The sequence below is a fragment of the Cryptomeria japonica genome, chromosome 11, assembly GCF_030272615.1.
Source record: "Cryptomeria japonica chromosome 11, Sugi_1.0, whole genome shotgun sequence".
Taxonomy (NCBI): Eukaryota; Viridiplantae; Streptophyta; class Pinopsida; order Cupressales; family Cupressaceae; genus Cryptomeria; species Cryptomeria japonica.
The window spans coordinates 249587912-249732090 of NC_081415.1; the positions used below are offsets into that span (position 1 = coordinate 249587912).

General features: G+C 37.3%; 2 protein-coding genes across 2 annotated transcripts; one reads left to right on the forward strand and one right to left on the reverse strand.

Moving 5' to 3' along the window:
- Positions 1 to 11085: 11085 nt before the first annotated feature.
- Positions 11086 to 94543, reverse strand: LOC131069662 (pentatricopeptide repeat-containing protein At3g57430, chloroplastic). Its single transcript, XM_058005170.2, has 3 exons — positions 92407 to 94543; positions 14557 to 14566; positions 11086 to 14205 (listed from the first exon to the last, which is right to left on the reverse strand). The coding sequence occupies exons 1-3, from the start codon at positions 94326 to 94328 to the stop codon at positions 11803 to 11805; spliced, it is 4335 nt and encodes a 1444-aa protein (XP_057861153.2). The 5' UTR covers positions 94329 to 94543; the 3' UTR covers positions 11086 to 11802.
- On the forward strand, positions 72366 to 75330 carry LOC131069663 (putative pentatricopeptide repeat-containing protein At3g23330). Its single transcript, XM_058005171.2, has 2 exons — positions 72366 to 73515; positions 73684 to 75330. The coding sequence occupies exons 1-2, from the start codon at positions 72708 to 72710 to the stop codon at positions 75183 to 75185; spliced, it is 2310 nt and encodes a 769-aa protein (XP_057861154.2). The 5' UTR covers positions 72366 to 72707; the 3' UTR covers positions 75186 to 75330.
- Positions 94544 to 144179: the final 49636 nt, after the last annotated feature.

Consider the following 144179-nt stretch of genomic DNA (forward strand, 5'->3'; position numbering starts at 1 on the left):
AAATGAATTCATCAAATGTCTTTATATATAAGGATATATCAACACATCATGCAAATTTGTGTTTAGTTGGCCTTAGGTGGAAAAGATACAAGCAATAGTCAACTTAAATCTAAATCTGGGATAGACAAGTCCATAATTGCAAAGATGTCCCATTGACTACAAACTTTTCCTAGACCATGGAAGTGGTTAAATCAAAGTGGGTATTATGTGTATAGGTATAATAAATAAGCAAATAGGACAAAGGTCTATAGATGTGTAGACTTTGCTACAACATAAAAGTGTCTAAATTAAATTATGCATCCTGTGTATAGTAGTATGCATGTAGGTATAATAGATAAGTAAATATGAAGAATGCCTAGGGATGTGTAAACATAGTAATGAGGCTTTCACAAGTGTATAGAAATATGTGAAAATGATAAATAGATAACACAAGACAAGTAATCATTTGATTCTTGGCTCAAATGGCTCTCAATGACTCTCTCACCTCCTCTAGTTTGAATTCTTCCATTCCCTCCTCGTCTGGTCCACCCCCTGCTTTGGTGACTATAGTGGGTGTTATACACAATGTACCACTGAGAGGGGGCTGAATCAGTGGTTCTCAAACTTTTCCCTTTAACTATCCTATGCGAGTATACCGATTATCAGATCTAACTCAATGCAGACTTGCCAGTTAGAGGGGAGACTAATCACAAATGCTTCACACATAAAGGGACATCACATAAAACTAGCATATACAAGGAAAACCTAATATGGGAAAACCTTGGTGAGAAATGCTATTGGAGACTACTGCTCAAATCCAGCCTCACAATGAATATCTAATTACAATGTTTAGGGCACCAACCCAAGGAGCATCAACGCCTGATTTTAAGGCACCAACCCAAGGAGCACCAACCCTTGATTTAGGGCACCAACTCAAGGAGCTACAACCCCTTCACCGAGCTACAACTTGGTGAATATAAAACATAATCATTTACAAATTAATAACCTTGTTGCAAATGGATTTTATAACACTTCTGCAAATCTCTCTGTTGGATCTTCTATCCAGTTCACTGTCGGTTCTCTGTCTGCTGGTTCTACTCTCTGTTGGTTCTCTCTTCTCTCAACTAGTATGCTTCTCTCCACCGATACTATCTTCTACCTCTTCTCTGCTTGCCTACTCTGCACTCTTCTGCAACTCTTCACTGTCGGTTTGGTCACCACCGGTTACCTCACTGTTGTTGGTTGAACTCTTCAACCCTAGTCTCTCTCACACTCAGTCTCTCTTCTAATACTCGTTGAGTACTTGACTGATTTCTTCTCACATGCAGCAACACACTCTCATTCAACAACACAAACAATATCTTTGGCTTGCATACTTATTGCCATATTTTCCCACCAAGACGTGAGTTTGAACATTGGCACGGTTAGGGTTTCTGCCATGCACTAAATCTGCATCCAATCTGATCTATGATCATCGTGACATATCAAATCCAATCTGATATCATGTCCTTGATCAATGTCCAACACTCAATCAATGAGCATCACCCATCTGTCTACCCTGCGAAACACGTCTTCTCTCTTTCGCCGTTTATAGCATGTTTTTCGACCTTTTGTCTGATCAATCACATTAATGATGCGGTTTACTTCACCCACTTCGATTTGCAAGATCAACCTTATCTGGATCTCTACTGTTTCCTTCATCTTGAGCCACAACCTTCTACTTTTCTTCCTCGAGCCTCGCAGTCATCATAAATGTCGACCAACCGCCAACTGCCTCCTCAACACAACACTTCACCGACCTCTGCGAGCTTTCCACTTCAACTCCACATGACATCCTTGTCGATATCCACCTCAACAAAGATCTTTGTGTCAGGTAGACTTGGTCATTGACAATCAAGATATAACCGGTCCTTTTCTGCCAGTTCTCTAACCTTGTTGGTATCTCACACTTTACCCGTTAACCATCATGTCTACACTTTGCTGATCTACCGATGGAACACCTTAACCAATCGCCAGACATGCCTATCCATAGCATGCTCATTCTCATTAGGTAGGAGCATATCACTTAGCCTCTTTGCTCTCTTGCTGGTTCTCATACTTATCGGTAGGCACCTTGATGACACCATGTCATCAACCTTCAACTGTTTCCATCTGAGGCATCTGTATGATGGTTGCACTCTCTATCTGCAACTGCTCAACTTTGTCTTCTTCATCATCAGACTAAACATCATCTCAGCCAGTTTGTCAAGGTGACAAACCCATCACTTCTTTATCTGTCTCGACAACTCAACATGCTTTCTCTGTTGGTCTAGTGCATATCCCTGATCTCATGCACCTAAGGCAACTTAGTGTTTCACTAGTTCATTCGGTGTAAGCCTTCAATCACTTGCCTTTAACCTTTTGTCTTATCTCATAGAACTATGATGCATTCCATGCATAATAGGAGATAAGCTCCACTTACCGGTGGTAGTGAATCCTTGTCATCTGCATCCTACAATCATGTGGCTTCCCTGTTTGTGCAACATATCTTCAAGCAGGCACATGTGATCCAATTGGGGCACACTCACTATTAGTCATCTCTTCACATGGCGACTGCATCTCTATCCGGTGGGAGTCCTACTATTTTGCATCCACACGACATATCGATGACCTATACATCCTTCTCCTCATGTGTTGATGTGATTCAAGTAACATTCTGCCTCTTTATCACAAACAATAGCTCAAGCACCTCGCTCATCCTGCAAAACAAGGTGATATCAAAGATATCACATCCTTTATGCATCCATGACAGTGCAACACTTACATCTCTTATAACGCTATCCTGCCTATACCGGTTGACATCAATGACAACAGAATGCCAACAATCTCCCCCTTTGGCATTGATGTCAACTCATGTAGTATTTGACATACTACATAATCTCTCTCCTCCTTTGTGTGATCCAACTCTTCCCCTTTGTAGAATCTATGGATTCTCACACATGTAGTATACGGTATACTACAAAATCTTTCTCCCCCTTTGACAACAATGACAAAGGGCACTGCAGGATATCATTCCTCCTTGTATCTACCAAGCACTGACATAAATATTTCTCCCCCTTTATCTTTATCAGATGCATCTCCTCTTTTGATACCACTTGTTACATCTTCTCAAGGTACAACACTTGAGATGGATAACTCAACCACCAACTAACACCAATTGAGTATGCAAATCTGATACTGATTGGTAAAGCACTCAATTTGCAGAAGGATGTGTCAGTGAATACTGATTACCAGCCGGTCAGACTGTATCAACTCCCGTTTGATCCCAAATTTCTTTAGAATCAAGTGTGATTGCACTATGAATACAACCAACCAGATGAAAAGTAGATATCCCTAAACATGATATTCTCTTGGGTATTCCTACAACAATTTTTATCATGTGCAGTCAGTACACTCACAAGTTCAAGCATGTCGGCTCTGCTCCACAAGCACTTGAACTCCCCTTGAGTTATACATCTCAAGTCCACAATGCCAATCAGATCCAATATCGGGGAACCAATCATCTCCATATACCGTTTGATCTGTGCAACTATGATCATCTGATGATCTTTCAACTCCATTATATCTACCACAACCTATGACATTATCTTGGATGTACACAATGCCATATAATGTCATCATCAAGTCATAAGTCAAACCGATTAGCCCAAAAACATGCATGCCTGCATGATCAACAACCAGTCCAACATATGTCAATCAGGTCTTCATCAACACCACTTGAGACCTAGACTCCTTATTCCATGTTACCGGGGCTAATGCAATGATCTTGAACCTCATTGTCTTACATAACTTGCAAGTACCTGTTAGCATCATATCGGTAACATCCAACACATACCAGTTTTTGTACTAGTCCATCATCAGTACAAGAGCACCTTCCTATAACTCCTGGCATTTTGTGTCACTTTGCATCTGATTCCAATTGTTGATCTCCATCTATTGACACATGCAGTAGTGATCCAACTCTGATTTGTAGATGTGTAGCCAAGGCCGCCACTGCACATACTTATCATCTCATTTTTTTCCTTCATGCCGACAACAACTTGTTCTTCCAAGTGTCCATCTTCACTGAGGGGGTGAATGATCTAGTCAATATGTTATTCCCCCTGAGATCCTGCATCTCCTTTAGGCCTTAGGAGATATCACCTGTGCATTGAATACACAGTGCTGGTCCATGGTTGCATCCTCTTGCTTCTTCTTCCATTCCTGCTTGGTCACAATCTTCTTTCCATTTTCAATCTTGGGAGCAGATATTTCCTTCTTCTACTGATGCGTCCTTGTATTTCTGGATTCTGCATCATAACCGAAAGCAGTGCTATAGTAGCACACAACATCCATCCCAACTTCATGATTGGGGAACCTTCTAACATACCGGTTAGACCATCTTCTTCTGGTCATGTTGTTGTGACTAACAATCGAAATCGGTGGACCTCTAGGTCCTGTAGGGACATTTCTCCTTTGGTTCCATGCATGTCTCTAACTTCCATATGCTTTGCATCCATTACTAAGTTGAGCATAGCTCCTATACCAGCTTCCACATGACTGCAAGTCCTTCTTCCTACATTCATAATTTCTATGGCCAATTCCATTGCAGTTATAAAAAACATTATTTGCATAACCAAGAGAGATGATATGCATGCATCTACTCTTGGATACATTTTTGGTCATATGCATGATATCTATGAGATCCTAAATTATTCCTTCTAGATCTCTTTCTACATTCTTTTGCCCTATGGCCATGACCATTACATGCAAAGCAATAACCAGTAAAGGATGACATATGACTTACAAATTTATTCTGCCATGCATGGGGAGATCTTACTGGTCTGACATCTCCATTTCTCCTTCTTTGAGGATGGATCCTGGGTTGTCCATTCTTTGCATTTCTTCTTCTCCTACACTTGCTTTGTCTTGTGGGTGGTAGCACTTCCTTGTCTTCTATCGGTAGGATGTCTTCTTTGTTGTCTTCTCATGGTCCTGCTTCTGGTGAAGTTGTCTTCTCCCATCTTCTCTTTTCCTTTGGGATCTGCATTGTTCCTCCTTCTTGCAACACTGATCCTCATCCTTATCTGCATATCTTCACCAGTTGTGGTTAGATCAACCTTCTTCCTGGGAGCATTTCTAATTGTGAAGGTCTGTCCCTTGTTTTCTCCATTTGAGGAGATAAACAAAATCTCATTGTGGGGGGCATTCTTGCTGGTGGAGCATTCACCCACACCACTTCCTAATCCTTCAATATCCTTGGAGTGTTTTTGTTTCTTCAACATTTTATCCAAGGCATCACTGCTGCCATCAAACTGGATTCTTATCTTGAGCTCATCTTGACATTTCTCAAGGTCATTTTAGAGAATCTCCATTTCTCCAAGAAGCTTATGATATTCTTTATCTTTTACTTCTAGCTCACTACATCGACACTCTTTGGTGTCTTCTTGTTGGGTTTTCAACTCTGAGATGCATTTCTCAAATTCTTCAAGGCATTTGATCAACCGGTTCTGCTCCACAACTACAACATTCTTGAATAGCTTGTATTCATTTCTCACTCTACTAAGCTCTTTGAGTGCACTTACAAGTTCCCCTTCAAGATCAACTTCTGCTTCTTCTTCTTCTTCACCTTCATTATCACTGTCAAACACATCTCGCTGGTAGGAGTGATCTGCATGATCATTATCAGATGTGTGCCTCTCATCTTCTGATTCTTGAGCCATGAAGAGATGGGTTCCTTCTTCATCAATGTTGCGGTTGCTAGCAGATCTGTCTTTATTATCAACAGATACATGAGATACATTTCTCATTCTATCTTCACAAACCAGTTCTACAGTAGTAGGCTCATTTCCATAGAGCTTCTTCAGTTTGTCCCATAAGCTCTTTGTCGATCTGCATCTATCCACTTATGAGGAAACATCATCAGATAAACCACAGAGTATAGCCTTCATTGCTACATCATTACACTGGTTTCTTCTCTCTACATTTGAATCGGTGGGAGGACTGGCTTTACTAGGGCAACCATTTACAACAAACATCCACACATCAAACCCTAGGGAGGACAAGTAGACTTCCATTCTACAACTCCAAATGGAATAGTTTGAGCCATCAAAAACTGGAGTAGGGATTGACACTAAACAAACTATTGTGTCCTTAAGACAAAATCTACCCAAGCTAGAGAAAGCTTATCAACCGAGAACCTATGCTCTGATACCAATTGTTAGACACAATGTACCACTGAGAGGGGGGTGAATCCATGGTTCTCAAACTTTTTCCTTTAACTGTCCTATGTGAGTATACTGGTTATCAGATCTAACTCAATGCAGACTTGCCAGTTAGAGGGGAGACTAATCACAAATGCATTCACACATAAAGGGACATCACATACACCATCATATATGAGGAAAACCCAAGATGGGAAAAACCTCAGTGAGAAATGCTCCTGGAGACTGCTGCTCCAATCCAGCCTCACAATGAATCTCTGATTACAATATTTAGGGCACCAACCCAAGGAGCACCAACCCTTTATTTAGGGTACCAACCCAAGGAGCATCAACCCTTGATTTTAGGGCACCAACCCAAGGAGCACCAACCCTTGATTTAGAGCACCAACCCAAGGGGCTGCAACCCCTGCATCGAGCTACAACTCAGTGAATACAAACCATAATCATTTACAAATTAATAACCTTGTTACAAATGGATTTTCTAACACTTATGCAAATCTCTCTGTTGGATCTTCTATCTAGTTCACCGTCGGTTCTCTGTCTACTGGTTCTACTCTCTGTTGGTTCTCTCTTCTCTCAACTGCTCTGCTTCTCTCCATCGGTAGTATCTTATGTCGGTTCTCTGCTTGCCTACTTTGCACTCTTCTGCAACTCTTCACTGTCGGTTTGGTCACCACCAGTTACCTCACTGTTGCTGGTTGAACTCTTCAACTCCAGTCTCTCTCACACCCAGTCTGTCTTCTGATACTCGTTGAGTACTTGACTGATTTCTTCTCACATGTAGCAACACACTCTCATTCAGCAGCACAAAGAATATATTTGGCTCACATACTCATTGCCATATTTTCTCACCAAGATGTGAGTTTGAACATTGGCTCGGTTAAGGTTTCCGCCATGCACTAAATCTGTATCCAATCTGATCTCTGATAATCGTGACATATCAAATCCAATCTGATGTCATGTCCTTGATCGATATTCAACACTCAATCAATGAGCATCGCCCATCTGTCTACCCTACGAAACACGTCTTCTCTCTTTCGCCGTCTATAGCATGTTTTTTGGCCTTTTGTCTGATCGATCATGTGAATGATGCGGTTTCCTTCACCCACTTTGATCTACAAGATCAACCTTATCTGGATCTCTATTTTTTCCTTCATCTTGAGCCACAATCTTCTGCTTTTCTTCCTCGAGCCTCGCAATCATCATAAATGTCGACCAACCGCTAGCTGCCTCCCTGACATGACACTTCACCGACCTCTACGAGCTTGCCACTTCAACTCCATGTGGTATCCTTGTCGATATCCACCTCAACAAAGATCTCTGTGTCGGCTAGACTTGGTCACCGACAATCAATACACAACCGGTCCTTCTTTTCTGCCGGTTCTCTAACCTTGCCGGTATCTCACACTTTACCGGTTAACCATGATGTCTGCACTTTTCTAATCTGTGGGTGGAACACCTTAAGTGGTCGCTAGACATGCCTATCCATAGCATGCTCATTCTCATCAGGTAGGAGAACATCACTTAGCCTCTTTGCTCTCTTGCCGGTTCTCATACTTATCAGTAGGCACCTTGATGACACCATGCCATCAACCTTTAGCTATTTCCATCTGAGGTATTTGTATGTCGGTTGCACTCTCTATCTGCAACTGCTCAACTTTGTCTTCTTCATCATCAGACCATACATCATCTTAGCTGGTTTGTCAAGGTGACAAACCCATTACTTCTTTATCTGTCTCGACAACTCAACATGCCTTCTCTGTCGATCCAGTGCATATCCCTGATCTCATGCACCTAAGGTGGCTTAGTGTTTCACTAGTTCATTCGGTGTGAGCCTTCAATCACCTGCCTTTAACCTTTTGTCTTATCTCATAGAACTATGATGCATTCCATGCATAATAGGAGATAAGCTCCACTTATCGGTGGTAGTGAATCCTTGTCATCTGCATCCTGCAATGCACTTATGCGGCTTCCTTGTTTGTGCAACATATCCTCAAGCGGGCACATGTGATCCAGTTGGGGCACACTCATTATCAGTCATCTCTTCACATGGGGACTGATTCTCTATCCAATGGGAGTCCTGCTGTTTTGCATCCACACAACATACCGGTGACCTGTACATTCTCCTCCTCCTGTGTTGATGTCATTCAGGTAACATTCTGCCTCTTTATCACAAACAACAACTCAAGCACCTCGCTCATCCTGCTTGTATACTGGTCATATGCTTGCCGATTGGCAACTACTCATTGTCAACACAACTCTTACCAGTTGACATCCTTTCCTTACCAGTGATCTGCAACACAAGGTGATATCAAAGATATCACATCCTTTATGCATCTATGACAGTGCAACACATACATCTCTTATACCGGTATCTTGCCTATACCGGTTGACATCAATGACAACACAATGCCAACAGTGGATGCTTCCCTCCCGTCAGGAGATCCCATTCTGGTTGCCTCTCCTGGAGCTACTGTGACTTTTGTGAACCTCTGCTCTGGCCCGTGGTGCACCGATTATGTTTGGTAACCACACTTCGGATGTTGCTCCTTTGCCCCCGCTTGCGAGGAAACACAACTTTTCTCGCATGGCTCGATCTACGGTTCCCTCCTCCAATGGTGGTCATCCTCTCCCCTAGGCAAAGACATCCCCCGTGATTGTCTCTGGGCAGGATGTGGTGGATAACATTGGATTTTATTAGCGTTGTGCCTTGGTGTGCAGATTTTCTGGGCTAAGTGACTCTTGGAAACCCTTGGTTGCTTACAACATTGAACTATTTCCATGTGTTAAAGGATTCTTCATTGCCTTCTTCACTTCCTCGGAGGATACAAATTTGATTTTGGGTAAGGTGTGGGCTTGGGATGCCCACCCTTTCTTGATTAAACCTTGGACTACTACTTTCAACCCACTCACTGAACCACTTAACGTGCGTCTGATATAGATCTGCCTTCCAAATCTCCCCCTTAATTTTTGGGAGCAGTTTTGTTACGAGGCTAGTGGCAACTCTGTTGGTCGCTTCTTGATGGTGGACGAAGAGACCTCCTCTATGAGCCACTCCATATTTGCCAGTATCTTGGTTGACATTGATATTGCTTCATTGGTCCCTGGTGATGCATGGTCCTCATGGTTGGCGATCGACCATGGACGCATCCACTCGATTTTGAGGGCCTCCCCTTCCGCTGCCAAAATTGCTTTGCCACTGGCCACCTAGCCTCAAACTGCTCATTTTCTCATCGACGAGGGGTCCCCACCTGGTGGAAGGATGCTACTCTGGACCATTTAACAGTTTACGCTTCGGAGGGACTCTCTGACGATTCAAATGAGGGGTCTCTTGGTGGCCCACTAGATTTGTAGTCTAACCCTGCTGCTCCCTTGTTCCCGGACGCTATTGGAATCTCACCTGATGCAACTCCTATCCAATCTTGTGCGGCCTCCTTGTAACCTACAAATACTATTATTGGTCCGCCCTCTGCTAATCCCCTTTTGGACAATCTATAACTAGAGGACCCTAATGATTCCATCTCTTAGACAGTGGTTCGTCGATGGCGAAAGGGGAGATCCTCTCTCCCTCCCAATCTCTCCCCCAAACTTGGCTCAAATGTCTCTCTTCCCCCTTGATTGGGGTTGAGTTTGTGTAGTTTTTGCAGGCTTTCTTTGCCTGCCTAGTTATTTTTGTATTTTTGGTTTTATGGATAGTCGTGGACTATGTAAAGGGTTAGCACCCTAGTCAATGCTAATTTTTAATAAAAAATACAAGGCAAGTAAACAAAATTATGACATTTGTTCATATGTCATGTATCAATATACTCTCCTCAAAACTAACACAACTAAATAAAATGGAATAAGTATGCAAATTTCATAATTATAATAACTTATTTTAATATTTACTTCTTTAACCTATTATGAATGTGGTTTTTTTGTGGCATAAGTTGATTACTTTATTACATACATCAACATTGATTTCTTTCTAATCTTTCTATATAATTTTTTTATTTAATATATTCCAAGCTTTGAAAAAGACACTCTCCTCAAAACTAACACAAAACTAGATGAAAAATGATATAAATATGCAAACTTAAAAATTATAATTACTTATTTTAAAATTCAATTCATTGACCCATTATAAATATGGATGTGTGCCATAGGTTGATTACTTTATTACATACATCAACATAGAAAAAAAACTTTACATATTATTTGGAGGTCAATGCCTAATCTCCTATCACATCATGCAAGTTGAAGTAAGTGATGAGGGTCCAAATCAAACCCCCAATGGAAATGGATCCTTTATAGTTGATAGTTTATATATCTTATCCTGTGCAAGATTTGAACTTATGACCTCTCTTTCAAGGGTACATGCTCTCCACCACTAAACCAGCTTTAAACAATGATGTAAAGCCCAAATCAAATGATATTTTTAAAGGAAAATATTAATTTATAAAGAATTTCTCTTGACTCTGAAACGATAGTACACTAATTCAAATCTAAAACTTTACATATTTCATTTGATTTTGAGAGTTTGTACTGCCCCCATTGCATTCCATATCTATGCAAGCTTCTAAAGTAGTTAGATTAAATTTTTACTTATGTCATTGGACTTTGAGAGTTTGTACTGTTCCCCATTTCATTCCATATTTATGGAAGCTTCTAAAGTAGTTACATTAAATTTTTACTTGCATTTAAACCAAACAAGGTAGAAATCATTTCCCCTCAATGTCTACTTCTGTGAAAGTTATGATCTTAGGAAGAATGTTGTAATCAGAGATTTCCCGAATGCATTATGGGAGGGCACTAACAGATTTTCCAGAAATATTTATAAATGTGTTAAGAGGGAAAGTGTGTTACATTTTTCTCTAAATGCATAGAATAAGAACCACAAAAGTGATGTTTGAGAAAACCTTTTGCATCCAACTTCAGTCTTCTTCTAAATGCAAATTGCACCAGAGGCAAAACTCTGTATCAGCATCAAGTAACCTTTGCACTTGTATATTTAATGACTCTGATACAACATATACAATAACAATGCTATATGCTAAGGAGCCCGTGCTTCAATTTATAGTTATTGTCCAAAAGAATCCCCTGGTTGCCCTGTGAAGAAAGTCAGAAATTTGTTGGCTTCAGAACCTGTTGTTTACAGTTATACCCAGTCTCAGTCAAAATTGTGTATTGTAAAGATAATACACCCTGGATATATACGCATTATTATATACTTTAAGGACAGTGTCATGAAAACGCTCCCAACAATGTTTTCAGCGAATCAGTCCTACATTTTCAACTGTTTGTGGTAGTTATACCTGTAGAAAGTGCAATCTATGCTTATGGGTAACCTGACAAACTGGTGCCATATCCCATGGGAAGATAATTCCAGGTTCCCAAAATGGTTATGCAATGCAAACTTTGAGGGTTTTAAATTATCCTTTTTCAGTTTTTACTGGCTGCTTAAACTGCTTTATGGACTCTGTCCAAGAAACTATTTGAATATATGCCCCTGCCACTAGGATCTAGTTTGCCACTTCAAGACAAGTATTATCCTTGATCTTGTATATTGGAAAGCTATTGCCTGTATCTCTCTTGATTGGAATCACCAATAATCTCCACAAGAACATGATCCTTCACTAAAACAGTGGAAACGATTTATATCCCTCATAATAATTTCTCTTTTGAAAATCCTAGAAATAAACTTGGCGGTACCATGGCAGCTCTTGCAAATGCGGAGGTTCTTGGTTACCCGAACAGATGTTCCAGGACTTGTGCTAATAAGCCCAAAAGCAATTGCCAATTTTTCACTGTGATTGCAAGGTAGAAAATCATTTTCCTGTTCTGTATAATCCATCTCGATATCAAGCATTAAGCCTTCCTTGATCATCAATTCAGTAACACTATCTAACATTGTATAAATTTCATCTGCTTGAGGATGCGTTCTATCTCCTGCAAGGAATATATGAATCTTGTTCTTGATCTCAATCCAACTGCTTCCTTGTCTTTTTCTCAGCTCTGTGTTGTTTAGCAATGTTCTCACCCTTTCTACTCCCTCCCATCTTCCAGCTGCCGCATAAATATCTGATAGCAGAACATAATTTCCAGCATTTGCAGGCTCTAACTTAAGAAGGTGTTTTGTTGCGTGTTCCCCTAACTTCACATTGCAGTGAATTCTACACGCACCGAGCAAGGCACCCCATACAGTCGCATCAGGTTCCAATGGCATCTTATTGATTAACTGGTTTGCTTCATCCAGGTGACCAGCCCGGCCAAGTAAGTCAACCATGCAAGCATAGTGCTCCGTTCTTGGAGTAATGCCAAAGTCACGGCTCATGCAATTGAAGTATTGCCAACCTTCATCCACAAGGCCTGCGTGGCTACATGCAGATAAAACACATAGGAAAGTTATATGGTTTGGCTTCAAGCCTGTTTGTTGCATTTGTTCAAACATTTCAAGGGCATCCTTGGCATTCCCATGCATTCCATACCCTGAAATCAAGGCATTCCATGAAACTTCATCTCTATTACACATTTTATGGAACACACGACGTGCATACTGTAGATGCCCGCATTTAAAATACATAGATATGAGGCAATTTTCAGCAGAATTGTCCGCATTATGTCCATTTTTTATGATGTAAGCATGAATCCATTTTCCTTGTTCAAGGATACCTAGATGGGCAAATGCTGGTAGCACACTTATCATGGTCACCAAATTGGGTTTCAAACCTACCAGTGGCATTTGATGAAACAGTGTCAAGGCATCACCGAAATGCCCATTCTGTGCATATCCCGCAATCATTGCGGTCCAAGAAACCACACCTTTCTGAGAGAACAGATTAAAAAACTTGCGAGCATTTTCTACAAACCTGAATTTGGAATACATGTCTATCATAGCAGACCCCAAATAATCATCTATTTGAATTGCACTTCTTATAATGTAAGCATGGATACACTTACCCAACCGCAGATCAGCTAAATGCCTACAGACCAATAGCAAACTTAAGACGGTAACCGCGCTAGGTTTAACATCTTTCTTCTGCATATCATGGAAAAGTTCCAAGGCCTCGTTAATATGTTCCTGGAGGGCATATCCTGCAATCATAGCATTCCATGATATCGCATTTCTTTCAGACATTTTGTCAAACAATTGTCGTGCTACCTCTAAACTCCCGCATTTAGCATACATATCTACAAGGGCTGTTCCCACATAAATATCAGTACCAAACCCACTTCTAACTATATGACCATGAATCTCTTTACCCTTTAACAGTGCAGACAAACCAGCACATGCCTTGAGGACATAAGGAAAAGTAAAATTGTTAGGTTGCTCTCCTTCCCACTGCATTTGGTAAAAAATCTTAAGTGTTTCCTCAAGGGATCCATTGCAAGCATAACCTCTCACCATAGCATTCCACAACCTCACATTTCGTTTGGACATTTTTTCAAACACTTGGCGTGCATCCTGCATACTTCCACAATTTGCATACATATTTACAAGTTTTGTTCCTAAATATTCATCTTGGTTAAGCCCACTAAGGAGCATGTGTGCATGGACTTCCTTACCATCTGCTAGTGATTTCATATCGCTACATGCCTGCAACAAAGAAAAACAGGTCTTGAAGTCCAAAGGAATACTTCGGTATTCAATGGTATTTAAAAGAGCCAGCGCATCTTTCAATCTGCCCTCCTTGCACAGAGTGTTGATATAGTCACTGCGCTGCGATATTTGTTTGACTGCACTAGATGCATTGGTCACAGCATTTGAACGAGTAGAATTTTTGAAGCGAGAAATATTAGATTTGATAGACTGAGAGTGAAATTGAAGACACAAACATGGAGTTACATTATTTGGAAATTGATAAGAAATATGAGCGTAACAATGGTAAGAATTAGAAGATTTGCGAACCGATAGGAATTGCAGGGATGAACAAGAGCAACCATATGTGACACTATACATTTGGATTTGGATACGACAGTTGATACAGATGTAGAAAAAAAAAGGGTATGATTATCTGAAAGGTGCAGTGACCCGATACATACCAAGAATGTTCAGAGGCTTGCCAGATTTTTTATTTCAGCTGAATTGTTAGTAAAATTAAACGCAGGCCTGGTGAACCGTGTTCAGTGGACTTGCAAAGAAACCGAAATGTGTGTATTAAAGAGATCATGTTAATGGATAAGTTTCATATGAGGTTGTTTTTATTTAACTTTAGAGAAGGAATAAGTAAATGAATTTTTATTTTTTTTCTTCTTTTTTTCTTTTTTTTTAGGCGAGATTAATCTTTTGAGATGTGGGTAAGGGTAAGTGCATTAGAGAGTCGAACTAGAAATCAATGGAAGTCAACTCTCTTACCTGTTGCAGACTGAAATATGAAATTTTTTAATGTAAAGGGTTATGGAATAAAATATTATTTTTTGTGAGAAAAAAATTAATTAGCTTTGATCTTTATAAACAATGAAGATATATAAAAAGATGCAAATATTTAAAGAGACAAAAAATCATCTTTACTTTTATAATAAGAAAAACATTTAAAATCAAAATAATTCATAATATCAAGATTCAAAATTAAAAAACATCAAAAATATAATTTAATTTGAAAAACTTATAACTAAAATTATATTGAAAAGTTATCTAATCCATCTCTATTTTAGAAAAATAAAAAACAAAACAAACAAACTTAAATTAAAATGAAAATGAAAACATATAAATAAATTTATATTTGAAAGTTATCTAATCCATATTTATTTGTACAAGCAAAAATGAATAAGTAAATGTTCATAAATAAATTGAAAAATGAACTTTGCAATTAAGGGAACAAAATTTTGTCTTTAGCTGGGAAAATGGACGATTAGAGGTATAATTGAGCTATTTGATTACGCTACATGTTTCTTCATTGCATCTTTTTCTTCTTTTGCATATCATGATTTGTGTTAGGTCAACTTTGGGTTTGGGAAGAGCACTCTCTCTCCATTAAACCTTGGTCCACTTCTTTCAATCCCCTCACTGAATCACTTCATGTGCATCTAGTTTGTATCAGTCTACCAAATCTTCCCCTCTAGTTTTGGGAGGAGTTTTGCTACGAGGCCATTGACAACTTAGTTGAGTGTTTTTGAAGGTTGATGACTTCACTTCTTACATGGGTTATTCCACCTTTGCACACATTTTAGTTGACATTGAAATCTACAAACCCCTTCCTAGAGATGTGGTTTTGATGGTTGAGGATTGGCCTTGGACACAACCGTTTGATTATAAGGGGCTCCCCTTCTGGTGTCATTGTTGCTTTACTATTGGTCACTTGGCTTCGAACTGCTCTCTTTTGCATCATAAAGGAACCACTACATGCTGTAAGAATTTTAAGGAAGATCACTTGACCATTGAGGTTACTTCATCTTCTGAGGCTTGCTCTTCCGAGGATCTTGATTAGTTTATTGCTTCAGATGTGGCTTTGCCATGCTCAAAAGTCCCTAATGCAGTTCCTCCTCTTGCTTCGTGTTTGACTTAGCTCACTATGGGTGCTTCCTGTTGGTATTTTGGTATGGTTTTGTCATTGATGTCAACACCTACTAAACACTTATCAACTCTGGCACTTTGGAGAATTAGCAACATTCACCGGCAAGCAAATGACTAATGCACAGTCACCCGTATCTGGTACACCGGCAAGATATAATGATCACCAACACTTGGAATGATATGGAAAACACATGGTTATGTCGAAGACATCGTGTGGACACTTTGTCTTGGAGTTTTGTTTATTGGTATATTCATATTTGCATATTTGCTATTCCCGGCAAATAGGTCCAGGGTTACACCGACAGGTTTATCTTTTCCAGATCAGCACGACACGCTATGGAGATGATTAATTATTGTTGTAAATGCATTAAACCGACATGTTGAATCGGTTATTGCATCAGATATTGTATTGTTTGTTGTAGCGTTGTAAATTGTACGCACTTGCTAGGGTGGTACAATTTCACACCTAGTTTAGCACCTGCCTTGGCGCATTTTGCATTTTGCATTGCATTTCCCCTTTAGCACTTAATTAATTAAATTAATTAGGTCTAAGGTTCTATTTTATCATCTCCCATATCATAAAGTTGGGCCCTTTTCATTAAAGTGTGCCCCTTTCATTTTATTCCTCCAATACATCATTTAATCAAAAACCCTAATTAGGTCCTATTTTGAACTTGGGGGCTTGATTTCGGGGGTCAAAACATCTCAAAATCAGCTGTAACTTCAGGATTCTCTCTAAAATCATCATATCCGACGGCCCTGAAAATTTGGTGAAAAGTTATCGGGACCATGGCGCCCGGAGAGGACCATGGCGCCCGGAGTGCACATGGTCCCGGACATTTTTCCCAAAATTTTAGGAGCGCAATCCAATCATAAAATAAAGCTTAACCCCAAGAAATTGGCGGGAGATTCAATCTCTAGGTCGGCCAAAAGTTGAAATTAAGACCTAGGGTTTCATATATAAGAGCTCTCTTTCTTCATTTGAAAGGATCCAGGATTTTGGTTTTCAAGGACCTTCTATGCAGCAAAAGAGCAGATCTTTGAAGACTTCAACAACATTCAACATCCATCAATCAAGCATTCATCAATTTCATTCATCCATTTAGGGCTTTGAAGGCATTAAAGAGCAATAAGGGATCACCGATTGAAGATTGGCTTGTATCCCTCCCTTGGGGTTGGGTATGATTTCATGTTGTTTTCATGTCTTTTGCATAAGCTTCATTACATCATTTGTACTCATGCTTTAGATCTCTCTACATCTTGATTTGGAGCATTTACATTATCATTTGCAAGCAATTAGGGTTTACTTTCTAGGTTGCTCTAGTTTGCTTACTTGCATTTTAGGATCTTGCACACACACAAGGTCTGCACACACATTACTTTTACAATACAACTTGGCTATTCGTGGAGGTGGAAATCACCAAAGCGGGGGTTTGACTAAGGCAAAACCCTATATAGCCGCCCACCACACCTTTTCAGATATAAGTGTAGGTTTCAGGATTCAGACGACGCCGCAAGTTGCAGATCCGATGGAAGCAGACTGAGACGGAACTTCACACCAAATTGCAGAGCAAAAGACCAGGACAGGGGCGTGGGGCGCCCTGGTCCTGCCAGGACAGGGGCGCTGGGCGCCCTGGTCCCTGGGACAGGGGCGCTGGGTGCCCTGGTCCTCCTGACAGACAGCAGTTTTCAGCATTTTTGACAGCCTTCCAGGTTGCAAAACAGCAGTTTCAGGAGCAGTTTCAGGGGCAGAATCAGGACAGTGGCGCCCGCGCCCCCGTCCCGAACATTTTCACTCAGATTTTAACACCAGGTACGAATTTACATTTTTGTCTTGTCCTTGTGTTTACAGCTTTCCAATATTTAAGTTCAATTTTGCAAATCTTGTCATTAGTTCATACTTGCACTTTGGGGTTTGGGATTGAACTTGCATCATTCTATCTATCATTTGCAACAAAGGAATAGAAATCCTAATAGGTAGCCCGTGGCTCTCTCTTCCACAAAAAGAAGTAGCCAATTATGTGATACCTCTAGGCTCTTTCGTATTCCACAAGTGTGTGATTGAAAGTGAGATTAGGGCATGTTTGCTAAGTGTCACTTTTTCCCCCACACATTTTGGTGAACCCGACGTGAACTCCAATCTTCTCTAATTCTGATTTATGTTTTCAAATTTGAGTGTTTATGCTATTTCAAATTCAAATTTGTATTTACAAGTTTTGATTTTTTGCAAGATTCAAAAATTTAGAGGAAATTTTCGCTAAAACCCTAATTTTTCAATTCAAAGTTGAACTTGTGGATAGCTTAATTGGGATCACTAATTTCAAATCTGATTTAGGAACTCATTTGAATCATAAATTTCATTTTCTAAATCTACATTCTAAGTGCTTGCATTGGTTAAAATTAAACATTTCCTTCTATTTTGCATGTGTTATCATTTGAAAGAGGAAAATTGTTGTCATGATGCATTCATTTCATAGATGTGATAATGGGTTAGCTTCCCTTGTTTCAATTTTTCCTTCTCCTAAAGAACCTCCCCCCATCTATAACAACATTTTAGTGCCTAAAAGAGTTGCTACCAATCCCTCTGAGACTCTCCCATGCTCTAAGGATGAAGACTTTAAGAGTGATCTTGACAATTCTCCTAAAATGTGTCCTTCCTATTTAGCTATCCTAGAGGAAGAGAACGGTATCATAAACACCTTTCTTAATGTTACTTCACCTTCCCTACATGATGCCTTTCTAAGTGAAAAGGCATTGATGGACATTGACTTATTTTCTCCTAAAGTTGGTCCTTCCAATGGGGGCATGTTAGTGCAACAAGAGGTTATGAACACTTCTTTCAAAGATCTCCTTCCTAAGCATGAATCTTTGGAGAAATATGTTCATGTTCCTCCCAAAAAACACTCCCTTCATGAGGATCCTTTTGTGCAAGAAGATGACATGATCCCTACATTTCCTAGTGATAGCATTTCCTTTTCCAACAAAATTCCCACTAGAGATGATGAATTAATGATAAATGCTTACCCTTCTCCTAAAGTTTGTCTTACCCATAAGCATCCCTTAGAGAAAGAAAATGAAATAATAAGCAATTTCCTTAATTCTCTCTCCCCTAAAGATCATATTGAACATATTTTGAGGAAAGAGGATGAGTTTAACACATCTATTGATCCTCTCCCTCCTAAGGATGAGGAATTAATAAACAATGTTATCTCCTCTCCCAAAATTGACAATACTTCAAACATTCCTTTCAACCACTTCACTATTTGGGATGAACCATTAGAAGAAGGCGTAGATTATTCTCTACCTCGTGAGAGAACCCTAGCCAAAGGGGATGAAATCAAGATTGAAAACTCCCTTGATAGTTTCTCACCTTCCTTGAATCTCAATTATTCTCCCTCTAAAAATAAAGCATCTCCCTCTCCTCAACTTGGTTCTACTCATAAGGATACCCTAGTTCAAAGCAAGATGGTTAACATCTCTTTCAAAGATCTCCCTCTCAAAAGTGAGACTTTAGAGAGTAATGTTGATCCTTCTCCTAGAGAGTTTATTCCCCATGTAGATCCTTTGATGATAGAGGATGATATGACTTTTCCTAGTATTACTCTTCCTACTAGAACATCAATGCCTACCCCTAGTCTCTCTCCTAAAATTGATTTAATCCGTGATAAGATTTTAGTGCAAGAGAAGACTATCAATAATTCTGCCAGCACTTTTGTTCATTCCTCTAAACCATCCTCAATCAATTTGATACATGTGAATGAAACACCTAACAAACCTCTCTTCACTGTCCAAGTTGCCTATCCTTCTCAAAATTCTCAACCTTTAAATAAGCCTATCTTAGTGGTCCAAGGTGGTTATGCTAATGATTCTTTTTGCACTCCTAAGAAACCTATTATTACTGTGCAAGGAGGTTATTCTACTAAGAGCCCTTATGAGTATGCTAAGCAACTGACTATAGAGAGTTATAATGCGGTTGCTCATACCTATAATACTAGAAATAATAGGCAGCCTAATCCTCCTCCTGTTACTCCAGTTTCTCTTCCTAATCCTCAACCAATTCTTCCGCAAGCTCCACGGATTTCACAAGTTCTTGGTAAGGAATATGATCTCATAGAACAACTTAAAACTACTCCTGCTAAGATATCCCTTTGGGATTTGATCCAAACTTCTTCCGCTCATCATGGAATGTTACAAGATGCCTTGAAAGATTTGAATGTTCCTCCACCTAATACATCTAGTAATATAGTGTCTTTGGTTAACTCTGTGATGAATCCTAAAGCTCAAATTATGTTCACACAAGATGAGTTGCCTACTAGTGAAATTCAACATCAATATGATCCCTTGATGATTGTGGTTATCATAAATGACACTGCTATAAGACGAACACTAGTAGATAATGGCTTTGGTCTTAATGTGTGTAGCATTAATCTCTTGCATAAGATGAATGTGGATACATCCCTAATTGAGCCTGACTCTCGTCCCATTCGAGGCTTTGATAATGTGGCTAAGTCTTCATTAGGTATTATCACCTTACCCATCACAGTGGGACCTGTTACTTTGCCTACTCCTATCCATGTTATGTCGGGAAATCTAACATACAACTTGTTATTAGGGAGACCTTGGATTCACAGTATGCAAGCTGTCCCCTCTACATTGCATAGACAAGTTAAATTTATTTATAATAATAAGACATATACCTTGATAGGTGATACTAATTTTCAAGCTTGTTTGCAAACATCTACTTCCAAAGGGAGTTCTTCTAAGCCTTCCTCTTCTAGTGATGACTCGTTAAACAAGATACCTATGGATGAATGATCACCCTCTGATAATCAAAATTCTTTGGATGAGTCTGAAGTTCTTGAAGAAGATTCTTCTCAACTTGAATCTACACATGAAAAGGCTTTTGATCCTGAGAAGGTTCTCGCAGAAGACGATTGGGGATCTCTTGATTTCAATCCCACCTTTGTAGGTGAGTATAGGGTTCCTCCTAGAGAGCTTAAAGTTAAAAAGAAGGAAGAAACTAGAAATCAATCAGTCTTACCTGAACCTATGAGCAATAATTTTGTGGCCACTTCTCAAACTTCTTCTCCTCACACCTCTAATTCTGAAGAATTTGATTCTTTGTCTTATGAAAAACCACCTTTTCTTTCTGAAATGGCTAATCGTTATGGTCGTGGTTTTCACATTTTGGCTAAGAGTGGCTATAGTGGAAATGGTTGTGGCACAAATGAACAAGGAATTAAAGTTCCTTTAGAACATAACATGCATGAATATTCATTTGGACTTGGATATAACCTTTGTAAGCCCACCAAAGCATCTAAAAGACTTGGATATTTAGTAGTGATAATGATCTCACTTCAACTAAATCATCTTCTACTTCTATCAACTCTCATTCCCCTCATAAGGAAATCTTGGCGATGAACAAATCTCTTTATGACTCCCCTCAAATTTCTAAATCCAATTATGAATTTTTATCTCCTATTCATCATAAAGTCCTTTCCTCCAGGGATAAGGCTCTAATAAATTACACTCATCCCTCTTCTAAGATTTCTTGTGACTTTTCTTCTTCAATTTTTATCACTTTATACATGTTTTTGATCTCACTTATAGTTGAGCATTTAGCATGTCATATTCAAATACCTTATTCAATCTATCATGTCTTTAAATAACATTAATGGCTATTATGTTGCTCATCATTATGTGACATTGGTAGCTCATTTACTGGGGGCTCATTGTCATTCATGATGGTACAATTTCAAGTGCAATCATATTTTTGAAGCAACATAATAGCCTAATTTTTCTATGTTATCTCTTGTTCCTATGGGGTAATAATGTGGAAATATTGATCATCTTTTCTTTAGAATCCTCTTTTCCTAGATATGGGAGAAGATGTGTATTCTCTTTCTTACCTTACCCACTTCTTGTGAGGAGCATTTTACATACACTAATGTCTTGCTTGCATGAACTCATGTGAGTATGTAGTACATTTTGCTTATGTTTAAATCCCTCCCTAGAAGATTGTGTAAGTCCTTCTCATTGTCCTTATCCTTGGGAGGCAATGATCTTTCCTTATTTTTATCTAAGGATCCACTTTTTCCTATTTCGTGGATGGTGTGAACTTTATTACTTGATGTTATTCCTTGTATGCATTTGTTGTTGTTTGTTCAAGGATTCTCTCTTACAAGAGGTGTAAGTCCTTGACTACAACCTCTTTTGCACTTGGTAAAATACATCCATAATGAATTCACTCTCCCAATTGGGTTAAAAAGAGCGTCATCCTTTATTAAGAATCACTTTCACCTCGCAAAAGAAGGAAGTATTGCATTCTTATTCTCTTCTTTGTATTATTCTAGAAGATGTTATATTTGTCTAAGACAATTCCTCTCGAGGATAGGTGTCTTTTGTACAAAGATCTCTTCTCCTCTAAGGATCTCCTTTACACATACTACAAGATATCCCTTTTTCAACTATCTTATCCTTGCTTAAAGAGTACAAAACTCTCTTGCTTGGATCTATGACATTGTTGCATTTTTGGGGTATCTTCTTTTGTGATGAAGGTAGGTATCCTTGTTCTACTTTGCTTATGACATAAACATTACACTTTTTGAGCAATGGGTCATTCTCGGAACCAGAGCACAGACTCTTAGAGCGAGATGTCTCCATTTTTCTTTTATGCAAGGTGATTATTCTCGGAACCAGAGCACAGACTCTTAGAGCGAGATGTCACGCTTTTGTACTATACATATACAGGTTGTAGCATACTCGGGCATAGACTCCTATGAGATGCTTCTAACCTCACTTACACACACATGCACGAGGTTGAGTGGAACTAGTAGCATAAGGCTAGAATTTCTCACTCTCCTCCCTTACATGGATCACCTAGACAAGATCTAGGGGCGAGAAGTCCATGTTTTCTCTCACTATTCTTCTCATGGATCACCAATGTGTGTATTCATGCTTTTTTTCCTTTCTTTTCTTCTCTTTGCATTTTGTTTCCATTTACATCCTTCATCTTGTGTTAGAGAACTCTCAAATCCTCACACTCTTTGTTGTGTTGGAATTAAGATTTAGTCCTCTTTCTTACCAAATGATTCTCCATTAGTTTTTGATCTCATATCAAATCTTCTTGTGAGCAGTTGTCATCAATATTCTTTAACAATTTGAAGTGGTAAACATGATACCCTGTTTCAACTCACTAAAATTAGCAAGCCGAAACAGGGGGGGGCATATAGCTACCCTCAAATTTTCATCACCTTCCTTAGTAAGCATTAGGTGATTTTGTGATCTAACATGTGGTTTTGTAGGTTGTGGTTTCTAACTGAGTACTACAGATACCGTTGGGGGCTTCGTTCGACAGACTTATGGATATATCCTTTTTCAAATAATGTTTACTTTTCTGTACTTTAGCTTGCATATGCACGTAGTACTCATATGACCGCTAAAGTGGGGGCTAAATGTAGCGTCGTAAATTGTACACACTTGCTAGGGTGGTACAATTTCACACCTAGTTTAGCACCCGCCTTGGCGCATTTTGCATTTTGCATTGCATTTCCCCTTTAGCACTTAATTAATTAAATTAATTAGGTCTAAGGTTCTATTTTATCATCTCCCATATCATAAAGTTGGGCCCTTTTCATTAAAGTGTGCCCCTTTCATTTTATTCCTCCAATACATCATTTAATCAAAAACCCTAATTAGGTCCTATTTTGAACTTGGGGGCTTGATTTCGGGGGTCAAAACATCTCGAAATCAGCTGTAACTTCGGGATTCTCTCTAAAATCATCATATCCGACGACCCTGAAAATTTGGTGAAAAGTTGTCGGGACCATGGCACCCGGAGAGGACCATGGCGCTCGGAGTGCACATGGTCCCGAACATTTTTCCCGAAATTTTAGGAGCGCAATCCAATCATAAAATAAAGCTTAACCCCAAGAAATTGGCGGGAGATTCAATCTCTAGGTTGGCCAAAAGTTGAAATTAAGACCTAGGGTTTCATATATAAGAGCTCTCTTTCTTCATTTGAAAGGATCCAGGATTTTGGTTTTCAAGGACCTTCTATGCAGCAAAAGAGCAGATCTTTGAAGACTTCAACAACATTCAACATCCATCCATCAAGCATTCATCAATTTCATTCATCCATTTAGGGCTTTGAAGGCATTGAAGAGCAATAAGGGATCACCGACTGAAGATTGGCTTGTACCCCTCCCTTGGGGTTGGGTATGATTTCATGTTGTTTTCATGTCTTTTGCATAAGCTTCATTACATCATTTGTAATCATGCTTTAGATCTCTCTACATCTTGATTTGGAGCATTTACATTATCATTTGCAAGCAATTAGGGTTTACTTTCTAGGTTGCTCTAGTTTGCTTACTTGCATTTTAGGATCTTGCACACACACAAGGTCTGCACACACATTACTTTTACAATACAACTTGGCTATTCGTGGAGGTGGAAATCACCAAAGCGGGGGTTTGACTAAGGCAAAACCCTATATAGCCGCCCACCACACCTTTTCAGATATAAGTGCAGGTTTCGGGATTCGGACGACGCCGCAAGTTGCAGATCCGACGGAAGTAGACTGAGACGGAACTTCACACCAAATTGGAGAGCAAAAGACCAGGACAGGGGCGTGGGGCGCCCTGGTCCTGCCAGGACAGGGGCACTGGGCGCCCTGGTCCCTGGGATAGGGGCGCTGGGCGCCCTGGTCCTCCTGACAGACAGCAGTTTTCAGCATTTTTGACAGCCTTCCAGGTTGCAAAACAGCAGTTTCAGGAGCAGTTTCAGGGGCAGAATCAGGACAGTGGCACCCGCGCCCCCGTCCCGAACATTTTTACTCAGATTTTAACACCGGGTACGCATTTACATTTTTGTCTTGTCCTTGTGTTTACAGCTTTCCATTATTTAAGTTCAATTCTGCAAATCTTGTCATTAGTTCATACTTGCACTTTGGGGTTTGGGATTGAACTTGCATCATTCTATCTATCATTTGCAACAAAGGAATAGAAATCCTAATAGGTAGCCCGTGGCTCTCTCTTCCACAAAAAGAAGTAGCCAATTGTGTGATACCTCTAGGCTCTTTCATATTCCACAAGTGTGTGATTGAAAGTGAGATTAGGGCATGTTTGCTAAGTGTCACTTTTTCCCCCACACATTTGTAAAATGTTTTTATTGTAATATCTTGTCGAGCTGACCTACTAAAATTGGTCTTAGGTTATGGTATAAATGTAAGATCTTATTTGTAAGATCAAATGTGGATTGCAAAAAAGGATTGTGTGAAGGTATATGCGAGAATGAGCAGAGCTATACAACAGACATCATTTGAAGATTGAAGAAGGGTTTTTGTGAAGACAATCAGAACTACACCGGTACTGAATCCAGCATATGAAGATGCTATTTTGTGTAGTACATTCTTATTGGATTTAACCATCCAACTGTAGTCAGTGTGACTCCCATTTTGTGATTGAGCAGTGAGCTCTAGGCGCTTAGCCTTTCTGCATGTGCATACCCCATTTATGTACACTTACTATCTGCAGTAGTATCATCTGATTGTGGGTAAGGTTTCCCACCGTGTTTTTTCCCCTTACAGGGTTTCCACGTACAAATATTGGTGTTATGTGTTGTGGATGACTTTGTCTTTATGTTTCATGCACTAATCCTTACCGGTATAGCAATTAACTATTAAAACTGTCTACTGGCATATTAAACTGGTTTACCGGTATTAAGCATTAAGCTGGTTAATTTGTTTTTGGTTTGAATTTATTTGACAATTGATCCACCCCCCCTCTTAGTTGTCTCCGAGACCTAACACTTCCTCACAACGTTTTCCTCCTCATGCGGTTGATGATCATCTTGTTGGCTTGATGATGATTTATGTATTGGATGACTTTATGTGTTGTCATTGATGGTACACACACACACATGTGTTCATATTGTCATAGTCATCTTAGTTAAGACAAATCAGTACTACTCCTAAGTCTTTGTATTATAAACTGGTATCATATGTCTAGAGAATTCTAACTGGTATGAAGGTGTCTCAATTGGTATATGTAGACAACTGGTATATGCAGGAATGATAGTTGATTTTGGTCAATTCCACTGACACCAGTTTCGAGATCAACAAGGAGGTGAATGGAGGGCAATCAGTCTATGAGTTGGAAGCGGTTAACAATCAACCGATATCGGTGTTCCAACTAGTTTCAATGATTGTGTGATGAGTTATCACCGGTCGTGATGAGTTATCTCTAACCGACAGTTTTGGCGGTGATCTGTGATGTGTTATGAAAGATTGTCTAGATACACTGAACCTAGGAAATTGTGATGAGGTTCTTGAGCCGACATAAAATCTAATGTCTATAAAAAGACATTGTGATGAACTATTTTTGAATGCAAGATACAAGTGATGTTATGAGTTAGAGTTGATGCGATTTATTGAAGGAGTCGCAGAGTATGTCAGTGATGCAGTATTGAGTGACCAAAAGAGGATCTATACAAGCAAGATGTGCTATTTGTAGATCATACCACCTGTTGGTTTCTAATCACTACAATAGTTAAATCCCCTAACTGGGTAAGCTCTAACAAGCTTCATTGTACAAATCCTCTAACAAGGTGATCCATTAGTTTGGATTTAAAATCCTCTACTGAGGTTACTCCTAACAGGGTACTACCTTTAACCGGGTATGGCTCCTAACAAGGCTTTGGGATCTTTAACATGATTCACTCCTAACAGAGCACTTTGTATACCTTAACCAGTCAGTTACCTATTTCTGCAGATAGTTAACTTGTGAGTCCCATCTCATCGTGGTTTTTCGTAGTTGGGTTTTCCACATATAAACACTTGTGTTATGGTGAATGTTTTACTTGTTGTGAATGCTTTTATAACACTTTGGATTCCATTCAAAGTCTTAAGGAAATTGGTTAATTGTTTTTACCGGTCTGGGTTTAAAGTGTTATTGTTTTTGCTATCATTGATTCACCCCCCCTCTTTGTGCTTTATAAGTCTATCAATTGGTATCAGAGCCTAACTTCCTTAAGGCTTAATCGCTTGGAAGGAAACCCAAAAGCCATTATGGGGGATATGATTTACAGAGAGATGGCTAGAGTGCTTGATGCAACCAGCGAATAGCTTGAAACCCTGAGAGGCAGATTTAAGGCTTCACAAGTAAAAAGGAGAGAGCTAACTGAGCAACTATTGGAGATATCTAATAACAGTTCTTCAGATGAGGCCAACATTGATGCACTAGATGAAGAAGTGGAGAAACTGAATGGTGAAAAGCTAAATTTGAGGAGAGAACTTGAACCCCTAACAATCTATATGAGTAAAGAACTTGAAGCAAGGAGGCCAATTGAAGACCTGATCAAAGAGAGAGATCATGAGATTTCTAAGATCAAGCAGGAGAATGCAGCTTTGCATGAACATTTGCATGAACATTGGCTTAAGGAGAAGGAAGAGAAGGAAGCATTACAGTTAGATCTTGAAATGGAAATGTCTCTTAGAGAGACTCTTACAAAGCATAATGAAGATCTTACTGAGGCTAATGGGAAACTTGACAAATTCAACAAGAGCTCCTTTATGTTGGATGAATAGATCCAATCTCAAAGGATGAAAGGTGACACATCTGGATTAGGATTCAATACATCTGAGAAAGGAGAATCTTTCAGTACCAAGAACAACATGCATAAAGGTAAAACTGCTCCTAAGGCTAAGAAGCCTACCGGTAAGAAAGCTTTCAAACCTGTTTTCTTTATCTGTCACAAACCTGGACATACTGCTAATGTGTGTAGAAGGAGATCTAATGAGAACACGGGCTATAATACTAATACTATATATGTGTCTAGAAGATTTGAAGGTCATTGTTGCACATGCAATATGTATGGACATAGATAAGTTGAATGCAAATATGGAGTGAACAATCCAACACCTCACATGAATCCAAGACCTATCAGTGACTAGAGAAGGACCTATGACAACTAGAGAAACATGAACTGGCAAAAACCCTATGTCAACCGGTTCAACTCCTATGAGATGGAGAAGGTAACAAATGTGATTTACACAATTTGCAATAACTATGGGCATGTGGCTATGAACTGTAGGAGAAGCACTGGAAGAGGTAATGCAATATCTTGGAGAGCATCTGGGATGGCCTGCTATCATTGTCACAAACCGGGACACATGGATAAGTTCTATAGAACCAAGAAGAACAAACCGATAAACCACTCTGAAGACCAGAAAGGAAAGTAGAAGGTTGATGTTGAAGAAACCAGAGCGAAGATGAACAAAATTTGGAAGAAGAAAAGTGAGGACAAGCCAATAGAAGAATCAAACCCTTTACTGAGTGTGGAGATTGCTACATCGGTTAACTGAGCTTTTCAACAAGCCTAAGGGGAGCATATTGGTAAATCTACTTTCGGACCCCTTGAAGAATGTATGGTAAGAGAGTTTTGCATTTCGAGTTGTAATATGAAATTTTTGGATATTGTTATCTATCGATTTTCTAAGGATTACCAACTGGTTATATACCTATCGGTATAGGCGAGTTTGTTAAGTGGTAATTAGGGTTTGTTACCCTCTCGACAGTGCAATTAATGCAATGGGTAAGTTTATAAAAGGAAGTTTTACTAAGTTATTTTTACCCTAATTGCATTCCAAAAGGCATTTGTGAGCACCTGCAGAGCAAAACAAAGCATTGTTAGCAGATTGTGAGTGAATTTGTGCTACAAATCAAAAGTTGAATTGGATTCAAAGATAAGGAAAGGCAAAATGGGTGTGCATACGAGAGAACAACTGGAAACCCTGCTAACGTGAAGGGAATGAGGTATTTTTGTTAATCTCTGTAGAATCAAGATTATCTAGAATGGCATCATCGTCTACACCAACAAAGAGTCTCATGATTACTGCTGAAGCTATGGAGTCAATGGAATCAGATAAAATAGAATCTTACAATGCATTGTCTCAAGTTTCGCAAGGTGTTTTGATCAAAGGTGACTTGACTAGTTATATAGACTGTACAATTGAGGATCTAGGATCACTGGCAATATATTCGCAACTCAAATCTTTGTGTGATAAGAGCGGGAAAATCAAACCCGAATTTATTAGGGTTTATGAAAAAGGTTTTCATAATGCAGCCTATTTTCTTGAAGATTTTGAGGAAGAACATGTTAGGATTATCCTTAGTCGTGTACATGGTGGGAAAATGTATCTTGATAGATCTCACACAATCACAAAGGAAGCAATTCATGCAGTGACTGGTTTCTACCAAATCGATGAATTACCAAAATTGAGGAAAATTTCAAAAGAGACTGTGATTGCATTGACAAAGACCACTGCTGACGATCGTGCTATATTGGTGAATAACACTGCAGATCCAGGAGTCAGATTCACAACAATGGTTATTGGCTACCGGATATTCCATTCTAGCGGGATGAACAGTGTATCGTCTGCTGCTATGCATGCCGCCTACATGATGATGGTAGAGAATGCAATTTATGATTTGTCCGAGGCAATGATAAGTCAATTGATGCTGAACTTATAATCAATTAAGAAGGATAACAGTCAAAAATTTAAATATGGTCTACTATTGAAAGGTTTCTTCTTCTACCTCCAGAATTTCATTCCAGGAATTGGTGATATTCAATGGTCCAAGGACATATCGGTTACAACCCAAATCAAGAATAGCATTAAGGTTGTGAAGAACACATTTAATGTTGCCATGAACAAATATTTTGATGAGTTTCAAAAGAAGATGAGCATGAGATTAAGGCTATCTGATGAAGTGGTGAAACACTTTGAAAAAGACATCTATTTCACTATAACTACTAACTTTTGCCTTATGGAGGCCGTTGAACCCAGAGAAGAGGAAATGGAAGAAATGAGCTATGAAGTTAGCTATGACTTACTAATCGGTTATGCCAACAACCTTTTGGCATCTCCTAAGGATAAAAAGAAGAAAAGACTAGGAACTTACCAGGAAAGGATTGCACCTACTCAACCCAGTAGTACCAAGGAGAAAAAGAAGATAGTTGAGCAAGCAAATTTTGTGACCACTAGTACAAGGGTAACTAGAAGTATTCAAATAAAAAAGGAACCAATACCCAACGTATATGCAAAGAAGCAGATTGTAACAAAGAAGAGAGGCAAACATCTCATTCTTCAAGTAGAATCTGAGGGAATTGAGTCTGATGAAGAGAAGAAGAAGCTAAAGGCAACCGGTAAGAAATCTAAATCTGTAGGGGAAATCCCTAAGCAAAATGTTTCTATTGATGTTACATCTTGGAAGCCAACAAGTCATTTTGAGAGGACTCTGAAGCTATTAAAGAAAACTTACCCCATTTTTTGAAATTAGATGAGCTTTCAAAGGTATATTTATAAATGTAAGAAGTGATAATGAATATTAAGACATATATGAACCTTGGACTATTTCAGGGAGAATAAACACAAAGAGCATGCCTTTTAATACTTGCATAACTTGTATCAATGATTTCATTAAACTAATTAGACTATATTAGGAGGTGGTTTTGTAACTACCAGTTACATAAAGTTTAATGTGGTTGTAAAATCACTAGGGTAGATATGTGATTTCCATGACTATTTCATAATCATCACAATGATTACTCAATTGTCATGATAGTGATGCAATTTTTAACTAAAAAAACTTGATGGTTTTTTCAAATTATGGGAAATGCAAGTGGATATTTTTCAAGATGAATGAAGAAATAATAGGGGCATGTAGCATCGTAAATTGTCACTAGTCTCATTTACACCTCATGCTTTTGCTCCTACTTTAGCATGTCCTATCCTCATCCCTCTCTAGGTCCGGTTTGACCCTATTATCCAACTTTGATGTCACATGTGTAAACCCTTTGATGGGTCCTACTATGGGATACCCTCCCCTTTGGATACTTATTTTGGTCCTATTTGTAGAAGGACTAGGTGGTGGAATGCCATGGTTTGGACCAAGGCACCCCAAAATGCCTTGGTCCCTCTAAAAGGGGTTCCAATTTGAAATGGTGCAAGCTCTATATATCCCCTATAGCATTTGATCCCTAGGGCTACACATGACCATTGAAGGTCGTCCTAATCAAAAATTTACCCAGGGAACCCTATATAAATTCATATTATCATTTCATTTAGACCTAGAACATCAATTATATCATTCATACATTCATGAAGCATATTCTTATATTCAAGGCTACGTATTAATCATTCAAGTATTGCGGAGAAAAGTTACATCAACCTTCATGCAAGCGTGTGTGTGATTAGGTTTTTCATGTCCATGTGTTTTCCATGCCATTACATTCAATATTTGTGACTACATTCAAAGAGAATTGCGTCATCATCAACAATTGTAGATTTGAGGTATATCTCCCTAACATTTATTTCAGTATTTGCATTATTTCATTCATGGTCAATTCCAAAACTGAGGTTTGACCTAAGGCAAACCCCTATTCCCAACATCTTTCCCTTTCTTTCTATGTATAGACAATAGGTGCAAAGCTGTACTCAGGAAATCCAACAGATTCAACAGTGATGAATAGGTCAGCTTTCGATAGAGAAAATTCAGAGGACTAGGGTGAATTTGTGCTACTTGGTCCCAAAAAAATTAGGCCGAACTTCTGGGAACAGATTCTAAACATATTCTTTTGCCTAGATTTCAATTGGTGGCTCAGTGGGATATTTGTAGCTTACTGTTTCTGTGAGATTACTTCAATAATCCCTCATTTTACCCTAATTTCACAATTTACAATCCATTTCAATCTAGAAAGAGGGAACAAATCCTGAACAATGAATCTAATAAGAATTTTATCCCTTTCCTTATTTGGATTGAGGCTAGATCCATTAGGTTTACCCTTCTTTCAATGTATTGGCTAATTTAGTTGAATAGTGGTCTTATCTGACTTGATGAAACCCTAGTTCCAAATTACCCCATTACAAAGGATATTTAAGGAGCTACAAGGAATTTTAGAAGAGACACAAAAATGTTTTAATAATAAGATTTGTCTTTAAGGGTTGAGTTGTTTGTCATTTATTTCACTTAATATTTTGTGGGTTTTAGTCCTCATTATAATCAAAATGTCAAACCATTAAGTTTTCAATGCTTACATAATTGCCTTCAACAAATGTCATATTATAACATAATGTGAAGAGTTAAAATTTTGGCCTATTTTTACCTATGAAACTATGCGAATCATTATCCCAAAATTGATACAAAATCAAATATTATACTAGCACATTTACTACTTTTCAAGAATGGTAGGAAAAATATCATCGAATTTTTGTTATCATGAACTTGTAATAAGTGTATTTTAGTTCATAAATAGTAATTATATTATGTTAAGGGTGGGTAGTTGTGGATGGCAATCCATGTTTTGGCTAGGGAGCATAACTTAGTACAATTTTTTTTTAATGGACTTCACAAGATTTGCTTGAAACCTCCAATTATGGAATTAGCCAACAAAGTTTCCTTCTACCTATAAAAAACTACTAAAGATTAACTCAATTGTTTAAAGTAGACAATGAGAAAAAAATAAAATAAATCTTTCCAAAATTAAAATAAGTTGAAATAACAAGAAAGCTTATAGAATAAATATCTACAACTGGGTGAACCACAATAGTGAGTCTTGTTTTTGGAACATCATTTTTTTTATAACTTTGATGTATTTTAAAGCGTAAAGACACCTTTGTTTGAAGGTATTTCTTCGAACGAAGGCACATTCATTCAAAGGTGCATCAAAAAATACCTTTTTTTAAAGGCGAAACTTTGTTCAAAGGTTTAAAATTTAGAAAACCTTAAAATGAAGGTAATTTCCAAATATGAAACAAAGAACCTTTGTTTGTAGGTCCCTTTTTATTCCTTTTATGAAAATTACCAAAGAAGGAATAAAAAGGGACCTTTGGATGAAGGTCCATTTTTTAATTATTGAAAATTATCTTCATTCAAAGATTTTTGTTTTATTTTTTAATCCAAATGGAATAACTATGGACAAAGGTCCTTGAATACCTTTGTTCAAAGCACCTTTGAATGGAGAACTTAAAAATGACCTTTCTAACTTAGGCCTCAATTTTTCCTCAAAATTTAATAATTCCAACCTTGGGTTGGACTAGCAAGTAGAAAGGATTTGAAAAGATAATTTGTAGGACCATATCACTTGAAGTAAGCTTTCCAATGAGTATAATATTGAATATATTTAATTTGAATATTATATTTATTTTCTATTTTTCTAGGGAAGATAGGATTTTAAGGAATGATGAAGGTCTTTGATCCACACACAAAAACATAGTAAATACTTTTTTTATTTTGAAAAATATTTGTCATCTAGGTATTGATGTTATTTTAAAAAAAAAGTTAATTTAGATGAATACAATTGAAGTTATGTGATACCATAATAATATATGTTTGAATTGTGGTTAATCTTAGTCTAAGTTCTAAAAATAAATTATGCACATAAAATCATGAAAAAATATATGTGCCCTAGATATTAAAATTATGAATTATCGTTTACAAATTTATAATTCTATCCTTTGTACTGTAAATAAAAATAATGTTGTACCAAAGTAAAGTCACATTTTAAAAATGCTGCTAACTATAAAAAATAAGTTATTGAAAATTATGTAAAAAAAATAAAAAAATATTATTTTTTAAATATATTCACAATTTGCAGACAAAACATAAAAAATATCCAGTTCATGTAATCTTCAAATTATTAATGGTTTAGTTTTGATTAGATAAGCATGGGAAGGGACCAAGCCCATTACAATTCAACCATCAAGGCAAATGAAGTGAATCTCATAAGGCATTAGATTGGGGAAATAAACAACTAACTAGGGATAAACTTTTGATTGGATCAAAGAACTAGCTAGAAACAAGGGTCTTAACCCTAATCGCAAGCATCTATTTTGCAACACATGAAAGAGAAAGAAGAGAAGAAGTAGAACCTTTCCTCCTTCTATGGATGATAGTCCAAGCAATATTGTCATCTTGAACCCCATACCAAAGGAAAACATGAGGTGACTTCCTTACCAAGGAATCAACATCATCTGAAGGGGTGATAATAAGGTGTTTAGTCATGATATAAGTATCATGATCACAAGAGAAGACTGAAGCTGAGGAGAAGCAATTGAAAGAGTTGAACACTTAGTAGGAGGATTCGTTGTGGGAAAAATCAACATGAAGTAGGAGGATCCATAGTACGAGCCTTAAGGGATGACACAACCACACTAGACAAAATGTGCACATCGTAGTTTTTGGATGAGATATCCTCTGAAGAGGCAAGAACCTCAATAGTCAAGTGGTCTTCATTAGCGTTCTTCTACCAAGTAGAAAAATCTTTTAGACATGATAAAGCGAAATATATGGCCAAGTGTCTGGTAGCAAGAAACGATGACATTCGAAAGGCGAGGCCCTAATCATCCAGTGGCTATGACCAAGGCCTATCCCCAACCATTAGAATCACCTCCCCATGAAGGACTAAGGAGATCAATGTTGACCAAGATGTGAGTGAAGGTAGAATGCCCCATGTGATAAGTTGAAGGATCAACTAAGAAGTGCCCAATTGAGTTACCCATGGCATTGTAACAAGAATCCTTCAAGAATGTGAAGGGAAGATTTAAAATTCTAACCTAATTTGACCTCACAAAAATAGATCAATGAAGGGGTTAAATGAAGGAGACTAGGGTTTGAGAGAGAGAGAGAGACTGCTCTCACAAGATCTGAAGCTAATTCAACACCAAAATTTTATCGTTAGAAGAAGTAAAGGAAGGTATGAAGAAACCTTTAGCATAGGGAAAAAAACAAAATATTGCGAGCAACAATAGGCTTTCAAGAAGCTGGGACATAGTTGTGTAGCTCAAGCAGAGACAACTAGAGGTTAGAGAAACAATAAATCAAACATCTACGCTAGTAGAAATCCACATTATCAACAACATCCTCCTCGTAAATGGTCATTGGTGGAGGATTAGAATAGGAGAGAGGATGGCTAGCTTGTAGAGGAAAAGCAAGACCATACTTGCTAGCATAAGCATCAGTATAAGATTAACCAACCACAACATCTAGAACAAAGGCCCTCCATTCAACGCTGGATGCGAATAAACTGCAACAACATATTTGGGAATCCCACTAGAGGGGGAGGACAAACCAATAGGAGCTGCATCAAAACCATGAGTACAACTAAAAATCTTAACTTGAGAGGAGGAAATCCCAAAAGAACATTATGGGAGTCTATTTGAGAAACTACGCTAATTAGGCACATAGTTGATGCCATAGAGATGGCTAAGAAAGCGAGATTCTTTGTAGGAGCTATGACAACCCTAGAGACATGAGTGGATCTTGGAGGATGTGCTTGACCAAGTGAATGAGAAAGGAAAATAGAGGGATTTGCAAGAGGGGCTCAGTCAAGATTTAAGACGGGATCAAGAACCACAATAGTTATGGGAGAAAGAAAGAAAGAAACCAATTTTAACATCCATGAGGCTAAGGATAGCCTATGGGACAACCTGTCCAATCAAAACTGACTTTTGCAAATCAGTTCTTTGCCTATGCAAGTTGATGATGAGTACTCCTAGCTTCTTGATATACTCCTCACTAAATAAATTATACCACGTGCTAGCGGTTAAGATAATTGAAAATCTATCCCTGCTATCTTTAAGTGCATCACACTCTAAGATAAAATGCTTTTTAGTTTCCACATTCTTGGAGTTGTAAAAAGTGCAAACCCTTTCTTCCCAAGCCTCTTTTGGCCTTTTCCACCGTTTGGTCTCACATTGAAGTTGATGAGATTTGGTTCTAATTTGAGCAATAAGAATTTTAGCTCTCCATAAAGATGATCATACGTGGGGTTGAACTCATTGATATAATATTGTTTCTTTCTTCCTAGCCCAATACCCCAAATTCTCTTGTAGAACTTATCCATAGAGAAGTCCTTTATCTCTTTGTTATTTGTGGGGCACATATTCAAATAAATATTTCATTTCCTCATTCATTTGATGTTTTATTACATCCACGTCTTCTTTCTTTTGCACAACATGTCATTAACGACAACCTTAGGCCATCTACCTTCTCCCATTTGCTTAGCTATTTTTAAATAACTAATGAGACACACCATAGAAATTGCTTCAACAGGGGCCCAACTCGCATTTCACTTAACATGATATTATACATAACTATACTTTTAATTTTGAATTTTCTTGTGAAGACTGAGGTACTGTTGTCCCAAACTTCACACCCATAAAAGACAACCAACAACGCCAAATGCCCGACAAGAGTTTGCTGATTATTCTATTTAATTCCTCATATCCACATTGATGGAATCAAACATAGTGGATAATACACATGTGTAGCAACATGAGGATTTTATTAACAAACTAAATTTTTATAGCTAAGGATAAAAATTAATTACCAAAATTGAATAATTTCTTTTTTAGTCTCTCCAAGAACCAAGCCCACATATCTGAAAGTGAGACCCCAATTCCAAAGGTGATACCAATATATCTAGTTATCTCCCCATGTTTGATTAGCTTCCATTCTTTTGGAATCCATCAAGGGATAAAACCATGCCAAGACCAGAGTTTACTTTAGTGGCAAATATTCGCCAATGGCAATTTTTTCATGTCGGCGACCTAGGAAATGGTGAATATATTGTATCAAATGGGGGTGGCCATGTCGCCAGAACATTATCAATTTCCGTCAAATTCACGACCGGATCGCAATATGTTTTATGTAATTAAATGTTTCTATGCGAGGATTTCGCCAATACAATATACAGTGGACACACAGTAAATTTAATTTTTTCGCTTACACTCTTCGAGGTTGCCTTAATAGAAGACCATAATTCGCCTATAAGCATATGAAGATTTGTTGGCCAGGAGGACCCAATTTGCCTGACATTTTGCCGAAGCGTGTCTCCATTAACCCCAATTTTCACCAACTCTATTGTATTTGCCAATTATTTGGAGGGCCCATAATCGCCTCAAAAATTACATAAGTCGTGTTATGGTTAAGCAAGATTCGCCAAATATTTGTATACCATATAAAATTCCCGCGGAATTCACCATATAAAGATTGATATAAATACATTCAAAGATCAGATCTATTTCTACACAATTTGGTGGGTTCTAGGCTTTGAATTTAGATCAATAGCAAAGTTTCAGACCAAGGAAAATCATTGTTGTCGACTGCATTGGTGACTGCTAGTGACCTAAAGGTGAGCGGTCATATTTTTGAAGTGTTAAAATATTGTAGACGTATAAAAATGACCATAGTCCTAAATGAATATTTAATGTTCATTTTATTCTCATTCCTCTATTTAGTTAAATCTAATTTAATTAAATCACCCACATTCCTCTATTTAATTAAATAAATTATTCAATTTATTTATTTAATTTCACTTAAGCCCTTTGCATCATTTAATTGAATAAATCATTTTATTTAATTAAATCCCTTTTCTATGCCTTTTAATTAAATTTACATTTAATTAAATAGTTTACCCCAATTAAATAAATCTAATTTATTTAAATCCCCAATTTGCAACCAAATTGAAATAAAGCAATTTATTTTAATTAATCCTATTATCCCTCATCCACTTGCATTTTCCTACATCTCCCACTTGCATCCTAACCCTATTCCTAATTTCTTCTAGAATCCATCTAATCCTAATCAATTAACCTAAACCCATCCATTATCCCTTTTCCCTAAAATTGAGGAGGTCACTTCTCAAATTTGGAATAAAGTCTTCAAAAGGCATTGAAGCCGTTATGCCTTCAAAAAGCTAACTTGTTGAATACCCCTAAATTTGGAAGGACTCTTACAAATTTGTCCCCAAAGTCTTCAAACCATTAATGGTTAACTAACCCTTAGTGGCATGGTTATAGACTTTTTGACTAACTTAACCCTCATCTAACCCAGGGGTCTCATCAAGCATTCATTGCTTTGACCATGGTTATCCCTTTGACCTTTGCACAAGAGTTTACCCCTTGGGTAAAAGCTTTATCCATTGTATAACCCTAACCTAACCTTAACCCTTACCTTCTAAGGTAACCATGAGGTCTTCTCAAGCATTTAATGCTTCTTACGTCTCCTCTCAAGCAGTCTTATGTTGACAATTGTCACCATTTCATTGGTGAGAATTGTAAACATGGATTGATAACTTTCAATCCTGACCCTTGATTAAATCCTTCAATCCTAACCTTCCATTGCCCTATTTTCACTATAAATAGAGCTCTCATTCCTCCATTTCAAAGATCATCCAAACTTTTAGTATCTCATTTATGCTCAAATTTATCAATACATCTAGCTTCTCTTTGTAATAGGAATTAATCTAATAAAATTTTTAGAGTATTTCCTTTATCATTAGCTTAAATCATTAACTAGTATATCATGTTAGGATAGTATTGCTACTAACCTTGTCATTTTATAATCTAGTTTACTTCATTTGTAGAATCATGTATAGATAGGATGCATTTCATGTTAAAATAAATCTAAAGCATCCCTCATTCTTGCATTCGTCATCCCTAAGTCACTTTGCTCAGTGCTCTGAGAGCAAAGGCATTGGCTTGAGGGACCTTGTGAGATAGAGAACCATGGAACCTACCTTGGGAAGTAGAGTCATTCTTCATGACTCCATAACTTGCACCAAGAAGTCCTGTGGGTGTGTGGACAAGTCCCTTTGAACATATTTTTCACATTTTAAGTTTCATTGACCCGCTTTTCCCGCACACATTTCTGGTGCTCACCGTGGGGCTCTACCCCATTAATCAAATCAGTTTTTAAATATAATCACTTTTGTAGGTACGTGGGAAATAGGAATCGACACGTGGGGAACATCCTGTAGCACATCTAGGAAACATTCCAGCGCATTCAAAAAATAATTCAGCGCATCGGGTCTATCCAATAGCGCATCCCAGTTATCTTGTAGTGCGCATAGTCCTTTCTGTAGCGCATCACAGATAGAAAGAAAGAATTAAATTGTAACCGAGATAAAACTTAGACTTGTAGAAGTCCACAAGAACAAAAATCTTTCTAACTATTTTACATCCGTATTTTGCAGGATTTCTGACATTTTATTGCAGAGAGGAGCTTAGTTTTATTTTTAGAATTATAAATAGTTTAAATTTTTACTAACTTATTTAAGTTAGTTAGAATTTAGAGTCTTTTTAATTCTTGTTAGATAAAATTGAACTCACCTTATTTGGGCTATAAAAAGAACCACAAAAACAATCTTTTCTTGCTTTTCTAGGAGAATTTTTTTCAAATTTGGGCTCTAAAAAGAACAAAGTAATTTTTCCATTTTGCAAACAAAGGGTTTAAAAAAAAAAAAAAAGAACTTCACCATCCTTTGGTGCATAAAAGGATCCACTTCAAATTTTTGCAAAGTAAAAAGAATCACACATGTCAAAAGTTAGTCACAACTAAAGAGGGAAGATCTTCCCCTTTTGATCGATTTCTTTTGTTGACCAAACATCAAAGTTGCTTTGTTGACTAGGTTCTTTTTCTAGATCAGAAAATCATTGCTTTAAAGGGATAAAATAAACACCATGTTTTTGTGGAGCAACATCTCCATATAGATCTTAACAAATCATTGCAATGAAAAGTTAAAAAGAACCTTGTTTGCCTTGTCTCGAAAGTGGAAGGAATATGCTCTCCCCTTAATTAGGTGATCAAAAAGCCAGACCACTCTTACGCTTTCAGTAATATTGCATTAAATCCTTTAGTAGGCTTGCCTTCTCGAGGGGTTGAAAAACTCTTAAAGCCATTTTTTGGCCGGTGTGAAGGGAACGACCTAAGAGGGAAACGACTTTGAAGCCAAGTGTTCCAACCCACTATAATCAAAAGTGGAAAGTGATGAAAGTCCTTTTCAACGGTCGCGTGCAACGATTAACCTTCCCCCAGTATCCTTGAGATACGTAAAGCCTTTGTTCTAAAGGTTGGGAAGCCTCCTGAGGGAGTTTATCACTAACGGCCGAACGAGAAGCCTGATTATGAACTTTAGCATAGAAACTTTGAGCCAAGTCAGTATCCAAACATTTGTAATATCATAGTGCAAGGGTGGGGAAGAATACACCCCCAAGATCGCTCACCATATATCTCCCAAGATAACTACTCAATTGTGAAACAATTCACTTTGGGTTAATTTCTGACAAAAGGCAAAAAAACGGGCGCCCCTTAGGGGGTGACACAACTGTTTGAGTTGACGGAGTATCGAGACTAGTGGGCTATGATATTGCTTATGACCCTTGAATAAAGAGTCTGACTAAAGTGCATGTTGTATCTAAACCTATTCAAACATTGAGGATTTGAACACATCCTCGCAGAACATACACTCATTGTTTAGATTAAGCAAAATGGTTGTCTCTTTGGTGTTGTGTTTTCATTTGTTACTTCAAAAAATCATCCATCATCACTGAAAACTAAAAACAAAGTTCCAAAAATTGCAGAAAAACAACCAAGTCAATACTATCAGGGCAGTTTAGCGTGTGGAAACCATCTTTTGGCGCATTCGACCTTCACCTTAGCGCTTTAAGTCTGAACATTAGCGCTTCATAGAAATCCAAAACTAGTAGTTTAAGGTAGCGCCTTTTGAAAACAGTCTGGTGCGTTGAAGCATCAGCTTAGAGCGTGGAGACAAAACTCTAGCGTGTACAGATCAACAATTAGCGCATTGGCGGCCCATATTAGCGCATAACCTTTTGAACCAAGGCAAAATCAAAACAAACTAGTTAGCACGTCATAGGGGGCAGCTTAGCGTGTAGAGTTCTTTCTCTAGCACGTTGAGGACTTTTTGTAGCGCACTACGTCTTTGTCTTAGCGCATGACAAAAACCAAGAAAACAGGGGGCAAATTTGAGGCCATTTTTGAAAAATTTGAAAATAATTTAGGAAACTTTCCTTCCTCAACCTGAACTTCATCAAACAGAAAATCAAAACCGAGTATCAAAACCTTTTCTCAAAGCAAGTTTTCCATCGAACAAAGTTGTCCAGAATCTAAAAACTAGTTGCAAGATAACACACATCTCTTCTATGAAAATTAGGAAACCTCATCACAAGTATCAAACAGGTCCTTCAAACAAAAGGATTTCTATTCAAAAACACACTTGTTTTAAAACTCCAAGTTGTCAAATTGAGTTTCCATATCGGGAAAGCTCGTATTCCATATCATTTGACGCACTTTGTCGTGAGGGGGCATCTAAACCTTCATTTGATAAAGTAAAACTTAAGTTTCCAAAACAAGCCAACTAAATCCAAAACAAATCAAAGGAAACCATTGATAGCTTGTGCATGACTAATCCTCATATTCTGAGAAGAAAGAGTATTTATCATAACACTAAGTTGAGGAAGCAACAACCCAGTTCTTTAAAACTAGCCAAAAGAAATAATTTTTTATACATCAATCGCCAACTCTTCAAATCTCATCGAACATTCCTTCGTCATATCCACTTGTATCTTCAAAACAAAACCAACGAATTTGACAAAGAACCATTGAGGAGTAGAGCATTTTGTCAAAAATCAGGATTCAACCAACGCCTAAATCAAGGAGGAAAGATCAATCCGGCCTTCTTCCCTGAAGAGTGCATCACTTACAACATACTGCAATTTGAACCACCAACCCCTAAACAAACCATCGAAGAAGAGTTCATTCCTTTTGTCACAAAAAGCTTCTACTAGATGCCTGCTGTTACTCGCTCTCAATGAAACAAACAAAGTGAAATGCAACCAGAGTCCAGCATGAATCAAAGATTATCAAATCCTTTCGAGTGTCCAAATCTAGAGGATACTGAAATTTCTGAGGAACTCCTCCAAGAGTGCCAAGAAAGTGCTTCATTTCAAAGGCTTGTGGAAAGACTCATGGAAAACGACAAAGAAAAATATCTGCTCATGCTCACAAGCAAAGGAGTTAAACTTCCTGAAAACTTTGACACTGATGTTTTTAGAACAAGGTCTTGACATTATGATTATCAAGAACGACAAAGAGAGGAAGAAGCCCGTGACCCTGAACAAAACATACATGAGCAAAATCTACCAGAATAGAACTTGCCCGAGAAAAATATCCCTGAGCAAAACATCCCAGAGAAAAACATACCATTCCACACACCATTTCAACTTAGAACTAATACAAGGGAAAAACTCTTCCCTCGACAAAATAATGCACCTTTGATTGCTCTCACTCAAAAAATGCAAATGTTACAAAGCCAAATGCAAGACATGCAACAAGGGACAACAGTACGGTACTCCTTAACTGAAATTTGTCCTTATCCTTTTGATAGATGATTAAACATGGTGCCTTTTCCCCCAAACTCAGATATTCCCAAATTTGACAAATATGATGGGAAAAGCGATCCTCGTGATCATGCTTGGGAATTTTGTACCATGAGTCTTGAATTCACCCATGATGACACCTATTTGATGAGGTTATTCCCAAGAAGCTTGGGAGGACAAACAATGGAATGGTTATCCAAAATCACACCTCCTGTCAGATCATTCGATGAACTAGTCAACAAATTCATAACTCAATATTCCTATAACATTCAATATGCTATCACTATGCTAGATGTCTGTAACACCAAACAAAAAAACAAAGAAACATTCATGTTATTCCTTCAACATTGGCGGCGTATGGTTTCGAGATATCCTTGAGATGTGCTTGAAAAAGAAAAGATGGAAATTTTCATCGACAACTTGAATAGTGAGATGAGTTACATACTCAAGCTTCAATGCATACCATCTTTTGCCAAATTGATTGAAAATGGCATCCAAGTAGAAGAAGCATGTGTCAAGAAAGGAACGTTAAAATTCTTTAAAGAAGGAACAAATTCATCCAATTACAACAACCAAAACAACAACAACTTAGACAAATCCAGATTCTAGACCAAAAACAAAAACACTGGAAATAAAGGAGGAAATGAATCAAATGATCCCAAATCTAAGCAACCCGTGCTAGCGTTATCAGGTAATCCTCAAACTACAAAGAATCCCAAAGGTGCTAACCAAGGTACTAACACTTATGCACCAAATACCAATCAAGATCAACTCAACTCAAACAACGCCAACAATAACCAAAGCAATAATACCAATCAAGGACCTAATCCAAACTCACGAGGTAACACAAACAACTTTCCAAAACGCATTTACACACCACTAGGGCAATCAATGGAGTCAGCATTCAGAGAACTCCTGGCAAACAAAATTATCTCCTTACCAACAATCAACAACTTTGAACCACAAATCAAACCACCCTGGTGGAATGACTCACACTTTTGTGATTTTCATCACAACAATGGTCATCAAACAAACGATTGCATGAGACTGAAAAAAATTGTTCAAGACATGATTGATAGAGGCGATTTAACAGTCAATGATCTCAAAACAAATGTCAACCATGGAGCCTTTAAGAATCCTCTTCCAAACTACAACAAGGATGGAGCTTCAACCTCAAATGATATATGTGGAGCTCGTATCAATCATATATACAATAATACCATCAATCATATATCAGCCAAGGACAATCAAGTAAATGTTATCACAATCAAGGACAAGCGTGAACATGAATCCGTCAACGTAACAACCAGAGCTCAAAAATATGTCTTGAAGGGGCATACGTCAACAACAAACACCATGCCCAAAATTCAATATAATCTAGTTAGTCAACTGCGCAAAACTCTTGCTCGAATATCTATACTGGAGTTGCTGAAACTTTTGCCAAAACACACGGACATCTTGGAACAAGCACTATTGGAAAAAAATGTACCTCAAGATCTGGATGCTGACAAATTCCAAGCCATGGTAGCTCATATGACAGGACCTCATAACCTCACCTTTTCTGAGCATGATAATATCTCATAGATCCATCCACACAACACTCCACTCCACATTGAAGTCTTGGTCTACAAGCATCGAGTCAAAATAGTATTAATAGATGAAGGAGCTGGAATCAATATCTGTACCTTGAAACTTATCCGTGCATTAGGCTTCTCTGAGCAATCTATCGATCCACACAAAAAGATCACTATAAAAGCATATGATGACAAAGAGAGATCATCCAAAGGAACAATAATGTTGCCAATTCAAGTAGGACCAATACAAAAGGACACTATGTGCCAAGTCTTAGACATAGACCTCACATATAATATATTATTGGGTCAACCTTGGATACATGAAATGCAAGTAGTACCTTCTACTTATCATCAGTGCGTTAAGTTCCCCTACAATAGGCAGGAGATTTCTATATTAGCCGATCATAACCCTTCTCAACACTGTAATGCTATGGGGACAACCCAAGACAGCTTGGTTCCACATAATAGAGAAAAACAAAGTTACTCAGCACCAGATCTTCAACAAGAAAAGTCTAAATCATTATTTATGGATTTCAAGTAGAAAATGAAAATCAAAGAGCAAGGCATGGGAGAATACTCTTTGGAACCCTTGTGTTTGGCCAACTTACCAGCATCACCTAAATCTCATGGATTACCTACAACATCAACACATCAAGCAACCCATCCCATCACCAAGTTTGATGGTAAATTTATTCAAATAGGCACTCTAGCACATGAATCAGAGGAGAAAGACATCCTTAGTTGGCTATACAAGGATGAGGAAGAAGACAAAGCGATTACTGTGGAGGTAGCTATATCAACACACATGTATGGAAAAGGCTACTTGATCATGCAACACATGGGATATAATGGCAAAGGACCTATTGGTAAACATCAGGAAGGCGTCACAGAACCATTAGATCCTCCTTCACAATTCAGTAAAGACAAAAAAGGATTGGGATATGAATACATTCTACCACCAAGGAAGACACCAAGCAAATACCAAAAACCTCAGTGGAAAGCAAAGAAGAAATACAAGGAGGACTCCTGGCAGGAGGCACTATTTGAGTCAATAGAGACAATATGCAAAGAACGTGAATATCATGAACGAAAGCAACATCAAAAGAAGGCCATCAAACAAAAGAAGGAAGCATCTACTGCAGAAGCATATCATATTCAAAAACCAATATCCGACAAAGAGGAATCACCTCCTAGTAACATCATTCCTTCCCGAGGAGAGACAGTATATGAACAAATGCAAAAAGTGGAAGCAGGATCCGACACAGGATCAAAGAAAACTATCAAACTTGTATCAATCATCAAAGACCTGTTCTCACCCTACAACATACCAGTCCACAACACTACTAGAATCTGGGATGATACCTCTGAGACTAATTCCAATGAATATGAATGGGGCAGCTGTTCTAATGTTACTGAAGATATTGGTGCAAATGACAATCATACACCCATCTCTCAAGAAGAACACAACACAAAATCTAGACCACTTGAATTTGGTTGACAAAATATCTATGACGCCAAAGAAAATGAGAAGCGACATTACGAGCAAGTCTACATAGAAGACGATACCTTTGAAGACCTCGACAAAATCCTTAACTTCTTTAACACCTCGACCAACCACGATGAGACCTCCATCCTAACACTTACAGTAGCTGAACTTGATCCGCCTAATGACTCCTTACCACTTGTCTTTCCTAACCTCATAGACTGGGACAAACCTGAAACTCATGACATACCAATTTTCCCAAACGATGAATCCATTATCCATTACTTGTGTACCATTAACCCGGAAATAGACTCTACCAGTGAACAAAGTAACGACATCTGCAATTAGGGGAGTGCCAAGTCTCTCAATCGCAAAAATGAACAACATAAAGGATCTACTACTGAAAAACCAGTCCATGGCAGCAATAGATCACAAAAAAGTAAAAATAAAGGACACATCTGAGGGTGAAAACCTTTTTAAGACACCTAAATATGGGAGGCTTGACACTCTTCTAGAGCATTATCATGAGTGATCACCCATATTGATTGAGCCCACTCAATCAATCAACATTAGTACTACCGAAGCAGCCAAAAATATACACCTTGCAAAATCTTTGACAGAAGAAGAAAGATCAAAGTTTATCAAATTTTTTAAAGAAAAGCAAAACAAATTTGCTTGGTCATATGCAGATATGCCCGGGATTGATCCACAATTAATCATGCATCATTTGTCCATTGCTCCAGGAGCTAAGATAGTCAAGCAAAAAATGAGAAAGATGAATCCACATGTAGCACTTATGGTCAAAGCTGAGCTGAAGAAACTATTAGACGTCGGATTTATTCAACCTATCGACTATGATGAATGGATTTCCAACATCGTACCCGTATCAAAACCAGATGGTAGTATCAGAATAAGCATTGATTTTAGAGATGTCAACAAAGCCTGTCCAAAGGATGACTTTTTTTTGCCCAATATCGACATAATTGTAGACCTCATAGAAAGCTATGCAATGCTATCACTAATGGATGGTTTTTCAGGCTATAATCAAATCAAGATAGCCCCAAAGGATCAAGATAGAACAACGTTTACTTGTCCTTAGGGAACGTACTATTGGAATGTCATGCCTTTTGGCTTAAAGAATGTAGGGGCAACTTATCAACGAGCGATGACAACAATATTTCATGACATGATGCATACCTTCATGGATGACTATGTGGATGATTTACTAGCTCAATCATTTACCCGGGCAGAACATTTAGGCATTTTAGAGAAGATTTTTGACGAATTGGAGAAATTCCAAGTTAGGCTCAACCCTAAGAAGTGTGTCTTCGGAGTTACATCAGACAAGTTACTCGGCTACATAGTTTCAACTAAGGGTATTGAAGTGGATTCAACAAAGGTACAAGCCATAATGGAGATGCCACCACCAAAGAACATCAACCAACTCAGATCTCTATAAGGACGGATCCAATCAATCAGGCGATTCATCGCTCAAATAGCAGATAAAAGTCTACCATTCAATCATTTGCTACATAAAAATGTACCATTCAGATGGGAAGATAAATGTGCAGAATCATTCTATCAAATCAAGCAATATCTAATGAATCCACCAGTTCTAGTACCACCAATAGCAGGGAAACCACTCATTCTCTACCTCAACAATAGATATATCACTGGGGGCATTATTAGCATAAGAAGACCAACAAGGCAAGGAACGAGCTATCTATTACATCAGCAGGACATTAAATGGATATGAACTCAACTATACATTCATTGAGAAGGCTTGCCTAACAGTGGTATTTGCTTCTCAAAAGTTCCGACACTACATGCTAGCGCATACAATCAAGCTCATAGAAAAAATTGGTCCTTTCAAATATTTACTCAGCAAAGTAGCTCTTATAGGCAGATTGGCTAAATGGGTCATGACTCTCAGTGAATTTGATATCTACTACACAGAGCGATGGGCTATCAAGGGACAAGCAATTGCAGATCAACTAGCTGAAGCACCGTTACCTAGAAAACAACCAATGGAGATTGAATTTTTGGACATGGATGTTCTTGCTATTACCACCAAACAATGGACCCTATACTTTGATGGATCATATGCTCAACATGGCTCAAGTGCTGGCATTTTGTTCATCACTCCTGAAGGGCACACCATACCAAGATCATATAGGCTTATGTTTCCATGCACAAATAACGTGGCTGAATATGAGGCACTGGTTCTAGGCATCAAAATGGCTGTGGAATGGAGAATCACAGAATTAAAAGTGTACGGAGATTCACAACTAGTCATCAATCAAAACAACAATGACTATCAGATGAAGGACGACAAGGTGCTACCATACAAGCGAATGGTGGATGATTTTAAACAATATTTTGTACACATCACCTTCAAATAAATACCAAGGTTGGACAACCGAGCAGCCAATGCAATGGCTACTATCGCTTCACTACTATAGATTCCAGAGCAACATAGTTGTTACGAGTTTCTGGTAGAGCAACTATTCTCCCTAGTCTATGACCATTCTGATTCCTATGTTATCTATGCCTTGGCTGGTTCTGACTCTTCGTTATACGGACCCATATACGACTATCTTAAAAGCAATATCCTACCCATTGACCTATCCTGAAACCAAAAACACAACTTTATCTAGCAAGCCACCCGTTATACTCTCATTGATGATACTTTGTACTGTCGAGGTCTAGATGGTACTCTTCTTCGTTGCCTTGATCGTGATGAATTTGACTCCGCTTTACAAGAACTTCACAAAGGTATCTATGGCACACATTCAAGTGGTCCTACTCTTGCTAAAAATATTCTAAGAATGGGATATTACTGGCTGACAATGGAAAAAGACTCTTATCATTTTGCAAAGAAGTGTACTAAATGCCAAATCCATGGCAATCTTATACATGCACCAGCACAAGAACTGCAACCATTCACAACATCCTGGCCCTTTTGCCAGTGGGGACTGGACTTAGTCAGCAAAATTCATCCTTCATCTTCAAATGGACACAAGTTCATTATAACTACAACATAATACTTTACCAAGTGGATTGAAGCAGTCCCCATGACCACAATGATTGGGAAACAAATCGCCTCTTTTATCCTTAATTATCTAATTTGCAGATATGGCATTCGAAGTTCCATAATCATAGATAATGGACGACCTTTCAAGAACCAAGATGTGTAATAAAAATGTGAAAAATTCAAAATCCAACATCGTTTCTCTACACCTTATTATCCATAGGGGAATGGTCAGGCAGAAGCATCCAACAAAACAATATTGAAAATCTTAAAGAAAACAGTGAATGATGCAGGCAAAGATTGGTATGTACAACTCAATCCAACACTTTGGGCATACAGAACTAGCATCCGCACACCTACAGGACCTAAACCATATTCATTGGTATACAGATCAGAAGTAATTTTACCACTGGAGGTAGAAATTCCATCTCTTAGAGTCTCTTTGAAAGGCCTAATTCTAGATGAAGAGTATCGAGTCAACTGATTGCAAGAGCTAGAACTTCTAGATGAAAGACGCCAACATGCCTACACTCACCTCAAAGCATATCAACAGTGCATGTGCAGAAGCTACAACCACAAGGTCATTCCCAAAAATTTTTAAATTGGTGACCTAGTACTCAAGGAAAATCCTAGAAATCAGCAAGATTGGGAAAAGAAAGGGAAATTTGAACCTAACTGGTTAGGTCCCTATGTCATCATATCAGCCTATGGATCAGGCGCTTATCAACTAACAACTTTAGAAGGAGATGTGCTTGATGAACCAACTAACAACATTCATCTGAAGAAATACTACACTTAAGCAATCTAATGCACGAAAAAGTTAGAAATATAAAAAAAAAAAAAAAAAAGCAAAAAAGCAAATAAAAATAGGGTATAATAAAAGCAATTGGTGAAAACCTGGCAACAGGCGCTATTGTGAGAGGATAGCTCCTCTATCTATCTTTAACTACCAAACCGTTATATCCACAGCTAAGCACTATTGACAATCGCCCGATATTTTTTTTATCATATTATCCAGGACATACTTAGCATAGTCACTATCCTGGTTTATCCACATATTCTTTCACCGCATCTCAACATGGCTTGGTAATCACTGTACATATCCACATTAAGAGGAAAACTCAGCTAGGAGTGGCATTGATTAGAACTTGCATCAAATTCAAGACATCAAAACTTGTAGCAAACTCAGACCATCATATCCAACAAACAACTCAACAATCACAAAACAAAACATTGATCACTTACAAAGATTCACAACACATGATGGATGATTTTCTGAAGTATCAAATGATTACATCTCGCATAAAGTTTTGACTATTTTTGCACTTGAACTTTCTTGAACTATTGGATCTTCTATATTTTCTCAACAATGCATCAAGCTAGAGAAAGTCAGGGGGACTCCAATTTTTTTAGTTCTCTGTCTGCGAGGCGATCACTTGTACTGTATAAATACTTATCTTGAGACATGATTCAAAGCATATCACTGAAGACATGATCCCACATTGCACATACAAATGGTTTAATCTTTTCTATTTATACGCAATCTGCACTCAGGTCGTCCTGGTTCAATTATACCTTGATGCTTGTGCTATCTTGCAAAATCAAAAAATCATGTAAATTTTTCTCAAGTCATTATGGTTCAATAATACCATTATGCTTGTATAAATGTTCAACATATCCCAAACAAATCAATGCTCAATGATGATACTTACAAAGAAAGCAAAAAAAACATGTGACTATAAAGGATGACAAACATAGAATAAGGATGCTAAATTTAGTTGCATATCATTTTACAATTATTTGCATATCATTTTAATCTCGCATTAGTATCACAATATATCATATCATTCATCTCATTTTCAAAATACATCTCACAGCATATCATATCATACATCTCATTTTAAAGATACATCTCACAACATATCATTATCATACATCTCATTTTCAAGATACATCTCACAACATATCATATCATACATCCCATTTTTAAAATACATCTCACAACATATCATTATCATACATCTCATTTTCAACATACATCTCATAAACATCATGCATTAACACATCATATTCATCAACTCTCAACACACATACCTCTAAGCATTGCATCATCATCACTAAATAATTAAAATCATATAGAAAGCATCATCCATAACACATCACATAAGGATCAAGGAAAATGGTGTCATATATATCTCAAAAATGATCAATGTACAAAATATGTCATGTCTGTGCCAATACAACAAAATGATCAAAATACAATGGAGACAATGTCTCTCAGGTATGACTATCTCCTGAAGGGGATGGTCTCGCTGCAGATGTCCCAACACCTGGATCTCTAGGTGGATCCTGTCTAGGAGGCCTTGTCACGCCTCTACTCTCTGTCCTCGACCCAGTCTCTCAGGATCGACTCGATCTCAAAGCTATAAAACTCTGCACTCGGCGCTCCCTCAACACCGCATCCTCATAATGCCTCCTCTCCTTAGCTCTCAAAGCCAACTCTCTCAAAGTGTCTCTCATCGGGCCACCCGCTGCGGCTCTCTCCAAAGCCTTTGCTCAAGCCTCAGCTCGACCCAACCGCTCCAAAACTGTATCCCGCTCCGTGGTCAGCTATGTAATTTGTCGTTGATGCACCAATAGCTGTGTCTGCAGGTGCTGCATTGATAACTGTAACAACCTAATCTGTGCATCCTCCTAGTGCGTCAGAATCCGCATCTAGATGGGTACCTATGAGGTGATACCCCTATCTCTCTCCCTGTCCTTGGTGCTGGTGGAGGTAGCACATCAGACCTCCTCCTCTGGGCTGGCCGTCTAAACTCGTCAGTCCCTCCCACCACTACTATCACCTCTCCTACTCTCTCCTCAGCCCCAACTCCAATAGCTAAACCTCCCCTCCCTCTATCCACCACTGCTCGCCGCACGACTCTCTCCACCCGAACCCCTCTATCACCTTGATCTCCACCCCGATCTCCTCTCCTAGCTTGATCTCCTCTCCTCCCTCTATCCCCTCGCCAACCTCGACCACCTCCTCTACCATCAAAAACATCATCCCCTCCACCATCCCCACCTCCCACATCCAGCTCCTCTCCATCCTCTCTCTATCTCCCTAGCCTCTCGGGCTGCTCATCATCCTCATCATCGTCAAAAGCGGGAATCATCTTCGTTGGATCTGATATCCTGGCAACAACATGTGTCGCAAACAATGTGGTGAACTCCTATGTCATCCCTGTGTCTACTACCCCATAGGCGTAGTCCCATATCTGGCTGACTAACTGAAAGAACTCCTCAACTGCCACCACACTATCAATAGTGGGTCCCCACTCTAGTATATCCTGTCTCTGTCGAGCATACAAGCATGCTCCCTGTGGAAATCCTTGCTGACGACCATACTGCCACAACACCCAGCTATGCAAGAATCTTTCGATAACAAAGGGCGTTCGCCCTATCAAAAATCAGGACATATAGACGTACGACATCTCCCTACCATCCTCTACCCATACCTCACACTCCATGTACGGTCGCTAAACGACCATATCAATATCATCCAAAAATCTCCTCTAATGGTCTAGTTTGCCCAGCTTACGTTAGAAAACTATCCCTCTATATCTATATGCATACGCACACCCAACAGGCCTATCTCTATCTGCAAGTGGCCTGACTGCGAGAATATGCTCCCACACCCATACCTGTAATAGTGTAACTCCAGCTGATAGATTGCTATAACCCAAGTATACCACCTGATGTAGATCCCTGTATAAGTGGGCTAGCATAGCCGACCCCCATGCAAATCGGTGACCATGTGTCACCATGTCCTCCAGGACCAACCCCCATCCTACTGCCAGTCCCTTCGACCTACGGTCGAGACACAAGAAACCACCTATGAATCCTGCCAGCACTGATGGTAGAGGAGCGTAATCCAAATCTATGAACTCCTGCCCGGGGATCTCATATCCACAAACTGTATCATCCTGAAGAATCCGATGAAGTGCCTTTGTCCCAGCCTCCTTTGTCTGCTCATAAGGTAACAATGCACCTACCACAGGAATTTGCAGAATCCGGTAGCAATCCTCAAGTGTCACTGTGATCTCACATGTTGCTAAATGGAAGGTGTTGGTGTCGCTATGCCACCTCTCGGCCAACATTGTCAACAAACCTCAGTTAATGATAAACTGAGACATCTCTAACAAAGAGGATAGGCCACACCTCTCAATAATATCCCTGTCAGCCTGTGTCAATCATGGTATCAATGACCACGGTCTCAGAAATCGCTCTCACGACTGAACAACTCCAATGCGCTCCTGTCACAAACAAAACAAGTCCAATATCAGTTTCCTCATCAAATCAATTCTCATCAAATCAAATTCATACCAACTTGAAACATTGAAAATCTAATCAAGTTCCACATCATATCAAATCCATTTCCATATCACATCATATCAACTTGTAACACAACTCAAGTTCCACAATTACATAAGCTTGTAACACAACTCAAGTTTCACAATCAAATCAACTTGTAAAACAACTCAAGTTTCACATTCATATAATCTTGTAAAACAACTCAAGTTCCACAACCATATTAGCTTGTAAAACAACTCAAGCTCCACATATATATCAACTTGAAATAATGCAAATCAAATCAAGTTCATATCAAAATATCCATATCAAAAACCACATCATATCAACATCAGATCAATATCAACTTGAAACAATGCAAATCAAATCAAGTTATATCAAAACTCATATTGGACAACTTATCAAAACAATGACAACAAACACGTAGACTGACAATTCGCACCCATCTTGGCAAAACTGGCAAAAAATTACCTATCTTTCTTCATCCAAAATCCTACTTTACCCAAATTTTTCCCTCATGCACTAAACAATCTTATTTGCACGCTAAACTACTCGTTATGTGCTACCTTGTCCTCTAAATGCACTACACCATTCACCCTATGCGCTAGCCAACACCTATGCGCTACCCTATCCTATTTATGCATCACCTAAACTACCTTAAGCGCTACAAACCCCTATGCGCTATCTTATCCTGACCCCACGCTACAAACCTAACCATATGTGCTAGGGTATACCTACGCGCTATCCTACACTACCCCTGCGAACCCCAGCTAACCCTATGCGCTAGGGTATACCTATGCGCTACCCATTTTCTTTTGTGTGCTACCCTGTGCCCCCGACGCGCTAACCTATCTTTATGTGCTAATTTAACCTACCGATGCACTATCCTAATCTACCCGAGCGCTACCCTAATTCGTTAAAACTCTACGCGCTACCTAACCTATCGTATGCGCTACGTTTTAACCCCGACGTGCTAAACCGTTAAATTCACATGACAAAATTCAAAAACATGATAAAAAATGACAAAACAAAAATCCAAAAGGGGTCAAAAAGGATGACTTACCGGTGGTCCATATGTGGCGGGCCTTTGATACCTCCGAACGCGCTCGAATCGATGAGAAGCAAAAGGAATCGACATTTTGTCTTTTTCTCCAAGTGTCACTTTCTCCAAAGTCAACAAGCACACATGAGACAAAATAAATCACTTTTACCTTTTTATAGGGTAAATGAAAATTAGGGTTGCGTGGACGAATGCGAAAATTGCTCGTGGTCTCCCGTTTACTCCTACACAAACATAATTATCGAGAGATGAATCAACTTATCGCATTCAACATAGACAAAAATTTAAAATGCAATCAAAATTATCAAAACAAATCAAATTTTAAAATTTTTGATTCATTTCCCGAGGGGGCATTATAAACATCATTTATCAAATCTGGGGCATAGTTTATCAAATCTAGGGCACGACATGAAAATCTCAAAAAAATGACATCACATTGATCATAACCAAATCACGACGACACATCATTTTCTTTGAATCAACATGTGCACACACGTCACTTCAAAGAGGGGCAAAATGTAGACGTATAAAAATGACCATATTCCTAAATGAATATTTAATGTTCATTTTATTCTCATTCCTCTATTTAGTTAAATCTAATTTAATTAAATCACCTACATTCCTCTATTTAATTAAATAAATTATTCAATTTATTTATTTAAATTCACTTAATCCCTTTGCATCATTTAATTGAATAAATCATTTTATTTAATTAAATCCCTTTTCTATGCCTTTTAATTAAATTTACATTTAATTAAATAGTTTAACCCAATTAAATAAATCTAATTTATTTAAATCCCCAATTTGCAACCAAATTGAAATAAAGCAATTTATTTTAATTAATCTTATTATTCCTCATCCACTTGCATTTTCCTACATCTCCCACTTGCATCCTAACCCTATTCCTAATTTCTTCTAGAATCCATCTAATCCTAATCAATTAACCTAAACCCATCCATTATCCCTTTTCCCTAAAATTGAGGAGGTCACTTCTCAAATTTGGAGTAAAGTCTTCAAAAGGCATTAAAGCCTTTATGCCTTCAACAAGCTAACTTGTTGAATACCCCTAAATTTGGAAGGACTCTTACAAATTTGTCCCCAAAGTCTTCAAACCATTAATGGTTAACTAAACCTTAGTGGCATGGTTAGAGACTTTTTGACTAACTTAGCCCTCATCTAACCCAAGGGTCTCATCAAGCATTCATTTCTTTGACCATGGTTATCTCTTTAACCTTTGCACAAGAGTTTACCCCTTGGGTAAAAGCTTTATCCATTGGATAACCCTAACCTAACCTTAACCCTTACCTTCTAAGGTAACTATGAGGTCTTCTCAAGCATTTAATGCTTCTTACATCTTCTCTCAAGAAGTCTTATGTTGATAATTGTCACCATTTCATTGGTGAGAATTGTAAACATGGATTGATAACTTTCAATCTTGACCCTTGATTAACTCCTTCAATCCTGACCTTCCATTGCCCTATTTTCACTATAAATAGAGCTCTCATTCCTCCATTTCAAAGATCATCCAAGCTTTTAGTATCTCATTTATGCTCAAATTTATCAATACATCTAGCTTCTCTTTGTAATAGGAATTAATCTAATAAACATTTTAGAGTATTTCCTTTATCATTAGCTTAAATCATTAACTAGTATATCATGTTAGGATAGTATTTCTACTAACCTTGTCATTTTATAATCTAGTTTAATTCTTTTGTAGAATCATGCATAGATAGGATGCATTTCATGTTAAAATCAATCTAAAGCATCCCTCGTTCTTGCATTCGTCATCCCTAAGTCACTTTGCTCAGTGATGTGAGAGCAAAGGCATTGGCTTGAAGGACCTTGTGAGATAGAGAACCATGGAACCTACCTTGGGAAGTTGAGTCATTCTTCATGACTCCATAACTTGCACCAAGAAGTCTTGTGGGTGTGTGGACAAGTCCGTTTGAACATATTTTTCACATTTTAAGTTTCATTGACCTGCTTTTCCTGCACACAAATATTATTATGAATTTATCTATATCTATTTGCACTGTTGAGTTCATTCTTATTCAGTGGGGACCCGTCAGTGCCAAGTGGTCAGCTGAGAGATTTAGACCTTAGACATCTAGAGTGTAGGTCGTAGATCCAATGAAACATATATTATACTTTATAGTCTATTATTACTTCTTCAACAAATTGATTTTTTTTTTGCAGCCTTTATTTCATTGGAGATGTCGAACATGAAGAAGGGTGGGAAACCTGAATGTGGGGAAGGCCATGAGAGGCCAACAAAACGCAAAACATTGTTTTCGTACTTTGGGTTTGGAAAAGATTGTGGTGAAAGTCAGGAAGGTACATCATCACAAGTACAAGTGCAAAATTCACAACCTACACCGCATGTTGAAGATGATGATGAACCTGATATCTCAGATCAGGATGATCTTGAAGAAGATTATCTGGTAGATACCCAAGTTAGCCAGAATGATATAATCGACTTGGGTGATAATGCCATAGATGATAATGAACGGAAGGGGAAAAGAAAAGCCAAATAGAAAAAGCATCAACCAAAATCAAAACAGAATCGGGAGTGGGATATGTCAGTGAGGAATTTTCAAATTAATTAGGCATCAAAGTATCCATTCATTGAACCAGTGGAGAATCCAATTGAAGACGAGCCTACAATAGAATGCAGGTGTAAGATTTGCACTTGGAAACATAACAAGGAAATTAGGTTGCAACTAAAAATTGACACCATAGAAAAGCACATGGGTAAAGTTTATGAAAAACAAATGATAGACAAAGTTGAAAAATCAGTGATAAGATGGAAAACAAAGGAGGAATGTAAGCATGTGAGGAATACCGAAGATTATTATTTTCATGAGAAAATACAAACGAAGCTTGCTAAAGTTAAAGGTTCTATTGAAGCTATTTTTGGAAAAGCAATGCAAATAGAACAACTGGGAAAAGCTGTTCAATTGAGTGTTGTTTTTTATATTTTGAGCATAGGGCATGCTATGACATATTTCCCATCAATTAGTGGTTTATTATACTTTTTGAAAGTTCCTAACTATCCTAATAGTCATTGGTCAGTATATAATGGATGGGAATGGGCAAGTTGTCTTGTTGAGGTTGAAAAAGATGTAAAGGAAAAAATAAGAGAGTCAAACTTTATTGCATTTTCTTTAGACGAAGTTAAGACAGTAGATAATACTTCGTGGGTATGCATGCATGTTTATACTGTACAAAATCATGCTTGCCAACCTCATCTACTATCTGTTGCTAAAATGAAGGATAGTGCGACAATGGATAATTTATTTCAACTAGTAAAGAGATGTTTAATTGAATATCCAGAGGTATGGATGACATGACGATTGCCAAAAAAATGGTGTGTGTTGGAACATATGGAGCTTCAGTAATGCAAGGTCATGTGAACGGTCTTTGTACAAAGATGGAAACTTCTTTTGCACCCTACATTACTGCCATTCATTGCATGGCTCACAAAATGAATCTAGCTTTTAGAATTGTGAGCAAGTATGCTCTAGTAAAAAAAATAAAATTTTAATCAGAGAGCTCTACTCACACTTCCGTCAAAGTCCCAAGTGATTTATGGAATTTCAATACTTTGCTGATGGAATAAATGATGGGAACAAGCTTCTCAAGGATAATGATACCAGATGGATCTCTTTGGATGGTCCAGCGCATCGAGTTTTTTCAGAATATCCATCCTTGATTGGACTATTTCACACAACTTGCGATGAATCGGAGCAACCAGAATTTCATGACCTTCTTCGGAGGTTAAGTAATCTAGAGACACTCTTAACTTTAGCAGCCCTTCTGCCCATGCTAGAGGAAATAAGGAATATTATGAAGGCTGCCCAACAAAGAGCTATGCATATTGCACAATATACTACGCTGCGTAAGTTGACATGCATGACCCTCAATAATCTCTATCGAAATCAACCAACACTATCTAATGAAAAATTTGTTAAGTGGCGGACACTCGCAGATTTGAACAATCCTGATAACTTTTTACAAATCAGTGCAAATGGGGAGGTATGTGCCAATGTATGGGGAGTTGAGATACCAATGCACTTCTATGCCACTGTCGACGTCGAGGAACCAGGAAAGCGCCCTAGGAAGCAACTAGCAAGAATTACAAGGGAAGATTTCGACAAGATTGTTGAGTCTGTAACTACTTCTGTGAAGAAAATTGCCCACGATCTTTCCTCACATATTAGAAATAGATTCCCTCCTGACAAACTACTCGAAGCCATGTCTATTGTGTTTCCTCAATATTGGAGCCTCAACAATCCAGCTGATTTTTGAAGTAATCTACTGACTTTGATAAAACAATTTTGCATATCCAGAGAATTGAATGGAGTAACTATAAATGTAATATTAGATGAAAATATTCTTAGAGAGAAAACAACTCATTTTGCATACACTATGAGGGAACAATATGAAAGAATGGAGAACCCCCGTGAAGAGGGATCGGTAACAATGCTTTTGAAAAAATCTAGGTGAGAATGAAGTGTTGCGTGACTCAATACCAGAATATTTCAAGCTTGCTAATTTATGTCTTACTATGATATTGGGTTTGGTAGATGATGAGAGAGTTTTCAGTGCTTTGGGGTTCCTAAAATCAAAGCTAAGAGACAAAATAGACAAAAAATTGGAAAATTGTTTGAGGCTCCATACATTTAGGTATGATGTCCACACTTTTCCTTACGATAGGGCACTAAAAATCTGGAGGTCTAAATGTGAAAGAAGAGGTTTGGGAAACACTTCAAACCAAAGTCCCAATGGGACTATTGACTCATGTACTAGACCTACTGGTAGCATTGAGATGCAGTTCAGTGAAGGTATGTAGACTCAGAGTGAAGAAAACACCTGTCAAGAATCAATAAAGCTCTGAATTTGTTGAGGAGGAATGCCAACTGTAAGAGTTTGGTATTTATTAATCTTATTATTGTATCTCATCATTCATATTACAAAAGCATATTATTATGGTTGATAACTTAATGATATTTTATGAGTTTGTCAAATTTTTGCAATTAGAATTTAATATTGATTTGTAATTGTATTTTTCAACTTTCAATTTCCAAATTTAAAATAGCATAATAAAAGACCATAATGTGTTTATTGATACATATATGTTTATTTAGACATGTTGAGAACTTATATTTTTATTAGTTCTTTCAAAATATAGCCATATAATACAATTCATTCAATACACGACTTTGTGTGGGAGCAACAACAGCTTCAGGTCGATTTGCAACATGTGAAGACTCAACATCAAAATCAATTACTAAGCCACTGAAAAGTGAATATATCATCCCGACTGCCATCAGTATCACAAACTCAACACAAATTTACATGGCCATCATAGGACGGATTAGCAATTTAGCAATTTAACAACTGCTACATGTCTCCTATTCAAAAAATAGAGTTCAAAATTAAATATTAATTCAAGCCATGACAAATTAAATATAGATAATAGCAGTGCCCAAAATCTAAAAATTAGAAATAGAGAAATGCAGAAATGTTAAAACCTGGGAGAATTTGAGAATACAAATTTACAAGGCTGAAGGTTTGCACTGTGCATCATAGGCTCGATTAGCAATATCGAGTGATAGTTTTTTCCTGTTCATAAAACAAAGTTATTTCAAGTGATGCTAAATTTCAAACAGAAAAAACATAAAACCTTGAAATTAAGAGTAAAAGCAGACAACTGTGCAATACATACTATGATTCTTGAGATCTCTGTGCCAGTTTTTGTAGGGTGCTCCACTCTTCATCTGATGGAAGTCCAATATTCTTTAAACTATTGTAAGTCAACTACAACTTCGTCAACGTTTCACCCAATCCATATTTAGAAGAGTGACTTGACATCACTGTTTCACCCAATACCACATTCAAAGTTGTAAATGGTTTGATGAATTCCAGAAAGCTTTGGGGAGTTGTGTCCTTAGGAAGCAAGTCTAAAACAGACTTCATTTTTTCCTCCATGCTTTTTTTGTAAGCTTCTTTTCCAATGAATTTATTTGATGGGTCAATGGACTTCGGCAAACCAAGTTTAATAAAAGTGGTTGTCTTTTCTTGCAGCTTCAATATCTTTTTGCCCCCTTTATCCATAATTTCTGATGTTTCCCTTAATTTCTGGCATTTTTTAAAGGATAGATGATGTCTTAACTGTGGCATCAATGTAGATGTTAATTCCCTTGGATGCCAAATAACTGTCACTAGTACTGTAGACTACTTGCAAAATCTGTTTTGCCATATCATCTTTTGAATAAAAATGTATACTCTTCTCAATGTGCCCTTTGATCTTGTGATAAATTAATCTCAGACTTTCATTCAATTCAAACCATTCACACAACTTGTCACTCCTCTGCATTATTTGCCCCTAAATGTTTTATTGTATATACTTCGTTGTATTTTTCATATTATCTTTCAATCTCTCCTCCAAAGTTTTAATTTTATCATTTGCATTGTGTAGGTCTTCCTTCATTTGTGCACATTTTTTTCTTTCTTCCTCTACTTCCTCTTCCAAATGTTTTGTTTTTTCCTTCTCATGATCCAATAGGTTCTGTAATTTTTTTATTTCAGTAGCAATAGACTCATAACTTTTGTATAATTTTTGTAAACTGGCTCTTCCATCATCAATTTTTTTACTGCTTTTAGCCAGTTTTTCCCTCAGTTCCTTCAATTCTGCCTCCATCTTTTCTCGCTCTGCAATTTCTACTGCAGAGCCCAAATTTTTAATCCTTTTCTGTAAATCATTGCACTTGTTATCTGCTGCTTTCCTCTTTGTTTTTTCGTTTGCCAAGTTTGCCTGTAACTTTTCTATTTGTTTCTCCAACTTATTTTTTTCTCTCTCCACCTTTAGCAGTGAAGTGTAGACCAGTTCGTTAGTCTTTTTTGACACACTAATTTTATCCACATTTTGTACTTTAGAAAAATCCATTTGGAGGGTGCTAACTTGAAATTCAGAGGGATCCATCTGACAGTGTGGTGGATTTTTATCTTTATTTGGGGGCATAACAACCATGAACTCCATCATATCTTTGTGTGGGTCATATGTTGGAAATACCCCATTCCTTGTAGGTTGTTCCTCTAAAACTTCAGTCAAGGCAACCCTCTGCAATCCTCTTTTTATTTATTTATTCGCATTTGTTGCATGTTGAAATTTTTCATAGTAATCACAAAATTAAAAATCTGGACTTGCTGAAGCAATTGAATGTTTGAAAGGTGAAATAACAAAGGCTCTAGTTCCACCTATGCCTGTGGTTTTAACTAATGCATTATGAGGAGTACCAACAACCATTCCTGATCCTGTCTCACTATCACTTGCATGTGTAGTTTTTATAGTCTTTTGAGGGGTCTATTTTGAAGTCGCAAATGATAGTTTTGTAGCGGCAGTGACACTTGATATAGGATTCTGAAATGGTACGAGTATCTACCACTAGTGGCCTCTTGCAAGAGATATTTTGTTGTTACACTTGTCCAACACCAAGACAACTAGTATCAGTAGTAGTACCCATGCCAACCCCACCAATCACAGTGGCACTTGACTGAACACTAATAGGAATACTATCCCCAGATTCCCCACCAGTGGCAGTGGCACTTGATTCACCACCAATAGGAATACCATGATGTGGTGGTGGTTGTGGACTTGAACCTCTAACAAATGTAGGTGGACCTGGAGGGTAATGAGTAGTACCTTTCCATGATGAATCTAATGAATCAAGTCCAATGACTGGTTTAACAGGAGCTTTTGATTTTGAATATGACGGAAGTTGTACCTCAAGTGGAAACCAAATGCCTTCTCCTCTGGGACCTAGACCACCACCTTCAAAACCCATTTTTCCCATAATGTTTGCCCCTTTGCTATATTTTTCTTTCATGGACTCATTGACTCCACCAAATATTGTTGGGACTGTAGTAGTTGTTGGAGTGGCCTCAACCTCATACTTATTTTCATCATCACTCCTGTCATATGTTGTTGTGGGTAGCTCCATATTCCACAATTTGCTAAACTCTTCATCCTCATCGATGGACTCAAATTCTGCACTGGTTTTTGGTTCACCGAGATTCTTCCTCATAGTCAAAAACCATTTATTTTGGTTTGATTCCAACAACTGTCTTTACATTCTCGCAGTGTTGTTTTGGGAATAGATTTGTTAGATGGATTAACATATTTTTGGTAGAAATTGTAGGACCTCCTATTTTGGATTCCCTACTCTATTGTCCTCTATGTGTGCAGTGACATAATTTGTGATGACAATTCTTGTTTTGAAATGTTATTGTCAACGGCAATTTTCCCCATCTCATTTTTTACCTCATCCTAGGAGTCCACATTTCTAAGATTTTCTAGCAATGGTTTACTTTCATGTTGACATAACGCTGAAGAGTTCCCATTTTTCTTAAACCTTGCTTGAACTACACCAATTGGATCATATTGCCAGAGACCCTCATCACCAAAACTAAAAACTGTCAAAAAATCATGTGCCACATTGAATGCTTTTCTCTCAAATGTGAACCCTCCAGATGAGAAAGGCAAGGAAGGAAATATGCTCTTCTTTTGCTGACCATGAAAGTGCCTATCTGTGCTCTCCAACTGTCGTACATATTCCAATGCAAATACTCTCTCTATCACATGTATTGGAAGTATGTAGGGTTTTACTGCTAATCCGTAGAACCTTAACACAATGTATTCTTTCATGAAGAACCAGTCAACCAATTGTATTTGACTTCCGAGTTGAATGCAATCTCTACAAGACACATGCAATCTAGGAATTGGAGTGCTTGTAATTTCATTATACATTGATGCCAAAAAGAAAATTACAAAATGGTTGTAGTTCTTTCTATTATCATTCATCCTTATCTTAGGTGTCCATTCATATATTGGACACTCTATTATGTTCCGAGTCTTCTCATCAATCTTATAGTTCACAATGTGAAGATTGTTGGTCTCGAATATTGCACGATACTTGGATAGAAGAAGATAACACAAGTAGGATGAGAACCTAAATGTCTTACATGAACCTTTTTTCATCATTAGTAATTGTTTTTGCATGGATTGAACAACGTGCTCAACAAAATTATATTTTATTGGTTGACTTACACAATGAATATTAAAAATCATTTCAAGAAGGCTAGCACCCACTTCCCTATCATTTTCCAATTCTAGGCAAAATTTCAGCAAGGAAATAGTATCTTGAACCCATGGAACAAAATTTTTATAATCATAAGGAGGCTTATGATTCCGATCCAACAGAGTACCACACATTATTAAAGCTCTGATAAATGAATCTCTATGACTTGGATCGAGACTCTCATATTTATCTGCCAGCTTTCCTAGGTCAATATGGACGTTTGAGTTTTGTGCTTCAAACCCTAGGTTCAACAAATGAGAAAATTCTCCCTCAGTTATGAATAGAATTTCCTCTTTTGTATTTTTATTGACAATTGCTTTTTTATCTTCATCATAATTTTCGGCGCAGACCATGACAAATTTAGGGCAAGCGAATGTAACACCATGCTTCCCAATCCAACATCCCACGATGCAATTTTATTTGTACTTTGTTTTAACATTGTGTTGAAAACAGTAAATTTTGCCCTGTTTGGGTCTCCCGCCTTATTAGACAATGCATATCTAATTTCTATGATACACTTTTTACTATGGATAACAGGTTCATAAATATCATGGTATTCATCAGTGAAACCTGATGTTTTAACCAGTTCGGTTAGGTATATATTTTTATTCACTTGGCTTTTTGTTGAGCTATTGCTTTCTGGTTTCCCCATCGCTGTTACTGTTAATAATTCAAAATAATGTTAGATACAAGCCTAAAAATGCTAACCGTCAAATTGAACCACGAATTCAAAAAACTAAAAAAACGCGGGATGTAGGTGTTCTAGATTTTACCCGAAATTTCTATTTCACTAGGTTAGCGCATACAAACTCTGTTGCACTCCTCAATCTAGTAGCCATTTCTGAATCTCCCTGGATTTACTGATTTGTCCATGAAATGAAATACAATTATGAGTCACTTATTTTGAAAACATTGAAAAGTTCAAAAGTAATACCTAAAGGGCAAAATTTCTAGAATCCTATTGTAATTTTATAAATTATTATTAATATCTATTCGCCGCTGAAGGACAAAACATTCATTGCTTCAGTCTAAATTATGAGGACAGTGGACACATCACCAAACTCGAGTCACTTTTCCGGACTGTTTTTGAAGTCTTTTTAATCCTTTTCAACTTCCGCCTGAAATAGAGCTTTTTAGACTTAATTATAGTTAATTAAATGTAAAACGTTCAATTCCGGGAGAAGTTCTCACAAATGTGTTTACTTCCCACATTTGGACTGAAATCCACCCTAAGTCGTTGATCTGTGCTCATCCAATGAATGATGGTATCTGTTGTCAGTTGTCATGGGTCCCAAGATTTTTGCCATTTTTCGGCCACATCAATAGACATGAGTCACTTTTTGGGAATGGTTTTGAAGACTTTTTAATCCTTTACAACTTCTAGTGCTCGAAATAGAGCTTATTACAGTTAATTAAGTATACATTTACAAATTTAGAATTTAACTATACTTAATTAAATGTTTATCATTTATGGAAGTCTTCCGTTAGAAGTTTGCAAAAAATGCTTATGGTTCCCACATTCGGCCCGAAATACACCTTACGTCATTGATTTGTGCTCATCCAAAGGACAACAATATCCTTTGTCAGTTGATGTGAGTCCCATTATACATAGGATTTCTGCCACCCAAACGCAACGTCACCTGACACTTCATCGTCCCATGGGCCATAACCTTTCTTTTTTGTCGGTGTTCAATGACACGTGTTTCCAGTGAAAGTTTGCACAAAAATTTAGAGATCCCACATTCGGACTGAAATACACCTTAAGTTGTTGATCCGTGCTCATCCAACAGATGACAGTATCCATTGCCAATTGCCATCCGTCCCATTATCAATAGGATTTATATTTTTAAATATGAATTAAATGAATTAAATATATAATTTAAATATGTAATTTCAAAACTTGCATGATATTTCATTTTTTTTTATCGATAATATTTGTATTGTATTACTTGGAAATAAAATATTACAAATATGCAAGTATAGGTGGTATAGTAAAACCACTAGAGTTCTACCACCGCAAAAAACACCCCAAAGGGCCAAAACCACCATTCCCAACAAAAAATAAAACCCTACTACGTGTAGAAACCCCAGGATTCCAATTAGGCGTACCAAAATTGTTAGCAAACATCTCCTCATACATACAAAGCTGGGGAGAAAACGAACATGGAACAAAAAGATACAAACAGACAATACCAAACACCACCGACCATAGCAGGATTAACCCAAAAACAACCTGTACTCTGAGTCATCATAGAATTCTGAGATCCGCTTCATTGCTTGGGTAGTCTTGGGTCTCAACTGCAACTCTTGAACCACCTCTGCACGTGCCACTTCATGAAGGACCGTTAAAACCTCATCACACTGCATCAACCTTGAGAATAGTTTCAAGGCCTATCACCCGCGCTAAGCAAGAGCTCTGCATCTTGCCTTCAAATCATCATCAACCCATCGAATGAGTGGTAGCGGCTCCACCAGACTAGCCACCCCTAGCTTAAGAACAATGCCCACCTTTGGGACTACACGAGCACACACACTATCTAGATTTAACAGGTAGTTTGAATCAATTACAACTCTCAGGGCATTTTTCTATCTTGTCCATCTCGTCCTCAAACTGGAAATCCCAAGCGGCAATTAATGAATATGCCTCCATGTTTGTCCTATAGCGATGACCTACATGGACAATTTCCTCTCCCAATAGCATTTTCACACTCTTGTACAACTGCTCATCCTTAAACAAGAACAAACCTTTTAGCCTGTTGTCCATAAATCATCCGAGAAATGGAACTAATTTCTTATCAGCATGGAAGGAGAAATTGGCTTCCATGCTGCTTAAGAAACCCAAGACAATGTTGCAAGTGTAGACAGTATGATACCAAGACTTCCAATCCACCCAAGCTTTAAACACCTCTCACTCAATTCTAATTTCTGACATCCAACGATGGCGACCGTCAGCATTAATCACAAACTCTGCCATCATTCCTCCACATGTACTAGTTCAGCCGCATAATTAGTCTGCACAAGCTGAAATTAAAGCCGCCTAAAGGCTAAATGTTAACCATTCACTTTCAGTGATGTGCGTACCATAAGGCAATATCACTGCATATCCGTTGTCAGTTCCCGTGGGTCCCATTATACATAAGATTTTTGCCACCCAAACGCCACATTACTTGACACTTCATCGGCTATTCATGTCAGTGTTCAATGACACGTATTTTCGGTGTTCAATGTACATGTACCTAGTTAGTTGGACTTTTTTTTTTTATACTGAAATTAAGCAGAAAAAATTACAACAAGTTAGTTAGACTTTTAATTCACTTGTTTTTCATGAGATAGACATCTTTTTTTTTAATATTTATAATCAATGATAATCAATGTACAAATAATTAATGAAACGAACTCAATTTTTTTTTATATATTAAATATAGAGGAAGAAACATTACATAAAAATAATCATTGTATTAAATTTATTTCCATTGTTTAACAAAATATTGAAATAACGTAGCTCATAGACAAAAAAAACCGTATGAGCTAAGACATTGCAATCCTTATTGGATGCTATCACTTGCAGCCAATCCTTGACATTATGTTTTTTTCAAATACTTCTTTGTCAAGCACTTCAAATATCTTTTAAAAAAGGTCGTCTCAGAAGAGACACTGAGTTTGTTCTTTAACTTTAGAGAAGAAATTAGAATAGACGTGCTATTTTTTTACGGTGAAAATTAAATCTTATATTCACACAAATTAATAGCTATTTAAGCTATTTCAAAACATAATGATTTTGCTAAGTATCCTGCCATGGCATGATGACATCAACAAATAATAAAATGAAATAGAAAGCATTTTTATATCCATAAGAGGCAAACTGAAATGAACTAGAATTTGCAAAATTATCATTAATATATATGTTTCATAAATTTATAATTTTCACATGTTGGAGTCCCTCAAAAAATTTAAAGCCAAAATGAGTGAGGTTACAAGGAAATAGCCAAAAAAAAGAAAACTACTAGGGGGACAGGGCTAGGACATTCATGGTTTATCCTAAGAATCTTTCCCTCCCTCTATGTAGAATTCTTCAGACATTATAAGCTGTGAGAATTCTTCAATCCTTCTATAGTTTGGAAAGTAATCCAAGAGAAACCATTTCCAGTGAAAGTCCCTACCAATCCACACCCATTTCCTATGACATGTCAATTGCTCTGCATTCAGGTTCAAAAGAAAAGGTTGCCTGGCCACTGTTTGGTTAGGGAGGAGAAGCTTGGTTAATTCATTTACCCAAGGGATCCCCACCCCTACTTCTGCAAAAACGACAACAGTAACGTCGTCTCCAAGGAAGTCTTCTTTAAACACCTTCCTTAACAACAACAACATATCCACCTTATCTCCTCCAAGGTCCAGAAGAGACGCCAATAACTGGGACGTAACATCCATGTTAACACGGTATCTATTTTAATTTCCTAGAAACTCTCTGCCCAACACCATCCTCACAGCCTCATTAGTGAACATCCCAACCTCCTTACATACTGATTGTAGGGTTGGGTCTCTAATGGAGCCCAAAAAGGCCCTCTGGTCCTCCGCAGACATGCTTATCAAGCGGATAGGAGTGTTCATCTTGAGAAATTAGAATACCAAATTATACAACCTGAGCCTATAGACCTAAACCAGAGGCAAAATTTAACTACCATGAGCTCCAACGATTTATCTACCAAAGGCTACTTGAAGATGAAATAAGCAAAGATCATCTATAAATAGCTGAAGCTCTTGATTGTAATAATTCCTTCTCTAACCATATTAATTCCTTTAAATTTTTTTAAATCTTTCATACATCTCTGCAAATCTTTCCCATAATTGCACTAGTGTGCGAAATTGGAAACAACTCTAAACCAATACCAAATACCATATTGGAAGTCATGGGGGTAGAGTGGATTGCAGTTAACAACAAGACATATATTAAATGACCAACACTATCGACCGTGACACTTGATACATGTCTATTGAATCCAATTCCATTCCGGGCACTTTCTGGAGAACTACGTTTTCTTCAGAAATTTGGGCCGAAATAAAACTTCACTCATTGTTCTACGATCATCGAGCGGTTTAAAATCATTGATGGATTTTAGGTATGTGTGACGTGTCAATGAGGTCGCACTTATCGATACATCATGCAGAGTCCGGACTCAATGTGATGTGCCTTGTCTATTAATGGCAATGAATTCATGAAATCGCCAATAAAATATATATTTTTTCATAATAACAAAACAATAGCCAAACAAATTAAATAATTTTCAAACGGTGGATAAAAATTGCCAATACACTTAAATAATTTTTCCTTTGAAGTAAAAATTTTTGCCCATACACTTATATATTTGTTCCTTTAAACAAAAAACATTCACCTCCTACAATATATATTTTCCCCACAGAACAAGGTATTATTCGCCAGAATTTTATGGAATTTTCGTACCATAGAAAAAAATCACCAATAAATATTAATTTTTTTTCCTACTTTGAAAAAAAAATTCGCCATCAATATGAAAATTCCCCTTGCCCCCCAAAATAACGCCTGATTCGCCAGGGTTTTACACTTTTTCCCAGGGGGTGCTTTCTGAAAGTTATCCCTGGCCAAGACATTAAAAACGAAAATTTATTCTTGTTATGTGAAAAATGAAAACTAGAAACATAACAATATAGATTTAAGATCTCCAAGGTATAATTGAATTTCTCTTCTGAATTTTGCAAAAATAACATGCTATCATCAATGAAGTGAGAATTAATCATCACTTTATTTTGAGAGAAATAAATACCTTTGATAAGTTTCATATGGTTAGCTCTTTGGAGAAGTTATCCTAAGGCATCAACTATAAGCACATATAAGAACAAAGACAAAGGACATCCTTGCCATATAAAACATTGTAGTTCACAGGAGTTAGACATAACTTATTATTTACAATGATGTGAGCATTAACATCTTTAAATAACATTTGAATGTGATTTTGTATTTTTGTTCCGAATCCCAACCATTGTAGCATTTTAAGAATGAAAGTTTGGCAAATTTTGTCATAAGTTTTGTCAAAATCTAACTTTATCACCTAGGTATTTTGGCTTGATTGTTGGGCCCATTCAATAGTTTCCAATGCCAACATTAGGCTATCAAGTTTACATCTTCCTTTTAAAAATCTTGTTTGTTCAACCCTTACTATGTTTTGCACAAGTTTGATTTTGATTGCGAAAGCCTTAGGAATAACTTTATTGGAAGTGTTCAACAAAGTAATTGGCCGCTAACTAGCAATTGTATCCTCATTTCCCCCCTTAGGAATAAGATTGATAATGCCTTTATTGATGTTAGAACCTAAGGAGCCGCTTTGAAAAGCTTCTAAATAGAGCATATAGAACTCATCTTTAATATGATTCCACATAATTTGGTAAAATTCAGTTTGAAAACCATTAGAGAGAAAACTTTTATAAGATTTCATAGAGACAAGAATACGTTCAAGTTCTTTCAAAGAGAGAACACGATCTAAAAATTTGTTGTAACCCGGATCAATCTTATCAGGGATACATTTTTGGATGCCTTCTTATCTCTCTCTCTCTCTCTCTCTCTCTCTCTCTCTCTCTCTCTCTCTCTCTCTCTCTCTCTCTCTCTCTCTCTCTCTAATTGAGATACTTAAAAAAAGAATAGATCCTTTATCTCCTTCCGTAATCCTTTGAAGTCTGGATCTAATTTTGGCACCTTGCTCTTTGTAGTGATCTAATTTTTGTAGTTGAGTTTCAATAACAATAATAGAATTCTGAACCTTTTCATTATAAGGATCAATATTAAGCTGTTTCCTAGCATGTTCTAGTTGTTCTTGAAGTGAGTTTTCTTTTAGTTTACATCTTCAAGCTAGTCTCTTACCAAAGGATCAAAGAAATTCAACACATAGAGATAGGGCTAAACCCCACCTTTTAATCCATAATTTACCTTGTTGAGGTTTAGGGATAGAATTTCAAATTTCCACTAAAGCAACAACACATTCATTATTCTTAAGAAGGTGAATTGTTAGAGACAAAGAGATAGAGAAAAAATTAGGAAAGTGATCAGATAGAGTAGTAGAATAATCTACTTGAACATAATATCCAGAGGAAGAATTTTACACTTGAATGTTATGAGAGATATAAAACTAATCCAATCTACTCAACTTCCTATCATTCTCTTCTATGCAGTTGGTCCATGTGATCTAATTAATGTTATGCCTAGATATTTTGTTATGAATTGGATCAATAACTCCCATTAAGTTTTGACAATAAATCCATCTTTTAAATTCATCATGGATGAGCTTGAAATAATTAAATCAGCTGTAATCTTCATGCTATTCAACCATATTAAAATCCTCTCCCAACACCCAATCAACATTAAGGAGACTCCTAGACATCCAATCCCAAAGAGTTGATCTCTCTTTTGAACTGTTAGGAGCATTTATAGAACATAACCCAATAGGCTATCCATTAATAAAAGAGAGGACTCAAACACAGTTATGAGCAGGATCCTCTCACTTATCAGCCACATGCTTGGTGATCCAAGGGGACAGAGCAAGCATGACTCCACTGCTTCCAACATCATGAGATGTATGTAAGAAAAATACATCTTTCTAGAGACTAAATAGAGTTACATCTAAATGTTCCTTGCTGATTTTAACCCCTTGTAGGAATAACACATCCGATTTCCATTTCAATAATGTATCCTTGACTTTAAACTTTTGATGAGGGTGAGACAACCCTTTGGCATTCCATGATAAAATATTGCAACTCATGAGGAACCAACCAGAGTAACCTCATCCTCTTGTGGCAATACACCAAATCGATTATCAAGGGTCATCACATTTTCATTTTTTTGTCTATCATTTGAGGCTATAGGTGGAGACCTTGATCTTTGTCTAGGATAAGGAGAGGGAGATTCATTGTTTCATTCACCATTTGAGACTGCAAATGGAGATCTTGATCTTTGTCTAGGATTAGGAGGAGGAGAAATGGATCTAATAGGAAATTTCACCAAAACTTGAGAACGAGTGTTGGTAGGCTCTCTAGTAGTAGTGTGAAAAAGAGAAGACCAAGCCTTCCTCTTCCTAATAGTCCTCCATTCATCATTCATGATAGTATCTTTGTAAGAGGGCTAACCCAGAAGTCTCAGAAGGAAAATATTCATTGGGAGATGGGGGAGTCTTAGATTGAGAGTGAGGCGAAGAAGGATTTGTATATTTTGAAGGAGAATGAGGGGATAATTTACATACAGGGTTGGATGACATAGAGGGAGAGTGAGAAAACATAGACTTATTTTTCCTAGCAAGACAATCTTAAATTAAGTGGTCTTCTTGTTGGTAGAACAAGCAAGCATTTGGCTTATTTAAATAGACTATTGGCTGGTCTAATTCTTTAAAACCAAATAGTTTAATATTCTCTAGCAGGGGTTTCTTCAAATCAACTTCCACACACACTCTCAGGTGGGCTCTTAAATTGGAGAATTTATTAGAACTTTGTTTGCACTAGATACCATTACTAAGCTGAGCCTCAATATCTTAAAGATAAGGTTTGAAGGCTAGATTTAAGAAGGTTAATTCCAGCCACATAGGGTAACGAGATTGAGAAGGCTCTTTAGGATGGAAGTCAAAAGTCCAAGCTTGCAAATAACAAACCTGGCCACATATCACCCACACGCAATATTGTAAAACTACTTGGGCATGCTGTGCAAACCTAAACATGCAAGAAACATAACCTTTACCCACTCCCCTTATTATTTCAATTTCTCACCCTCTATTCCCCCAATTCATTTTAGCCCATTTTAAAAAATTTGCTTCAATAGGAATTCCTCTAATAAAAAACAAAATAATAGTTTAGCCTTGGTTTTTTGCAATTCATTCTACTATCTCATTAGGAGATTGAAATTCTAAGGTTTTACATTGACAGTTTGTTCTAGGGTCTTCATTTTTTTCCTTCCTTTTCATTGTTAGGGATGTGGGTATTCTCCCATGTCGTTATCTTTTCAGTCATTCCTTTTGGAGCATAGTCATCATCCATTGTTGCCAAATCTTGACAAGATTCCACCACCAAACCTTTCTTTGCTAGCCTAGCCTCAGATTTTAGCCACATCTCGAGTTGAAAACCTTTCCCTTCTACCAATGTGCTCTCGGATTTTATCATGTTTGTTATTTCTTTAGAGAGGATAGATGTAGAAAGGGGATTCATATGTTGGAATGAAAACCCAACGCCCCCAGTTTGCAACTCCAACACTAAACAATTTAAGAAATAGCAAATTGTTAGTGCTAGCCACAACAAAACCAACGCTTTGCAACTCCCACGACTCAGTCTAGAGTTTTAGAACCCTCATTTTTATTTCCCTTAGTTCACTCTTCCAAATGCTTTCTCAATCGATCATTAAACTCTATTTTATCAAAATATAATTAAATTAAAAAAATGTTCTCTACATTCCCTATTCACAGCAAACAATAACAAAATAAATAACTAACTTATTAAAGTTGTTAAAAATATTAAATATAAAATTTAACATTCTTATAAACTTTCTTTAATTCTTCATTAAAATTAAATAATTATATACATAAAATTACATCTAACTATATATATACAATACATGTTATACATTGCATACAATACATGTTATGCATTGCCTATATATACCTGCTACAGACAAGACCTAATAAATCATGAGATGCCTATATATACCTGCCTACGGACAAAACCTAATAAATCATGAGATCACTAGTTTCTTTGAAAAAACTGCACCATTAATATTCTTATAAATTTCTTCGAAGCACATGATTGTTTCAAAAACATATAATTTTTTGTTTTCAAACAACAAACCGGATAAATTATAGGCAGCTCCCTCCATGGGACTGCACGGGATCTGATGTAAAGAGCCTTGAAAATTCTTTGAATGTTCCAACTCAAAATTTAAACCGTTAGGTTCAGAATTTCTCGGCACTCCATTTTTAAATTTTGTTTTCTTGTAACTGAAGAAGGTTCTCCAAATTGCACTTGATAGTTAATGGGATCTAGTTTTCCAGCTCTGCCATGGGTTCTGCAATGGCATTCGGTATAATCAAATACTACCACTTACCCCCAGTTTAAATGGCATTTGGTATACGTAAACAATCATTTTCCACACTCAAACCAAACTCTACGTTCCAATCCATCAATGCTCAATGCTCTAAAGGAAGTCAATTGGAAGAGGCATTGGATTCACTGTACCAGCAAGGCAGAAAAGTATTAGCTCCCCAAGACTATGCTTCTCTCTTGCAGACATGTACCCAAACGAAAGCCATCTCAGAGGGCACTCAATTGCATGCCCACATGCTCAGAAGCGGGATTGAAAAAAACCGTTTTTTGGAAACTAAACTTGTGAGCTTGTATGTTGCCTGTGGAAGAATTTTCAATGCCAGACTAATTTTCGAAAAAATGTGCAGTGAAAATGTCTTTGTATGGAATGAAATGATCAGAGGATATGCGTGGAATGGACCAGAGGAGGAATCCCTTGCAATGTACTACAAAATGCAAGAGGTAGGCATAAAACCCAATAATTACACATATCCTATTATGCTCAAGGCTTGTTCAAGTCTATTGGCTTTGGAAGAGGGCAGGCAAATTCATTACGATATAATTAGGAATGGGTTAGAGTCAGATGTTTATGTGGGTGCTGCACTAGTAGATATGTATGGCAAATGTGGAAGTGTTGAGGAGGCACGCCAACTGTTTGACAAAATGTCTAAACGAGATGTTGTGTCCTGGAATTCTCTGATTGCAGGATATACTCAGAATGGATGTGCCAAAGAAGCTTTGCAGATATTTTGTCAAATGCAAGAGGCAGATGTCAAACCTTCTGCTGTTACCATGGCGATTGTGCTTCCAGCATGCACCCAACTAGCAGATTTGAAACAAGGTAAGTTAGTTCATAAGATGATTCTTAGATTGGGGTTTGAGTCACACGTTGCTGTTCTCACTGCGCTTATAGATATGTATGCCAAATGCGGGTGTGTACATAATGCCAGAATTGTGTTTGATAGAATGCCTACAAGAAATGCTATATCATGGACTGCAATGATTGCAGGATACGCACAGAATGGATTTGGTAATGATGCCTTAAACCTCTTTCATCAGATGCAACTAAACAACATCACACCGGACTTTCCGTCAATTGTAAGTGTGCTCCGGGGATGTGCCCATTCAGCATCTGTGCAACAGGGTAAGTCTATTCATGCCTACATAGTTCACAGTGGATTTGATGAGGATATAAATGTAGGCAATTCCCTTGTAGCTATGTACGCTAAGTTTGGAACTACAGAGGATGCGTTTCAGTTCTTTGATTCTATGCCTAAGAGAGATGTGATCTCATGGAATGCAATGATTGCTGGTTATGCCCAAAATGGGCATGCCTGTGAGGCATTGACAGTGTATCAACACATGCAAAACCAAAATGTGAAGCCCGATGTAACAACTATGGTGAGTGTGCTTCCATCATGTGCCGATTTAGCTGCTTTGCAACAAGGCAAGTATATCCATGGATATATACTTAGAAATGGACTTGAGCTGAGTATTTCGATGGGGAATGCTCTTATAGACATGTATGCCAAATGTGGGAGGGTACAAATGGCCCATCGGTTATTTGATAGAATGGCTGTAAGAGATATTGTTTCCTGGAATGTAATGATAGGAGGGTATGGATTGCATGGGCACAGCAATGAAGCGCTCCAACTTTTTTCTCAACTGCAACAAGATGGCATTAAACCAGATCACATCACTTTTATATGTGTTCTATCTTCATGCACTCATGCTGGTCTTGTGGATGAAGGTAGGCAGTTCTTCAATACTATGAACAGAGACTATTGTATTACCCCAAGGATGGAACATTACATATGTATGGTTGACCTTCTTGGGCGTGCTGGATATCTGGATGAGGCACAACACTTCATCAAAAGTATGCCATTTGAACCTGCTGCTGGCATATGGGGTGCTTTACTTGGTGCCTGCAGAATTCACTGCAATGTTAAGCTTGCAGAACATATAGCTGCACATCATCTTGAGTTGGAGCCTCATAATATGGGATGCTATGTGCTGCTTTCAAATATCTTTGCTGCAGCTGGAAGGTGGCATGATGCGGAAAAGGTGAGGGCAGTGCTAAAAGACACGGGATTGAAGAAGAACCCAGGACGCAGTTGGATAGAGATTAAGAGTAAGGTTCATACATTTGTGGGAGGAGACAGATCACATCCCCAGTCAGAGAAAATTTATGCTGTCTTGGGCTGTTTGATTAGAGAGGCGAAGAAGGAAGGATATACACCTGACAAGAGTCTTGTGAATCAAGATGTCGAAGAAGAGGAGAAAGAAAACATTATATTAAGCCACAGTGAGAAGTTGGCTATTGCCTTTGGGTTCATTGAAACAAGCCCTGGAACGCCTATCCAGATCACCAAGAATCTCCGCATCTGTGGTGACTGTCATTGGGCCGTCAAGTCCATCTCTAAGATTGTAAGACGAGAAATTATTCTGAGGGATATAAACCGATTCCACTGTTTCAAGGATGGATTGTGTTCTTGTGGAGATTATTGGTAATGATTATTACAACAATATCGATGAACTTCCATACTTATACATGTTTTTCTGAAGATTTCTTCTAGAAATGCAGACTAAATGTCATCGTTACACAAATAATGAGCTATACAATTTGTTAATACGAAGCCAGTGTAATAACTTGTGCCAGGAAAACGGTAGAGCTACACATAATAATAAATTTTTATGTTGTATCTGTATAATAGCATCACTATAATAAAAAAATGAGTAACTGTAGCTAATTCTTCAGATTTAGTTACAAAGTTTGTACCAATATACTTGCTAATCTCATTTTTCACTAAAACACCGATAATAAATCACTTTTCAGAGTAACGGTTGAGGTTGCACTAGAACTATGAAATGAAATGGGACAGAGATAGAGCATCTCTAGTTAAGGGATTGCAAAAGGTGTAAAATAGTTGAAAGTCACAAAGTTGACATCAATTTGGAAGTTACTGTTTTTGGCCGCAATCACTCATGCTTCGAAAGGTGCATTAGTATCTTACGAGTGCAATAATGTTATGTGCATGTGCGCGAGTGTCCTTAAAACTTGTCATGAGAAAACACTTGCTCCTATCTCTGTCACTGCAACAGTTGATTTTGATATAGCAAAACCCACTAGTTTGCATGAAGGGAGAAGATGTCGTGCCTAGGGGCACCTTTGGGAGCTTGCCTCAGTCAAGCGCCCATTAGCATGTTTCATTTTGAAGTATAGGAAAATGATAAATGTATGGTCTTATGAGTGCTGATGTATTTGACTATTAGATGGAGAAAGATGTAATGGATGGATTCTTTCTATTTATATCATTTTCTTTATTAGACATTCGCAGGGGAGAGGGACCAATACGTGAGCAGGTCTCAAAACATGCTATAGGATTTGGACAAAATGAGATCAATAGTGGTGCACTAAAAATGTCATGTCAATGCTTCTCTCAAAAATGTACCTCTAAAATTAAAAAAATAACCAATCATGTGATGCCACATTAGTGCACAAGTAAACATGACTTCGTGCACACCTATTGGTCTTATCACAATTTGGGACCATTTTGGACACCTTCACACAAATGCATGCTGCTGTGGCATCATATTTGACCATGTGGACTTGAAATGAAAATTTTTAAGTAGGGGACTTGACAAGTAAGTTGTATAAAATTGAGAAAATTTTGAAATGTCTACATAAGATTTTGAGAAGAGTGAAGTTAGGGTGCACATGTATAGGGCCCTCTCCCCTAGTGTGTCGATTGATTGTTGGAAAGATGTTATTATTAAGGCTGGCAAGGGAGATGATTGTGAGGTGGGGAAACACATCACCAGTGGTATTTAGGTGGACAAAAGCATGAATGCTAGTTTTTGAGGTGTTGACAAAACAAGGTGTTTGCAACAAAGGTAGTCTAGTTATGGTTACAAGAGATGTTTTCAAGATAGTTTGGGCTATAAGAAGGTAAAAAATGGTACAAAACATGTCTATTGTTGGTTATCACCAAAATAGATGCAAATCAAGGTGAAAAAGTGTGAAGTATGCACTTTTCATTTCTACGTTTTTTCTCCATTTTAGTTGGTGGGTGAGCTGCATCAAGTAAGCTAAAGAAAGTTTGAAAACAACAAATCCAATTCAATTCACACATCCACCACAATTCCAAAGCTCCTAGATATCCAAATACACAACAACATAGAACAAATCTAACCCATTAGTCTAACATATCTAAAAGCATCCATAAGTTTCAACATTAGTCTTATAGAAATTCAAACGGCATTCAGTTTCAACTAATCCTTATCTTTGTTACGAGGATCTATTGTTCTCAATCTTTGTATTATGCTTGTATATCATTCCTGCATCAACAATGCTATTGTCGTCATCTAACCAATTAATCATTGGCTTTTAGCTTGATCAAGGGAAAACTTTTATTTGTCTTATCCTTTAATAGCACCATATTATGTAGAATATGTGGCCAATCTCAATAGATCCTATAAGCAACTTAAAAGAGAAGTGTATCTTCTAAAAAGTATTTTTTCTTAGATATAGGGTAAGAAAATTTCAAAGAAAATGGTTTTCCCAATGTAGTTATGAGGTTGTAAGCCTATGTAAATGAGAAATGAGAAAAATCAAGTAGTGAAATCATGAATAATTTTTATAGGATCTTGTTTGCAATGTGTAAGCTGTAGCAAGAAGTCAAAGGTGAAAGCAAATGTACAAGGTCAAAAAAAGAGGGTATGGAACCAAGAGGTAAAATGTGTCATCTATCAACTTGGTAGGAAAGTCTTGTAAGGATAGGATTGTTAGTTGTTATCATTGAGTAAAGTGCATAAAAGTGCCACATATATCTAATAGGGTACTCATGGCCATTATATTTATCATGTTGGAGTAATGGTGAATCCATAGGTACATCAATCTATTAACAAAAACCAAAGAAACCTTCCACAAATGAGAGCTACAATAAAAAAGCTATGTTGCATCAAAAAAAGTAATCATAGTAATAACACAATAAAAAGAAATAACCTTACTATATTAGTAAGATAAAAATTCTTAAAAATCACAAGATTATACCAAGTGTCTTACTCCTATGAATTGGGACAAAAAAAAGTAACCTAAGTAAGGTTAAGACTAATGTGTTAATATGTCCTAGAGTCTAATTGGTTAAATAAAGTACCAAGTTCACACCAACACCCCCTTAAGTGCAACTCGGGGAGGTATTAATCTAATGCATGAAAAATCAAGAAATGGATCCCAACAACTAGGCTGGATGAGGTACTCATGTACAAATAAAAAGATCTGTCATAACAAGAGAAAAGAAAAAAATCTAATGGAAAAAGATCCTCAAAAATGTGAAAAGAGGACTCAAAAAGATGTTATAAGGAAGTTAAGTAGCGGAACAACTTCCTAAAATAATCTTGAGAGGAGGGTAATGCAAAAGCTTTTATAGATCTTTACAACAGTTGCAAAAAACAGAAATAGACATAATAACATTCAAACAATAACACTATGATTTACGTGGGGAAAACCCTTTCGAGAGAAAAAACCCACACTTCAAAAGCCGCCCAATATATTATTCAGCAATCAAAATAGATTACAATATACTTGTAGAGAAAGCTCTTCGTAGGAGTACCACTAATCAGAGATTCAGAGGTAACTCAATAGCCATAAGACTCTTACACACAACCTCTATCTCATGCACTTCATAAATAGGAGATACAATACAATAAACCATCAAACGGTATTACAAAACCATGGGCTAAAACCACCCAATAAGGTGTAGCCAACCTTATCTCCCTTCTAGATGCCCTATGACGTGTGTCCCTCCCTTTTACAACTCATTTACTTGTCCAATGTATTATATTTCCTATTTCAAGAGTACAAACTTCGAAAGGCTATAACTTGAGAACCGTGTGTCCTATTGACGAACTATTTGAAGCGCCGAAAAGCTCGCGAAGTGTTCTAATGCCTTGTAAGATGTTAATGCCCACTTTTCAAGGTGTTTCGGGGCCTCTAAAGTCCTCAAAATAAAATTTAAACCTTTCATTGGACCCCTCCAAAACGAAAAATTTAATATCTTCAAAACTAGTTGTGATCTTGTGACGTAACTTTACCAGAATGCTTATCTAGCCAACTAAAAGCTTTAAGGAGAATTTCACACCATTTTGTGCTCAAATGAAAACTTACTATAAATAGTAACCTTATGTAAATGCAAGGTTGAGACACCATTTTCCCAACAGATGTCCAAGGACAAATTCAACCAAAAAATTGATCACTACTAAAGATAACAAGATGATGCCAAACGTTTAGTGATGATTCTCACAACATGCTCCTTAGTAGGCAAATATTCTAAGAAGACATGATCACCATGGATAAGTTGTTAATAAAATGCATGTGTATCTTGACGTGCTTCATCCTCTAGGTTAAGTGAAATATTAATGGCACTTTGGTAATCACAAAAAAAAGTATAGTAGCCTTAAGCATTATACCACACTTAGTCATAATTTTTCAAAGCCACAAAAACATCCTAAATGACAAGAATTGTATCTTGATAGTTAAAATCAATGGATAATAATGCAATAGTGTTTTGTTTCTTGCAAGACCATGTGGTTGGACCAAAACCAAGGCAAAATACACACCTAGAAGTGGAATTCTATGAGTCAACAACACTTGCCCACTTTAAGTCAATGAAGCCTTCTATTTATGAAGCTCTTAGTGTGTACTAAATGCCAAAAATTGTGGTGCCCTAAATATACCTCAAAATGCACTTGGTTGCCTTCAGTGATTGTGAGGATCATAATAAAAATGGGAGACAAGCCAAAAAACAAAGGTTATATTAGGATGCATTTGTGTCAAATACAAGAGATTGCCCACCAATTTTCTGTACAAGGTAGCATCAACTCTAGGTGTGGTGGAAGTGGTAATCAATGTGACACTTGATTGAAATGGTGTAGAAGATAGCTTACAATCAACCATGCTAAAATGATGAAGTTGATTGACGAAATACTTATGCTAATGTATGAAGATAATCTTACTAGGCTAAAGAACCTATAGACCAAGAAAAAAGTGTAGAAGCCTAATATTTATTATGCCAAAGTGTTGCATCAATGAGTATAATTAGCACAACTAATTGCCTCAACCCAAAAGGATGGAGCAATACATTGGGACTAAATCATATAATTGACTATCTCCCTTAGAGATATATTCTTTTTCTCAACAACACCATTCCAGTGAATATAAGTAATTGAATACTAATGCTGAATGCCATGATCAATGCAATAGTCTTGAAAGATGTGGTTCACATATTCTCCCATTATTTATGTGTAGCCATTGAATAGAAGAGCTAGATTTCTTCTCCACAAACACTCATAATGTCTTGAAAGTAGCGAAGACATCACTCTTGTACTTGCGAAGGTGCACCTATGTGCGATGAGAATAATCATTAATGAAGGTAAGATGGTGCAGTCATGGCAGGAGTAAGTCCTCAAAAAGAATATTTCAAACCGTGTTGGCCAATGAAACACAACTCAACGCGATGGAGGAAATGCAAAATCAGAATTATATTATGTCAAGAACTCAAGTACAACTGGTCGACAACATGAGATCTTACAAGATTCGACACATAGACATAATACTCAAATACAATGTCTGGGCTCAAGAAAGAATGCAAGCCAACTTTTGACTGTCTATCTCTATCTTCTTTCCTAAAAACCCATGTCTATTAGCTTGATTACATTGATTTATATGACATTCATAGCTCAAGGAAGATCCGCGTCGACCCAAGATGGAACAAATACCGATGAAGAAGATGTAATGTGTAAAACAACTAGTTCAGCCCCCACCAAAGGAATCCATCTAGAAACAACATCGAATGATGTGCGGACCCAAGGGAAGGTCGGCCACATGCCAAGGAAAGTTGGAAGCAATGAAATTAAGCTCTACAAGTAATGGGAAAGATCCACAAGATTCTCCATTGGCGAACATGTCCAAGTGGTTCTGGTGCTCAGATCTAGAAAACTATCCCAGATTCCCGAAGCGATAACTTGCCAGGAAAAGATCCAAACGTCCCGCGAACTTAGGATAAGGTAGATGAACATGTCTACAAGAAAAATCCAGCTCCGTAAGGTCCGATGTGAAAATGCAAATAAACACAGAAATAAATGTTGAAACTGCAAACAAAAAAAAACAAAAGAAAACATTTTTGGTTGATGCAAGATTACCAAGAATCAAGGATGCTCCTGCATCAAACATCCGAGGTTCATGAAAAATTGAGTCCCTCACTTTGCAGGGGTTAGAGTGCAGGGGTCAAAGGAAAACCAAGATGGTCTGCCTATGCTTGAGAAATTCATGACGAGTCTTCAACTATTCTACCCTTCCACTTCACAAGATACTCTCTGTATTGTTTGCCTTGGGTGTTGCACCTACTATCCAAAATGTCTTCAATCTGGTCTGGTACTTTCTGGGGCATTTGTTTCTCCAGGTCTTCTCCAGGTATTCTCCAGGTATTCTACATGAAAAAGTGAGTCCCTCACTTTGCAGGGGTCAGAGGAAAACCAAGATGGTCTACCTCTGCTTGAGAAATTCATGATGAGTCTTCAATTATTCTACCCTTCCACTTCACAAGATACTCTCTGTATTGTTTGCCTCGGGGGTTGTGCCTACTATCCAAAATGTCTTCAATCTAGTCTGGTACTTTCTGGGGCATCTGCTTCTCTAGGTCTTCTGCACTGTTTTCACTGAATTTTGCCTCATGATACTGATGAAGGTTTGCAATGTTGAATATAGGTGAAATACCCAAAGTATTTGGTAACTCCACTTCATATGCATTTTTGGAACTTAATTTCTTCAAGATCTTACAAGGTCCAAATTTCTTCATCTTCAACTTATTGTAGGTTCCAACTGAAAATCTTTCTTTTTTTTTAGATACACCATCACTTCATCTCCAACTTCAAATTCTTTGTGTCTCCTCTTTTCATCTGCTTTCTCCTTATACTTATTGTTCATGGCCTCCAAATGTTGCTTAACTTGAGTATGCACTATCTTCATGTGTTCTGCAAATTATTCTGCTTTTGCACTCCTTTTATCTTCAGCACTGATGTCCCTCAACTTTGATATGCCTCTAGGGTGTATTCTGGTAACAATCTCAAAGAGTGTTCGTCAGGTACTCCTGTTCACTGAATTGTTGTAGGTGAACTCTGCTTGTGCAAGGATCAAGTCTCGACTTCTGGTTTTCTCTCCAACTAAACATCTCAACAAATTTCCCAAACTCCCGTTTACTACTTCTGTCTGTCCGCCAGTCTGTGGGTGAAAATTAGAACTAAATTTCAAATATGTCTTCATCTTCTTCCAAAGTGTCCTCCAAAAATATCCAGCAAACTTAGTGTCTTTGTCAGAAACTATACTCTTAGGTAATCCATGTAGTCTCATCACCTCCTTGAAAAATAAGTCAGCTATATGCACAACATTTGTTGTCTTCTTATAGGGTATGAAATGTGCCATCTTTGAGAATCTGTCCACCACCACAAATATAAAATCATTTCCTTTTTGTGTCTTAGGCAATCCAAGTGTAAAATCCATGCTTATTTCTTCCCAAGGTCTCTCCAGAATTGTCAAAGGCTTATACAATCCAATATTTTGACTGCTACCTTTTGCAAGTTGACAAATTCTACAACTCTACACAAATTTCCTGACATCCTTATGAATTTGAGGCCAAAAGTAATTCTCACTAACCAAGACTACAGTCTTACCAACACCAAAGTGTCCTACTAATCCTTCACTATGCTTCTCTTTTATCAGGTTCTCCCTCATAGAGCTCCTAGGTATACACAACTGAGTTCCTCTGAACAACATCTCATCTGGAACGAAATAATCTAGCCAGTTGCTCCTATCCACCATAATCGGTTCTTTACAAGCTTTCCAAGGTTCTACAAAATCTAAGTCATCCTGATACAAATTCTTTAGTTCCTCAAAACCCAATACCTCCACTCTCATCTCTATCAGCAAGTTCCTCCTTCTACCAAGGCATCAACAACTTTATTTGACTTTCCACTTCTATGCTTCAAAACAAAGGTATAACTCTGCAAGAACTCCACCCATCTCATGTGTCTCTGATTCAGCTTACCTTGACTATTCAAGTATTGAAAAGCTTGATGATCGTTATACAACACAAACTCCTTAGGCAACAAATAATGTCTCCACTTCTTTAATGCTTGAACTATGACATAAAAATCTTGATCATATACTAAATATCTCCTTCTGGCATCATTCAATTTCTCACTGAAATATGCTACCGGTCTTCCTTCCTGAATCAACACTGCTCCAATTGCATTCCCACTTGCATCACAATCTACTTGAAATACTTTACTAAAATCCGGTAAAGCCAACACAAGCTGCTCTATCACCTTCTGCTTCAACAACTCAAAAATCCTATTTGCTCCAGATGTCCACCTAAAATTCTTTCTATCTCCTCTCATTGCTTTTGTCATAGGACTACAAATTGAACTGAAATTTCTAATGAACTTCCGGTAGAAACTGGCCAATCCATGAAATGATCTTACCTCCCCAATGCTTTCCAATGTAGGCCATTCAACAATTACTCTTACCTTTTCAGGACACATCTTCAATCCATTCGTAGATATCACAAACCCCAAATAGACTAGCTCTTCCTTCATGAAACTGCGCTTCTTAATGTTTATCAACAACTTCTCTTCTCTCAATCTCTACAAAACTTGTCTCAAATGCACCATATGTTGTTCTTTTGTTGTACTGAAAATCAAGATGTCATCTAAGTACACAATAACAAACTTACCCAAGAATTTCTTCAATACCTTATTCATTAACCTCATGAAAGTATTCGGTGCATTAGTCAATCCAAAAGGCATCACCAACCATTCATACAGTCCTTCATTTGCCTTGAACGTTGTCTTCCACTCATCTCCTTCCTTGGTTCCAATATGATGGTATCCACTCTTCAAGTTGATCTTTTTTGTAGTATCTGGCTCCACTCAAATAATCCATTATGTCATCCATCCTAGGCAAGGGAAATCTGTACTTCATTGTGATCTTGTTTATTGCTCTAGAGTCGGTACACATCCTCCATTCTCCATTCTTCTTAAGTGCTAATACTACTAGAACTGCACAAGGGCTCAAACTTTCTCTAATCAAACCTTTCTTCAACAAATACTGCACTTGTCTATTTAACTCCTTATTCTCTGCTGGTGTCATTCGGTGTGCTGCTTTATTAGGCAAACTCACTCCGAGAATGAGGTCCATGCAATGACTGATACTCCTCACAAGCGGTAATTCATCAAGTACATTATCTGAAATGATGTCTCCATATTCTATCAGCAACTCTTTTATCTCCTTCAGTCCTTCTTCTTCATACTTTGAATCTTTAGTCTTCTTAGGAACTAAAGCAAAACACACATTCTCATGTATCATCCCATCCAGGAATTTCCTTCTATCTACCAAACAAATCCTAACACTTGTACATACTTCACTCTCAAGAGGCTCCTCCAAGGGCAACAAGGTTTATTTCATCCCATTTGCAAGAATAGTGTATACGTTCTTCCTTCCATCATGTATTGCCTATCTATCATATTGCCAAGGTCTACCCAACAAGATATGACATATATCCATAGGCATAATATCACACAAAACTTCATCATGATAAGATCCAATCTTCAATTTTACCAAACATTGTTCACTTACCGGTATCTTATGATCATACTGAATCCATGCTATCTGATAAGGCTTAGGGTGCTTCAATCTCTCCAAATTCAGCTTATTCACCATCTCCTCCAAAACAAGGTTATCTAAACTACCACTATCAATAATATCTTTAAAACACTTTCCGACTACTTTACATCTTGTCTTGAACAAATTCTTCCTCTGCAAAGTCTCTTGATCATCTCTGGTGTGGCACAATTCTCTCCTCATCACTAATAATTCTCCATCTTCTGGTCTCTTAGCTGATCCGACATGTTCTTCTTCCACCAATGTTTCTCTTCTACTATTCCCTGCCTTCTTCCATTCAAAAGAACGATGTTCTCCTCCTCCACAATTAAATCAGGGTCCTCTAAACATTCTCTTATCCTGTCTTTTGTCTTCCTTTTCATAACCCTCATTCCGGTAACCATCAGGTTCTCTTCTCCAGTAAAAGTTTTTATCATCTCTCCAGTATGAACTACCATCTCTGTTAGCTTCCTTTTCTTTGTTCTGATCTGCACAGGGTCCTCTCCCTCCAATACAGGTCCTTCCTCCTTGAAATCTTCCTCCTCTACCTCTTTGCTTCTACTCATGTCTTTTGTTCAGCTTCTCCTCCGCCTTAAGGACATATTGATATACTTCCTCAACACTCTGCAACTTAATTAGACTGATTTCATCTTGTATAGACATCTGCAACCCATTCAGGTATCTAGCAACTTGTTTAATCTCATCATCAATATGTTTGGATCTGATATTCAACTTGTAGAATGCTTCAGTATACTCCTTCACAATAGATTCCTTCTGCTTCAGATTCTACATCTTCCTAATAGATTTACTTGATAATTGACAGGCATGAACTTTGATTTCAACTTGTTAACCATCCACTCCCAAGATTTGATCTTCTCTTTACCTCTTCTCTGTCTATCTACCTGCAAAAATTCCCACCAAAGAGACGCATGCCCTTTCAACTTAGTGCAAGCCTATCTCACCTTCTTGTCTTCAGCAGTCTTATCAGAATTAAAATATTTTTTCATCTTCATAATCCAATCAAGCAATTCATCCGAATCTAACTTGCCATCATAATCTGATGGGTAAAATGTGGTCTGATATTCACTCTCATCAAGGCTCTTATGAACCTCTCTTTATTTGGATCGTTTGTCAGTGGATTTGCTCCAACTTCTTCCGCCCCCATTTCTTCTTCTTCATCTTCGCTCACATCCTCAATATGTCAACCTCTTCTCTGAGCCATTTCGATAGCTTCCAATTGAGCTGCAATTCCTCTCAACATTTCCATCACAACAGGGTCTGCATTTCCATGCACTCCACCACCTCTAACATTTCCTCTTCGGGCCATCTTTACGCCAGTCCTTTGCAGCTATAGGTCGAATCCGTAATCTGCCACCCTCCAGTACAAGTCCTTTCTCCTTGAAATCTTCCTCCTCTACCTCTTTGCTTCTGCTCATGTCTTTTGTTCAGCTTCTCCTTCACCTTCAGGAGATATTGATAAGCTTCCTCAACACTTGCAACTTAATTAGACTGAGTTCATCTTGTATAGACATATGCAACCCATTTAGGTATCTAGCAACTTGTTTAATCTCATCATCAGTATGTCTGGATCTGATATTCAACTTGTAGAATGCTTCAATATACTCCTTCACACTAGATTCCTTCTGCTTTAGATTCTGCAACTTCCTAACAGATTTACTTGATAATCGACAGGCATGAACTTTGATTTCAACTTGTTAACCATCCACTCCCAAGATTTAATATTCTCTTTACCTCTTCTCTGTCTAACTACCTGCAAAACTTCCCACCAAAGAGACGCATGCCCTTTCAACTTAGTGCAAGCATATCTCACGTTCTTGTCTTCAGCAGTCTTATCAGAATTAAAATATTTTTTCATCTCCATAATCCAATCAAGCAATTCACCCGAATCTAACTTGCCATCATAATCCAATGGGTAAAATGTGGTCTGATATTCCCTCTCATCAAGGCTCTTATGAACCTCTCTTTATTTGGATCATTTGCCGGTGGATTTGCTCCAACTTCTCCTGCCCCCATTTCTTCTTCTTCATCTTCGCTCACATCCTCAATATGTCAACCTCTTCTTTGGGCCGTTTTGATAGCTTCCAATTGAGCTGCAATTCCTCTCAACATTTCTATCACAACAGGGTCTGCATTTCCACATGCTCCACCACCTCTAACATTTCCTCTTCTGGCCATCTTTACGCTAGTCCTCTGCAGCTATAGGTCGGATCTGTAATCTGCCACCCCACAACAAAATTCCTACAGGACTCCACAATCTTTGAAATGAAAACTTGCTCTGATACCACTTGGTACAGTCACAACAAAAGTAAGTCTTCAAAGAGAACAAATTGGATGGTGTAGCAAATGAAACACAAATCAACACAATGGAGACAATGTAGAATAAGAATTATATTTTGTTAAGAGCTCAAGTACAACTGGCCAGCAACATGCAGGCTTACAAGTTCGACACACAGACCTAATGCTCAAATATAATATTCGAGCTCAAGCAAGAATGCAAGCCAACTCCAAACCTTCTATCTCTATCTTCTTGCCTAAAAACCTATGTCTATCTGCTTGGTTACATTGATTTATATGACATTCATAGCTTAAGGAAGACCTGCGTCAACCCAAGATGAAACAAATGCCAATGAAGAAGATGTAACATGTAAAACAACCAGGTCGGCCTCCACCAAAAGAATCCTTCTGAAAACAACATAGAATGATGTGTGGTCCCAAGGGAAGGTCGACCACATGCCAAGGAACATTGGAAGCAATGAAATTAAGCTCCGCAAGCAACGAGAAAGATCCGCAAGATTCGCCATTAGCAAATAGGTGCAAGCAGTTTTGATGCTCAAAGCTAGAAAACTATCCCAGATTCCAGAAGAGATAACTTGCCGGAAAAAGATCCAAACGTCCCGTGGACTTAGGATAAGGTAGATGAACATGTCCACAAGCAAAATCCAGCTCCGCAAGGTCCAGTGTGCAAATGCAAAGAAACCTATAAAGAAATGCTGAAATTACAAACATAAAGCAAAACAAAGAAAATATTTTTGGTTGATGCAAGATTGCCAAGAACTGGGGATGCTCCTGCATCATAAGAACATTCTTGACTCCTAAAAAAATAAATGGGAAAAAGGAAATAAGATCACTGTATACCACCTCTAGTAGCAGGGTAGAAGCACAATAGTACTTAATCTTAAGAAAGGGTTCTTGATGATTTTTGCTAGGAACACAACCTTGAAAAATGCCATCTATGAATGAAACCTTAGGAAGACCAAGTACCATTTAATGTATACTTATCTACTATAAATACATATATTTGACATGACCAAAGTGTTCAACCAATACTTACTAAAGAAATTTGCATGGGCACTGTTTGATGAACCATTGGATGAATCAAAGGAATGAAACCTATACAATTTGGACTCATGATCATCTCTACCTAAAGAAATAGTTGTGTTTAGATGATTGAGATCATGAATGGCAACATCATGTGGAAAAACCTCAATTGTTTTACCCCACCCAATATGAAAAGTCTAGTAGATGGTGAGAATATTGACATAAATCTCAAGAATAATGATAAAATACTCAATGTAAGCATCAATCGTATGTACAATACCTAACCCAAAAACTAAAATATGTGAAGAGTTACCCACTACAATCTAAGAATCACTACTATCAAATTGAGTCTGAAGTAGATAAGATGAACGTGTCATGTGATGTGAGGCTCTAGAGTTTACAATGCAACTATGTACTGAAGATAGAGCTTTTGTTGGTGGAAGAAGACTTAGAGGGAAAAATTGTGTGCTACTACATGACTTCCTCTAATGGCCCCCCCTCTTCCAAAATCCATTACAATGCATACCCCTTTTTACCACAGAAGTTGTAATGATCTCTTGATTTCTTCTTTGCTTTAAATAGGAAGACTCACCAACCTTAGAAGATTTATCAGCTTAGAAGTGAATTGATGTTTTTGACATGCCTTCAACTTTCTCTTGGAAGAGCTCTCACTGCTTGATATAAATTTTGTCTTAGGCTTCTATGTCTTCTTACCTTTTCCCTTGGATGACTAGATGACCATGCATAGTTTTTGGAACTAGAAAGTGACTCTAACTAGTCAAGCTTTATCTATTCACGTGTCAAGGGATAATAAAATACTTGAAAGGAAAGTATAATAAATGCATAATGCATCCATGGTATAATGGAAAGTAGAAGAGAACACTTAAAGTGGTCCTTGAAGCTTAGACATGATTTAAAAAGTACTGGTATAATAGAAAGTGGAAGAGAACACTTAAAGTGGTCCTTGAAGTTCAGTCATGATTAAAAAAGTACATGCTTTGTCATCATTATCCTTTCTACATCTCTAGAAAAGTGATCTAAGTGACTTAGATTGTACTAAGAAGTCCTTAATAGAAGGAAGTGGATTAGGGGTAGGTGTAGTTATTTTTTCCTCAATTTGTAATGCCCAACTTGCACTTATCCTAGATTTCTTTAGGAGTTTTGCAATATTCTATGTAAAACAATAGGTTATCTAAAACATGCAATGCAATAAGTCCCATAGCTTCATCTATCTTGTTATTGTATGAAAATCTCTCATATTATTTAGCAAACTCAAATGCAATATAATCTAATGTGGACCATCAAAACTTGCACATAAGGAATTTACTCATCTAAGTTTTCCAAGTGTGATTGTTTTGTAGTGTAAGGTTCTTGATAGAAGAGATGTTTGTAATTTTATGTGTTTGTTTTGAGTATGCAAATAAATGATTAAATGCTAGTTTGAATTATTTTTTGACTCATTAAGGTACTTTGGGAAGTTTGTTTACCTCCCCCATAGTAAGAAAACGTAAACCCTTTGCAACTTTTGTAACTAAAAATAAAAATATAAAGAGTTCACTTCAAATTGAATCATTGTGTACCTAATGAAAAATTTAGAAAATCATATCTAAGTACTAGGTAGCTCACTAAATCAACTTTCCAATGCCACAAGAATCATGAAAAATAGAGATTTGAGTTAAAAGTAATGAGCCTAGAGGTCGAAAATGGAAATACAATAAAACACCCCAACAATGAAATCGAAAAAAAGATCAACATCACTAACAAGTGCTTGGAACCATCTTTTCAATAACTATTTGTTTGTGAAAATGTGATATAGTATGCCCAAGTTATGGCAATTCCTATAAAATTTCCTTTATATGCTTCCCCAAAATAGAAAAATCCCTAAATAGAGCCCCCTGACACCCATAAGATTGGTAGTTGGGCATAGAGGGGGAAGGTTTGAGTGCAATCCCTAGCCACCAACATGATTACAGAAGAATGTTAGTATTGGATTTGGAGGGGGTTTGGCAATGGTAGTAGCTATTGGGGGCAACAAATCTTGCTGCTAGTGGTTGTGTTGTGGAGAATAGGGCTTAGCGTCTCACTAACAAAAAGAAACTAGGGGCTCTTGGTTTGATATGATCAAGAGCTATCAAAATATTCTTGTTGCTTGTCATCAATAAACTCTACTAATGAGAATTCAATAAAAAATTTCAAAATTTTGTAGTTAGCCATAAAAATGATGTTGCCCTATGTGTACCTTTTTCGCTTATGATAAAAAAGTATGATTATAAAAAAATTTAAATCATTGATCTTTTTGAACTTTTGCTAGAAAATCATGTAGAAGGCCAAAAATTTGCTATAGTGGTGGTATGACATTGTAACGTCCTATATTGCACCCCATGCAATTTCGCATCACATAGCGCCATATAGTTTTATACACTTCTTCATCCTAGTGAGTAAACTTAGAGGTTAGGGAATCCCGAAGGGTCGCTTGGAGTGGAGAGAAGATTATTGAGTCCTCGAGGGGTTTGACCACCCTTCACAACAATTCAATTTTGCCCCTTTATAGACAACACATGATTTTATAGATTTTTTGCATGAAATCCAAAGCGAATTAAAAAATCATCCAAAATTTTTCTTACTTCAATTTCAACATTTGGATAAACAATCTTAAAGTTTTGGGGTCTTTAGATGCAAAATAAAATTCATTTTTCTCTAAGAGGCCTTCTATAGTACCCTAAGACAAAAAAACTCTTAAAATTTGAAAAGAGATTTGTTGATTTTGAATTCTAATACCATCTTCGAGTAAATAGTGTATCCACAAGTACATCAATCTATCAACAAAAACTAAAGAACCTTCTACAAATGAAAGCTGCAATAAAAAAACCATATTGCCTCAACAAAAAATAAATTACATTAATAATACAATGAAAATAAATAACTTTACTATAGTAAAGAGAAAAAGTCTTAAAGTTCACAAGCAAGATTATGTCAAGTGCATCAATCCTATGAATTGAAAAAAAAGAAAAAAAAAAAAAGAAAAAACAACTTAACACTAAGCTATGAATATATTCTAAAAATTTGACTGATTAGATATTCACACCAAAAGAACAAAGTAAACTAACTAATCTGGCATTTAATTTTGATAATAATTGGAAGAAAGGACTTTGGACCAAGATATAAGATGCAACAACCTAGGAGCCAAAAGAAATGATTTTGCACATAGCATAGGAGAGAATCTGAATGAAAGAGACTAAAATTGAAATATATAGAATTTAAAAAAATAATTAAAAGGAATCACACAATAAAGAGGACAAAAATAATATGAAAAAATCAAAAGATACTCCCAAGTTGCTTCTCCTTACCACGATCCGAGCAGCTGGCAGGATCTCATTCATAAGTCAGCAAAGCATCATTTGTGCTTCAGCATATTAAGCTAGTCTTCTGGTGATTGTTTATATTTAAAATATACAGACTTTACTTCACACTTCAACTTTAAGCTGGATACAAAGAAATCTTTAGTGAACCGAATTTACTTATCTATTGCAAACTCATCTCACCAGCAATCCTTGATGTTGGTTAAATATTATTATTAAAATAGACATGGCTCCGTTGTGAAAAATAAAAAATAAAAATATTTGAGTAAGACTGTAAAGTAGAAAAAACCAATCAAGAAAAAGATACCAATAGAAACTTTGAGAAAATATTTAAGTACTAATAAGATGTTTGCCTAGGAATCAAGAAGCAGGAGGATTGATCCACAAAAAGATAGCTGCGTTAACACCAATTTCTGTATTTAAATTTATGTAAAAAGATGTCTGCCTAGTGATTCAGAAGCATGCTAGAAAAACCCACTCAAACCAAAGTCTCAGTGAGTACTTAATTCAAGTACTATGATTCTCCTAGACATTTAGGTGATGGCGGTTGATTCACAAATATTGTTGAATCCGTATTAAAGTAGTCTTCTGCCTCCTAATTGTTTCTATGTTTTTCTGTTCTGTTTTGTTCTCTCTGCTGTTTTTCTTAGTTGTTCATGAGCTGTTAGACTACTGTTTTTGACCGGTGTGGACCTGTTTTGATCTGCCTTACGACAGTTTTTGCTTAGGCTCAGAATTCTTGTTTTCCCACTTATCTATAAAAACAGTGTGCATACTACTGTTTTTGACCGGTGTGGACCTGTTTTGATCTGCCTTACGACAGTTTTTGCTTAGGCTCAGAATTCTTGTTTTCCCACTTATCTATAAAAACAGTGTGCATACACAATAATACAGTATTAGCAGTCAATGGGAATGTGTTCTAATGGCAAGGTCATAAGGTTTTCAAGATGGAGATTCATGTTCAAATCTTCAAAAGTGACATCTAGTGATGGAGTTTCAAGTGGTGGCTCTTGATCTTCCATTGTGACTTCTAAGTTGATATGAATTGAATAAATGACTTCTTAGTTAAATATGTTGATTGGGGAGGAGGTCCCTGGAACCTCCTCTGGACTCAGGCCAGACTAAAAATCTTGAAGTTCGCCGATCAAAAACAAAAAAAAAAAGACAAAGACACTATTAGCAAATTATTATATGCAATGGAATTCAAAACTACATTATATTGAAAAGTTGGAACAAAGAAATGACCATATTCTGCCTGCCAATCCAGGGTCAGCACAGTTGTTAACCTTCTCTCTGTCAGTGGTTTTAATTAGAAAATCACCAGTAATCCCCACAGGAACAAACCCCATGCCTGAAATGATGGAAGCGGTTTACATCCCTCAATATAATTTCTCGGCTTGCAATCTTGGAGATGAATTTTATAGCAGTGTGGCAGTCACCACAAACACGTAGATTTTTAGTAACCTGGATGGTTGTCCCAGGGCTTGTATTAATAAGCCCAAAGGCAATGGCTAACTTCTCACTATGGCTGCAGATGACATTCTTCTTCTCTTCTTCGTCTACATCATGCAGCACAAAGCTTGTGTCAGCTACATAACCTTGAACATTCATCTGTTTTTCCAGACTTTCCAGAACTGCATAGATTTTCTCTGATTGTGGGTGTGATCTGTCCGCTGCAACAAAAGCATGGACCTTGTTCTTGATCTCGATCCAGCTACATCCTGTACTCTTTTTCATTCCCCTGTCCTTGAGCATTGTTCTCACCTTTGCAACATCACTCCACCTTCCAGCTGCTGCATAGATGTTTGAGAGAATAACATAATTTCCAGCATTATCTGGCTCAAATTCCAGAAGCCATTCCAACACCAATTCCCCTAACTCAATATTGCCATGAGCTTGACAGGCAAAAAGCAGTGACCCTAATACACAAGCATCAGGTTCAAATGGCATGTTTTTGATCAAATCATATGCTTCAGTCAGATGCCCAGTTCGGCCAAGAAGACTAACCATGCAAGTATAATGTTCCACCCGGGGAGGGATACAATAATCTCCTCTCATCAAATTAAAATACCGCCAACCTGCATCGAGCAAACCCGCATTACTGCAAGCAGATAACACTCCAACAAAGGTGATATGATCAGGCTTCAGGCTTGTAACCTGCTGCAGTTGAGAAAAAAGTGCAAGGGCGGCTTCGTCCTGCCCATGCATTGCATACCCTGCAATCATTGCATTCCATGACACCATATCTCTATTAGACATTCTGTCAAACAAATTGCGTGCAGTCCTTATATTCCCACATTTTGCATACATATCAACTAGAGCATTCCCCACGTTGCCATAATCCTCAAATTCATTCCTTATAACATAATCATGGATCTCCCTACCCTGTTGCAAAGCCGCCAAGTCCGCACAAGCTGGAAGAACACTCACAACAGATGCCCGGCTCAATTTCACTCCCGCATCCTGCATCTGGGAAAAAATCCTCAGGGCCTCACTGGCACATCCGTTGTGAGCATACCCTGCAATCATTGCGTTCCATGAGACAACATCTCGTGTGGACATTTTGTCAAACACATTACGTGCATCATCAACGCTACCACATTTGCTATACATATCCACAAGAGCAGCAGCCACATAAACATCAGACTCCAAATCATTCCTGATTACATCAAAATGAATTTCTCTACCCTCATGCACATTCAATAAACCAGCACATGCCTTGAGTACAAATGGGTATGTGAAATTATTTGGTTTTATACCTACCTCTTGCATTTTATAGTACAGTGAAAGGGACTCTTTTTCTGGTCCATTCCATGCATATCCTCTTATGATGGCATTCCAAGCTATAACATTGGGTTTCTGCAGTTTGTCAAAGACTAGGCGTGCATTGTCCAGGCTTCCACAAGTGGCATACATGGTGAGTAATTTGACTTGTAGACATACATTTTGGTGAAACCCACTGAATATAAGCATGTGAGCATGGACTCTCTTGCCTTGTGCAAGTGCTTTCCGTTGGATACATGCGTTTAAGAGCGAAGAATAGGCAGTGAAGTCCAGAGGAATGCATTGATATTCTGCTGTATGTAAAATGTGCAGAGCTTCGTCCAATCGGCCTTCCTTGGATAGTATGGTTATGGCACAAGGTTGGTATTTAGATTTAGATTTTGGGATTCGATTGAGAGAGGGGAATGATGGATTCACAGCAGCTAATTTGAGTCTATTGATGGTGTTGAAATAGGCCATTCATGAGTACATCCAATCCATCATGACAATCAAATTTGCTGGCATTGTTGTTTCGGCAAATAATGATGCAAATTTATCCAGTTGAATATCGAGTGAGACTTTTTCGTCGTGCAAGCGAACTTTGCCCTCCGCGGCGTTTTAAAAATTTTCCGGCGTTTCAGTTGGCAGATTTCACAGCTTGAAGGCCACATTGGTTATATCTTTGTTGAGCTGTTTAACCATATTTAAGAAGAAAATTATAACACTATGAGGTCATCCAAATATATGAAGATAACAAAATTAATTAGATCCCCATATAAAATATCCATTGCTCATTAAAAGATTGCTCTTGCATTTGAGAGATTGAATGGCATTTTGACATATGCAAATGTATCCCATTTTGTGGTAAATGTGTTCTTGTATCGATCGTATTCCTTAACCCACACTTGGTTATACTCTAAGAAATCATTAAGGAAAGATAACATCTCTACCCTTGAAATTGTTTGAAGAATCTGTTTCATGGAAAGAAGGGGTAATGATACTTCATAGATGCTCTATTCAAGTCTCTAAAATCTACATAGAGCTTAATTTCCCTATTTTTCTTCTTAACAGGGATCATGTTGGACAACCATGTTGAGTGTTTGATTGGGTATATAATTTATGGGTTAATCAACTTTTTCAATTGGTGGGCCATTAGTGACTCAATATTTGGTTTGCAGGCCTTTTCTTTTGACAAATTGGCTTGGCTCCCTCAACCAAATCTATGGTATGTTGGATTATATTGTGATTATATTCTCTGAGGTTTTCATAGGTCCATGCCATAACTTTATCATACTTAATGTAGAAGGATATTAATCACTCTTTATCTTTAAGGGGAACATATTTCCCTACTTTTAACTTTCTTTTGTCCCCTACATCAAGTCCAGAGTAGCCACCTTTATTTGCAACAAATTTCCTCTTATCATTTCTTGCGTCATTTGAATCAAAGAGGTTATCCAAAGTGACTAGCTCTTTAGAAAGCTTATTAGTCTTTAAATGGATAATTTTATCCTCATAAACCTCTTATATCTTCATTGCAGTTGTTCTACGAACTCATATGATTGTTGAATAAACATGGTAATTTGAGAGTCACTTTAAAAAAAATGTCAATTCTGATAATTATCTACGATAACACGTATGATGATTACATGTATTGCATGTTGGTTTTCTATTAGGCCAGTTACTGAAACAAATTGGGAAACAATTGCTACCATTCCATCCACTTTTGCATTCTATGATCTTGGAATTATCTAGAAGTTAAAAGAGTTGAATGCTTCTTGATTAAGTCCCATATTTTGTGGTAGTAGGATCTTATTCAGATGTTTTTTTCTATTGCCATGCATCTCACTTGCTTTAATGCTAGCTTGGAATCTTCAACCACCTTCAACTCCTTTACTCCTAAATGCTTTGTAAGGTTCAAACCATGGACTAGGGCTTCATACTCATCTTCATTGTTTGTGTAGGCAAACTAGAATCAGAAGGCTCTAAGGGCTTCTTTTCTCGAAGGAGATGTTAGGTAGATCCTGGCTCTAGAGCCAGTTTTGCATTGTGCACCATCAAAATGATCTTGAAGTTGGACATTGCTTAGATAAGATCTTAATACGATCTTTTGTCTTCTTCATGACCTCAATAATGAATTGATCTTTGTCATAAATGACATAAGTCCCAAGCCCAGTGGCGTCATAATTCTCGAAAGGGTCATTTCTCATAAAATCGTTAATAAGGACTTCTTCAGAGCTTCTATCACCATCAATGCCTCTTCTTCAAGCATCTCTACACAATACATCTCATTTTTAAAAAAAGATGTGCGTGTAGCTTCAAAGCTCATCATACCATCATCAACTATGTGCTTCAAGTGTAGTGGTTTGGATAACACTTTCATTTTTAAATCATATTTAGTCCTTAAAATCAAATGGGACCAATTCAGGAACAACTAACCTCTAGTTTTAGCAATAAAATCTTTGGACAAACACAATCCAAAGATGGGAGGAGTTTTTGGTATCACTACCTCTTGGGGTACAATAATACTAGGGTAGGAATATAAAGTTAGCAAAAGTTTTTTCATAACACCTAGTGCTTGGATCTTCTTCCTATCTAATTGCATTACCTCCTTATCTAAAGGTTAATACTCTTATTACAACGACTCTACAATTTTCTTTGGCATTTCTGTAGTACTTGCATTAGAATTAATCATAGAATTGTGCAACAACTTGTTCCCCACAATTAGATTTAAAAAGTTTGGCTTACTTCTTCCTTCGCTTAGTCTGCTTTCACATTTGTGAATGATGTGGCCACCTGATTTTAAGCACTTGGGTAAGTGCACCAAGATGTACCAAAAAGTTGCCACTTTTTATCTTTTCATAAAAAATGCGTCATTGGCATGAAATTATCATCCAAACCTTCGGGTTGGATGCCCAAGGCAAATCCAACCCAAAGGGTTGGTGTTCTCCAATGCAAGCCATTTGGTGAGCGCCAAATATGCCATTCACCAAATTTGAAAAGTTCACTTTTCACATTTGGCGAGTGCCAGGCGCTTGCCAAATGTTCTACATTGGTAAATTGTAGTTTTCATGATTGGGCAAATGTTCTAGTTTGGACACATGTTATACTCAATCCCCGAAGAAGAATATATACATAAAATATAACATTTAAGTTTAAGTCACATTTCAATATCTCTTTTTCCTCGGTGACTTATACTTAAGTTATATTTCATGTATATATTGGAAGGATGTTTGAGAGTGGTTTTAGATTTGTAGGAGTTGTAATGTGGATTCTAGGTTTTAGAACATCATAGACTTAATCAAATTTTAGTGAACAACTTTCTCCTATCATCTTTTTCTCACTCTCTTTATCTCCCTCAAACTCTAGACCTATATATCTCTCTATCACTCTTTCTATGTCCACTTTCTACCTCTCTCTACCTCACCTTCCCTCTTTACCCCAATATCTATCCCTCCCTCTCCCCCTCTCTCTTATTCTCTCCCTCCCTCTCTCTTATTGTTTCTCTCCCCTCTATCCATTCTCTTGACCACTAACTCTCCCTCTCACCCTCTCTTTCCTCATCCCAAGGTCTATCCTTCCCTCCATCTTTACCTCTCTATCTCTCCCTTCTTATATCATTATCAACCTCTCTCCTCCCATATCTCTCTCACAGTGTCTCTCGCCTAAGTCTCTCACCCTCTCTCCCTAAGCTCTAGGACTTATATCTCTCCCCTCTCTAGTTCTTTGCCTCCCTCTCTAACTCTCTCCTTGCCTCCTTACCCTTCTTTCTCCTTTTGTAAACTTCTCTCTCTCGCTTCTCTAGGTCTCCCAATCACTCCCTATCTACCTCTCCCTCCCTCCCTCCCTCCTTACCCCTCGCTTTCTCTTTTTTATTATCTCTCTCATTTTCTCTCTCCCTCTCCTCTCTCAATCATACCTCTCCCTGCCTTGTATAGGGTTTAGGGAATGGAGAGTATGATATATGGTTTAGGTATAGGGTTGAGGATATAGAGTTTAGGATTGAGGGTATTGGTATAGGGTTTGGTGTACGATATTGATGGTACAAGGTTTAAGGTACATAGGGTTGAGGGTGTTGCCCATATTGACTCTCTCTCTCTATTTCTCTCTAGGTCTCTTCCTCCCTCTCTATCTCTCCCATCCTTATTACCCTCATATATCTCTCTCCCCTACTCTCTATTATAATCTCTCCCTCTCCATACCCTCTCTCCATTTTCTAGTTCATTACTTCTCCCTCCTACCTCATTACCTCTCTCTCTCTCTCTCTCTCTCTCTCTCTCTCTCTCTCTCTCTCTCTCTCTCTCTCTCTCTCTCTCTCTCTCTCTCACAGTTCCCCTCTATCTATCTCTCCCCTCTCTCTATCATCTAGTTATCTAACCTCTCTCTCACCCTCTAGGTATCTCACCTCTCTATCTATCTATCTCCTCTTTATTTCTCTCCCTTCCTCTCCACCTCTCTCTCTTCATCACCCCTTACCCATCTCCCTTTATGAACTATTTCCTTCACTTCTCTCTCTCCTCACCTCTTTATCTCCCATAAAATATAGATCTATTACGATATTACTCTCCCTCTCTTCTCTCTCTTTCTCTCTAGGTATCTCCTATACTCTCTCTCTCTCTCTCTCTCTCTCTCACACACACACACACACACACACACACACACACACACACATTTCCTCCTTATCTCCATATATGTCCTTCCCTCCCTCCATATCTCTTCTCCTCTTATCATTTATCTCTACTCTCTCTCTGTTCTCATGATCACTACCTTTTCCTCCCAACCTCTTTCTCTCCATCCCTATGTCTCTCCTTCCCTTCATCTTTACCTCTCTACCTCTTTCTCTTTGTCTCATTACCCACCTCTCTCTTCCCCTCTATCTCCCTCGCCTCTATCTCTCCACCCTAGGTCTCTAATCTCTCTCTTCCTAGGCTCTAAATCTCTCATCTCTATATCTCTCTCCTCTCTAATTATTTCCTCTCTGCCTCCTTACCTCTCTTTCTCTCTTTGTGAACTCATCTTTCTTATTTTCTTCTTCTCTCTCTCTCCCCCTCACCTATCTACCTCTTCCCTTTCTAGGTCTCTCAGTCGCTCCTTACTGACCTCTCCCTCTCTTCTTCTCTCTCCCTCCCCTCTCTAGGTCATCACCTCTCCCTCCCTTGTATGGGATTTAGATAATAGGTTGTAGGAAATAAGGTTTAGGGTATAGGGTACAAGATCGATGATGCATAGTTTAGGGTACATAGGGTTGAGGGTACTGATCATATGGGTAAGTGCACCAAGATGGTGTGCAAAAAGTGGACACCCTCTAAAAAAACATCTAAAAAATATTAACGTGAACGGGTTGTTTTTAAATTTAAATAACCCGTTCGCATTAAGGCTCATATTACCGAGCCTAAATCCAAGCCAAAATGCATTCACATTTTTAAAAATAAAAAACACAGTCACGTTAAACACGGTCACGTTTTTAAAAATTAAAAAAACACATGTGTTATGTTTAGTAAAAAAAAAGTACGTGTTTTGCTTACATAAAGCAAGATTAGTAATATGGACTTATATGCAATTCTTTTAGCATTCCCTTAGTTTTTTAAGCAGGATATATACATAAAATATAACATTTAAGTATAAGTTAACTTATACTTTAAGTTATATTTTATGTATATATTGTCAGGATGTTTGAGACTTGTTTCAGATCTCTAGGAGTCATAATGAAGATTATAGATTTTAGGAGATCTTATAAATTTTTCAGACAGACAAATTTCATTAATTAGTGGGCTTATATCATCATTCACTTGCTATCTCTCTATCTCATGCTCTTTGTCTCCCCTACGCTCTAGGCCCATCTATTTTCTTATATCTCTCCTTCTCTCTTCACCTCCCTCTATTACACTCTCTCCTCTCTCCCAAAGCTCTAGATCTTATAATTTCTCAAACATAATCAAATTTCAATAATCACTAAGCTCTCTCTCTCTCTCTCTCTCTCTCTCTCTCTCTCTCTCTCTCTCTCTCTCTCTCAGTACCTATTACTCCCCCTTTCCCCATCTCTCTTTCTCACTCTCTCCTCTCGTCCAAGATTTAAACCTATCTCTCTCACCCTTCTTTATATCTCCCCTCCATTCTTTAAATTTGTGACACACATTCTCCTCTCTCTCTCTCTCTCTAAATATCACCTCCACTTCTATCTATCTAACCTCTTTATATCTCTCTCCTTCTCTTTGCACCTCTCTCTCTCTCTCTCTCTCTCTCTCTCTCTCTCTCTCTCTCTCTCTCTCTCTCCATCTATCTAGGTATTTAGATAAATAGTTTATGGGGGAGTGCGAAAAGGTAGGTAGATATAGATAAGTAGAGAGAAATGAAAAGAGAGAGGTAGAGATATAGGTAGGGAGGGAGAGATATGTAGGTTGATAAAAAGGTAATGGAGAGAGAGAGAGAGGGAAGAGAGAGATTGATAGAAGTGGTAAGGGAAGGTTTGGGAGATAGAAGAAAAGATAGAAATAAAGGCCTTGTAGGGAGGGATATATATATAGAGAAAGAGAGAGAGGAAGATGGGAGATAGTGATAAGTTGAGAGGGGGAAAATAGATAGAGAGAGGTATAGAGGGAAGGAGATAGATATAGATAGGTTATATATACAAAGTGGAGGGGAGACTTTGAGTGAGGGAGAGAAGGAGACGTATTTAAAGATAGGCCAAGTAGATAGAGATAAGTAGCTAGAGAGAGATAGTATGAAGATGGAAGGAGGCAAGGAGAGAGATAAAGGGAGAGCTCAAGAGAGTGAGGTGAGATAAATAGTATAATGGAGGGAAGAAGGTAGAGAATTAGGGGAGATAAAAGTAAATAGGGATGGAAAGAGAGGTAGGTAGAGAGAGGGAGAGGGAAGATATAGAGAGCAAGAGGGAAGATAGATACCCATAGAGAGAGAAGAGATAAATACATAAAGGGAGAGGGAAGATAGAGGGTATAGATATATGGGTACTTGATAGAGAGGTGGAGTAAAGAATACCTCTCCTTCCTTCCCTCTCTTTGAATACCTCTCCTTTTCTTCCTCACTCCAACTCTCCCCTTAACTTTTTTATATATGACCTATCTTTATCTACTTCCTTCTCCATATCTCTTTATCTAGTTCCCCCCTCTCAACTTATCACTATCTCCCTTCTTCCTCTCTCTCTCTTCCTCTCTCTCTCTCTACTTACCCCTCAAGACACCATATGCCCCTTTTAATATCCTAGTACATGACATGACCCCTTAGGACACCATATGACCCCTTAAAACACCATATCAACCCTTAGGACATTATGTCCTAAGGGGTTACATAGTGTTCTAACACTTGTGTGGACCCTTAAGACACCGTATGACACCTTAGGACACTATATGACCCCTCAGAACACCATATGACCCCTTAGAACACTATATGACCCTTTAGGACACCATATGACCCCTTTTAACATTTGAGTACATGACATGACCCCTTAGGACACCATATGACCCCTTATGACAATATGATGTCCTAAGGGGTCATATGGTGTTCTAACACATGTGTGGCCCCTTAGGATCCCATATTAACCCTAACAACACCATATGACCCCTTAGGATATGAACCCTAACGACACCATATGACCACTTAGGACAGTATATGACCCCTTAGGACACCATATCACCCATTAGGATATCATATGACCCCTAATGACACCATATCACCCCTTTTAACATCCTAGTACACGATATGAACCCTTACGATAGCATATGACCCCTTAGGACACCATATGATGTACTAAGGGGTCATATGGTGTCCTAAGGATCATATGGTGTCCAAATGGGTTATATGGTGTTCTAACACATGTGTGGCCACTTAAAACCCCATATGACCCCTAATGATACCATATGAATGTCCTAAGGGATCATATGGTGTCCTGAGGGGTCATATGGTGTTCTAACACATGTGTGGCCCCTTAAAACCCCATATGACCCCTAATGATACCATATGACCCCTCAGGACACCATATGATCCCTAACAAAACCAAATGACTCCTTAGGACACTATATGACCCCTTAGGATACCATATGACCCATTAACACACCATATGACCCTTAACGACACCATATCACCACTTTTAACATCCTAGTACATGACATGACCACTTAGGACACCATATGACGTCCTAAGGGGTCATATAGTATCTTAAGAGATCATATGGTGTTTTAACAAAGGTGTGGACCCTTAAGACCCCTTAGGACCATATGATGTCCTAATGGGTCATATCATGTCCTAAGGGGTCATATGGTTTCCGAAGGAGTCATATTGTGTTCTAACATATGTGTGGCCCCTTATGACCCCATATGACCCCTAACGACATAATATGACCCCTTAGGACACCATATGATTCCTTAGGAAAATATGATATCATAAGGGGTCATATGGCATCCAAAGGGTTCATATGGTGTTCTAACACATGTGTAGCCCCTTAGGACCCCATATGACCCCTAATGACACCATCTGACCCCTTAGGACCCCATATGAACCCTAATGATACCATATGACCCCTTAGGACACCCTATGACCCCTAATGACACCATATGACCCATAATGACACCATATGACCCCTTTTAGCATCGTAGTACATGACATGGCCCCTTAGGATGTCATATGTGCCCTAAGGACACCATATGACATCCTAAGGAGTCATATGGTATCCTAAGGGGTCATATGGTGTTCTAACACATGTGTGGCCCCTTAGGACCCCATATGACCCCTAACGACACCATATGACCCCTTTGGAAACCATATGACATTCTAATGGGTGATATGGTGTCCTACGGGGTCATATAGTGTCTTAAGGGGTAGTATGGTGTCGTTACAAGTCATATGGTGTCTTGAGGGATCATATGGTGTCATTAGGGGTCATATGGGGTCCTAAGAGGCCACACATGTGTTAGAACACCATATGACCCCTTAGGACATCTTATTGTTCTAAGGGGTCATGTGGTGTCCTCAGGGGTCATATCGTGTTCTAAGGGGTCATATCATGTTACTAGGGGTCATATGGGGTCCTAAGGGACCACACACGTGTTAGAACACCATATGACCTGTTAGGACACCATAGACCCATTAGGATATCATATTGTCCTAAGGGGCCATATGGTGTCCTAAGGGGTCGTATGATGTTTTAAGGGGTCATATGGTGTCGTTAGGGGTCATATGGGGTTATAAGGGGCCACACATGTGTTAGAACATGATATGACCCCTTAGGACACAATATGACCCATTAGGACATTGTTTGGTGTTTTAAGGGGTCATATGGTGTTGTTAGGGGTCATACGGGGTCCTAAGAGGCCACACATGTGTTAGAACATCATATGATCCCTTAGGACACCATATTACCCCTTAGGACATCATATGGTGTCCTTATGGCTCATATGGTGCCCTAAGGGGCCATGCCATGTACTAGGATGTTAAAAGGGGTCATATGGTGTCTTGAGGGGTCATATGGTGTCGTTAGGGATCATATTGTATCCTAAGGGGTTATATGGTGTCGTTAGGGGTCATATGGGGTCCTAAGGGGTCATATGGTGTCCTAAGGGGTCATTTTGTTCACTAGGATGTTAAAAGGGGTCATATGGTGTCCTAATTGGTCATGTTGTGTAATAGGATGTTAAAAGGGATCATATGGTGTCCTAAGGGGTCACATAGTGTCCTAAGGGGTCATATGGTGTCTTGAGGGGTGATATAGTGTCCTAAGGGGTCATATAGTGTTCTGAGGGGTCATATAGTGTCCTAAGGGATCGGATTCATAACCTACCAATTTGTCATCAAAGTCTTTATAATTTCCTTCATCAACCTTCACATTTGCACTTTCAACAATCTTGTTTAGTTTTTTGTTGTAACACCACTACACCTTGCTCCTTGTAGAAAAACCAAGGAATAAGCCTTCATCTACTCTATTGTTGAAAATTTTCCAATATTATCTTCATCCCTTTGGATATAGCACTTATTGTTGTCACAAAAGTTTGCCCGCTTGATGAACAACTTTGATAATCAACCTGTAATACCCTAAAAATGGTCATCTAAACCATGAGCCCCTAATCTCGACAACGTCACCAAGGTCCTAACCAAAGACAATTAAATCAATCTTGAGCACACAATTAATTTCTAAAATCATCAAATGTCACATGGCAAATTAATCAACCAATATTAATTAAATATTTATTTAATTAATTAAATCATTCCAAGTAAATCATTTTAAACAATTATCTTATTTATTTTATTAAATATCCTAGCATATTTAATTAAATAAATCAATTTGCCATTAAATCATCAAAAAGAGGAATTAATTTGAAAAATAAATAAAAATTGTCACAAATCTTCAAAAAAGGAAACAAATCAAGAAAGAGGAATTGGAAATTATGAGCACAAATCTTCAAAAATGGAAATAAATAAAAAAAGGAATTAATTGACCAAAAAAGAATTAAAAATTTGAGAAAAGAAATCAATTAGAGATAATCTTGAAAAAACAAATTAAAAATTGATAAATAATGTCAAAGAAAGCAATTAAAACAATTAAATATTAAAATTGAATGAAATAGAGAATAAATCAGTTTTTTCTTGATTTTATCTAAATTTTAGTTTAATTTCCTTTAAAACTGAGAAAAGCATCCAATCACATCAATTCACCTGGATTGTGCTTCCTCTTGGAAAATCTTGACTGCTCATCATCATTTGATCTCAGCCATTGGTTTCTTTCTGAATTTTCTAAAAATTCAGGGTCTCATCTCTCATTCAAAAGATCCTGGAGAATATATTGTTATTATACTATTTTTGCTCTAGGTTCATTGAGAATATTGCATACATATTTAGATCATTTATCTCATTTATTGCTTAAATCTTGTTAGATTAATCTTGCATCCACCTAGCATTAATATCATGCTCATATAGATTAAAATCCTTCGTCTTGGTGTAGTCTAGTCACTGGATTGCTTATACAAATCTGAGGGCAATCTTATACTCGCATCTTTTAGAAGGCAATGGGTTGGCTTGTTATGGTTTTTCATATTCATGCTTATATCTGACTAACCATGCATCTAATGACTTAATTGAAGTGTTGTGTATTCCAGATACAGATATAGGTCCACTTTTCACACTCAACAACCTTGTGACACTTTGAGATAGCCTTCTGAGTGTGGCACCTTGCATGCTTGAGGCTGAATCTTCAGAGAAGGTTGATTTCCTTTCCAATATGAGATGAAAGTGTTGGTCTAACCAAACACTGATAAATCTTAATCTATTGGTTTGGAGGGGAAAAGGGGAAGAAGGAATGCATGAAAATGGAAAAAAGGTTTGCACCTAGATGGAATTTGATCTCCCTACTTATATCTGCACATAACACCAATAAAATTACCCTAGGTATGCACAAAACTCTATACAAATTAGTGCCCTAAGAAAGTGTGAAGATTGGAATTCTTGCAAGATGACAAGAGGAATTGATTCAGTTCACATATGACATCTACAAAGGGATCACCACAATCACCTATGCTAAGTAAAATAGATATGAATGCATTCAAACAAGAAGGTAACAAGTTACACAAGTTGTGAGAACTGAATGAAGGCAAGAAGGCTAATTTTATTTATGCAAGGCAAATAATTTTCTTACAAATCATTAAAAACATGTATCTAAGATAGAAAAGGAAAGAAGATCTTTCTAATAGGGTTACAAAGTTACCTTTTTAGTTCATGCATGACTCAAATTGGATTGCAATTAGAAGCCCTAACCCTAAGTAGGGTTAGGTTACAGTATATTGGAAGAAGGAAGATCAGATCGACTGATCTGATCACATGTATACAATATCTCTAAGAATGTCTTTCATTTGGGAAGAAGCAAAAGACTTCTGCAAAAAGAGATATCTTTGTGTATGATATATCAGAGTATACTTGCCGAGTTAAAACATGTTCAAATCAAATTGAAGAGCTATAGGGTGTGTTTCCATTGAAGTTGTCATTCATGTCAACAATTGCAGTATGGGTTTGACATGTAGAGAAATTAGATTGGATAAAGATGTTGGATGGTGTGTGCCTTAGATGAAGATCAAATTGATAGAGTTGGTGTTGTCCCAAGTTGGCAGAGGTGTTGATGCAACATAGCATAACAAACTGTGTTAGTCACACAAGGGAATAAAGAAGAAAAGCATATAGTGTACCATTGGGATTGGTTATTGAACAAAGAAGATAAAGGCTAGTGAAGTGGTAAAGGTATTGTACAATCCAGTCTGACTCAGAATAAGTAAAGCTGCAATTTTAGAAGAATCACATAACATGAAGGTTATCAACTCAATTACAAAATTGCATAACATGAAGGTTATGCGTTATGCGGTCCCCGCAGTTCCGCGATATGAACTTGGCAGAAGCATGTGTGCCTATGGGTGTGCAGGATAAGTGGCACCCCCACCATCCCATAGTTGTCACAATGGAAGTGGATATCACCATGCAGGTGTGTGGGATAAGTGGTGGCCCTCGCTATTCCGTGACAGGTTTTGCTGAAGGAAATGGAATTCGGCGAGTGTGTAGGGAGAAGACTTTTGACCGCCTGTTGTCTTGCAACTGGAATCGTTGAAGGAAATGAAATCCAATGGGCGTGCGGGAGAGGACATTTGGCTGCCTGCTATTCCCAGAAGTAACAAATAGACCAAAAGGCATCCAATAGGCATGTAGGAAAAGACATTTGACTGCCTGCTATTTCGTTGTTTGCTATGGGTGGACAAAAGGATTCCAGCGGGCGCATGGGTAAGTAGACAAAGTGAAGAATAATGCATCCCGTTGTTTCACGACATCCAAGGGGATCAATAAGTCATCCAATGAGCATGCAGAAAAGGCTTTTTGGCATCCCTCCATTCCAAAACATGCAAAGAGGGAGGAAGAGAAAGCCAGCGAGCACATGAGGAAGCATACAAGGTGAAAGATAAAGGTATCCCACCATTCCGCAAAATGCATAGATGAACAAAGAGAGACTCAACAAGTGCATGGGGTAACCGTGAGATGTGCTAACCAATGTAGAATAATTTTCCCCATGGGCATTGACCAAGTTTGACCCACCAACATGACATGTATGGAGTGAATCAGAGGCCACTTGTTGATTAGATGAATTATTAATTTTTCGACCAAGTTTGTAGCCACATTTGCATGTCGATAAGGAAGATGACTTACGTGGCGGTTGACTAGACTTGACAAAGCAACTTGGATGCTAAAAATGAAGACATGTGGCTTCCAGATGGTCGAAGAACGAATCATGTATGCCAAAGTCGATGACTACAAAGGCAGAGCATTTAAAAGGAGGATGTTGTCAATCCATTCAGAGTAGAAAATGGAGAATGCACATCAATGACAAACCAATTGCAGATGATTGAAGAGCTCGACATGATCGACAGAGGCAAAATCAAATATGCTAGATAAATTGAGTTTTTCTAAAAATAGCAACTTAGTACAAAGAACATTCAAGAAACTAGAGAAAAGTCATTTAATGCAAATGTTCGGTTCAAGAAAGCAAAAATACACTTTGAAAGAATCTTCCAGGACAAAAAATAAAATCCTCTGATCTCTCAGAAGCAAAAGGAATTATTTTTTTAACTCCGTGTTGAAGGAAAAATTATTGATGTCCAAAAATGATTGAATCAAGAAGTTGTTGATGAGATTTGACAAATGCAGGTGTGGTAGTTGAGTTGGTTGAGAGATAGACAAGTAGCTGGTGATCAAAATAGTTAGTGGTGTAATCTAGATATTGATGTTGTTGCCAAGTGAGATAAAGTGTGTGTGAAAAAATGCAAAATAGGAAGTCGAGAGCATTGAGCAGACAAAAAAATACAGATGTAGAGATTAAGGAGCCAAGAGAAGAGAAGGGAACATAGAAAAAGTTGTAGAGCAGCAACTGAACGGTGAAGTGTGCAGTAGAGAGGAAATGTCCAGAACAAGGCAAAGAAAAGTTACTGAGAAGAAAAAACAACAAGGTAGTTACTCAGAGCAGAGCAGAGAAGGAGGACTGAACCAAGCGGGGATAGTATAATGTAGTCATGAAGAGAAGAGACCAACAACCATATAGTGCAGAGTCAAGGTTATTTACACAGTGAATTATTTACATTGTGAGAAGCAGAGAAAGAAGATTGATTGAGATGCAACTAGAGAGTAGTCTGCAGAGAGGAGTAGAGAACAAAAGGTTGATAAAAGGGGCTGATAGCAAAAGACAGAGTGCAAAGATTAAAGAACACGAGCAAAGATAAATAGAGAGAAGACAATATAGATTTAAGCTTAAGATCAGAGTGCACAAAGGAGTCAAGTCAATCTCAAGTGCAGGAAATATTATGTCAAAAAACTTCTTTTGTAACAAGGTGCCTAAACTGTATTTCAATACTTGTTCATTGTATTCATCTTAGTGGGTGCTTACATCAGGGATTGGTGCTCCTTTGGGTTGGTGCCCATAAACATTGTAATAAGTTTTACTTGTGAGGTTGGATTGTAGGAGTAGACTCCAACAACATTGCTCACCGAGGTTTTTCTCCACAGTGGGTTTTCCTTGTATATTCTTGTGTTATGACTTTTCTCTTTGTGTGTATGTAAATGTGTTTCGTATCTCTGCTCATAGTTTAATAATTTATTTTATTAATGCTTAGATCTTTTAGAAAGTAAAAGTTTTAGATTACCACTGATTCACCTTCCTCTCAGTGGTCCATTGTGTTCCTTCAATTGGTATCAGAGCCATAGGTTCCCAGTTAGATAAGCTTTCTCTAGCTTGGGTAGATTATGGTGTTGAACACAATGATGATGTATGAGTCATCCTCTGCTAGTGTTTCAATGTTTGATGGATCAAATTGTGTCGTTTGGAGTATAATGGAAGTCTATTTGTCCTCCATAGGTTATGATGTTTGGATGTCTATTCAAATGGTTATACAGTCACTACTACTCCTATTGATCTTGATGATAAATGAGAATGTGAATGCAATGATGAAGCTAAGAAGGCTATTCTCAGTTGGTTGTTTGATATAGTATCTTTGAAGGTCAATAAATGTAAGTTTGCAAAAGACATATGGGACAAGTTTAAGAAAATCTATGGAGAGGTACCAAGCACTACATGGTCATATAGTGAAAACAAGAAGATGAGATAATCGTTTAAGAGTACAAATGTGAAAAGAAGATTAGATTGTTGCATTTGTGAAGATGAAAAAGAATATTGGTTACTCATGGCACAAGAAACTTCAAATGTGGAGAAAACATCTAGTTGTGATAGTGCTTCTCAATCCAGTAGGCTGGACCTTTTTGGAAGCAATGAAGATGAAAACAATAATATTGAAGTGGACCTTGAAGGTGAGTTAGTAAGTTCCCTTGAAGAATTAAAAAATGTTAGGAAGGAATATAAGAATTATAAGAAGACAGTCCTAGAGGATTGTGATCAGTTGAGCAAACGTCTTGAAGAGTCCAACACGAATGCCACTATATTGTTAACACAACTAGAAGAAGCCAAATGAATGTTTGAAGTAATAAAATATAATTTTGATGCCAAGAAGAGAAGGTGTGAGGAGATAGAGCTAGAAGTGGACACAAAAGGAAAAGAGTGTCAGAAGCTGAAAGATGAAGTGGAAAGGCTTACAAAAGAGCTTGAGAGTTGTAAGGAAGATCTCAAGCCAAGAATAAAATATGAGGGAAACACCAATGCACTAAATAAGATGTCGAGTCAGTAAAAGAAAAATAGGGATTCTACTAGATTAGGATGTGAGGTTGACCAATTTTCTACAAGTGATGATTCATCAAAAAGAGAGATAAACTTCGCATGCTCAAGCCAGGATGGCAATGAGAAAATTTTTACAGTTGCTGCTTCAACTAAGGAAAATGTTACTACTTCAAGGAACAATCATGTAGATCCAAAAGGAAAGGCCAAGATGAATGAAGATGGCTCCATAAAAGATAAGGACATGAGAAAATTATTTAGAAGACCTCCTGCTGGAAGAAGATACAATTATGATGCTCACAAACAAGTCTGGAGACAAAAGGGATCAGGAGGAAGGACTTCTAAAAATGATCTGCCCAGGATCAATCGCAAAAGAAGAAGAAATGGAGTAGACATGCATGCAAGATCTCCACACTTGTGGAAAAACAAATTTGTAACTTACCAACCCTCTTTTTCTGGTTATTGTTTTTCATGCAAAGGATATGGACATAGAGCGAGTGTAGAAAATGATCTAGGAAAGGTCAAGCTGATTTCCATAGAAATAAAAATGTAGCTTGTGAAAGTTGTAATCCATATAGACATAAAAGTTCAAACTGTAGTTTTATGTATAGAACTGCTCCAAGATATGGGAGCAAGAATGTTTCTGCTATCCCATGGGATACAAATATTGTATGTTATAGCTGAAATAAAGTTGGTCATATGAGTCATGAATGTAGAAGAAAGTCATATTAGTCTAAAAATGTAATGAATAACTATAATGGTCATTATATAGTACAATTTTATTCATGGAACAAAGTAAGAAATATTCCTAGAATGTCAAGAAATTAATTTGTTCCATAAGCTGATCACACTAGTATGTTTACAAGAAGAAGAACAAATCAATACAATAGAAGCTCCTCTACTCCCCAGTTTGGGATGAACACAAAGTGCTACAAATGCAACAATTTTGGCCACATTGCAAAGTTTTACAAATCAAGGGTAGTCAAGCAAAGAAAGATGATGAATGTTGCTCCAAATGTTGCAAATGAAAGACAAAGGGAGATTAAGAAAATCAAGAGGAGAAAGAACAAACAAGGAAATGAGAATGACAAGAATGTGTTCATGAGTAGGCACTGTGCATTCTATGCACATATGATATCTCCTCAAGCTTAAGGAGATGTAGGACCTTAGGGGGAGCTAACTAGGATCACATATTTCACCCCCAAAATACAAGAAATAATAAATGCAAGGACATTTGAAAGAAAGGAACCAATAATAGGAAAACTAATAAGGATATTGATTGTCTGAGGTTCATTCCTTAGTATCATATCAAGGATTGAAATTCTTGGCATAAAGATCACTGTGGAAAGGCATACTTGCACACATAAGGTTAAGTATTGTCATATGTGTTGAAGGTGATATGGAATCAGTCCACACCATGTATATGATTGAGAAGCTAAAGACAATGTGCTACATCAAGGCTCATTCATAAAGAGACTTGTGATGATACTTTGCTTTAGCATGGAAGGATGAGAATCATTGAGTTAGTTGGATGATATGATTGATTGCAATAATTAAATAGTGACAGAGAGGTGTAGACACCCAAAAATGTCTCATTGATCATTTACTAATTATTTATCTAAATTAGTTAAATAATTTTTAATTATTTAATTAAATTAATTAATCTTATTCTTCTAAATTCATATTTCTCCATCATCATATTTCTAATTATTTTAATTTCTATCTTCTCATAAATTAATCATTAACCCTCTTCTAAATATTGATTAAATATTAATTATTTTATTAATTGTGATTTTAATCTTTTAATTTAAATAATCTTTATTATTTAATTATAGTCCATTTTTAAATAATTAAATAGTTTCTTTAAATTATTTAATTAACTAATTAGTTGCCAAATTCTAAATTCATTTAATTTAACTAATTCTTCCAAATTCTAATTTCATATTCTGCTAATTTCTTCTAATTTCAAATACATGTGCATGATTTCAAAAATCAAATTGAATTTCAAACTCAAGTTCTAAATATATTCAAATAACAAAATTGAATTTAAAATAAATTCATTATTTGAATTAAATCTCATGCAAAGATTAAATTGAAAATTGAAGTAAAAGTGCAAGCACATGCTAAATTAATTAATTCAATTAATTAGTTAAATCATTATCTTTTCAATTTCTATTTCTATCTTCCACTTTGTTTTTTTCCAAAAAGCTCTCAATAAGCTTTCAATCAGTTAACTACTTCATCTATTTTAATTGATCTTTTCAATTAATTGATTAATTACATCATTTCTTAATTTCCTCCAATCATTCTTTTTCTATCTTCTAGTTAGCTTTTCTAAATAAAGCTTTCTTTATCATCAATCAATTATCCTCCAATCATTATTTTTCATCTGTCAATCAACTTTTTTCTCAATTAGTTAACTCAATTAATCTATTCAATCTATTAAGTTCCACCTCCAAATCAACAGTTCAACTATCAATCAACATGTGAGCTCACCTGAGTTCCACATCTTGATCAATATGTTCCACCTATCATTCAATCCTCTCCAATAATATATAAATTGAGCATTAAATCTCCATTTTCAATTGAATCACAAACTTTAAATCTTTGTGTCAATTGCAGGTTGCTAGCGCAATATCTGAGAGCCATCATACCACAAAGAAGAGAAGAACAATGGAAGCTACATGCGATCATGGAATAGGGAGTTTGAATTGATTTATTTTACATTCCTATTGCTTGTTTGCACTAATTTCATTGAGTTTGTTTTAGGATTCTTTGATTAGATAGGGATTCATGATTTCCCTTGATTTCTAGTTAATTTAATGATGAATTTTACATACGACATTTTGGTGAACCTGACGTGAATCAACAACACTCTGATTTGGAATTTTGTGTATACGTGCAAGTATAGGTATTGGATCTTACAAACTACACCTATCTTTTAAATTCATATTCTAAGAGGTTTTCTGATCTTAATTAGTGTTTATTAAAAAAATCAAGACTAACATTGTGCAGATTAGGTTCTAGGCAAGAGTGCAGGTTGTTCAAAGATTTTATCATATCTTCCAAATTATTTTGAATATATTCATTATTTTTTTACTATAGGTTAATTATCATCTCACGACTCTCTAGTTAAAACATTAGCTTTCGATCATCTTTTTGAGTGAGATATGATAACTTCAATTATTTTCATAAATCTTTCATTTTTTCCGCAAATAAATGAATTTTTGTCAGATTTTTTACATCTTAAGACACATATACAATAAAACATTTGGATTTGTACGATCTGTTTTGACCGAGATATGATAATTTTAATTTTTTTTAATAAATTTTGAATTTTGGGCACAAATCAGATTTTTTTTTCTAAATTTCTTACATTTCTGGAAATCGTTTGAAATTGCACGGGGGTATCTTCTTTACACTTTTGATTTTGATGTCAAATAATTAACATAAAGTTAGATCTTTAAAAATTTATGTTTTTCCATAAATCTGCTCTCCAGAGTGCAAATTAATGTCTTTTTCTAAAATTCTTACATTTTTTGAAAGCTCTCAGAATTTCATCAGGTGTATCTTCTTTGTAATTTTATTTTGTGGTTAAAATTTAAAAAATTAAAAAAAAAAACAACTTTTTTTTAATTTTGTTATTTTGATTTCTCTTACTAATTGTTTGTTTGCAGTGTATGGCAAAATTACACAGAAGGCTTGATCATTCCAGATTATTTTGGACACCACTGACAATTTGATTGCAGGGTCCTTTAGGGTTAAATCACTTTTGGATTTTGGGTTTAAAATGGACATGCATGCTTTCACACTTCAATTTGGTGCTTAAAACAAATTTGGTTAAAATTGACACGCATGCTTTTACACTTCAATTTGGTGCTTAAAACAAATTTGGTTAAAATTGACATGCATGCTTTCACACTTCAATTTGGTGCTTAAAACAAATCTGGTTAAAATTGGCATGCATGCTTTCACACTTCAATTTGGTGCTAAAAACAAATCTGGTTAAAATTGGCATGCCTGCTTTCACAATTCAGCTTGAGGCTTAAAACAAATCTGGTTAAAATTGACATGCATGCTTTCACATGTCAGTTTGGTGCTTAAAATAAATCTGGTTAAAATGGACATGCACACTTTCACACTTCAATTTGGGGCTTAAAATAAATCTAGTTAAAATTGACATGCATGCTTTCACACTTCAGTTTGGTGTTCTAAAATTGACATGCACATGCATAGCTCACACCTAAGTTTGGGTTTCTAAAATGAACATGAATAAGGCTTATCCATAGAATAACTCACACTTTGCTTTTTTAAGCAAAATAAATTTTTTATTGTGTTTGGGGTGGATCTACTATTGCATTAACTACATTTCCACCCACCTTCGGGGTCTTGGGAGAAAGGGAGAAGGTGATAACAACACCCAATTTTTCATTTTAGTAGTGATGGGTATCTTTGACTGGGGATTTCATCACCCCACAGAGGTACTTTGAATTGGGATGTGTTGGGGATATCATCTCTCCCAACATATTCTTGAGTGGGTTTTTCAAGCCGCTATATAAATATACTGGTCAGGCGGCTAGAGTGTTGAGTGAATTCAACGTATGTGGGGTCTTCCCTGCACTAATAAGTTTAACTAAAGTCTTAAGTGGCTTTCTCTAAGAATCCACCGTTGGATTGGGATCCCTTGAAACTTACAATAAGAACCAACTTAGTAGCCCAAAACCCACATTCAGTGATTCCGGGAGTACGGATCGTACCCCATAGATACCCCTCATGTACCTTGCATTATGAGATAGAAATCCCTCGGTAATAAGATCTTCGGATCTTCGGGGTAAGAGAGATTGGCATGCCCGAGAAGTGTGTGCTATGGAGTGGAGCCAGTGCTGCCAGACTCTGTTCATTTTGTTTCGGTATTTTGTTGCAGGGGCCTCATTGAATGGTGTTCACTTTCCAGCCTAAGATTATATTATGTTCTTTTATGTGTATCGTTATACTAGACTAGTATTGAGTCAATATTTAGGCTATTTTAGGCCGTATCTTGCATATCTCTGAATTCTCAGAGTTGGTCAGGACACAGTTTAGTCAGCTATACCTATCTTCAAACAACTATTCTTTGATTCAGAAAACAACAAACTTGTCCTACAAACAAAATTACTAGAAAAAACGTTTACCTTGTGTAAAGCGGAAAATCGCGATCGAACCCTAGTTGCACTCCCCTCTTCCAACTCCAAGGAGAGAGAAGGGAGGTTCACTAGGGTTGATGGTTTTCACTTAGGGGAGAGACTTTACATTCAAAAGAGGGGTTGAAACCCACAAGATCCAATCCCACACAATGCAAGATTGGATGCTAAATGTGTTTCAAGGGTTAAGACAGCAAGGCTACCCTCTTTTGTAAAGAATGTTGATAGAAGAATTAAGCTAGGAATGCATAGAAAATGACAAAGATTTGCTTATAAACTGAGATAGGGATATAGGATGAAGCTGCGGACTTGGAATTAGCAGTAAAATGTCGATACGGCGCTGTCCTGCAAATTTGAGCGAAAGTTGTCGGGACGATGGCGCCCGGCGCCACGGTCCTCCGAAAAATCCGCAAAACGAAGGGGGATATGTTCGTCTCTACACAAGGATTCCACATCTTCAATTTCAGCCGCGTACCTGCAACCTACACACAGAAAAGTGAAGACGATTGGGGGGTTAGGGATTAGGGGTTTGCCTTTAGGTCAAACCCCGATTTTGGAATTAACCAAGAAATGAGCAAGTGCTGTAAATGTAAATGACTGTAATGTAAAACAAGTACTAATACCTTGTTCTAAGGATGTTTGTATCCTTATGTGCGAAGGTTTAGATGTTGTATGTTGTTGTATGTTGTATGTGATCTCCTCTTCAATGGTTGAATCCTTGTCTTGAATGCAACACTTAGCCTTGAATGGAGACTTGAAATGATCAATTGCTTGAAGGAATGCTTGAATGCTTGAATGCTTGAGTATAATTTCCATGCCTTTTCCATCATGTCGAATGAAAGAGGAAAATGTAGTTTATATACTTGTCAATTAGGGCTGATAGACTGATTTTCCCGACCTTAGGCCGACCAGGAAAGTTTAATTTCCAATTTGCAAACAAAAAGACCCGAGACCCCTTAGGAGACCGGGCCCAAAATAGGACCCAGGGACCAGGGCGCTGGGCGCCATGGTCCTGGGGACCAGGGCGCTGGGCGCTCTGGTCCCACCTCCCGGGACAACAGGGTGCAAGGAGGTTCAGGCCAGGGTACTTGAAAAATGCAGTTTTTGGTGTCGTGAGCAAGTTTCGGGGTCTCCATTCAGGTTGCGTGTTGCGTCGCCATCGTGAAGACTGAAATGCAGTCGAAATTGCAAGTGTCACAATTTTAGGACGCTACATTTAGTCCCCACTTTAGCGGGAGTATGTATGCTCATACTTCCGGTAAAGTACAAGGAAACAATATTGAAAGACTTTCACCATGTCAAGGAGGCAAGATACACCAAGCCCCCAGTGGACTAAGGATCTTACGACTTCGATTGACAAAGTAAAAGGGAAGATCACGAGGAAGAACCATGACTGTCAGTAGTAAGGTTCCCTCACTATGAGTCATGCAAGAAAGATATCAAAAATTTTCAGGGCAAGGCTAAATTTACCAAGAAATTTTCAAGTATCTTGAAAAGATATGAACGGGATGTATGCCCCCTACGTTAAAGCGATCGCACACGCCTCACCGGGGGTGATTGTTTTAACGTAGTGATACACATAAGAAATGAGAAAGGAAAGGAGCACGTTATCGCAAGGATTTAGCCCCCAAGTGTGAGATAAACCCAAGGATAATAGACACAAAACACAAAGCACGAGGTGACTTCACTTTCCTTGGGGTCAGTATGCTGTATGATAATTCATGTATATCATATGTATGTATGCATAATTATTCTTCATTCCCCAATCAAGGAAGGTCACCTAGAAGAAGGGAACACATGTGTCTTTTGAGTCAACATGAGAGAGATCGAGAGATCTCAATGCTTTGCATCGTCCTCAAGTAGACAACACTAAGGACAACAAATAGAAGAATGAGAATAACATATAGAAGAAGTAACACAAGAGAGGAGGAGAGAATCTACTATGCTAATGTAACTAGTCTAGCACGTCATCTACCCCCCGATCTTGCTGATCAATGTTTCGAGAAGGCAGGGAACACGCTAGAGGAGGAACATCCAACACAGCAGATGGAGCTATCACAAGATCCAAACAAGGGCTATGTTCATGTTCCGAGCCACATTGTTCTTGTCTAGGAGCTAGGATAAGTGCTTTAGAAAATTCATTAGATAAATGGTTATCAACATCAACAAGTTCATATTCACTATCAGAAGCAAGAGGAGTAACATTTTCATCATGCATAACATTTTCATCTATATCATCATCAAGATTTATAAAAATAGGATCTTTAACTCGCACAGGATCAAGACCATCATGCATCTTATGTTTAGGAGATTTAGGCTCAATGTCCGGCTGAGGAGAAAATGGAATAATGCTTGTTGAAGGTGTTTTTGGAGATTGCAAAGTTCGAGAAGCAGCTGCCTGAGCTCTAAGACGACGCTTTCGTCGGCGTTCACGTGCAGAACAATTTCGTCTGGTCTTAGTAGGAAGTTGAGAAGATTGAGGAGGAGGAATGTTCTCATCGTTAGCACTTGGGTGTTTAGGTTGTGGTCTCTTAGGCTGGATAATAGGAGAAGAAGAAGGTCTCTTCTCTCTATAAAAAGAAGGAGGAGGAACTGCTCCATATAAAGGAGGAATTTTTGGTTTAGGGAGAAGACCAAGTCCATCATGACGAGGAGGTATAGGTCCACTCTTAGGAAGTTTATTAGGCATAGACATAGTCATATCCATAGGGATGGGTTGGGAATCTTCTTGAGGAAAGACATTAGTTTTATCTTTCAAAGGAAAAACTTCCTTCTCAAGAATGATAGGAATATCAAGTTTAGGCATTCTAGGTTCACTTAAAGATAGGATCATATCTGTTTTACACTTTTGATAAGATTTGAAAAGATGATCACTTCGCGGAGGAAGAGATTGGAATTGTTTAGGCCAAAAGTAATCAATAGGAACGCTAGAAGTTCTTTCAGCTGGTTTAAAGAGACTATGATTGATAGTAACAACTTCACCATTATGGGGAAATTTCAAACACTTATGAATAGGAGAAGCAATAGCTTTCATGGAAGACAGCCAAGGATAGCCAAGCTTCACACGAAATTGTTCGGAAGATGGAATAATAGCAAAGTTCACATCAAGAGATTTGTTATGGACCTCAATAGGCAATGTAATAGAACCAATTGCAGGAGAAGAAAATGCATCAAATAATTTCACAATCACATCTGTTTTGTCATATATCACTTGATTCAATTGCAAAGTAAAAAGAAATTCTTCAGTAATAACATTAATCATGCACGAAGGATCAATAAGCACTCCACGGCAAGGTGTATTCTTAACTTTTGCAACTATGTATAAAGGACCATCAGGTGCCCTAATGGTTTCACTGGAATCAAATGTGATGGAAGGTTCTTTAGGGATTTCTTGCTACTCTACAAAGTTAATCACATTCGGAGTTATAGACATAAGACCATCAGATGAAAGAGAGGAATCATTAGTCTCAATTGCATTAGAGGTATGAGAAGGTAATGGATCAGTAAAAATCTAAAGATTTTGGTTAGGAGGAGCTACAAATGTGTTGCCTTTATCATTCACCCCAGAAATAGAGATAGTATTATTATCAATCAAATCTTGAATTTTACCCTTTAAAGAAAAACATTTTTCAGTATCATGCCCAGGCTGACGATGAAATTGACAAAAGGATTTGTTATCAAAATAAGGTGAAGTAATCTTTGCAGGATCAATTTGTCTTATAGGAGGAAGAGTAAGCACATTTTGTTCCAATAACTTATTCATAATACTATGCAATGATTCATTCAAAGGAGTATACTTTCTTTCTTTCTTGAAAAATTTAGAAATAGGAGGAATACCTGATGCTGCATTCACATTGTTGTTGATGATGTTTTCATTGAATTTGATGGAATCTCTGTTCGGTTTAAACTTCCCAAATGGTTGTTGACTGCTATCACCCTTATCACTCGGAGCCATAGGATGTGATTGTTCCATTTGACTCACAGTCAGTTGATAATTGTGAAGAGTTGCACACAACTGTTGGAAAGAAGTAAACTTAGAAAACAGAAGTTTGTCTCGAATATCTTTTTGTAAATTAGAAATAAAGATTCTTTGAATATCATTATCAGGCACTAGAAAAGAAATTTGAGCATACAAATGCTTATATCTACCAATGAAATCAGCCACTTTTTCTTTAACACCTTGTTTACAATGCATTAAGTCAATCAAAGTAACTTTAGGACTTATATTGTTTTGAAATTGTTGAATGAAAGCATTTGCAAGTTGTTCAAAAGAAGTAATAGAATAAGAAGGCAACGAGCAATACCATTGTAGGGCTTTGTCCCTTAATGTTCTAGTAAACAATTTTGCAAGCAACCTTTGGTCATAAGCAAAATCAGTACATATTGTTTGAAAGGTCTTAACATGTGTTAGAGGATCACCCTTACCATTATAAAGCTCCAAATGCGGGATTTCAACATGTTTAGGAGGGATAGCTCGAACAATGTCAAGAGAAAGTGGGCTCGCAACATCAAATGTGGGCACACTAAACTTAGATTGATTCATAGAGGCAATTTGTTGCTGTAAAGAAGAGACAGTTTGTGCAAGATTGTTAATAGTCGCTTCAGTCGAAGAATTCATATTGGATGTGTTAGATTGAGATGGAGGTGTTATGTTATTGAAAGAAGGTAAAGAGTAAGGTGGTGGGATTCTATGATAATTAGTCATAGGAGATGATTGGACAGGAGGAACACTACAAGGAGGAATGGAATGGTTAAACAAATTGCCCCCTTGCATCATGTTCATTTGTGGAGATATAATAGGGACATTCATTGAAGGAATGAATGAAGAAGTCAGATTAAATGAAGGAAGAGGGTTAATTGAAGAAGAAGGGTTGCCCCCATGACTAGTAATCATGGGAGGAATGTCTTGTGTAGAAGTAGCCATTATGTTTGATGTAAAGGTAGGTATGCTAGCAATAGGAGTCATCAAAGGAATAGAATGATTGACTTGTGTAGGAGGTTGTGTATAACCTAAAGATTCGGCACAACTCTTCATAGGCATTACATTCGAATCCACAATGTGTGCAATACCACGCAAAATATCAATTCCATTCTTATCACTTTGAAGCATACATTTTAGACCCTCAATTAAAGGAAGAGCTTGACTATCAGGGTATTCTTGAGACATCCATTGTCGAAAATCGTCAAATTGGTTATCCAATTTCGAAAGTTATTCTTCAGAAACCTCATGGAGAGCTTCTTCATCATTAAGAGGATTAGAGGAATTACCCATGTCCTCGTTAAAAAGGCTATTCAAATTAGGTTCCATTTCCTCAGTAATTAAACCTCGGAAAGACTTAATTTTACGGCTCCGTCTAACGGGAATAGTGTAAGTAGGGCTTATTGTTGTAAAACTCATGCACTAGAGAAGGAGAGAAAGTTTTGAATTTAGAGGTAGCAATTTTCAGTAAAATCAGCCAATCTTCTGGATTTAAGCTGTTAAATGCAATCACAACAGTCTCCCGAAATTTCGGAAAAAATGTCCGGGACCGTGGCACCCGGAGTGCAACACGGTCCTTGCAACTTTTTTCGAAATTTGCAGGGATGAAAGGTATGATGATTTTAAAGATAATCTGAAAAAATTGAGTGATTTTACGATCTGTAGATAGGCCAAATTAAAGTTGCAAATTCAAAATTGAACCTTACCAAGATTGTCGAAAAATGCAAAATTTGAATTTTTGAAAAAGAGAGGGAAACTGAAATTTTGAATTTTATGATTTTAGAGGGAATGTCAAAAGCAATGCAAATTTTGAATTTTGAAAAATTGACTCAATTTCACGCAAAATTCAATTTTGAAAGCGGAAATTAAAGTTGTTGTAATTAAGCACTTAATTTCAAAAGTCACAAATTGTAAGAATTTGAATGAAGCACTGAAATTTTGAATGAATGCAAACACACTTTTCAGATTTAGGACAGTAAGAACACAATTTTGACACAAAATTTCAGTTTCAATGATTTTTGAATGTTTAAAAACCTTAATCCAAGCAATCACAAGACCAACTTTGACTGTAATTTTGAAGGTGTTAGAATTGATAAAATCAGCCAAAATTCTGGATTTTAGCAAGAAAATACAGTAAGATCTTGCTCCCGAAATTTCAAAAAAAATGTCGGGGACGATGGCGCTCGGCGCCACGGTCCTCACAACTTCTTTCCAAATTTTCAGGGATGAAAGATATTGTGATTTTATTGCGGAATCCAAAGTTACAACTGATTTGGAGATGTTTTGATCAGTCAAATTGTCAGACAAAGGTTGAATCAAGAGGGTTTCAAAAATTAGGGTTTTGACATTTAACCACTTAATTTTCAAAATTAAAGCACAGATATGAAATTTGTAATAGAAGGGCAGATCTGAAACAAGCATTAATGATTAAATATTTCACAAGTTTAATTACTTAAAAAGAAAATTTAGGGTTTTTATGCAATCACCTCTAAAATTTTGCGAAAGATCAAACATGGAAATGTAATCAATTTTTTTAGATCTAAGCATGAAAAATCAAAAAGGATGTTCACGTCGGGTTCACCAAAATGTAAAGCGGAAAATCACGATCGAACCCTAGTTGCTCTCCCCTCTTCCAACTCCAAGGAGAGAGAAGGGAGATTCACTAGGGTTGATGGTTTTCACTTAGGGGAGAGACTTTACATTCAAAAGAGGGGTTGAAACCCACAAGATCCAATCCCACGCAATGCAAGATTGGATGCTAAATGTGTTTCAAGGGTTAAGACAGCAAGGCTACCCTCTTTTGTAAAGAATGTTGATAGAAGAATTAAGCTAGGAATGCATAGAAAATGACAAAGATTCACTTATAAACTGAGATAGGGATATAGGATGAAGCTGCGGACCTGGAATTAGCAGTAAAATGTCGATACGGTGCTGTCCTGCAAATTTGAGCGAAAGTTGTCGGGCCGATGGCGCCCGGCGCCACGGTCCTCCGAAAAATCCGCGAAATGAAGGGGGATATGTTCGTCTCTGCACAAGGATTCCAGATCTTCAATTTCAGCCGCGTACCTACAACCTACACACAGAAAAGCGAAGACGATTGGGGGGTTAGGGATTAGGGGTTTGCCTTTAGGTCAAACCCCGATTTTGGAATTAACCAAGAAATGAGCAAGTGCTGTAAATGTAAATGACTGTAATGTAAAACAAGTACTAATACCTTGTTCTAAGGATGTTTGTATCCTTATGTGCGAAGGTTTAGATGTTGTATGTTGTTGTATGTTGTATGTGATCTCCTCTTCAATGGTTGAATCCTTGTCTTGAATGCAACACTTAGCCTTGAATGGAGACTTGAAATGATCAATTGCTTGAAGGAATGCTTGAATGCTTGAATGCTTGAGTATAATTTCCACGCCTTTTCCATCATGTCGAATGAAAGAGGAAAATGTAGTTTATATACTTGTCAATTAGGGCTGATAGACTGATTTTCCCGACCTTAGGCCAACCAGGAAAGTTTAATTTCCAATTTGCAAACAAAAAGACCCGAGACCCCTTAGGAGACCGGGCCCAAAATAGGACCCAGGGACCAGGGCGCTGGGCGCCATGGTCCTGGGGACCAGGGCGCTGGGCGCTCTGGTCCCACCTCCCGGGACAACAGGGTGCAAGGAGGTTCAGGCCAGGGTACTTGAAAAATGCAGTTTTTGGTGTCGTGAGCAAGTTTCGGGGTCTCCATTCAGGTTGCGTGTTGCATCGCCATTGTGAAGACCGAAATGCAGTCGAAATTGCAAGTGTCACAATTTTAGGATGCTACACCTTGGAACATTAAACAGGCCTACAAACTCAAAAAATTTACATACTTGTGACCATAGGAAGTCCTTGCATATTCCTCATTGTCATCCTCATATAGTCCTTATTTTGCATAAGTCCTTGCATAGTCCTCATTATTGTCCCCATTATTGTCCTCATATACGTCCCGAGTCCTTATTATCGTCCCCATTATTGTCCTCATATATGCCCTTAGTCCTTGCATAGTCCTCATTATAGTCCCCATTTATGTCCTTATTATCGTCCATTTACGTCCTTAGAATTTGCATAAGTCCTTGCATCGTCCTCATTATCATCCTCATAGAGTTCAATATACATCGTCATAAACTTTGCATAAGTCCTTATTTGTGTCCCATTGACCTCCTAGTTCATTTTAGTGTTGTTATAATCTTCATTTTAGTCATTGTCTAGACTTCATATACGCCTGTCTTAGTCCGTCGTCATTTGCATAATCATCCTAGAAAGTCATACCCCAAATGTCCAAATCACAATCAGAGGATCAATCAAACTCAACCTCAACTCAAACAAGTTTGTCAAGTTCAACAAATCAAACATTGTCACATTCAGAGAAATGGAGAAAACATCTTACATGTTGTGATCCTAGGTCCAAACCAATCAAGAAAACGTCATGGATTGGCATTATACATTTCGTAGGGAGTGTGGAGAATTCATCCCTTCCATTCCTATTCCATCGCCATCCATAGAAATCTTAGCTCAACAGATCAAGAATTTGCAACAACAAATAATAGACATGACTAGTCCTAACAACCATAGGGGTTGATTAGAAAAAATAATGAGAAAAGTGATGATCACGAGGGAATTAGTATCAGGCCAACCTTCTTCTTCTTGTGAGACCATTCAAGCATGCCAACCTTCATTCTTCAACAAAATTGTTCCTACCTCAGCTCAACCAACGTTAGAGTCATGTAAACCTTATTTTTCTTTCAACCCACTATATCAATCATACCAATCATATCAACCCAGCAATCAAACCCCTTTCAACCAAAATCAAACCCCATTCAACCAAAGTCCAAAACAAAATTCACATCAACCCAACATTCAAAGTACCTCTTTCAACCAAAATCAAACCCCTTTAAACCAAAATCAAACCCCATTCAACCAAAGTCCAAATTAAAATTCACACCAACCCAACATTCAAACCTCTTTCAACCAAAGTCCAAATCAAAATTCACACCAACCCAACATTCAAACCTCTTTCAACCAAAATCAAACCCCTTTCAACCAAAGTCCAAATCATAATTTATTCAACCAAAATCAAACCTCTTTTCTTCCAAAATCATACCCCTTTCAACCAAAATCAAATATCTTTCAACCAAAGTCCAAATCAACCATATCTATCTACCATTTCATCATTCCTTGAAGTCACACAAGAGAAACCCACACCATCTTTATCCAATAACGCAACCTCCCAAGGGCTATCCATAATACAAATCTAATCTAATCCAAGTCATTATGCTAGTCCTTTCCATGCTTGAGAAATTCAAGATCCAATGCCATCATATACTCCATTTCCAAGAAAACCCACTTCAAAGAGTCTCATTCAAAATCCTTTCTCATCGGGCCAATGTGTTGAAACATTCCAAGAATCTCCCATGCATAACCAAACTCCTTCCCCATGTCAAGATGATGATCCAAAATTAGAAGAAATGAGTTCTGAAACAAATAAAGATCAAGAAAAAACTCTTCCATCCTACCCAATTTTTTATCAAGATCCCACCGACCAAGAATCTTACGATGATCCCCTCACTCTTTTCTATTCCATTCATAATGATACCCTTTTGTCTCAAGAACAAAGTGTCCTTTCAAGTCCCATCCAACATCCACCTCCTAAACAAGATCAGGACATCCCTTCCATCCTTCCTAATAATCTCTTTCCAAGTCAAGATCAAAGTATTCCTTCACATTCATGTCCTAAGTAAGATCCCATTATTTCTCCAGATCCTGATCAAGATCCCTCCATCCTTTCATCTCCATGTCATAATCCTCCATGTTCCTCACAATATTCCTTCTCAAATTAACTTACCGTTTCTCTTAGTCGCCCTCATGATCCCAACCCCTCTACACAAAATTTTCGTGAACTCCTTATCAATGAAATCACCAATCCTGATCCAGAGAACAATTTATCAATGAATTTATGTGTGCCATTTTCATATGCCAATGTGGTCACAACTTTGAAACCAAAATCAATTTGTTTCATACACCCACACTTGATAGATTTGGGGCAAGAGGACCTACCACAGTTGGATTTCTTTGAAAATGATAAGGCTATAGCTAGATTCATGGGTGCTAGAGTTGGATTTCCCTCTGATGATCCACAAAATCCAAAAACTAAGGAAATCAACATTGGAGATGTTGAACATGTACACTTAGCTAAGTCCTTATATCCTATTGGAAAAGACATCTTTATCCGACTCTTCAAACAAAGACCAATGAACTACCTACACAGAACTTCCTAACCCTATGAACAACATGCACCTTAAACGATATTATGTCTAAGGGCTGGGTTAGTTTAGGTTTTTCTTTTCGCATTGCATATCATTTTATTCAAAGGATTGCATCACATATAGTTTCCTTTTGAAATGCATCACATTTGCAAAATTTCTGCATTGGCATATATCAACATCAATAAAACAAGACAACTGTCCAAGTTTATCACCTTTTTGCATTCAAGAGAAATAAGGGTCATCTCCTTTCTTAGATATTCGGACATGAAGTCTTTGAGATCCTAAGGTCATTCATTTTTAACATTACATTGTGACGATGCTTTACTTATGGTTGGGTAGTGATTTCACTATTTAAGACTTGTTAACCCAAAATCTATCAATTGCTATATCTCAAACACATTAACAAAATCTCTAATTCATTCGAGACACCTAGTTGATCATATGATTAGTGAAAAATATAAAATTCTACTTCAGCACCGTTGTAATAGTCACACTCAAGTAGGTTTCATTACTTACAAGTCAAGGCAAGAAAATATATTAAAAAAAAAAAAGAAAAAGTGTTATGCCAAATATTCATCTCAAGGAAAAAGAGCAATGATATATAATTGAAATATCATGCATACAAGTGCGACAAAAATATTGACTATGGGAACATGTGAGTTACTCCATCAGAGCTATGAATGCATGCTGACAATGGAGCAATATTCGATAAATTATAGTCTATAACCTCGTCGGAGCTCTAAAAGCTTGCTAGCAACGAAGCTCTATTCGGGATGCTTTTGAAGTTAGAATAATTTAGGTAGCTATTCACATAGGATGCTAAGGATATTTAGTTAACACAAGAGTGGGAATTAACTCATTTGCACATACATGAGAAAAAGAAGATCAAAGTTTCAAGAACAAATGGGGAAGTTTTCTGCATCTCCATTTGTAAATCCTAGTCACTAAGTGTGTTAATTTGGATGTTCCAAGGGGACATTAAGGATCAATTGACCACTTATCTATGAAATATTTTGTACCTCCAATTCAATTGGTTTATTACAAAATGCTAAACAAACACAATCATCCTTGTTCGAATAGGAAATGCATCTTCATCATGCATACTGCATTAACATAGGTCATGTCAAAAATTCATTGTCTCCACATGCATTTTGTAGATCATCATGTCATATAGGCCTACATACTGGGGGCAAAGCTGAAAAAAAATCCTAAAAAGTAAAAAAAATCCTAAAAAAGTCATAAAATGTCCTGAAAAAATCCTTAAAAATCAAAAAATCAAAAACTAAAAATCAAAGCAAGAAAGCATAGACCGTCCATCAAATCAAATAAACAACATGAAAACTCTCAAAGTCTACAATCAAATTGATCATATGTCTTGTTAATCAATTTATCAATCAAACTCTATCAAACATCAACATGTCTTATACAAGGAAGGGTACACTCAAAACTAGACATATCGATCTTACACGGGGTATTCACTCTCTCAAACTAGACATCCCTATCAATCATCAAATGATTAAAACAATAATATAATAGATTAATATGGTTGTTGGATTTTGTCCAAGTTAATCTTATCTTTATCAATTGATGACATGTCATGTTTCATCAAATCCAAAACATTGAGAAAACAATAAAAAATACCAAAAAAAGTCCATATAATGTCCTAACAAAATTCAAAAACAGTAAAAAACATAAAATCCAAAACCAGTGAAAAAACATAAAATCCAAAAACATTGAAAAAACATAAAATCCAAAAACATGGAGAAAACATAAAATCCAAAAACATCAATAAAGATCTTGGAAATCAACCCCAAAACAATTAAAAAATCAATCAAAAAACTTGCAATAAAATGTCTCGCAAGAATCAAACACCCTAGTAGGTATCAAGTAAACACTTCCCACAAAGTTAACAAAGGATACAACTATCCAGTCAAACATTTGCAATGAATTGATCAAACTGTCTTATCAATCATATCATATCCATATCAAGTGATCTTAATCTTGTCTTAAACGAAAGAGGATACACTTGAAATCAGACAAGTCAGTCTTAAATGAGGCCTGCAACTTTTTGAGATCAGACATTATCAACTATCACATCAAACAACTAAGAACAAAGACACAAATTAGTATAGCTGCTGAATTTTTTATGGGTCAATCTTTATCTTTTATCATTTGGCAATAGATCGTGTTCGTATGCTACTCAAGGATGTCCACAAGTGACTAGAGGAGCCATGATGGGCATTATCTTTTTCTTTGTTTGTTGTTTGTGGTGTGAATTAATGAAGTTCTAGGGAAATTTCTCTAGTGGGTTTCTGTGATAGGAGCATTCACCTTGTGAATGCCACACATACCTCGACCCCTAGTGTATTTCCCAGAATGGAGGGTTTACTCCTTGTCTGCTATGTGTTTGTTTCTTCAATGATATATCTTTACATCTTGGTTCCTTATACCCTGATGTGCTAAGCTCCATTGTTCTATAATAAGGCTTAGTGATAAATATATATTGTGCAATAAATAATGACACATGTTCATGAATCAATCATTCTCATTTCATCTCATTTGCTTATTGCCAGTTTGCCGATTCTTTTCTCATCATCTCTTTCTAAATTATTTTCTATCATCTAACATTATTCAATTTCATTCTAAGGTTTATTCTCTCATATTCTATCTCAATATCATCTTCACATCACCTATCTCTATCTCTAATCAACTAACTATTCTTCCATCTAGCATTCTTCTTTTTGAGATATCATTCATACCTTCAATACACAAACAATCGCTCGAGGGGGCATTACATCCTAAGTATTACTGGGGCATACTGGGGCAGAAATGTTTTGTGTTCTTTGAAACAATGTTGTTATGACTTTATCTCAAAGAGGGGCAAATGTAGACACCTAAAAATGTCTCATTGATCATTTACTAATTATTTGTCTAAATTAGTTAAATAATTCTCTAATTATTTAATTAAATTAATTAATCTTATTCTTCTAAATTCATATTTCTCCATCATCATATTTCTAATTATTTCAATTTCTATCTTCTCATCAATTAATCATTAACCCTCTTCTAAATATTAATTAAATATTTATTATTCAATCAACTGTGATTTTAATCCTTTAATTTAAATAAGCTATTATTTAATTAAAGTCCATTTCTAAATAATGAAATAGTTTCTTTAAATTATTTAATTAAATAATTAATTCACAAATTTTTTAATTTAATTTAACTAATTCTTCCAAATTCTAATTTCATATTCTTCTAATTTCAAATACATGTGCATGATTTCAAAAATCAAATTGAATTTCAAAGTCAAGTTCTAAATATATTCAAATATCAAAATTGAATTTAATTTAAATATTTTAAATCTCATGCAAAGATTAAATTGAAAATCAAAGTCAAAGTGCAAGCACATGCTAAATTAATCAATTAGTTAAATCATTATCTTTTCAATCTCTATTTATATCTTCAACTTTTCTTTTTTCCAAAAATCTCTCAATAAGCTTTCAATCAGTTAACTATTCCATCTATTTTAATTGATCTTTTCAATTAATTGATTAATTACATCATTTCTTAATTTCCTCCAATCATTCTTTTTCTATCTTCTAGTTATCTTTTCTAAATAAAGCTTTCTTTGTCATCAATCAATTATCCTCCAATCATTTTTTTCATCTTTCAATCATTTTTTTTTCTCAATTAGTTAACTCAATTAATCTATTCAATCTATTAAGTTCCACCTCCAAATCAACAGTTCAACTATCAATTAGCATGTGAGCTCACCTGAGTTCCACCTCTTGATCAATTTGTTCCACCTCTCATTCAATCCTCTCCAATAATCTATAAATTGAGCATTCAATCTTCATTTTCAATCGAATCACAAACTTCAAATTTTTGTGTCAATTGCAGGTTGCTAGCACAATATCTGAGAGCCATCATACCACAAAGAAGAGAAGAACAATGGAAGCTACATGCAATCATGGAATAGGGAGTTTGAATTGATTTATTTTACATTCCTAATGCTTGTTTGCACTAATTTCATTGAGTTTATTTTAGGATTCTTTGATTAGATAGGGATTCGTGATTTCCCTTGATTTCTAATTAATTTAATGATAAATTTTACATATGACAAGAGGTATTTGATGAAGAAAATGGATATTCATAGGTATATCTCTTGATGTCTGGTCAGTTGAAGATATATTATATGCTTGCTAAAGATGTTGGAGTTGTAGGAGTTCATAACTTTCATTTAGGTCAGTGAAAATTTCCCTTGAATGTAGACGCTTTCTTCAAATATGTGAGACAATGTACTATTGCATATGATGAAAACATATTGCCCATAATCCATCATACACTGTAGTTGGCAAGGAATGATACAAATTACTTGATCAATTGAATAATTGTTTGCAACATAAAGAAGAAAAAGGACAAGTGTTACAACATGAGGATAATGAGGAAGGTATATAATAGTTGAATTTGTTAAAATAGAAGTTATGTAAATGAGCAGTTTGAGCATAAAGGTCTTCAGTTCAGGGGGACCTCATTAAGACATATTTCAACCCTTGAACTAAGGTTACATGATGAAATACACTAGCTGTAGTCCATATGGGGAGCTGAGCAGACTTGATCAAAGCTTATTTTTGTAATGTTGGATCTCTTCCAACATATATTGTTATAATGGTTAATCTACTTGCAGACTTTATATTGTAATATTTGTTCATCTGACATATAGGCAGCCAAGGTGTACACAATCGTATGGGTGCATTAATCATAGGGGGAGACTAATAAATTAGTTCTTCTCAGGCACAAAAAATGAATCAAAGGGGGAGAAGAGAAACCAACCCCTTTGCCATTGTTGTCAAAGCGGGGTAGTGATGATTGGTGTTGACACCAATGCCAAAGGGGAGATTGTTGGCATTGAAGTTGTCTTTGATGTCAACAGTTGTAGTACAGGTTGGGAAGCCTTAATTCTAATGCTTCGTCTAACAGGGATAGTAGGACTAATAGTTGTAAAATTCATGCACTAGAGGGAAAATTTGAATTTTGAATGTTGGGAACAAAGTTTGCAAAATTGAATAATGCAAAAGTCCAAGAAAATTATGATTAGACAATTTGAACTTTGTGGAAAGAAGAAATGACACAATTTTCGAGAAAATTTATGATGAATAAAAAGAAATTAGAATTTTAAAATTTGGGCCAATGGGATACCATTTAATTTCAAAATTAAAATTAACAAAATTAGGGCAGCTTATAATTAACCACCTAATTCTAAATGTTTCCTTGAAAGTCATAATGTTGAAATTGAGAAGTATTTTTTATTTTAGAGGGATCAAAATTCAACAAAATCAGCCAATTTTTCTGGATTTAAGCAATTAAATATAGTCATAACAGTCTCTTGAAATTTCGGGAAAAAAGCTGAGGACTAGGTTGAAAGTGTACCTGGTCTGCCCAACTTTTTGGAAATTTTTAGGGATGAAAGCTACGATGATTTTAGTGCTAACCCCAAAAAATTGGCTAGTTTTACGAACTTTAGATATGCAAAATTAAGGTTTGAATGTCAAAATAGGACCCTATTAGGGTTTTGAAAAAGATGAGAAATTGAATTGCAAATTTAAAAAATGTGAAACCTAATGGATAGGTCCACCTTGAATAATATTTAGAAAATTGAAATTGATTCAAATTGATTGAAATTTGCACAAAATCCAAGTAAATTTGAAAATTAGGGTTTTAGGGCCTAACCACTGAATTTTGAAATTTTGAATTTTGGAAGTAGGAGGGAAATTGAAAATTTGAATTTTCAGCAAGAAGACAAGTCTGAAAATAGTCCTAAATCTGAAAATTAAATGTAAATCCAATTTTTGTACACGTTCAAGGTGATTTTTGAAAATTAGGGTTTTGACAATTAATCGCTTAATTTTGTAAATTTGAGTTGCAATTTGAACAAGACAATGAAGAAATTGAATTTGACAAGCAATGCAATTTTTAGATCTAAGACAATAGATAGCATTTTTGCAAAACACAAGTTCAATTTCAATTTTGACAACTAGGGTTTTGAATGAATTAACCATTAAGTTTTGCAAGAAAATTAAACTTATAAATGAAAAATATGCAATAATTTTTAATGTAAAGCATGTAAGACGTCAGGTTCACCAAAATGTAATGTGGTGAAAAGTGATGAGAGGAGATCAAGTGGAAATATTTACCCTCCTCAAGAAAGGAGTGAAAATTTCACAAAGGATCCCCTTCAACTTCTCACACACATTACATTTAAAAGAGGGGGGTTGAATTCACTAGATCCAATCCCAATGGAAAGAGATTCAATGCTAATTGAATTGTACGGAATTGACAATGAATTCGGAAAGTAACCCTCTTTTAAAATAGACAAGTTGAATCAAGCGAATTGAGATTAAGTATGAAGATGACAAAGAAAGGAATATATCTTGAGATAGAGATGCGGGATGAATCTATTCACCTATAATTAGCAGTAAGATGTCGAGACGAAGCTCCCCTACAAATTTGAGCAAAAGTTGTTGGGATCGGGTTGAAAGTGTACTTGGTCCTCCGAAAAATCCATGCATCAAAAAGGGTTTTTCGTCTCTGAAAATGGAGTCTAAACCCACAACCTACACACAGAAAAGAGAGAAAATGTTGTTGGGATTAGGGGTTTGCCTTCAAGTCAAACCCCATTTTGGAATTAATCAAGTGATTGAAAATACTTGCAAGTAAGTGAAAGGAAATGTCTAAAGTAAAATTTGCCTCAAGAGAGAATGCAATTGAAATGTTGATAGAATTGATTGAAAGGATATATGGAATGGAATATCTTGAATATTGATAGGGATCTCCTCTTCAATGGTTGAATCCTTGACTTGAATGCAACACCTAGCATTGAAAGGAGACTTGAAATGCTCAATGGTTGAAGGGATGCTTAAATGCTTGATGACAATGTCTCTTTATAATTTCGTCTTATAATCGCTTATGCTTGATTTCTCTTATTCACTTATGCAAATAGGAGGGGAAAATGCTCCTTATATACTTGCCAATTATGGGTTTTTAACTGATTTTTCATCTTAGGCCAACATAGGAAAACTTTTTCCCTCTCACAATTGACAAGCCCAATGCAAGATTTGATCAAGGGAGGCCCAGAAATAGGGCAAGGACAGGGGTGCCACACCCCTATCTTGCCCTAATTTATTACAGGTAGTGACAAAAAGTAGTGCAGGGTGTAATTTTTAGGTATTTTGAGCATGTCTTGGGTCTCCAATCAGGCTTAGGGATTCATCTGCCAATGTGAAGACCCAAATGCGGTCGAAAATTGCAAGGTCCTAATTTTATGATGCTATAGATTGATAGAGTTGGTGTTATCCTAGGTTGGCAAAGGTGTTGATGTAGCATAACATAACACACTGTGTTAGTCACACAAGGGAATAAATAAGGAAATCATATAGTGTATCATTAGGATTGGTTATTGAATGAAGAAGACAAAGGCCAGTGAAGTGGTAAAGACATTGTGCAATCCAGCCTGACTCAAAATAAGTAAAATTGCAATTGTAGAAGAATCACATAGCACAAAGGTTATCAACTGGATTGCAAAATTTCATAACAAGAAGGTTATGCGTTATGAGGCCCCTATAGTTCTGTGGTATGAACTTGGCAGAAGAGTGTGTGCCTACAAGCACACGAGATAAGTGGCACCCCCACCATCCCGCAATTGTAACAAGTAAGCGAATGTCACCTCGCGGGCGCACAGGATAAGTGGCGGCCCCTGCTATTCCATGATAGGTTTTGCTGATGGAAATGGAATCCGATAGGCATGTAAGGAGAAGACTTTTGATCACCCGCTATCCCGTGGCTAGAAATATTGAAGGAAATGACATCCAATGGGCGCGCAGGAGAGGACATTTGGTTATCCATTATTTCATGAAAGTAACAAATAGACCAAAAGGCATCCAACTGGAGTGTGGGAAAAGACATTTGACTGCCCGCTATTTTGTAGTTTGTTATGGGTGGACAAAAGGATTCCAGTGGGCGTGTGGGTAAGTAGACAAAGTGAAGAATGATGCATCCCACTATTCCATGACATTCAAGGGGATCAATAAGTCATCCATCGGGCATGCAAAAAAGGATTTTTGGCATCCTGCCATTCCATGACATGCAAAGACGGAGGAAGAGAGAGTCATTGGGAACACAGGGAAGAAGACAAGGTGAAATATAAAGGCATCCCATCATTCTGCAACATGCATAGATGAACAAAGAAAGACTCAACAGGCGCGCGGGGTAACTGTGAGATGTGCTAATCGAAGCATATTGATTGTCCACATGGGCATGGACCCAATGTGGCATGTATGGAGTGAATTAGATGCCACTTGTCTATTAGATGAATCGTTAGTTTGTCGACCAATTTATAGAATTTGACCAAGTTTGTAGCCACATTTGCATATCGATAAGGAAGATGGCTTACATGGCATTTGACCAGATTTGATTGAGTGACGTGAACGTCAAAAGTGAAGACATGTGGCTTCTAGATGGCAGAAGAATGAATCATGTATGTCGAATTCGGTGACTAAAGAGGCAGAGCATTTAAAATGAGGCTAGTGTCGATCCGTTCAGAGTAGAAGATGGAGAATGCATTAATAGAAAACTGGTTGCACATGATTGAATGGCTTGAGGTGATTGAAAAAGGAATAATCAAATCTACAAGATAGATTGAGTTTGCTAAAAATAGCAACTCAGTACAAAGAACATTCAAGAAATCAGAGAAGAGTCATTTAATGTAGATGTTTGGTCCAAGACAAAAAAGACGGTATCAAAGACTCTTCTAAGACAAAAAATCAAATCCTTTGTTCTTGTGATCCCTCAGGAGATTTTTTTTTTTTAAACTCTGTGTTGGAGGGAAAATTATTGATGTACAAAGCTAATCGAATCAAGGAGATTTTGATGAGATTTGATAGATGCAGGTGCGGTAGTAGAGTTGGCTAAAAGATAGACAAGTACCTGGTGATCAAACTAATCAGTGGTATAACATAGATATTGATGTTGTTGTTGAGTGAGATAAAGTGCGTGTAAAAAAAATTGCAGAATAGGAAGTCAAAATTAGTGAGCAGACAAAAAAATATAGAGGCAGAGATTAGAGAGCCGAGAGAAGAGAAGGGAACAAAGAAAAATTTGTAGAGTAGCAGCCGAATGGTGAAGTGTGCAACAGAGAGGAAAGGTCTAGAATGGGACAAAGAAAAGTTGTTGAGAAGCAGAAACAACAAGGTAGTCACTCATAGCAAAGCAGAGAAAGAGTACCGAACCAAGAAGGGATAGTAGAATGCAACCATGAAGAGAAGAGACCAACAACCAGATCGAGGGTAGAGTTGAGGAAAATTACACATTGAGTTATTTATATTGTGGGAGGTAGAGAAAGAAGATTGATTGAGCTACAACTAGAAAGCAGTGTGCAGAGAGGAGTAGAGAACAAAAGGTCGATAAAAGGGGTTGACAACAGAAGATAAAGTGAAAAGGTAAGAGAACATGAGCAGAGATAAACAAAGAGAAGACAACATATATTGAAGCTTAAGATCAAAATGCAAAAAGGAGTCAAGTCAATGTCAAGTGCAGGAAATATTGTGTTACAAAAATTCTTTTTTAACAAGGTGCCTAAACTATATTTTAATACTTGTTCATTGTATCCATTTGAGTGGGTTCTCAGATCAAGGGTTAGTGCTCCTTTGGGTTGGTGCCCATAAAGCTAGGGGTAGGTGCTTCTTTGAGTAGGGGATCATAAAGATAGGGGTTGGTGCTCCTTTGGGTTGGTTCCCATAAACTTCACGGGTTGGTTCTCCTTTGGGTTGGTGCCCATAAACATTGTAATAAATTTTACTTGTGAGACTGGATCGTAACAGTAGACTCCAACAACATTTCTCACTGAGGTTTTTCCCCACTGTAGGTTTTCCTCGTATATTCTTGTGTTATGAGTTTTCTTTGTATGTGTGTGTAAATGTGTTTTATATGTTTTCTCATAGTTTAATGATTTCTTTTATTAATGCTTACATCTTTTAGAAAGTTAAAGTTTTAGATTTCCATTGATTCACCCCCCCACACAGTGGTCCATTGTGTTTCTTCATGGTGACATCCAAAATGGCCATCAGGGTCTTGTCTGGAGTAATGAAAATTTCCCACAATCATCTAAAAGTGGTTGGAGAGAAATTCAATTTGATTTAGCCTCTAATTGGGTCAGAATTGGTTATTGACCATTAAGTCAATGACCACCCTAGGCAATGATTTTAATTTTATCGCACTCCTCCAATTTGAATCTTGGCCACCAGATGTTCCTTGTCACATGGAAATGGATGCTCACGATTGCACCATGAATCCCTCCTAAGGGCTCAATGATATTTTAAAATGTAGTTGTTGATTAGGTCCTTTAATGAAATTCAGATGGCTGTGGTTGCGCCACGAAGGGGGCTAGCATCGCTTTCTTACCCTGTGTGACCACTGCATTGGTCTTACTCACTATGCAGGATGACAGGGAGAAATCATTTCCATGTGTATTGTTACCCCGCATGGTTGTCTTGTTGTTGTTTTCTTTGGCGTGGGATGGCGGGGAACCATATTAACACCACCCTTTGTTACCCCTCGAGGTCCCCATGATGCTCTCTAGCCTGGTGTGGGATGGTGGGGATCACCTTTCCCACTATGCATTGTTACCCCGCGAGGTCCCATTATACCTCAAAAATTCACTGTGAGATGTTGGGGAAACATGTGTTTTAGTTACCTCTAAAGGTCACCTTGATTCCTTGAAATCACCTATGGGATGGCGGGATGGCCTTATTTCCAAGACATGGCCCTTTGGCAAGATAGATTTTTTCCTTTGTTGCCCTTCATAAGCTATGTCAAAAAGGCGCAAGGACCTCACAATCTGGTAGGAGGAAAAGAAGAAATTGGCCTCACCATGGACATAAAAGCCTCAATTCAATAAGTCATTAGTGATTCGATCACCAGAGTTGGTCAATAATCAGTTAGAAAAAGTAGAACCCAAAATATTCAAAAGGCTTAAAAGCCTTAAAACTTAGGGTTTAGGGATTTAGGGCTCTAAAAGGAGGTTTCCCTTAGGGTTTCTAGCCAGTGAAATGTTTCAAATCGATAATCTTCAGGGCTAATAGTTGACATGAATTTAGTCAACATTTTTGGTGACTTAGAGGGGTGACAAGCTTGCTTGTCAAAAGACTAGAAGCTTTAAATTATTTTTTGGGCCCAAAGTCAAGGTTTGAAAGAGATAACAAAATTCCTACCTCTGCAACCTATAAGACATCAAAATTATCTTCCATTCTGGAAAGAATAGCTTGTGCACATGCATTTCTTGAGAAAACTGAAAAATATTTATAAACATGTACAAGGAACTTGAAAATCACCCTAAGCACATGATTTGAGGTGAATACCATTAACTGTAATAGGGAGGGCTTCACCATTCAGACTTTGAAAATTTGTAAGAATTTGCCTCCTTTTAGCCTATAATCACATTAGCACCACTCCATATTGCATCAAACTTTGAGTGTCTTTTTGTTTTGGCTCTATCAACATCCCATTTTAGGACTAGGTCACCAACCTTAAAAGTCCTAAAAGTAGCCTTTTTGTCAAAATATCTCTTCACTTGTCCCTGATGGAAACTTAGGGTTTGCATAGCCCTTTGTCTAACTTCCTCCAACTCTATGAGCTCTGTATACCTAATTGATATGGCATCATTCTATAGGAGCTCTAGTTGGTGTGCTAATTCAAGAGAAGGTAACTCAAGAGATAAGGGAAGCCTTGATTCCCTTCCATAAACCAACATGAAGGGTGATTTACCTAAAGATTTCTTTGGATTAATTCTATCGAACCATAGAGAAGTTCCCAACTTTAGGTGTCAAGACCTCTTATTATCATCAAGAGTCCTCTTGATGATCTTGATAAGATTTTTGTTGGAAGACTCAGCTAGGCCATTGCCTTGAGGATAATAATTTGATGATGTTTTCAAGAAAGCATCATGTTGGACTGCCTATAAGTTGATATGAGCTCCAACAAAAGCTTTTGCATTGTCTGATATGATTATGGAAGGGGCTCCAAATTTAGGTGCAATCCCCTCAAGGAATTAAACTACTACATTCTTAGTTGCATCCTTTAGAGCAACTCCCTTTGCCCACTTGGTAAAATAGTCTATGGAAGCCAAAATCTACTTGTGTCCTGAACTTGACAATGGATTGATTGGGCCAATAAAATCAAATCCCCATTGTTCAAAAGATTGATTAGCTGAAATGGGATGAAGAGGAAGAGCATCTAACCTTTGCTTGCCCGAAAAGAGTGCATACTCTTTGCATTCTCTAACCCACCTATGGGAATCATTAAATAAATATGGCCAATAATAGCCCGCTCTTATTATCTTCATTGTTATAGTCCTAGCTAAGAAATATCCTCCTCAGGGGCCATTATGAAATTCTTCTAGGAGTTTGCTGATCTGATCTCTTGTTATGCACCTTGGTAGGACACCGTTTAGGTCTTTTTGAATAGAATTTCATCCACTAAAGCATAGGGGATGGACTAAAGTATGAGATGCCTTCTTTCAGTTCTATCAAAGTGAGGAGGATAACTACCATCCCTTAGGAAGGCATACATATCCTTGAACCAACAGGTTTGTGCATTTTCTTGACTGTCAAGTTCTTCTTCTTCTTGCAACTAAAGGGAGACCTCTGGATCTTTTTCAAATGTTGAAATAAAATTTTCACAGAGTCCTCTACCTCTTATGATACTAGTTATATTGATTTTAAGGTCATATTCCATGACCTTGGTGATCCATCTAGCCCTCTTATCACCTATATCCCTATTTAGAAGGAATTCCTTCATGGTGGCATGTGGAACTAGGAGTTAAATCCAGTTATTTGAGAGCTTGTATTTGAATTTTTTTAATTCTCTCACAATTTAGATGACCTACTTCTCCACATAATAGTATGTATGCTCATAATTTTGCAGGCCCTCTTTGAAAAAAGCAATGGTCTGCTCCAACCCATCTTAATTTAACTATGTTAGGACAATAGATATACTTTCTTCTCCTCCCAAAGTGTAGAGGATGAAATCCTTCTCATAATTTGGATTGACCACTTGGTAGGAGCTTGAGAAATGGCTTGTTTTATCTAATCAAAACCTTCCTTACCCTCTTTGTTCCATTTCAATATCATGTCCTTTAGCATTCCTATAAGAGGCTTCACCATGGCAGCTAGCTTTGGGATAAACCTTCTTACAAAATCAATCCTTCCAAGGAAGCTTTGTAACCCTTTCTTGTGACTTGTGTAAGGAAAGTATAGTGTGGAAAACGCTTTCCTAACACCAATTCTAAGGGGAACCCAGTAAGTATATCTTTAAATTATTTTGCTGAACATTAAGATATACACAGACTAATGAAAAACTAATCACATAGAAAACACAACAGAGAGTAAACACCATATTTACGTGGGAAAATCCTTATAGGTAAAAACCCACCACCAAAGAGAGATCACTTTATTCACAGTTAACAAAAGGTTACAATAAAGCTATAGATACTCTTCACAGGAATTTTCTCTCAGAAACTATCATACAAATCAGAAACTATGATACAAATCAGGCTTCCAACATACAGAACTTCACACCATACGTCATACAGTAACCTCTCTCCCTTTTCTACTCCTTCTACTTCTGCATCGGTTACATCTCTGGCAACATATATATTAGCCATCGATTACAACATATCAGTTAAGCATAACCATTATAGAGTCCAACAGTCTGTCATTCAGTAACATCCATCCACCTAACCAACATTGTGTTTTGGTTTCCTCTAGCTACTCTAATTACATCTGTCTAATGTGGTTCACACAACAATTAGTCACTCCAACAGCTAGGAAGTCTAACTGTCGACCGTCCTGTATTCACGACTTGTCCATTATCCCACATTTGTTTGGCACAAAAATAAATTGGCTTTCAAATACACAAGTGCACAATCTTCAAGTGTCCATGCGGCTACTCTTTTACCTCTAACCGATTTGATCTCATGGCCCACCCAACTCATCGGCATAACATCAAACCATCAGCAAGACCACTTCCAAGTTACCCCAATCTCTCATACCAATGAAGGCATAATCATCGGGTATCAGTGTAGCAACCAACCATGTCATCCCAATCACCGATAACACTTAGTTGGTTTCATCAGGTCATCAAAAACACACCCGAATTGGCTATCCTGCTCCCCGATAACACTGAAGTCGACCAAAATAGATCCATCAGGTAATCGACATAACATTAAGAAAACTCCTCTGATAGCCAATGACATCCTGATCACCGAAGGCAACTTCATTAGGTCATCGGCTTAACATGAACATTGCTTCTCCGAAACCCGATGAAGAAGGATACATTGGCAAGAGTCACACCGATAGAAAGAGCCTACATGTTCTCTAGTTGTTTCATCGGTGTAGGTTACTTTGATCAGCCTGAACACAGGTCAACTTAATTCAAGGCACATTTCCAACAATCTTCCACTTGACAAGGAATTCATTGGACTGCCAAACACTTACAGACATAACTGAGAAACATGGACTCTAAAGCCCATCAATGTTGATATACCACTAAATCATAAACCATCAGGAATTAGAATTTACTTTGTGCATCATTCAGATACTTGCAGAGTAGTCACATCTCATTCATGGACATACCCACCTTCTACCATCCCACTGCCACTGGACACACATAGAAGCTATCCACTGAAAAAAGCCATAACTTTGTCTCACAAAAAACCATAACTCTGTCTCCCAAGAACACAAAACTCTAGATCCAAAAAAGGCTAACCGAATGTACCAACATTTGTCACAAATATAGCTGGAAAAGCACCTATAGAAAGTGCTAGCACACCCAACTATACATACCTCTAAGGTATACTATATTTCCATGTATTCATGTGTACCTTTAACTTATCAACCCATGCCAAAAATCCAAATGAAAACCACAATATCATGAAGTATCAACCAAATGATCAGTGTACTCAAAACACAAAAATAACCAAGATCGATGTCAAAATTCCACTTGCAGAATCAGGAACTTGAACATGACAACCATGATCTAAAACATCTCATCCAAAGAGGTAACATGCTCCATATGAGCACCTCCATATTATGCCAAAACTCTAAATGCATCTCAAGAGTGTACCACAACACAATAACATAAACAACATCTCTACCAAGGACTTATGAATCCTCAAGATGCCAACATCTTCAGTCACATGAAGGTCATTGACCATCAAGTGATGAATATACATCACTGCCAAACATGGTACCAAGTCTTACATGGCATCGTGATAAACATATTCTTCATGAAGATTGAGCCAAACATCAATAGATGTTTGACTTTCCAAAGAAGCTCAGGAGGCATCTCCATCCTCATTCCGAGAGGACCCAGAATTTGAAGAACTCTTCTTTTTCTTCTTCTCTCTGCAATCCTTCCGGATATGACCAGTCTGCCCACAATTCCAGCACTTCACTTTGGACTTCTTTCCAGGAGACTTATAACTTTCCTTTGACTTGTATTTAGAATTCTTGTCCTCTTGCTTGCCTCTAATAGCGAGAGCCTCCTTGACCATCTTAGAAGATTTTCTTCATGTTTCTTCTGACAGTAACGAAGCAAGCACACCTTTCATTGTGAATGTGGTTGTTGTACTCCCAAATGGCCATTACTAGACAATCCCATGTGTCCGACAGAGAACATAACAAAAGCATACATCGATCCTCGTCATCAATCTTGATTCCTATGGAGGTTAACTGTGCAACAATCATGTCGAAAATATTCAGATGATCTGCTAAAGATGTACCCTCGTCCATCTTCAAGGAATACAAACTCTTCCTCAAGAACAACTTATTTACCATAGACTTTCCCTGATAAATATCACCAAGTTTCTTCCATAGAAGATTAGCATTCTTCTCCTCATGAATATTTAACAGAGTAGAGTCTTCCAAACAGTGTCTGATCAACCCTTTGGCTTTTCTATCTGCAAGATCTCAGTCCTCTTGTTTCATGCCTGAAGGTTTATCTCCAGCCACTGCAATCCAAAGATCTCTATAAAGTAGCAAATCTTCAACTTTAAGTTTCCACATCTCAAAGTTGGAGCCATCGAACTTCTCAATGTCCATTCGCCCAGAGGTGTTCGCCATCTTAAACTACAAACAAGACAAATAAACACTCTGCTAGACTCCCACTGAAACCAGAATTGACACAAAGAACCGACCCAAGCCAACAAGGATAACACAACAGGCCAAGCTCTGATACCACTTGTAAGGAAAGCACGGTGAGTAAAATGCTCTCCTAACACCAATTATAAGGGGAACCCAACAAGTATGTCTTTAAATTATTTTGCAGAACATTAAGATATACATAGACTAATGAAAAACTAATCACATAGAAAACACAACAGAGAGTAAACACCAAATTTACATGGGAAAACCCTTACAGGTAAAAACCCACAACCAAAGAAAGATCACTTTATTCATAATTAATAGAAGGTTACAATAAAGTTATAGATCCTCTTCACAGGAATTTGCTCTTAGAATCTATGATACATATCAGGCTTCCAACATACAAAACTCCATGCCATATGTCATACAGTAACCTCTCTCCCTTTTGTACTCCTGCTACTTTTGCATCAGTTACATCTATGGAAACATATATATCAGTCATCGATTACAATGTATCAGTTAAGCATAACCGTTATGGAGTCCAATGGTCTGTCATTTAATAACATCCATCCACCTAGCCAACATTGTGTTTTGGTTTCCTCTAGCTACTCTAATTACATCTATCTAATGCGGTTCACACAACAGTCAGTCACTCCAACTGCCAAGAAGTCTAACCATCGACTGTCCTGTATTCACGACTTGTCCATTATCCCACATTCATCCGACACAGAAATAAATTGGCCTTCAAATACAAAAGCGCACAATCTTTAAGTGTCCATCTGGTTACTCTTTTACATCTAACCAGTTTGATCTCATGACCCACCCAACTCATCGGCATAGCATCAAACCATCGGTGAGACTACTTCCAAGTTACCCCAATCTCCGGTACCAACAAAGGTGGACTCATAGGGTATCAGTATAGAAACCAACCATGTCATCTCAATCATCGATAGCATTTAGTCAGTTTCATTGGGTCATCAGAAACACACCCGAACTGGCTACCCTGATCCTCGATAACACCGAAGTTGACCAAAATGGATCCATCGGGTAATCAGCATAACATTCAACAAACTCCTCCGATAGCCTATAACATCCTGATCACCGAAGGCGACTTCATCGGGTCATCGGCTTAACATGAACATTGCTTCTCTGAAACCTGATGAAGAAGGATACATCAGCAAGAGTCACACCGATAGAAAGAGCCTACATGTTCTCCAATTCTTTCATCGGGGTAGGTTACTCTGATCAGCCTGAACACAAGTCAAGTTAATTCGAGGCACATTTCCAACAACTTGTGAGTGAAAGAGATAAAATGGCTTCCACTCTCTCTAGATCAATTGCCAAACCATCCTTGGATACAATATGTCCTAGAAGCTTGGCCTAATCAGTAGCAAAACACATTTGTTGGGGTTCAAGGACACACCATATTCCCTGCACTTCTTGAATACTTTCTCAAGATGAGCAAAGTGATGTGCTGCATGTTTGGAGTATATAGTGATATCATCAAGATATACAAGATCAAATTCTACTAATAATTCTTTAAAGGACATATCCATGGCTGTTTGGAAAGTGGAACATACATTTGTTAGTCCAAAAGGCATCTTATAATAGGCACAAGTGCCCCATTTAGTAGTGAATGGAGTCTTATATTGGTCTGATTTTTGGACTAGGATTTAGTTATATCCTAAGTATCCATCCAAAAATGAGAAGCTCTTTGAGCCATTGACTTTGGCTAAATTTTCTCCATGGAAGGAAGGGGATAATGATCCTTAAGGGAGGATCTATTGAGATCCCTAAAGTCTACACAGTTTGATTTCCCCATTCCTCTCCCTAACTGGAACAAGATTATCTACCCAAGAAGAATGCTTAATTGGAAAAATAATGCTAGATTATATAGGTTTGGATAGCTCTTTTCTCATCAAAATCTCAACCTTGGGGTTTATAGGTCTTTGTTTTTTCCTAACAGGCTCTGCATTAGGATCTATCTCTATAGTATGTTGAGCTAAGTTAGGGTCAAACCCTTTCAGATCCTCACATGTAAAATAAAAAAACATCAATGTATTCTTGACAAAGGTTGACAAAATTATTTTGATCTATTTGGAAACATATCTTTCCCAAGTTGAGAGCTCTTCCATCTTCCATTAAGATTGATTTGTAATCTCCTTTCCTTGTAGCTAGATTCACAACTCTCCCTTTCATTTGATCATCAGATTTGAAGATCCCTTCCAAGATGATCAATCCCTTGACTGTCTTGTTTGAATTGAGCTACATAATTAGATCTCCATACTGGTCTTGTAGCAGTGCTTGCTTCTTGTGTGATAACGCTGCCTCATCTTGTAAAAAGTTCACAATTTGTTGATCTAAGTCAAAGACCTACCGATTCACATGGTTATCAGTATTGCAGGTCTCACAACAAGTCTAAGTTGTTATTCTTTCTATGTTGTAACATGAGATGGAATGGCATGTTGTGCACCAACTAGTGCTAATTATTAGTATGTTTATTCTGATTTATAGGGATGCTAGAAATATTGAAGGCTTCAAATCCTTCAATTAGGTCCCATGATGTTTATAAGACTTGAGGAGGTTGTTCTTTGTGATACTCTGAGCTCTTTAATCTAATTCACAACCAACTCACTATCTCCATACACCTTTAAGGACTTAATCCCTCTTGTTTGTGCCATTTGGAGACCCAAAATCAAAGCTTCATACTTAGCCACATTGTTAGTGCAACTAAAATGAAGTCTGAATGAAAAGTAATATTTCTTCCCTTTAGGAGAAATCAGTAGTACACCAACCCCTGCACCATTTTTGTTCCTTGATCCGTCAAATAACATATCCCATAATCCATGCATTTCATTGCTTTCCTTTGAAAGATATTTAATTGGGGTGTCTTTTCCATGGTTACAATATGTATCAAGGTCGGTACCATTGACCTCATCAATAGGATCAAATTAAAATACATTTGCCCATTCATCAAGTAGGCAATTAGGAACTTCTT

Excerpts from the sequence above, each read along its gene's own strand:
- LOC131069663 (XM_058005171.2), top strand. The coding sequence starts at position 72,708 with ATGGCATTTGGTATACGTAAACAATCATTTTCCACACTCAAACCAAAC. Across the intron at positions 73,516-73,683 it reads ACTAGCAGATTTGAAACAAG|GATACGCACAGAATGGATTT; the intron begins GTAAGTTAGTTC and ends CAATGATTGCAG.
- LOC131069662 (XM_058005170.2), bottom strand. The coding sequence starts at position 94,328 with ATGGCCTATTTCAACACCATCAATAGACTCAAATTAGCTGCTGTGAAT.